The sequence below is a fragment of the Myotis yumanensis genome, unplaced genomic scaffold, assembly GCF_028538775.1.
Source record: "Myotis yumanensis isolate MYYU_CA2020_CCGP unplaced genomic scaffold, mMyoYum1.0.hap1 SCAF_2, whole genome shotgun sequence".
Taxonomy (NCBI): domain Eukaryota; kingdom Metazoa; phylum Chordata; class Mammalia; order Chiroptera; family Vespertilionidae; genus Myotis; species Myotis yumanensis.
In genome coordinates this window covers 177,675,889-177,820,067 of record NW_027223753.1, presented here as the reverse complement: position 1 = coordinate 177,820,067, position 144,179 = coordinate 177,675,889, and the positions used below count along the sequence as shown (strand labels likewise).

Genomic DNA, 144,179 nt, shown 5'->3' with positions numbered 1-144,179 from the left:
ATGACTCACATTACAGTTTGTTTCTGTCAGTAACCTTTTCAACAGAATGACTAATGGTGTGACTCCAACTTGATAAATAATAGAGATATTTGCTTCTACTTTTACACATACAAATAAAAAACTTTACCTATGACATATCTTGCTTTAAAATACATGAAATGTGCAAATCTCGACACTCAAAATATAATTTAGAGAGGATTTTTCTGTGGTTAACAATAGAATTTCTTACTTAAGTGATTCATCTTATGATTCTTTTATATGGGGATTTATCCTAACACATTTAAACTGCGATTCAATTTTCAAAGATGTCAGACATGACATTTCACAGACACATTTTCTGCATACCTTTCCTAGGATTTTTACATGTCATAGTGTTTGCTAAGATCAGGAAGTATTTAAACTTTCCAAAAGAATAAAGCTTAAGAGCTGTTAAGTACAAATTAGTGGCTTTTTTATTGCTTTAACATTATCTTCTTTACAGTTTCAAATCTTATTTTCAGTTTCCATGAATAAAGTGTTAGCATTTATACTTGTGGGTTCTTAGGGGGATTCTTCACCTTCCCAGGAAATTTACTTGTGACGTGGATAATAGTGAAGAACTCCATTCTCATCTGCATATTCACACTTTTTAAATACACACTTCTTAAGAAATTTTCAAGTACTAAGTATGTTGCACATAGTGGAAAATGAGTTAGATATCTTCCTTTCAAATAATCTATGTGCAATCATCAGTGTAATGTTAGCTTAGGTTTTCACTTTGATGAAAGAAATATAGACCACGCAAAGTGTTTTTGGCTTAAATGTTTTAAACCTTAGTAACAATACTAGAAAATGGGAAATGCTTACTTTCCCATCTATGTTTGTTTGATTTTAAATTTGACCTCGAGGTCAAGATGCAATTATTAATAGTCTGACTCTAATCTGAAAAAAAAAAGTCAGAGAATAGAGGAAAATGATGTGTACTTGACATGAACTGCATAATCTAAGGAAGCCTAAGTACTTCTCTTTCCTAGTATCTTCAGGGAAAGAAAAGGAAAGAGTAGATGTATTGGAGCTGCCGACCACGAGCAGCCTCATCCCCTAGCGCAGTGAGTTACACAGTGGGTGTTCAGTAAATCAGTGTAGAACAAACAAATGAATAAATAAATGAATAAAAAATGAAGCTTGTGTTTGCACCAGTAATGAGAAGCAGGAGGCGGTGTGTTGAATAATAACAGCCAACTTGTACTGCATGGTTTTCATGTGCCCAGCATTGCAAATAATTTTAATAGCCAAGATTCATTACTATTTCCCATGTGCCCTACTACTGCTTGCCAGACTATTACTAATTGAAGCTGCAACAAGTAGCATTATTATCATCACCGTCTCTCATTATTTCATCTTACAAATGAGGACAATAAACCACAGAGAGGTTAAGTAGCTTGCCCCAAATCACAAAGCTGGTCAGTGGTAATTCCAGGTTTGAACCGTTGGCATTCAAAGCCTGCTCTTTTAATCTCCAGGTCATGTTGTCTACGTTCTGTATCATTAAAAGCTCTCTATTCACTGCATTTGCTAAAGTCCTTCCAATTCACCAAATTCCTTTGGGTGCGCACTAGGACTAAACTTTCAAGGCTGTCTGAGAGCCCTATTTCTACTACTAGCAGCCTCATCTGCCACTCCTGGAATAGAATTGTTTTCCAGAATCACTGACTTTCGGAGCTGAATAGCAACACAGAGATCAATATAAGGTAGTAGCCAAGTATATGGGCTTTGGCCTCAGGCTAGATCCAAATCCTTGTACCAAGAATTTCTTAAAGTTCTGATTATAATCCCACCTTGGAAAAATAGGCATGTTTAGTGAGAAGAAAATAGTTGCGTACTGGGTACCAGCTGCTGACTACATTAGTTCACGTTCCTGACGTTACTAAACTCTGGCCCAGTCAGCCAGACAGGGCAATCAATTCATGAAGCAGTGGATCCCTGTTCCTAACGAGTCAGCCTCATTGTCCATGATTCCTCACTTCTGAAGAAGCAACTGTGTGGGAAACGGAGCAGTGAGAAGCTAGCCCATTCTCTGACAATAGACAAAGGGAAAAGTGAAGACCATAATAACACTGAACTTGGTCCAGCAGTTTTCTAAAGGCAATCTCCGTATTTCTGGGGTTTCCAAGATCCCTTCAGGAATCTGCACAGCCAAAGCTTGATTTTTAATAAAACTAAAATGTTCTTTTTCTTCTTCACTATAATAATATTTACTAGTGGCGCAAAAGCAATGGTGAATAAAACTGTTGGTCGCTCAGGAAGAAACAAGGCAGTTATATTGGTAGTTATAATCTTCACCATCATGCAGTCACAATAAAAATAAAATGTCTGGTTCACTTTAGAATATCCTTTATAAAGCAATAAAAATGGTTATTGTGACTTTACTAGATCTACACTTCCTGTAGATATTCTGTATGATGAAATGGGGAGTATGCAAAAAACACTGAGATACCATGGATGTCCCTAGGAGAAGCATGTTATGCAGTTGCGTTACAACCAGAACCAACTTAAGTTTTCATGGAACATCATTTTTACTTGAAAAAAGGACTGACAAATGGTGAATTATCAGATTGGGTATTTGATCAACACTTCTTTAAATAAATAAGTAAGCCTGTCACTACAAGGAAAACAACAGATGATATTTTTTTGCCTCTCATTTGAGCCTTGAAGAGAATTTGGAAAACTTGAATTCACCACAGTGAAATTTATAATTTCTCAGCACTTAAAGGCTTTCCTGATGAGATTGGTGGTGATAGTAACGAAACTTTTTTTGATATTGTATAATAAAATGAGTCAACATTCAGAAGATCTGAATAAGTCAGTAAACCAATATATTTTCCCAATGATCAATGAATAACGTTACAAAACATGCATTAGTAAAAGATACATTTAAAGTTCAAAATAGATCAATAGATTTTAACACAACTGAGTGCACAAGGTTCATTTTATGGTTTCAGATTCCGCACTGCCATTAACCTTTAAGAAACTACCATCTGTAGGTATTCAGCATAGTATAAACAATAAGAAAATAGGAACAGACAGAATGAGCCAATTGCCCAATATCAGAAATAAATTGCTGAGGGTTTGAGATTAGAAACTTGATTCCTAAATCCCTATCTCCCAAGAAAAAGTTTCTAAAAATATTATTCCTGCTTTAGTGATAGTTAACATTATTAAGATCCTAAGAAGGACATGGCCCCAACCTTATCCCTGATCACCAGAACTTAAAATTTAGAAATACTCCCCAAATTTTTAATGTTAAAACATTTTCAGGACTTTTACATTTAGTGCTTATATTTTAAGCATCTTTTGACAGAATGCTACCTGGTATCATAGTCAGTCTACTAGCAATACGTGGTATACATTTTGATTCAGGAGATCTCTTCCAAGGATCCAAATCCCACAAATTGGAATGCAAAGGTCTCTATCTAAAATTTAGGAAGAGCTACATAACAGAGGTAGCCATCAGATTCAGATCAACACAGAAGGTAATAATTGGTCCCACCAGTAATGGAGAAATCTGAAGTGTGTGTGTGTGTGTGTGAGCAAGAGAGAGAGAGAGAGCGAGAGAGAGAGAGAGAGAGAGAGAATTTTCTCAAGAGAAGTCTGCTTTTTTGAAATTCCTAGCAGCTTAGGCTTGGTGGTAGAAATGGGACTCAGCCTAATCTCCTTTTCGAACCTAGTACTGCTCTGGGTTTAACCCGTGTTCCACATATATCTTATTTGAACTCAGAGATATAACAGCACCATGTTATTGCATTGCCAAGCCAAACCTAGATTTGAAGCAGACAGGAGCTGCAAAGTAAGAATGGCAATGTGCAGATATAAGGTGTTGTCCATGTCTGATCATATTCTGCCCAACTTAGATGCAGAGAATTTCAGAGGAATCTTGCACATCATCTCGCCAATCCTTACTGTAGCTCAGAAAAATTAAGTAGCTTGCTCGAATTTCTGCAGTGAGTTAATGCCAGAGATGGAACTGAAAACCACAGGCCTTCCGGTACCAGGACTTCATCTCCTAATTGCTGTTTTCCTTGATTGTCAGTTCCCTATCTCTAAACTTAGCTTGAGGTTTTCCTAACCACAACATAAAGAATACAGTATGCTAAAGAACTTGTTAAATAGAATCAGGGAATCCTATTTCATTTCCAAAAGATAGAAAGGCTTGTTAAATGCTAAGAAGCTTTATAATAGTCTAATCATTTGACACCGGTTCTTGGGTTTCAATTACAGGAAAATATTATTGCCAATGTCTGCAAGTGCTATCCTAATTTTTCAGATTACTTCCTTGCAAAGTGTGCTTTTGATTTGCTCTTCCAAAGAAGAACAAATGGGCAGACTTCAATGCTTAATAAAGTTGAAAGCTTCTCCCTGGGGTAACTGAAATTTTCATCAAAGGGGCGATAGACCTGGTGCAGCTGCAACAAAGAAGTGCCATATAAAGCCAAGTGGAAAGCAGTTATCCATCATTGGTGGTACAGGGCCATTGAACATGGTGATATTAATTGGAATCCATTGCACAGGACATTCCACTACATGCTGGGCAAATGACCCTGAAAGTTTTGAGTCTCTCTGGTATATAAAAAAAGTTCAGATGTAAAAATAATCATACGGATAGTGAATTCACTACCCTTGAATGAGCATAGCTACCCTGAAATCTAGGTGGCTGAAAAAATTCTTTTTAAAATAATGCCCTTTGAGTGAGTCCCATATATGCATCTTCTTTTACAACCATTTAAAAATTTTCTAATAATTTCACACAGAGCTGAAGGCAAAGCAACATTAAAAAGAATAAAACCATGAAACATGGCAATTTTTACTTTTGTGCTTTGGGAAAATTCCGATTAAAAGATACAAGGCAGTTCAAGTTGGAATTTCTTTATTGCTTCCAAAATGAATGACTTCTACTAATCTAACAGAAAAATTAGAGAGATTTGAGGCCAAGGTAGGATGAAACATGTTTTAGGTATGTCAGGTTGCAACCCTTATGCACTTATGATTTAAATTGTTATATCCTTAGATGCTAAGATTGTTCCTGATTTCAGGTTGTGTGTAAAGAGCAATCACTGAATTTGTCTTTTAGGCAACAGCCATTTCTGAACTTCATCACAGACTCTTTATCTTACTCTTTAAACTAAATGTTAAAATAAAATCCCACAATTCTAGATACCAAAAGCCTAATATTCTAAGTATCCGGTCTTCCTGTTGTCTGTTCAACCAATCAAAGCGTACTATGCTAACAATATGCTAAGGCTGCTCAACCGTTCGCTGTGACGTACACTGACCACCAGGAGGCAGACGCTCTGACTGGTAGGTTAGCTTGCTGCTGGGGTCTGGCAGATCAGGACTGAGCAAGAGGGGCCAGACATGCCCGCGGTCCCTCCCGGGCTGACCAACCTCCCACGTCCCTCCTCGGCCCCGATCATGCACCCCTGCGGTCCCTCAGCCTGGCATGTGCCCTGTTGCACAGGGACCCCCTCAGGGGATTTCAGAGAGCCAGTTTAGTCCTGATCCCACAGGCCAGGCCAAGGGACCCTATTGGTGCATGAATTTGTGCACTGGGCTTCTACTGTGTAATAATATCAATTAATAATAACCTTAAAATGTCAGAAATATCATAAATATATAGCCAACTAATGAGAATAATACCTTCCTTGGATTCCCAAATTTTGTCTAATTTTATAAATAAACTAGAGGCTTGGTGCACAAAAATTAATGCACTGGGGGGGGGGGGTCCCCCAGCCCAGCCTGTGCCCTCTCGCAGTCTGGGACCCCTCGGGAGATAACAACCTGCTGGCTTAGGCCTGCTCCCGGGTGGCAGAGGGCAGGCCCAATCCCTAGGTGCAGCCCCTGGTGGGGCTCAGAGCAGGGCCGATTGGGGAGTTGGGGCGCCGCCCCGTCATGCACAGAGCAGGGCGGATCGGGAGGTTGCGATGCCACCCTCAGTCACGCTCAGGGTAGGGCCAACTGTGGGGTTGGGGCACCGCCCCCTGTCACACTCAAGGCAGGGTCGATGGGGAGGTTGTGGCGCCACCCCCTGTCACTCACAGAGCAGGGCCGATCAGGAGGTTGGGGCGCTGCCCCCTGTCACTCACAGAGCAGGGCCCATCAGGGGGTTGAGGAGCTCCCCCCTGTCATGCACAGAGCAGGGCCGATCAGGGGGTTGAGGAGCTCCCCACTGTCACTCACAGAGTAGGGCCGATAGGGGAGTTGGGGCACCGCCCCCTATCACACACAGAGCAGGGCGGATCAGGGGGTTGGGGCGCTGCACCCTGTCACACTCAGGGCAGGGCCAATGGGGAGGTTATGGCTCTACCCTGTCATACACAGAGCAAGGCGCGTGGAGGGGGGTTGGGGCGCCACCCTCTATCACCCACAGAGCAGGGCCTATCAGGGGGTTGGGGCGCCGCCACTGTCACACTCAGGGCAGGGCCGATGGAGAGGTTATGGCTCTACCCTGTCACACACAGAGCGGGGCCCGTGGGGGGGGTGGGGGGGTTGGGGTGCTGCACCCTGTCACACACAGAGCAGGGCCGATCAGGGGGTTGGGGAGCTCCCCCCTATCAGGCACAGAGCAGGGCTGATCAGGGGGTTGGGGCACCTTCCCCTGTCACGAACAGAGCAGGGCGGATCAGGGGGTTGGGGTGCCGTACCCTGTCACACACAGAGCCGCAGGGCGATCAGGGGGTTTGGGCGCTGCCCCCTGTCATGCTGATCCCGGTGCCGGGAGGCATATTACCCTTTTACTATATAGGATAGAGGCCTGGTGCACGGGTGGGGGCTGGCTGGTTTGCCCTGAAGGGTGTCCTGGAACAAGGTGGGGGTCCCCACTGGGGTGCCTGGCCAGTCTGGGTGAGGGGATGAGGGCCGTTTTCCGGCTGGCGGGTGACTGAAGCTCCCAAATGCTCCTTTTTTTCTTTTTTTTTTTTTTTATTCTGGGCCAGCTTTAGCTCTGAGGCCTCGCTGCTGAAAGCAGGTTTCTGGCCTTTACCTTCTGTATTTGATACAATGTTGCGGTCCGGCTGGCTGAAGCCCGGCTGAATGAAAGCCGGTTTCTGGGGTTTTGTTTAGTTTCTTATTTGCAACATAGTACATAGTTGCTTAGATTTGCAGCTCAGAGGCCGGCAAGTCAGGCGGGGAACGTTGGAGTTCGCCGTCACTGGAGCAAGCAAGCCTCCCTGTTCGCTTCAGTGCATGGCTGCCGGCCGCCATCTTGGCTGACAGTTAATTTGCATAAGGATATGCTGATTAGCCAATGGGAAGGGTAGCGGTCGTACGCTAATTACCATGTTTCTCTTTTATTAGTGTAGATTGTCTGGAATAAAAATCATTGAAAATGTAAGCCCTAACTGCACGATGGCTGGAGGATGTCTGTCCTTAAAAGTATTGTACTTCAAGTCAATTTTCATTTACTTGAAACTCAAAGCCTCAAAATTTTATGTACATCAATCTTTTCATCAAGCCATACAGCACATGCTAAAGAGACACTGAGTTTACATTATGTTCAAGTTCTATTTTCCCCCAAGAGTCAACACATAATGGTGACTGGATTTTTTATTAACATGTTTACCTAAAACATAACATTCATAAGAAGTCCAAACATAGAAATCAACACGTTTACAAATACATTTTCTTAAACTAATTAAAGCAAACAGAAGAACTATACTTTTTTTTTCTCTTCCATAACCATAACCACTATCCCCTCTATATTTACCTTTCTACCAACTGGTGAAATTTCAATTATATCTACCTTTCATAAAATGATTACCTTTGAATCTGTTGGAGCCCCCAAAAGGCAGGTATTATTATTGCCAAGGAGAACAGGGAAGATATTCACAACCAGAGCTCGTTCAATGTGGGAAAACTTGGATCGCCTACCTATTTCTTAAGCGTCAAATATCAATGAATATATTATCTAAGTAGAAGCAACATGACTTCTTCAGTCAAACTTCATTGGGAAGAATGGAATTGATGAAAGACAAATGACAGATGAAAGAGTATGACAGTCCACTGTGGGCCTTGCTTTCCAAGTAGTACCTTGCACTGAGCAACAGCCAGACCAAGATTTAATGGAATTTACAAGATAAGCATGGTAAAACTTGCCAAACTCTTTATAATAAACTAGAGGCACAGTGCACGACATTTGTGCACTGCTGGGGGGTGTCCCTCAGGCTGGCCTGCGCCCTTTCAAAGTCTGGGAGCCCTTGAGGGATGTCTGACTGATGGCTTAGGCCCACTGGAGCAGGCTTAAGTCCCAGTCAGACATCCTTAGCACTGCCGCTGAGGCAGGCCACTGCACTTGCCAGCTGTCAGTCCAGCTTGTGCTGAGCAGTGTCCCCCTATGGGAGTGCACTGACCACCAGGGGGAAGCTCCTGCATTGAGAGGCTGCCCCCTGGTGGTCAGTGTGTATCATAGTGACCGGTCTTCCCACCGTTTGGTCAATTTGGATATTACCCTTTTATTATATAGGATAACCCTGGTCATCACTGGTTTCATTAATTATAACAGTAATAATCCAATGTGGTTATCACTGAAAAAGGATTAGCACAGCATTAAATGAATCATTTTCATACCAAGTCATTATGTTGTCCATGGCAACTTATTTCACAGCTCTATATTAAAATTTATTTGGCCAAATATTCTGGGAAGGGTGTGAGCAAGCATCATTCTAGAAGTAGTCTCACTACAAAACACAACATTAGGTCAAAAGCTGTAATAGAAATCTCTTCCTAAGTTATTACTTTCATAAATGAATATCACCTCATATTCTCCAAACAGTTTATCTGTATGCACATTGGGTAATTAAAGTAGAGAATTTTCATCCCCAGAGTACAAGGGTTTTAAAACACTCAAGTTATTATTGCTTTATTTTTCTTTTCTTTTCTTTTTTTAAAATATATTTTATTGATTTTTTACAGAGAGGAAGGGAGAGGGATAGAGAGTTAGAAAGATCGACCAGCTGCCTCCTGCACACCCCCTACTGGGGATGTGCCCGCAACCAAGGTACATGCCCTTGACCGGAATCGAACCTGAGACCTTTCAGTCCGCAGGCCGATGCTCTATCCACTGAGCCAAACCGGTTGGGGCGCTTTATTTTTCTTAGTGACTGATAAATTGTGACAACTTTACCTGCCTAAAATATTTACCAGAGAGATTTGGGGAACATTTGATGGTCCACCAAACTAAAAAATCAATCACTGACAATATAACATAGTAGGTTTAGAATCAGACAAATCTAATTTGAATTCAGACTACAATACATATCAATTCTGCAACTTAGATCCGGTTATATAAGTCTTTTAATCCTCAGTTTTTTAATTTTTAAAATGAAAATGATAATACTTTTAATATAGGGTTGGTATGATTAAATGTGATGACACATTTAAAACCTTTAACACCGTGTCAGACACATAGTAATTACAGAGATAAATGGTAGCTATCAGAACCTCCTCCAGACTTCATCGTTCTTTTGAATTAGAAAAAGACCTGAAGGTATCAAGTTGGAAAGCAGAGTAGAAACTGAATTTTAGCCTTTCCTGGCCACCTCAGCCAGGTGCTTCTGTTCAGTGTACAAACTGTACAACTGTACTCAGAGGCCTTGGGAGCTACTATCAACTATAGCACCTGAAACTTCTATCGTTTAAATAATTCCTTGTTAATATGCTTTATTCCCTCTCTGTAGGGAATTCCCTTTATTTTGACATTCAATGAAAATAAGAAGGTGATGAAATGGATAGTTTCATACACATTATTTCAGATGTCAATAACAGAAAGCTATCTGGAAAATTCTCCAAAATTTAGAAAGTAGGAACACACTCCTTAATGGATCAAAGAAATCAATATGGAAATTAGACAGTCTTTGCAACTGAAATAATATAAATATAGTATTCCAAAATTTATGGAATACACCTCAAGCTGTATTTAGAAGGGGAACTTATAGCATTAAACACTTACATTAGGAAAAAAGAAAGGTTTCAAATTAATAACCTTAGGTTTAATCATAAGAAACTAGAAAAACAAGATCGTATGAAGCTCAAAGTAAGCAGGATAAAAGAAATAATAAGAACACAGCAGAAATCAATAAAATAGGAAACAGAAAAACTTTAGGGATCAATAAAAAGAAAGGCTTGTTTTGTGAGAAGATCAATAAAATTGACAAACGTATAGTCTGACTGATTGATCAGGGAAAATGAAAGAAGGCACAAATGACCAAGATCAGGAATGAGAGAGGTGAATTAACTTCAGATTCTACAGATATTAAAAGCATAATAAGGACATATTATGAACAACTCTATGCCATTAAGTTCAACAACCTAGGTGAAATATTAAAATTCCTTGAAAGACACATACTACCAAAGCATTTCTTTTGGAAATGTCATTTCTGCTCAGTAGGCAAAAGCAGGTTAGCATATAATGAAATAAAATGTAAGCAACATGAAAAATTACAGGGCATAGTCAAAATGATAGTTTTCAATACCTAGAAATTTGTAGTTCCTTTTTAATCAGTTCTTTAGCAAAAACGCATTGGTAGAATCTGAGATTATAATATTAAATAGTTCAAAGATGTATTGGAAAGCATTTGACTTTTTTAAGACCTAAAAAAGTCATTGAGTTTTATATACTTTCATGTAAGATCTTAATTAAAAATAGTTTTGCCCTAACTGGTTTGGCTCAGTGGATAGAGCATCGGCCTGCAGACTGAAGGGTCCCAGGTTTGATTCCGGTCAAGGGCATGTACCTTGGTTGCGGGCACATCCCCAGTTAGGGGGTGTGCAGGAGACAGCTGATTGATGTTTCTCTCTCATCAATGTTTCTAAATCTCTATCCCTCTCCCTTCCTCTCTGTAAAAATCAATAAAATATATTTTTTTAAAAAATAGTTTTAATGTAGTGATAAGACAAAGAGAAGATTCCTTGTATTCTCCAGAATTATCTTTTTATAAACTTTGATAAAATAACTATAATCTTCATAAATGACGAGATAAATAGCTATCCTATCTAATAATAGACAATCATGGTAATTAACCATACCTCCGCTACCCTTCCCATTGGCTAACCAGGGTGATATGCAAATTAACTGCCAACCAAGATGGCGGCCGGCAGCCACGCAGCTGAAGCAAACATGAGGCTTGGTTGCCCCAGTGATGGAGGAAGCCAAGGTTCCCCGCCTGTTGCACCCGGCTCTGAGCCTGAAAGCAACAGCTCCGAAATGCAAATATGTTTCAATTATAGAAGCGAAACAAACCCCAGAAACCTGCTTTCAGACAGCCCGGCATCTGAGCTGGAGCTGCAACAAAGTTTCAATTACAGAAGGTAAATAAATCCCAGAATAAAAAAAAAAAAAGGAAAAAAGGAGAGACTGGGAGCTTCAGTTGCAGGCTTGGCCCGCCTGAAAACAGCCCTCAGCCCCTCATCCAGGCTGGCCAGGCACCCCAGTGAGGACCCCCACCCTGAAGGGGGTGCAGGCAGCCTGAAAACAGCCATCAGCCCCTCATCCAGGCTGGCCAGGCACCCCAGTGGGGACCCCCACCCTCATCCGGGACACCATTCAGGGCAAACCAGCTGTCCCCCACCCGTGCACCAGGCCTCTATCCTATATAGTAAAAGGGTAATATGTAAACTGACCCTAACAGCAGAAATACTGGGAATGACTGGTCACTATGACACACACTGACCACCAGGGGGCAGACGCTCAATGCAGGAACTGCCCCTTGGTGGTCAGTGAGCTCCCACATGGAGGAGCTCTGCTCAGCCACAAGCCTGGCTGATGGCTGCCAGTACAGTGGTGGTGGTGTGAGCCTCTCCTGCCACCTCAGCAGTGCTAAGGATGTCTGACTGCAGCTTAGGTCTGCTCCCCGCTGGCAAGTGAACATCCCCCGAGGGCTGCTGGGCTGCCAGAGGAATGTCTGATTGCCAGCTTAGGCCCAATCCCCTGGGGAGCAGGCCTCAGCCAGCAGATGGTCATCCCCCAAGGGGTCCCAGACTGTGAAAGGGCACAGGCAGGGCTGAGGGACCACCCCTGCCCCGAGTGCACAAATTTTTGTGCACAGGGCCTCTAGTATTATATAATGGGCTTCCACCAATCAACAAGAAAGATAAATGAGGCTGTAGAAAATGATCAAAGGATATGTTTAGTGTGACAATTCAAAAAAAAAATTCAAATGTCTATTAATTTAAAAATATTGAAATATTTCCAACTTTGCTAGCTATCAGAAACATACAAAGTAAAACAATGAAATCTCATTTTTCACCTATTACATTGACAAGTAAAAGACCTTATAATAATAATTGCTAATAATGAGAAAATGAAAAATTCCATAATTTATTTTGTAAACATAAATTGCTATAGCTTGAGAAGAGCAACTTAGCATTATAAAGCAAAACTTAAAATGCACATATCCTGAAGAAAAGATAAAACCCATATGATCATCTCAATGGATGCAGAAAAAGCATCTGACAAAATCAGATATCCTTTTATGACAAAAAATTTTCAATAAACTAGAAGCAGAAGAGAACTTCCTCTACCAAATAAAGAATATCTACAAATAAAATCTATAGCTAATATCAACTTAATGGTGAAAGACTGAATTATTTTTCCTTAAAATCATGAATTAACAATGTGTGTGCTTTCACCACTTCTATTTAACAGTAGGGGCCCGGTGCACGAAGATTCATGCATGGGGGAGGGGGTCCCTTAGCCCAACCTACATCCTCTCCAATCTGGGAGCCCTCTCCAATCCAGGAGTTTCTTTCTGTCTTTGCAATCATATGAACGAATTGTCTGAGACCCCCAACCCAGTTTGTTTTGTTGCTCACAGAATAATAGAGGCATTTTTTTGTCTTTGCTTCATTGGTGGAGATTTCCTGGAAGTTTTAGGATATCTTCCCTTTAATTTTTCCTAGACACTCTGATTTTACTTATGTCTCTCATCTTTGCTTTCCCTCCATCCCCCACTGCAACAGTAACTTGCTCCAGGCTCACTTTGCTCTAGTGTCTAGGAGATCCATCTGCTTCCAGAACTATGATTCCCAGCATTCCTGGTGCTTCCCGTGCTCTGGGCTTCTGCTTCCAGTCCTGGGGCTGCCATCAGAACTACTATTCCCAGAATTCCTGGTGCTCCCCATGCTGGGAGCAACCGAGGGAGCCATGGACCCCCAAGCCTCCAGCTCTCCCGCTTCTGCTCTCTGCCCGGTGCCTGTGTATGCAAATTAGCCCACCATCGTTTTTGGGTTGATTTGCATATTCACCCTGATTGGCTGGTGAGCATAGCAAAGGGATGGTCAATTTACATGTTTCTCTTTTATTATATAGGACTAGTGGCCCGGTGCACAAAAATTTGTACACTTGGGGGCTCCCTCAGCCTGGCCTGTGCCCTCTCACAGTCTGGGACCCCTCAGGGGATGTCCACCTACTGGCCAGCACAAATGGGGACATAGCATCAAGTCCCCCTGCACCAGAAAACCCAGAGTCAAGCCCCCTGGATGCAGCATTCAGTCTCATGGAGGGGCTGACAGGCCCGGACACTGCAGCGGTGGCAGCAGCAGAGTGGTGAGGCTGCATTGGCCAGCAGGAGTGGGCGGGTCATGCCTTCCTGCTCGCCCCCGCGGCTCCCAGCCGGGTCCAAAGGCCTGACACTGCTGTGATCGGCCTGCCGGAGTGGGCAGGTTGTGCCTCGCTGCTCGGCCCTGTGGCCCCCAGCCAGGTCCACAGGCCTGGACACTGCAACAGCAGCAGCAGAGTGGTGAGGCTGCATCAGCCCACCGGAGTGGGCGGGTTGTGCCTTGCTGCCCCGCCGCCCCTGGCCGGGTCCACAGGCCTGGACACCGCCGCGATCAGCCCGCCGGAGAGGTGACAGGCCTTGACATTTCAGCGGCGGGGCTGAGGGGACTGGGCGCCGCCATCTTGTGGCTATGGGCGCCGGCATCTTTGTGACAGAGTGACGGAGTGATGAAGTGACGGTTAATTTCCATGCTACTCTTTTATTAGATAGGATTGTACTGGATGTTCTAGCCAGGCAATTAGGCAAGAAAAAAAAAAGACATCTGGATTAGAAAGAAAGTAGCAAATGATCTACTTGAAAATGATACAATTTTGAATGAAAAAAAAATCTAAAGAATCTACTAAAAAACCACAAGCACTTTAAATTATTTTAGCAAGTTTGCAAGATACAAGATCAATATATAAAAATTAATTATATACACTAGCAATGAACAACCTAAAACAAAATTAATAAAACAATTCCATTTATAATAACATCAAAAAAATAAAATACTAAGGAATAAATGACCAAAAATAAGAAGTCCAAGACTTGTACCCTGAAAATTACAAAACATTATTGAAAGAAATTAAAGATCTAAATAAATGAAGCCATACCCCATGATCATGGACTGGAAGACTTAATATAACTATGATGGCAATATTTTCCAAATTGATCTATAGAGTCAACATATCAAAATCCCAACTGCAGTTTTTGCAGAAATTAACAAGGTGATCTTAAAATTAATGTGGACATTCAAGTGACCCAAATCACCAAAACAATTTTGGAAAAAGAACAAAGTTGAAGGACTCACCCTTTTTTATTTTGAAACTTACTATAAAAGCTACAATAATTTTTTTAAAAAGTATAGTACTTGAACAAGAATAGACATGTAGATTAATGGAGTATAATTGACAGTGCAGAAATAAACCCTTAAATATACAGTTGGTAGCTTTTTGTCTAGTATGCTCCCCTACCGGGGATCAAACCAAAACCCAGGTATGTGCCCTGACTGTGAATCAAACCCGAAACCTTTTGGCATACAGGACCACACTCCAATCAACTAAGTCACGAGACAGGGATGAAGCTGAGTCATTCTTAAAAATGGCTTTATGGTTCTTTAGAGACTATCCTTCCAACTGCAACTCCCATGACATAAGTTATTATTTCTGTATTTTTAGCTACTGATCTACCCTCAGCTGCTGCTGGATACAGCAGCCCACCTCTCAGAATCTCTATTAGAGAGCCACCACCTTTCCAGGCAATCTTCCTGGAAACATCCTGCTATGTGAAATTATACATTTTCCTTTTTGTTGAAGTCAATCGAGTCAGTTTTAGGTTATCTGCAACCAAAGCATTTTTACTGATAATGGTGACTTAAAGGTTATTCTTCTCTTCATTGCATCCTGCTTATTTTGTGGGAGGGAGTTTCTGATTGTTTGCGTGTTTGATTTCTCTTTAAGACGTTTCAGTGGTCCTGGTTCAGATGCTCTAACATTAGTGCCTTTAGAGACAAAATCAATGAATTATAATTATGAATAAAAATTATAATAAAAAAGTATTTTTTAAAATTCTTGAGAGACTATCCCAAAATAAAAGGCAACATCCTTAGACTCTTCTCCTTTTTTTTTTATTAAATATATTTTATTGATTTTCCACAGAGAAGAAGGGAGAGAGATAGAGAGTTAGAAACATCGATGAGAGAAAAACATCGATCAGCTGCCTCCTGCACATCTCCTACTGGGGATGTGCCCACAACCCAGGTACATGCCCCTGACCGGAATCGAACCTGGGACCCTTCAGTCCGCAGGCCGATGCTCTATCCACTGAGCCAAACCGGTTTCGGCTAGACTTTTCTCCTTAAGCCTCCTCAAGTGAGTTCTTTTTAATTGACATTTTATTTTTACTGTATTTTGAAAATTAGAATGCCCATATATTTAAAGCAGTACTTATAATATACAGGTGTCCCCAAAAATGTAGACTCACTTTAACCATTGATAGTTCAATTTTAATGTATTTTAATAAGCACTGCTTTATAATTATTCAAAGTGTGTGTATACATTTTTGGGGACACTCTATATTTGCTTTAAAAACTGACAAGAAAACAAAAGAAGTAGAACAAAAAGCACTCATTTTGTACCTGGCTGCATGTTAAACAGACAATGAACCAATTTGAACCCAAATATAACTGCTATTTTCAGATGTCTGTTTAATTCTATAAGTAACACATAAATATATTTTATTATAAAAGATTCAAACAGTCTCAAAGTAACTTTTCTTTTTATAAGTATTTGAATACATACATACATATAAATTTAAGTAATTCACATAAATGGAGTCATTGTAAATATACTATTGTTCTGTGGCTTGCATTTTTATTTAATAACTAGAGGCCTAGTACACAAAATTCATGCACGGGTACGGTCCCTAGGCCTGGCCAGTGATCGAGGCCAGGCTCCCACACGCCCCTCTCTGCCTGAGTCATTGGGCCCCTTCCCTCCACCGCTGCCACTGGTTGCCTTCTGCAAGACAATCAGCGGGGTGATTGGGCTCCCGCCCGGCTCCCTCAGCACCTGGGAGTGAGGCGGTGGCCCTGCACCCCGCTGCCACCACTGGTCAACATCTGCAGGGTGATTGCTGGGGTGATGGGTGGGGCAATCGGGCCCTGCTTGCACGCACCTTGGCCTGGTGCTGACTGCTCACCTGCTCCACCATCCCGCCACAGTCCCACTCTCATCAGGGTCCATTGGGGCCGGCAGTGCCTCCACTGCCACCTGCTGCCAGCACTGTGTCGCCGACGCCTGCCATGCTCTGTGCCTCCCCCTGGTGGTTAGTGCATGTCATAGCAAGTGGTTGAACTGCCTGTCAAGGGGGCAATTTGCATATTAGGCTTTTATTATATAGGAGGATTTTTTAAAAAATGTTTTCTAAGTCAGTACACAGAGCTCATTTGAACAACTGCATAATATTCAATAGTGGAGTGCATATAATTTATTTAACCATATCTATTAATGGATATTTAGGTTAATTCTAACTTTTGCTTATTAAAACAATGCTGCAACTATAAACATTCATTTATTCATATTTTTCTATAGTATTTAAAAACTCAATTGAGACATATGTACCTAAAACAATAAAATATTCTCTGAATTATTCCCATATACTGCTCAAGTTACATATAGACAACTGTGTAACAGGTTATAATAATGTATCATTTGAACAAACAGATCACTGCCTACGTGGTCATTACCTAAAATAGTATGCTTCATAAATGTCTCATGTCTCAAAATGGAACTGTAACACACAAGTTCATGAGCTGACTAATCTAATTGGGAATGCCAGCTGACTTTAAGCATTATTTGGTAGACCAAATTTTCTTCCTCCTTCCCCATTTTCTCCCTTCCTTCTCACATTTGTAGATATCAGTTATTGATTAAATATTTTATATTATACCTTTTAAGTCTTGGTACTTCCATTACCCACTGAAGTATATCTGTGTAATAATGATTATATATGGACAACTATTAAAAGGTGTTTCTAATTTTCACAACCTGTTAGAAGACTCAAAGATTGATTTTGAAAAGTACTCCTCTTTTAAGCAGTTACAGAATTATACTTGTCAAACTGTTTGTTTTTCATGATAAGGGAAGACTTGCATTACATTTTTATTGCCTGAAAGAAAACCCTGCCATGCTTTTCATGTAGTCTATATATAGATTTTTCTAATTCAGCAGAAAGGAACCAGATATTCTTTTTCACATAAGGTATCAAATACTCTTGTGGTTCATGGATCAACAACCCAAACAATGACACCAAATCTTCCTCACATATTACCACCTGCATTAGCAGTAATTCTTAGTTTAGCAACCTAAGAAGAATATTGTAACAGAATCAAGGTCTGGCGGTATCATAGGGTATTTTTAGATTATTGTGGGGTCATGATCTGCTCTTTTTAGGTGTGTATTTCATGTATTAAAATTCAATAACTAGTTTTCCCAACTTCATAAAGTCCTTAAGGCAAAATGCATAATGAAAACTTTTATGGGGTCTCAAATAGTAACAAAGGATACATTTAATTTTAATTCCAATGTAGTTTTCAGTAGTTATTCCACTTGTTTACTGTTGTGCTCTAGGTCTTCCTAGGCAGCCAGTTGTAAAAGGCTTCTGTGATTTGGCAGCATAAGAGCCCATAAAGTAATGAACACTAAGTCATTCCAATTAGCACACATGCCAGGTCAGATATCAGTCAAGTGCAGCAATAGATAACATTCCTTTAATGTGTAAGGAATTTTGTTAAACAAAACATCCTGCCAGGTTGAATTTAACTGTACTAAATAAATAAAACTTTCAGAGTCTTAGTAAATAGAAGATGGCAATAAGTTTTACTTAAGTATCTCAGTTGAGCCTTTTTAAAAAATCTTAATTATACTCTCTCAGCATTTTCATACTAACATCCAAAGCATTCTCTTCTTACTTTGACCAAAGATTGTTTTAAAATGTAATGAGTTATGCCCTACCAGCATGGCTCAGTGTTTGAGCATCAACCTATGAACCAGGAGGTCACAGTTTGATTCCTAGTTGGGGCACATGCCCAGATTGTGGGCTCAATCACCAGTGTGGGGTGTGCAAGAGGCAGCCGATCAATGATTTTTATCATTGACGTTTCTATCTCTCTCTCCTTCTCCCTTCCTCTCTGAAGTCAATGAAAATATATTTAAAAATAAAATAAAAAATAAAAAGCATCCAAATTGGGAAGGAGGAAGTAAAACTCTCATTATTCACAGATGATATGATATTTTACATAGAAAACCCTAAAGACTCCATAAAAAACTAGTAGATTTAATAAATGAATTTGGCAATGTAGCACGATACAAAGTTAACACCCAGAAATCAATGGCATTTTTATACACCAATAATGAATTCTCAGAAAGAGAAAATAAACAATCCCATATACCATTGCAACAAAAAAAGTTAAGATACTTAGGAATAAACTTAACCTAGGAGGTAAAAGACTTGTACTCAGAAAAACTACAGGATGATGAAAAAAGAGATAGAGGAAGATATAAACAAATGGAAGAATATACTGTGTTCATGGATTGGTAGAATTAACATCATTAAAATGTTCACACTATCCAAAGCAATGCAATTCATATTAAAATACCAACAGCATATTTTAGAGAGCTAGAACAAATACTCCAAAAATTTATATGGAACCAAAAAATGACCCCAAATAGCTGCAGCAATCTTGAGAAAAAAAGAACAAAGTTGGAGGGATCACAATACCAGATATGAAGTTATACTACAAAGCCACAGTAATCAAAACAGACTTGTACCGGCACAAGAACAGGCGTATACTAGTAGATCAATAGAACAGAAGAGAGACCCCAGAAACCAACTCAAACCATTACGCTCAATTAATATTTGACAAAGGAGCCAAGAGCATACAATGGAGTCAAGGCAGTCTCTTCAGTAAAAGTGTTGGGAAAATTGGACAGATGCATGCAAAAAAAATGAAACTAGACCATCAACTTACACCATACACAAGAATAAACTCAAAATGGATAAAAGACTTAAGTGTAAATCATGAAACCATAAAAATCCTAGAAGAAATCATAGGCAGCAAAATCTCAGACATCTCGTATAGCAATATGTCTACAGATACATCTCCTAGGGCAAAGGAAACCAAGGAGAAAATAAACAAATAGGACTACATCAAAATAAAAAGCTTCTGCATAGCAAAAGAAACTATCAACAAAACCAAAAGGGAGCCCACAGTATAGAAGAACATTTGGAAATGATACATCTGATAAAGGATTAATATCCAAAATAATATTAAGGAACTCATACAACTTAACAAAAGGAAGACAATTCCATTAAAAAATGGGCAAAGGACTTAGATATTTCTCCAAAAGGGACATACAGATGGCCAAGAGACATAAAAAAATGCTCAAAGTCACTGATCATCAGAGAGATGACAATGACAATGACAATGATACCTGTCAGAATGGTGATCATCAACAAATGAACAAATGACAGGTACTGGTGAGGATGTGGAGAAAAGGGAATCCTAGTACACTGCTGGTGGGAAAGCAAACTGGTGCAGCCATTATGGAAAACAGCATGGAGTTGTCTCAGAAATTTAAATATGGAACTACCATTTGACCCAGTGATCCCATTTCTAGGAATATCCTATTTAATAAAATGGTAATATGCAAATTGACCTTAACAGCAGAACGACTGGGAATGACTGGTCACTATGACACACACTGACCACCAGGGGGCAGATGCTCAATGAGGGAGCTGCCCCCTGGTGGTCAGTGTGCTCCCACAGGGGGAGCTCTGCTCAGCCACAAGCCAGGCTGACGGCTGCCAGCACAGCGGTGGTGGCAGTAGCCTCTCCCACCTCCTCAGAAGCTCTAAGGATGTCTGACTGCAGCTTTGGCCTGCTCCCCACTGGCAAGTGGACATCCCGGGCTGCCAGAGGGATGTCTGACAGCCAGCTTAGACTTGATCCCCTGGGGAACGGGCCTCAGCCAGCAGGTGGACATCCCCCGAGGGGTCCTAGACTGCGAGAGGGCACAGGCCGGGCTGAGGGACCCCCCCCCCCCCCCCCCCCGAGTGCACAAATTTTTGTGCACCAGGCCTCTAATATATATATATACATATATATATATATATCCTAAGAAGCCTGAAACACCAATCAGAAAGAACACATGCATGCCTATGTTCATAGCAGCATTATTTACAATAGCTAAGATCTGGAAACAGCCCAAATGCCCATCAGTAGATGAGTGGATAAAAAAGCAGTGGTACATTTACACCATGGAATACCATGCAGCAGTTAAAAAAAGGATCTCTTACCCTTTGAGACATTATGGAGGGACCTGGAGAGTATTGTGCTAAGCAAAATAAGCCAGTCAAAGAAAGACAAGTATCACATGATCTCACTCATTTGTGGAATCTAATGAACAAAATAAACTAATGAACAAAATAGGTCCAGAGACATAGAATCTCAGAAGGAAGGAGGGGGAGAGTGGGTGGGAGGGAAGAGATCAACCAAAGAATTTGTTTGCATATATGCATAACCCATGGACATAGACAATAGGGTGGTGAAGGCCTAGGGTGAAGGCCTAGGGTGGTGAAGGCCTAGAAGGCTTCAATGGGAGAAAAAAGGGGACATATGTAATACTTTCAACAATAAAGATTTTTTAAAAATAAATAAATAAAATGTAATGAGTTAGAATCAAGTTTGCATTAGTATTTCCAGAAGCACTTACAAATTAAGGAAAACAATTTTAAATGCATTAGTATAGCACAGGAGGTTTTCATTCTAATTCTTATTCACTCTAAATAATCTTAGCCTTCATACCATTTATTTCATAAATGCTTTCTCAAATTTTAATTGTATGATAACATAGTGTTTCATTATTTTTCAAATTTTTGAAGTGTGAATTTTGAATGATGGTATTAATTACATATAAAAATGAATGACTATTCTAGTCTTTTAATTTTGCAGCATATGTGTGGGGAGCCAATATAGGGTTAAGCCTCGGACTGACCTGTTGGCAAAGTCACAAACAAGTCCCAGCTTAGAAGGCACAGTCCTCTTAGCATAATTAGGCTTGACCTTATGACGCTCCCTAGATCTTATCTGGGAAGCTAATGGGCTGAGGGAAGTGCAGCAAGAACAAGAACAAAAATAATTGAAACTCACAAGAACAGTGTAAACAAGTGAAACTCACAAGAACAGTGTAACTTTGGTAACCACTACCTTGTTTACCTCTGACTATAAAATAAAGGCTCAGTTTGCCTCAGGATCTTTTTCTGTGGCCTCAGCCAGGCACAGAAAGATCCACGGAGACTAATGAGAGCTACGCTGATCGTCTGAACGCTGCCTCCGTGTCCTTCATTCTTCGCCAACTCCGTCCACACCTTTGGGAACCCCTGGCCCACTGGGGCTGGACCCCGGCACATATGCAATTTATTTGATTCCTGCTTGGTGGTAGCATGGGACTAGATCATAAAAGGGAGAAATTCTATTCATTATTCATTTCAATGACCAAGGTTTGCCAAATATTCATCATTAATCCCTTTGCTGCTTCCATTTTATAGTCAAGACTTGTGGTATGAGGCATGGAGATGTTGAATAAGTTTCCAAAGCTCACATTATATATATAGATTATATATATATATGCCTAATATGCAAATTGTCCCCTCAGGAGTTCGACCAGGAGACCAGAAGTTCGATAGCTTGCTCTGAGGTGCGCTGACCACACTGTACCATTCATGGTATGGTTTCAATAGCTTTAATTTTTAAATGTTCTTAAATTTATACTTGAAGATTTTTTCTGCTACAGGATACATTTCACCTGCATTTGATTTTGGATGGTACAACGAAGTTTGCAGGATGCTGTATATACCTTGTAGTTTGTCAATTATACTGAAGAAAACACTAATTTCCAAGTACTCACTCATAACAACCATAGCTATATTCCTATTGAATACAATAAATTATGCTATAGAGAACTATTGCACATATGAAGGTAAATGCTCACATACATTCATTCAACTTTCATTCTGCTAATCTTGGATTCTGCAATATATTTATATATATGATAAAAATATATTATATATACCTATATATCACATATTTTTTGTACATTGCATGTATGTGTTCTTTTTCTTAATTTATTTAACTACAAAAAAGAAAAAGTCAAAATAACACTGGTGAAGAATGACTTCTTAATTATTAGAATAAAGCAATCAATATTCTTGGTATTTAATATTATTTTTAAACGTTAACACTTGCCAGTTAAGCATTCCACATTTTAAAATCACATTTTCCTGGAAGTAAGGAAATATTTTAAAGTGAGTCAAAATGCTCTTGATTCTTTTATACATGATTCTTCTAAAAATTTCTTGGTAAAATCAAATAGTCATCTAAGAATAGTTGACATATTTCTTGGAATTCTCTATATTTTTAAGTTGACTTTTGTTTTTATCTTCTCAAACCAGAAGCTCTATTTTATTAATTATGAACTAAATTGGTATTGAAAATCTTGAATTCATGCCTAAAACTCTGAATTTATGCAACACAGGCACATTAGGGCAGGTTAGAATGATTAATTTTGCGGTGGTGTTAGGAATCAGAAAGAGTAGGTTTTTACGGTGGCCAAGACATGGAGGCAACCAAAGTGGCCTTCCATAGAGGACTGGATAAAGATGTGGTACATATGTACAATGAAATACTACTCAGCCCACAAGAAAAGATGAAATACTGCCATTTGCAACAACATGATGGACCTGAGAATATTATGCTAAGTGAAATAAGTCAGGAGGAAAAAGCTAAGAACCATATGATTTCATTCATATGCGGGATATAAAACTGAAACTCATGGACATAAACAGCCATGTGGGGGTTGCCAGAAGGAAGAGGGAGAGAGGCTGAGGGGGAGGGGGAGAGGGAGCTAATATATGGTGACAGAAGATAGTTTGACTTTTGCTGGTGGGCACATAGTGCAATATACAGATCTTGCAACATATAAATCTGCACCTGAAACCTATGTGATCCTATTAACCACTGTCACCCCAATACATTTAATTTTAAAAAAAAGAAAAAGAAAAAGAAAAAAAGAGTCGGTTTGATTCTGTTTAATTCTAAATTAATCCAATGTAAATGAAAATAAACACAAAATAGTTACATGTTGTTTTAATAATAGAAAGGAAAAAAGAAATAGGTAAAATTAATGAGGACCTAAATTTGCCAGGAATTTATACGTTTTTTTATTTTAATCCTTACAACAGTATTATGATGTAGGAAATGTTATTTTCAACAATTTAGAGGTGCAGAAAAGTAACCTTTTTAGTGCCACACAATTAGTAAGTGGTTGTGTGGTTCAGTCCAGGATTTGTGACTTCAGAAGCTCAGTCTTGAACAACTATAACCTGCTGCCTGTTTGATTGGTCTTAATTTCCCTTGTCTCCTGTTTTACTATTAATTTCCTATTTTCATCCTTCTTTCTTTTCTCCTCCCCCTCCCTTCTTTTTTTCCTTTTCCAATACAAATGGAGAAATACAAGAAAACAGCAAATATTACTTCCTTGTATTGAGAAAACTACACTATGGTTGTCCTAGATATTTTACCTTATTTATTAAAAAAAAAAATTTGAGGGTCAAAAACAGCAGAGTTCTAAAGGGCTCTGTCACTTAGGAACTGGCAGAAAATAGGTGGCATACTCAAATTGGATAATTTGAGGAGAGTTTGATTTTTTAAATATATTTTTATTGATTTCAGAGACGAAGGGAGCGGGAGAGAGAGATAGAAATATCAATGATGAAAGAATCATTGACCAGCTGCCTCCTAGGAGCACGCCCCACACTGAGGATTGAGCTCACAACCCAGGCATGTGCCCTGACCATGGAATCAAACCGTGACCTCCTGGTTCATAGGTCGATGCTCAACCACTGAGCCATGCCAACTGGGTGGGAAGAGTTTTTAAAAGACACCATTAATAAGAAGAGGGTCATCTGGCAGGTAACTTTGATCTTCAGTCAATAGATGCAAACAAGTGTCAGGTAGTGGAACCAGCTCCTATGGCTCTCTGCCCTCCTCCCATCTCCTGCTGGGGCTCTCTATTGGCGGCATCCATCCAAAGCTGGAAGGCAAAAAAGCCTGCTGATGTGGTCTGTGCTGTCATTCTCCCAGGGCATTGAGAAAGCTGGAGAAGAGTGGAGAAGGGACATAGAGAACCAAATGGAAGATGTCCAGCACAGGTGAAACTTGTGTTGAAAAGAGGTAGTGCAGCTGCTCTAGCTAGACATATTTCCTTGTCTTCCAAAAGCTTTCATTGTTGCCAATAAAAAAAAAATAGCTTTCCTTGATTAAACTCATTGTAATTCATGTAATTTCTTCATACAGATTTAATGACATTAAACATTTTATCTCTGCCTGATTATCATATCTTTCATACATATCACTGTTTCTACATTTTTGCAACATGTGCATGTTATGTATGTTACCACTGAGTCATGGAAACAGCAGGCCTAGGGCCCCCTAGGTCAGATGGGTAGGCCCTGATACTAGGGTACCCAAGGTTGAGAGTTGCTATGGTCCCCAGATCATACTAGCCTCAGGCAGCTGGTATTACACAGCTGGTATTGCTAAAGAATAGAAGCTCTGAAGCCAGACTCTGCTGCTAGCTAGCTGTATCATGTTGGGTAAATTATTTCTGCCTATTTGCAAAATAGGGAGAAATTATACCACATATCTCAAAAGGTCATTTGTTCCAAGATTTAGATGACTGAGTACTAGTATGTGCAAAGTGATTACAACAATACCTGATACATAGTAAGCACTGAACAAATGTTAGCTTTTATTATCTCAAAAATGAGTATTTTTGTTCTGACACAAATTGGCGGATTATAAGAAGACCATGTGTACAAATTAAGATAAATCAGTATAACTTACAATTAGTAAAGCAACTCAGAGTGACTTTATAAAGAAATATTAGGGTAGAAAACACATCTAAACTACCAAGAAATATTAGGGTAGAAAACACATCTAAACTACCAAGTTGCAGGCAAGCAACATAATTCCAGAAACCAACTTTGCAATATGGGGTCTCACATCAAATCCGCTTTATGTTTAGGTTGACTATTATATTTCCCTCCATTCACAGTGCTTTCCCAAATTTTTTAGGTAATTCTAACTGATCACAGGCTTAGGTCAAATTGACCGCCCACCCACCATGCCCCGGCTCTTCTTAGCTGATCCCACATCTCAAATGCCTTGAACCAACCACTTTCACTCCCTCTGTCTCCTGCTCTGCTTGGTTTCGTTTAATGGCACTTTCTTTTCCCTGCTCCTAGGGACAATATTTTCACCATTCTTGTTCCCACAGTTCTCTAGTTAACTTTGCCTAGTTCACATTTAGGACCCTGGATTATTCTCTCTGGAAGCCTGCAGCTTCATTTTTATTCCTATCAAACAATTTCTGCCCTATATAAAATGACTGCCTTAGAGTAGCCATTTTATATATTCCTCATAACTTTCGTGGATCCAAAAAGTGAAAGCACAGAAGGCATGTTATCATAGATAAATAAAGAGTATTATTAGCAACCTAACAACCTCAGTGTTTTCCAAACTGCAGGCCATGACCCATACGAGTCATCAACTAAATTTCGTTGGAAGATTCCAGAATTTTTTAAATTAAACAAAATACAATGAAATAAGAAGGAATAAGAAAAATATAGCGTAGTTGAGGTGGCTCAGTGGTTGAGCATCAACCCATGAACCAGGAGGTCACAGTTCGATGCCCAGTCTGGGCATATGCCTGGGTTGCAGGCTCAATCCCTAGTCAAGGGCATGCAGGAGGCAGCCAATCGATGATTCTCTCTCATCATTGATGGTTCTATCTCTCCCTCTCTCTTCCTCTCTGAAATCAATAAAAATATATTTAAAAAAATAAAATGTAGAAGAGATAAAAGCAGAGCTTATCATGGAGAGAATAATGATGACAGAGCAACTCCCTTCCCTACCCAACAGTATCCAATTGTTATATGATTGGAAATAATTCAGTAGGGAAGATGTTCCTTTATTATTTATAAGGCACTGGTCCCAGCCCACAGCAAGCAGGAGAAAGTTGTAGGAGAGTAAACTTAAACAGCTTTAGGAGTTTACAAGGCACACTGTTATATTTCATTTTCTCACTATAATCCTGTGTGGTAAGTTCCAGCAGAGAGTTTAGACAATTTAGCCAGGATTGTGGAGTTTCAACCCATTTTTTAAAAATTCATTTCCTTCAGGGGCACTCCTACAAGTGACTTTATAAATGTGTCCTTAAAATAATTTTGAAATCAATATTTTGAAATACAGTATTCCTTAGCAATGCCAAAAATCACTTGCTTTTTATCTCAGAAAAATAATATAGTTGATTAGTGATGGTGAAATGAGTCTATACTTTTTCATTGTCCTATTCAGTATGCTTTGAGATTTTCTGGATACTGCACAAATTGCATTCTTGGCCCTCTTGATTTTAAATTAACATGCAAGAAAGGCTTAAACTTTTTATGTCAACTATTATATATTTAACCCCCCCCTTTTTTCAATATGCTTAAACTCGATATACACTGATTCAAGGGATTAGAATCTCAGTTATATCTTACCACCTTCAACATGTTTCCTCTTCTTTAAAGTGGGGCTGGAGTTGCCCATTTAATGATCATTTGTTTATAAATTAGTTTATAAAGTTATTTACCTGTCACTTGTCAAGCTTATGAAAGTTTATGGATGTATCTTTAAGAATTATCATTATAATTTCCACATATCCCTACTATAGATGCATAGTGTAATTTCTTATTGTAAAATCTCATTTAACCTCACTTCCTCCAGGAAATAGTGCATTGCCTTCCCGTGTGATTATGCTATGACTAGAGGCCCAGTGCACGAAATTCAAGCACTGGGGTGGGGTGGGGTTTTTCAGCCTGGCCTGCACCCTCTTGCAGTCTGGGAGCCCTTGCTCCTTACTGCCTGCCTGCTCACTGCTCCTTACCACTAGGCTCACTGCTCCTTAGCGCTGCCGTGGAGGCAGGAGAGGCTCTCACCACTGCTGCTGCACTCACCAGCCGTGAGCCCAGCTTCTGGCTGAGCGGTGCTCCCCCTGTGGGAGTGCACTGACCACCAGGGGGCAGCTGCTGCATTGAGAGTCTGCCCCTTGGTGGTCAGTACGCCTCATGTGACCGGTCGTTCTGTTCATTCTGCCGTAATGGTCGCTTAGGCTTTTATTATATAAACTAGGGGCCCAGTGCACAAATTCGTGCACCTTGAAAAGAATTGTGGGCCACGAGGCTACAGTGGGCACAGGGGTGGGTCTTGGCCCATCCTCTGCACCCCTGCCCAGCCCCTCCTGCCTCAACCTCTGGTCCCCTCTCTGCCAGCAGCCCCGCTCCCATCGCCGCCACTCCCATGTGCTGATGGTGCCAGCCCTGCTTGCACCTGCTGACAGCGTGGAGCGACTGGGGACAGCGCCAGCAGCAGATGCAAGCAGGGCCGGCGCTGTCCATGGGTGCAAGCAGCAGCTGCCGGCCCCAATCACCCCTCAGGAGCAGGGGGAGGTGGAGAAGCCCTCAAGGGCAATTTGGGCCAGCAGCCGCCACTTGTACCCATGGATGGTGCTGAGCGATCGGGGCTGGCACCAGGTGCCGGCAGCACATGAAAGAGGCTGCTCTGGTGCTGGCAGTGGGTGCGAGCTGGGCTGGCACCAGAAGCAGGTGCGAGTGCCAGGTTGGACTGCAGCATACAGGAACAAAGAATTTTCAGTAACCACCAGAGGCTTGTCCTGATGACAGCGATCAGTGTCCCACCTTGGTCTGGCGCCCCCACTCACCTGCTCCAGCATCCCACTGAAGCCGACCCCTACCATGTTCTGAGCGCACCCTGGTGGTCAGAGCATGTCTTAGTAACCAGTTGTTCGGTTATTCCACCGTTCAGTCTATTTGCATACTAGGGCTCTAAAAGAACCTGCTCTGGGCTCTAAAAGAACCTAGTCCTTTTCCCCATTTAGAACCTGTCCCATTTATTGTAATTGCTTGTTTCATTGCCTGATAAAATGAAAAAGCTCTTAGAGAACAAGGATTTTTTCTCACCATTATATCCCATATGTGCCTAGGAAAATAGTAAAAGTCTAATAAATCCTTGTAGAATGAAGGAAAAGTCAAGGCTAGTGCTTTTTCTCCATTTTACTAAAGTTTATTTTTATTATTGAGTATTATTACTTAAAAAATGAATTTTATCCTCATTTGGCATGTAAGCAGCCCAGCCATTGTCTCTCTCTCTCTCTCTCAACTGGCCCACTCCTCGTTTGGAATGTATCTTCAATAAACCCCATTTTGCTTTACTTTAAAAAAAAACTCATTATATGAACATTTTGCATAGAAAATGCAACAATAATAATAAAACATTAAAATGCCTTCACAATATATTTGCCTAGAAAACCAGTGTCTTTGAATGAAGATCATCAAGAAGATAAACTTCAGAATTATCATACATGTTGAGTTGTTGTGAGTTAGTTACATATTATTCTCCAAAGATGTCATCTTACCAAAGACAGCCTCTTCCCTAAGAAGATAATTCCTTATTTAACGAAGCAAAAAATATGCCTATTTTCTAGCCTTGGTAGAAAAAGAATTTACAAAGCAAGATCAGAAAAGGAAGTAAAACAAATCTATAAGAAAATTTATAATAAAATATCAAGACTGCTTGGGTGCATTAATAATTTTTTTTTTTTTAATTCTCAAGGTTTCCTAAGTGAAGTCACATATAATTTGGTCTTTCTCATAATGAATGCCAAGCCAATCTTCATTTAAACAAACTATGACTTGTGAATAAGTTTTATGGTTTCTATCTTGATACTAAAGCTTATGCACAATTTAATTAGTAAATTGGGGAATTCAAAGGAAATTGAGGACCCAAGCATTATCTCCCCTTTCTCCTCTTTGCTCCCACACTTCACTTCCTGGGAGAAGATGGGGAATTCATATAATTTTAAAATTTTTACTCAACATATACCCATCTACAGAATATGAGGGTTAAAAATATTGACCATGACTTTTTGTGCTCTTTATGTACTGAGCATTTAGGAAATACTTAACATGTTGTGTATATTCCAGAAATGTTTAATTGATGAATGAGCGAAAAACCATTTTTATAAGTATGTTGTAATTGCTTGTTTCATTGCCTGATAAAATGAAAGCTCTTAGAGAACAAGGATTTTTCTAAGAAATCACACTAAATTTTCAAAAATCTTACTCTCCTTACAAATATGTAGTTGGTTACATTGTAACCAATATATCTAATAATACCGAGCAGAGGAAAATAAACCATATTTGTGGATAAGAACTTAGCTTTTTTCAGTGGATTGAATCCAATGCACCCTCCTTGTCATCTCCTGCTCTAATGGTTTCTCTTTTCTTTTAATTTTTTAAAAATACATTTTTATTAATTTTTTAGGGAGAGAAGAAGGAAGAGGGAGAGAGAGAGGGAGAGAGAGAGAGAGAAACATTGATTTGTGAGAGAAACATTATTCAGTTGCCAACTGGGGACCACACCCACAATCTGTGACCTGACTGGGAATTAAATTGGTGACCTTTGGTGGATGGGACGACACTCGACCAACTGAGCCACACTGGCCAGGGAACTCACAGTTTCTTTGTAGCAGTGTGTCATTAGTATTATTACTGAAACTCCTTTAAAAAAAATCATTAGCTTCTTCATGAGGAACAAAATGAAAAACAAAAGAAAAACAAACAAATCTAAGAACAAAGAGTTCTATCTACCCTCAATTAGAGCAGATGTCTTCTTTCCCATATTTGCCCAATTGCATCTACCTGATTTGATGCTCTTTACAAAGAGCTATCTTCCTCTCAATATCACCAAGTATAGATTCAAAGCAAAACAATTTTAATCAAATTCACATGCAGATTATAGTCTCCTCGCCACTTCCTCTTATCACAATTGGCCAGAACTGTGGTACTGCCGTGCTTTATAGAGTTGTAGAATACTTTTCTTTGATGCACATTTCATATCATTTTGAAATGATATGGCCTGTTTAAAAACATGTTTTATAAAATCAATTCTTTCTCCTGTCTTAATAACTTGAGAATATATTGGACAGTACAATTTTTGAAAGTTATTTATTTCCATCTTTTTGCCTTTGAAATTTCCTTTATATTGAAATTTGGAGAAAACACTATTAATATTCATCTGTGTTTCAAAGTAATTTTACTTATCCCAAATATATTTAAAAAATACTACAAAGTATATATCATCTGCAGTTATCTTTCAAAATGCCTCCTAGAAATAGTCAAAATTAGCAAAAGCAGTTAATCCAAAAATACAAAGAACTTTATAGTAAAATTGAAAATGATTTTTTAAAGAGTTTTCAAATAATCTTAAAAAATTTTAAGGTATATCATGTACTCAGAAAAGTATACAAAAATCAGGCAGTCTAGACAATAATAATAATAGAATGAATACCCATTAGCTTAATATATAAAATATTATCAGTGTCTTAGAAACTATTCTAATATCCCTGCTAGCTGGAAAATCTTTGTTTCTCCCATCCCAGGAGGTAACTGCTAACTATTTCCTTGCTTTTCTTTATAATTTGTATTATCTATCCCTTATCAGTTTCACGCTTATTGTTTGGTTTTGAAAACCTAGTAAATGATAAATCCCAACCTTGGTTTGTGGTAGGCAGTTAGGCAGACATGAGCAGAGCAAGGATGATGGGCCAGGTACAGAAGGTCACCGGGATGGAAAGCCCCAGGTGCCTAGCAGAGGACAGTTGTAGGATGGGACCTCCACCCAAGGATGACCTTGGTCATGAGGTTTGGACCCCCTGACCTTTCCTCCCTAGAGATAACTTCTAGGCTTCAGTTGTATTTCAGCTCCTGGCCCAGAAAAACAGCAAAATCAGACAAGAGACCCCATGGCTGACCTCAGGACCAACTGCATTGATTAATGACCCCCTGCCCTGGTGCTGACCAACCAATCAGTGGAGACCTAGATTTTGAAAGGATACACACAGAAAGCTGCTGAATGTTCTGATAAGATTTTCCCCTGGGCCCTAGTCAGTTTGGCTCAGTGGACAGAGCATCAGCCTGAGGACGGAAGGGTCCCGGGTTTGATTCCTATCAAGGGCACAGGCCCAGGTTGTGGGCTCAATCCCCAGTAGCGGGCGTGCAGGAGGCAGCTGATCAATGATTCTCTCTCATCAATGATGCTTCTCTCTCTCTCCCTCTCCCTTCCTCTCTGAAATCAATAAAAATAATAAAGCTTCCCCTGAGACCTCCCCTAAAATCTCCATCCTTAAAACCCTTAGGACAGAGAACCCAGGGCGCTCTCACTCCTGGGAGCAGGTCTGTGCCTGTGCCTTTCCCTGTCCTTTTAAGATTCCCTTTCCCTCCTATCCCGCCCCCCCCCCCCGCCCTGCCATTACCATTACATTCCTCACTGCCAAGCTCCAAGGGCCCTTTATTTCTATAACTGGTTTCCTAAGCCCATTTCTTCTAGGAATTAATTCTTCTACTTCTGTGATTTACCAAATAAATGCTCTCTTATAGTTTGGGTCTTGGCTCTGAATTCTTTCCTAGCCAGAACCCAAGTACTTAGGTTGCTGAACCCAGATCCAGACCAACGCCACCCGTCTAACACCTAGTGCCGTTCCAGCGGCCTACAACAGATAATGTACGGAAAGGGCTATGTTGCCAATGTTACTAGGTGTACCGCTTAATAATTCGGGTTTTGTAATCAAAGAAAACACAATAATTTCAAGAGAAACATCAAAAGTGCTTTATTGTAAGTAATGTCCATCGCTAGCTACACATTTCCCGCATCTTTCAGTTAATTTGTGGATACCGTCCCAATAGAACTTTTCTGGTTTTGAGGCAAACCGTTCAGAGACCCAATTTTCCACTTCTTCGTACGTTTTGAAGTGCTGCTCGGAAAGTGCGTGTGCCATCGATCGGAACAAATGGTAATCTGAAGGAGCAAGGTCTAGTGAATACAGCGGGTGGGTTAATACTTCCCAGGCAAGATCTTTTTACATGTCTTTAACTGGTTTTGAAGTGTGCGATGGTGCGTTATCATGAAGGAAAATTACTTTGCCGTGTCCTCTGGCCCATTTTATGATCAAAGTGTGGTTCAAATTGACCTGGACGTTCTTTGTCTTTCACATCGAAATCATCACTTTTAAAGCATTTAAACCAGCGTTCACAAGTATCTTGAGATGGAGCATGTTCACCTTAAGCTTCCCGAAGTATATGATAACTTTCAGCAGCACTTTTCTTCAAAATAAAGTGATGAATTAAAACTTCACGCAAATGCTCTTTTTTTTTTTTTTGGCATGAAATTTGACATTTTTAAGCATAAAAACATCTATGATGTTAACACCTTCAGAAAATTTGACATATGAAGTTTTGAAGCTTGTTGTCAATACAACAAAATAACATACATATCAAATCGCATATATATATATATCAACACATGTATAACTCTATTGAAAAAAATCCGCATTATTAACCGGTACACCTAGAACATATACCTTCCCAGGAGAACAGAAACTGAACAGAATTTGTATGCTGCGAATTGCTTCAGTTTCCCTGAGAGTTTTATTATTAATCATTTCCCAAGGATATGCTCTTGCTCCAATTTAGTCTTATTGGAATTTACAGTATGGTATGTGAATTATATCTCAATAAGGCTGTTGGGGAAAAAAGCAAACTAGAACATTATACATCTGAAGGATCATAATAGGATGGTATTTAATTTGATTGCTTCCTTCACCATGATCAACATTTTTAAAAACATTCTGTACCTAGCAATACAATAGCGAGCACTTTTGCAGCCACCATTTTCTTCCAGAACTTTTGGAGATTAGAAGTGCTGATCAAATATCAGGTACATATTTCTTTTTTTAATTTTTTAAAAAATATATTTTATTGATTTTTTTACAGAGAGGAAGGGAGAGGGATAGAGAGAAACATCGATGAGAGAGAAACATCCATCACCTGCCTCCTGCACACTCCCCACTGGGTATGTGCTCGCAACCAAGGTACATGCCCTTGACCGGAATCGAACCTGGAAACCTTCAGTCCGCAGGCCGACGCTCTATCCACTGAGCCAAACCGGTCAGGGCAGGTACATATTTCTTTAAGAACACCCCTCTTACCCCCCAAAAAGACTGGGCCAGTGGGCATTTCCTTGAGAGTATATAGAGGGTCAGGAAAGCACCCTTTTTTAGAAATTCTCTGTCAAAATGACAATACAATATACACATAAAAGAGTCCTGGTATTATTTCTAAAGATCTCGTTTTGGGAAAGAGTTTTTAAACTGTTAAAATATTCCAAGTATCTGCATCCTGATGCTCACAGGACTGGTGTAGGTTCTGGTGGACAAGCCTCCCAGTGGGTTCTGCTTGGTCCTGTGTGTGGCCGCCCCCCAAGCCTGGCCGCGGGGGCACACGTGGTCCCCGCCTCGGCCAAGGGTCCCCGGCCGCTTCCAACAATGCTCTTCCCCCGCGCGCTGCTGCAAGGGGGTGCACACGGCAGGGCGCGGAGAGGGAGTGTGACCCGCTAACGTGCCCACACGTGGGGCGAGGGCTGGGCCGGACTGCGCCAGGTACGGACCGGTGGACCCTGACTTATTCCCGCCAAGTTTATTTCATTTTATTTTTTTTAAGAGATGGGCGAAAGAATGTGGAGCACCTGGGATGGACACTGTTAGGCTCTCTTCTCCCCTGGAAAGTTTGTGTCAGGGGGCAAGTGGCGCCCCCGATGTCGACTCCAGGCTCCCAGCACCTGCAGAAGTTGGGGGGCCAGGTGCCCGAGAGCGGCGGGCTCCGGACGCGAGGGGCGCCCGGGGAGCTCCCTCCCCGCGGCCGCAGGGCGGGACCGGCGGGGTGGGCGACCCGCCGGGGCGGGGGGCGGGGACGCAGGGGCGGGTCAACAAAGGTCGGCGATTGTTCCGGGAGGAGAGCCGGGCGGGGGCGGCGGCGCGCAGGGCCGCGGCGGGCGATGTGAGGCGCCGAGGGCGCTCCCGCGGAGAGTCGGGGCAGCGCGGCGAGACCCCAGGGGTGTGGGGCGGGGTGTTCCGGTCCCCGCCCTGTTTCCCCGCCCCTCCCCCCGCCTCCTGCACGCCCCTCCCCCGCCTCCCCGCTGGTTGGAAAGTTTCTAGAACCTCTTCCCAGCGGCCTTTGCGGTTCCAACATGGCGGAGCTGACGGTGGAGGTTCGCGGCTCCAACGGGGCTTTCTACAAGGTACCCTTCTGCCGCGGGGTCGGGGCTCCCGGCGGCCGGGGCCGGTGTGGGGGAGGCTCGGTGGTCCCGGGGAGTGAGGTTTGGAGTCGGCCCGGGTGGCCGGACACACGCCCGGGGCCGCTGGGTTCCTGGCGTCTCCCCCCTCCGCCCGCGGTTTAACGGTCTCGGGGTCCGGGCTCCGTTATGTTTTGAAACAAACGTCGGGCCCGTCCGGCGTTTCCCTCCTCGCGGGCCTTTTTCTGGGGTGCGAGTGCGGGCCTCGGCCGGCCGTGAGGAGGGGCCGAGCCGCTGCCGGGCGGGCGGCGGGAGCCCCGGGGAGGGAGCAGGCCCGAGCGCCGCGCGGCGGGGGCGCCGAGGAGGAGGAGGAGGAGGCGGAGGAGGAGGAGGAGGAGGAGGCGGCGGTGGGATTGTGCGGTCACAGCCGCCCTCCCGCCCGCGGACCGGCCGAGCGGAGCGCCGCGCCGACCCCTCCCCACCGCTCGGGGGGCGCGTCGCGGAATCTGAGGAATTCACCTTTGTCCGGGGCTCGGGGCTAATAAACTTGAGCGTCCGGAGGAGGAGCGGGGGCTCGGTTGGAGGGTTGGGATCCAGGAGAGGCAACTAGAATGCCTTGAAATGTGGCGGGTTCGAGTCTTTTTGTCCTTTTCCTTTTCTTTCTTTTTTGCGGCCTGGGGAATGGGGCGGCGCCTGCGCCCCTCTAGTCGGGAGGAAAAGGCGAGAGACTTCCCGGCTGTGAAGTGTGATTTACGGTGTGAACCAGATGAGGGAAGCGGGCAGGGGAGTGACCTGTTCTGGACGGCAGTCCCCAGTGGGTTGGCTTGGAAGGTGCTGAGTTTTGTGGGGGTTCCCCGCCCCCCCCTCCCCCGAGGGTTTTTGTTTGTTTGTTTCCATTGGGAGGAAGGAGACTGGTTACGGTGGGATTAGGGCTGGGAAAGGGAAGAGGAACGGGAGGAGAATCGAGCAGGGGCCACGGAGCTGAGGAGGAAGCCCGCACGGTGCGGTCCTGCCATTGTAACGGTCTCCGCCATCCCGCACCCCCCTTCCCCCCAGGAGCGCCGAGATGGTCTGGGATCAATAGAGTCTCCCCAGCTGTCGCCTGTCAGTCAGCCTCCCAGAGCCGGCAGCTCAGATGTTGGAGCGCCCTGGCTATTTTTATGGAGGGGCCTGCCTGCTCCTGCTGCAGGAGTGCTGTGCGCGCGCAGGGCTGCTTCTCGCCACCCTTCGTTTCAGCGAACCTTGTATCCCCCGGGGTTTTACTTTATTTGGGGGTCAAAATTTCCTGTTTTCAGCGATTTTCTTCCTCCCCCCCCCCTTTCCTTTCCTGGTTTACTGATTAGCTGTGTGGACTTGGTGTTCACTGTCACCTGCAACAGCATAGTGGGAAATCACAGTAAGACTGTCGGCGTCTAAAGGCTCGCCCTGTGCTCTTGACAACTTTAAATCTCCTTAGGGGATCAACGAAGTAGGAACGGCGTGACGGGAAGAAGTTTTAACGTGGGACTAGTTCTAGCAGCAGGCCGGGTGTCACCCGTGGTGTCAGGCAGGCCCTGGCTGGGCAGCTCAGTGGGTGAGGGTCCTCCCAGCGTGCCAAGGTTGCTGGTTCCATCCTGGGTCAGGGCATGTGCGGGAACACAAGAGTCAACCTAGGAATGCGTGGATAAGTGGGATAACGAGGTGATGTTTTCCTCTCTTTCTTAAACCAGTCAGTAAAGAAACAAACTTTAGTGTCAAAGGGACTTGAGTAAAATTTGAGTAGCTACTTCATTGACTGCTGTTCTTACTGAAACCCAGAGGTTGCCTCTGAATGAGTGCAGACACAGCTGTGGCAGGCACAAGGCACAAAGGGGCTTACCGTACTTTTTCTGTCAAGGGTAAATAAGGTTCATACGCTTTGCAGCAATACTCCCTCACCCATGGAAAAGTTTTAATTTCTCACTATGTGATTACACAGTTCTTGTGTAATGGAGGCATGCTTTTTTGGGGGGTCATATTGAAAAGGACTATTTTGTCTTAAATTTTTGTGCAGCATGTAGATGGTAGAACGCCATTGCTTTTTGGCTAAGTATACTTTATGTTGATTGCTACACAAGATAGCCTTCATTTCTTTTTTATACAACTCATTTATGATCATCATTGAAAGTTTTAGTAAAGACTGTTTACAGTCTTTCTTTGGCTTCTCAGTATCAAGTCAAATCTCCCTATTTTGGAACTCTAAAGGTACCTATTGTTGATCCCTACCCACCTATCTGCTAGATTCTATTTAGACTTTGACTCAGTTACTCGGTGTTACCTAACAAAGAAGTGGTTCTTTGGCAAAGTTTGGGAAGGAGCCCCAAGCCGCGTTTTTATGTACTAAAATAATTGCATTTGAACATTTGAATTTTACTCTTGCCATAATCCACTGGTACATACATTTTGTGGATATTGTGGTCTAAAAAACTCTTAGAAGAGTGAGAATGGTGAAGTGGAAGGAAGTCCTGATTTTGAAGTTAAATAAATGGGAATTCTTAGGTCTGTACTTTAGCTTACCATTATCTAGCAATGGACCCTGAACAGACCTCTCTGCGTCTGTTTTCTTTTGTGTAAAATGAGGGGTTTGAAAGAGCTCAGGGCCCCAATATTTTTTTCTCCTACTTGGAAAAAATTGGCCTAACACACAAGCACTTTTTTATATTTAACTATGTAAATTTAGATTAATTTGAATATAGTAAAATTCATCTTTTTAGAAACACAATTATATGAGCTTTGATAAATGCTCACAATTGTGTAACCATCACCAGGATGAAGAGATAGAATAGTTTCACCATCCCATAAATTTCCTTCATCCCCCTTTGTAGTCAACTTCTCTCCTAGGTTGTTTTCTGTTCCCATAGTTTTGCATTTTTCAGAATGTCCTATTGTAGAATCATACACCTTAATAGCATTTTGAGTGTGGCTTCTTTCATTTAGTGTAGCAGCAATTTAATTTTTTTCTAATTTAAATAATGCATGGTTAGTTAGAATTTAGGAAATCAATCAGAAATTGCCTTGAGAATAACAGCTAACATTTTGGTGTATTTTTTCTTTCAGTTGTGTTTTTCAATGTATAGGTGATTGATTTTCCTTTTTCTCCCCTCCGTCTATACCAGCGGTTCTCAACCTGTGGGTGTCGACCATTGGAAAACATATAGCATATCAGATATTTACATTACAATTCATAACAGTAGCAAAATTACAGTTATGAAATAGCAACGAAAATAATTTTATGGTTGGGGGTCACCACAACATGAGGAACTGTATTAAAGGGTCGTGGCATTAGGAAGGTTGAGAACCACTGGATATGCACAGACACACACTTGGATCTAAATGTGAATTGCCCGTGGCCCTGGCTGGTTAGAGCATGGGCCTGAGGTCCAAAGGGTCAAGGTTTTGATTCCTGGTCCAGGGCATGTATCTCGGTTGTGGGTTTGATCCCCTGACCCATCTGGGCTCTTGTGAGAGGCAACCAATTGATGTCTCTTGCCCTCTCCCCTCCCACACTCCCCCCCACTCCCTTCCACTCTGTCTGAAAATCAATGAAAAAAATATCCTTGGTTGAAGATTAGATGTGAAATTGCCAGTGAAGAATTTCAGTCATGGGATTAGTAGCAATATCATCCTGCCTTGAAGCACTGCTCTGTAAACATTGATTAAAGGTTTTCTCCAGGAACTGAAACTTCATTTCACAAATTAATTGGAACCAGTGAATAGCTGAAGATTTGACCAAAAATTAGGATATCCCCCCCAAAAATAAATATTTACACAAATAATAGCATGTTCTGTATCTTTCTTTTTTATTTTTTGAGGGAGTGAGAGAGAGAAACATCGATGTGTTATTCCACTCATTTATTCATTCATTGGTTGCTTCTTATATGTGCCCTGAGCAGAGATGGAATCTGAAACCTTGAGGTATCTGGAGGATGCACTAAGCCCTAAGCAACTGAGCTACCCTGTCAGAGCTGTGTCTTGCTATTATAAATTAACAGTGGATCTATAGTTAGAGATAAAGACCTGATACTTTGTTTGCAGCCTTATAATCTATGGGGATTGGAAGTTAGTATAGTTTAGTGTTGACTCCTTTGTGGAGATTAGTTGTTGATGAAAAAGTGGTGGCTGTCAATAATACTAGGGACACTTAAATTAAAAACATACAATTCCAGATATTTTAAAGATAATTTTTAGTTTTACATGTTTAAAATGTGATTATTATAAAAATGTAAAAGAAGACAACTAAATGAAAAGGCCAATTAACAATTTTTAAAAATTACATTTAAATACTTTTCCTGTAGTTTTGTTTTAATAAGAACAGTACGATTATGAAAACTCTGAAAAAATTAATAAAACTAGCTAAGGATGTATTGCCAAGGCCTTGGCTTTATTTACTTACAGAAAGCATGCTTTTTCCCATATTTTTCATTTTTTTGCAGCAGCATATTTCCAACAGCATATTTGTGTGCCTTCTGTGAGTTAGGTATTAGTTTTCTATGAATGCCTAGATATTCTGTGTCACTTATACATGTATTTCCTGATTTTCTTTCAAGGATTCCATGAGGTATGTGGTATCCCCATTTTACATTTTAGGAAATTGACAAGATTAACTTGTTCAAGGTAACACTATGCTGAAGTGAGATTTAACTCTAGGGCTTCTCACTTCCAATTGCCTTGTTGAGCATAATACTGTATTAGTTCTTCAAAGGAAATTTTAGTGTAGTGAGCTTACATTTCAGTTATGAATACAGGGCAGACATGTGACTGGATAACAACTTGAGAAGTGAGTTCTCTACCACAATGTTATAGGTGTAGCAAACTAGTTTTTGTTGTGTTTTTTGTTTTTGTTTGTTTAGTGGGAAGAGCAATATGCCTTCTATCTTCCATGTCTGACCCCTAATTCTTGTACTGGCTGGTTGTGAGACCTTGATTTTTTTCATTTGCAGTATGAGACCGTTGGAGTGGTGGAATCTGCTAGGTTCTGTTCACATCTAGCTCTAACAACAATAACACCTATTATTTATTGAGCATGCACACTATCAGATGGTGCAGGTACTTGACATGAATTTATCTCAGTCCTTTTATTCACAATGAAGGGGAGATCATGTTATCAATTAAGGGAACTGAGGCTATAAATGAATGTAGGTCCATAAAATTAATAGGAGGCTGATTCAAGATTCAGACTGTTCTTTCAGACTCTAGAGAGCCTGATGTCTGTCATCACTACAGTATGTTTATTTTGGGGGTACAAATATTATATGGTTTGTTAAATTATTTTTCATTATAAATTACTACTAATTAATACAGTGGAAGTCAGGAGGACTGAATTGTGAGGATTCCTGAAAAAATGATTTGAGCTATGTCTTCACTTTACAAAAATCTACTTTTTAGCCACATCATGGTGGCTCAGTATTTGAGCATTGACATATGAACCAGGAGGTCACAGTTCAATTCCTGGTCAGAGCACATGCCTAGGTTTTGGGCTCAATTCCCAGCAGAGGGCATGCAGGAAGCAACTGATTGATGATGGTTCTCATTATTGATGTTTCTATCTCTCCCTATTCCTTCCTCTCTGGAATCAATAAAAACATTTTCTTTTTTTAAATCTCTTTACAACAAGCATGTCAGACTCAAAGGCTAACACAGGCCAAATAAACAAGGTTTCAGTTGATGTGGGCTGCAAAAACACAAAACCTTCAATTTTCATACAAACTTAGGTTTATTTTGATAGAGACATGCTGAATACAAAGGGCTGAAATAAATGAGTAATCCTATATAGTAAAAGTCTAATAGGCAAATAGACCGAACAGCAAAACAACCGAACAACTGGTCGTTATGATGTGTGCTGACCACCAGGGCACGTGTGGAACATGGCGGGCGTAGGCCACGGCAGGATGGTGGAGCAGTTGAGCAGAGGTGCTGCCGGGGTCCAGCCCCAGCAGTCCAGGGGTTCCCAAAGGTGTGGACGGAATCGGCAAAGAATGTTTTACACGGAGACAGCGTTCAGAACTCTCTAGCTCTCTTTAGTCTCCGTGGATCTTTCTGTGCCTGGCTGAGGCCACAGAGAAAGATCCTGAGGCAAACTGAACCTTTATTTTTATAGTCAGAGGTAAACAAGGTAGTGGTTACCAAAGTTACACTGTTCCTGTGAGTTTCACTTGTTTTTGTTTTTGTTCTTGTTGCACTTCCCTCAGCCCATTAGCTTCCCAGGTAAGATCTAGGGAGCGTTATAAGGTCAAGCCTAATTATGCTAAGAGGACTGTGCCCTCTAAGCTGGGACTTGTTTGTGACTTTGCCAACAGGTCAGTCCGAGGCTTAATCCTATCTTGGCTCCCCACAGAGTGCCAGACCAAGCAGGGCGCCAGTCACTGTCATCTGGGCAAGCCTCTGGTGGTTACTGAAAATTCTTTGCTCCAGGCGCTCGTACCTGCTGCCAGTGCCACCCTGCTTGCACCTGCTACCAGCCCCGGAGCTGCTGCTCGCACCCACTGACAGTGCTGAGTGACCGGAACCGACACCATGATCAAGCTGGCTCCTGGAAGCCATATAATCTATATACTATTGGGGGGGCGGATGGGGGGCAGGGGATGGGAAACATGTAAGAGCTTTATTGAGATACTAGAGGTCCAATGCATGAATTCATGCACCAGTGGGATCCCTTGGCCTAGCCTGCAGGATCGGGCCGAAACTGGCTCTCTGACATTCCCCCAAGGGGTCCCTGATTGTGAGAGGGTGCAGGCCAGGCCAAGGGACCCCCACCGATGCACAATAGGGGCCGGGGAAGGATGCAGGAGGGCTCCAGGGCGTATCTGGCCTGTCTCACTCAGTTCCTATTGGCCGGACCCCAGCAGCAAGCTAACCTACTGATCCGAGCATCTGCCCCCTGGTGATCAGTGCACATCATAGTGAGCAGTTGAACAGCCTGAGCGTGTCATTAGCATATTGGGCTTTGATTGGTTGAATGGACAACCAGACACTTAGCATATTAGGCTTTTATTATATAGGATAATTCACATACCGTAACATTCATCCATGTAAACTATACAATTCATTTATTTTTAGTTTATCCACAGAGTGCCGGCAGACAGGAGACGGGGGTGGGGGGACGGTGGAAGGGGCCGGGCGGGGATGCAGAGGATGGGCCGAGACCTGCCCCTGTGCCCACCACAGCCTCGCGGCCCACAGTTCCTTTCAAGGGCACAAATTCGTGCACTGGGCCCCTAGTCATTAACAAAATAATAGAACATTTTAATAAAAATTATTTTTTCTGAACATTAACTTACCAGACACTGAATAACTGCACAAATTAATAAACGTAACGCAAATAAACCTCTTTTTCTTGTTCTCGAAAGGAAAATATTTTCTGTTTGCGCACACCAAACAAGTCAGTACAAGACTAATAATGTAACAGCTGGCTGCTAAAATATCCACTGCTAGTATTAGTGGAGAGAAATGGTGTGCCTGCGCATAAGGGAAAATGAATGCAACACAATTATAGTAATCAGTCATTAGCGAACATTGTAGTTCTGAGTTGAGGTATTCTTTAGCTGTAAAATCCATACTAGATTCCAGAGACTTAGTATGAAAAAAAGCATACATATCATAATTTTAAAATAGTGATTACATGTTGAAATATTTTGGATGTGTTGGATTAAATTATAAAATTTTTACCAGTTAGTATATTAATGTGGCTACTAGCAATTTTAAAACTGGATTATGTGGCTTAAATTATAATTTGTGCTGGATATAACTATTCATGTGTTTATATCATCCTCAGTTGTTAGCTTTATATTGTGTAAGGTATTTTGGAAAATACTTGAAATATCCTATATAATAAAAGCCTAATATGCAAATTGTCCCCTCGGGTGGTCGTTCGACTTGGAGATTGGGAGTTCTACCGCTTGCTATGACAGGCACTGACCACCAGTGGGTGGTGTGGAACATGGCGGGCGTTGGTGATGTGCTGCAACCTCTCACTGGGGGTTAGGGGGATGGGGACGGAGGTGCGGTGAGAATGCAGGGTGTCTGCCAAGCTCGCTCTCATTCCCCCTGCTACCCTCCCCTGGGACGTCCCTGCACTCAGGTGCTGGGTGCCCACAAGGAGCCCGCCTCGCACCTGTGCGGCCTCTTCTGGGTGAGCCAGGCCACAGCTGCGGGGACTGCAGGGGCCACTCGGGCTCCTCGTGGGTTTACACAGGATGGGTCTGAGAGGCCAGCTGGGAGAGAGCGTGTTGCCCTCTTTGTGCAGCGCCACTGGGCGGCTTCTGTGCAGAGCCACTGGGCGGCCCAGAGGCCCATACTGTGTCCAGCTGCGCTCACCACATCTCCGCGTGGGGACTTGGGCACTGTGACTCAGGCAGAAGGGGGTGTGCGGGGGGACCGGGAGTCCAGGTGCTGCCCAGGGCCCAAAGGTCAGCTGGGACCTGCCTTTCCACTCTAGGCGATCGCGCTTTAATCTCCAGCCAAGCCTAGGGACTGCACCCGTGCATGAATTTCATGCACTGGGCCTCTAGTTTTATATATGCATGTGTAGTATGAAACTTTTTAATAATGTGGCATTTCTTGGTGGTAATTGTGCCACATAGCATATTTCTTTTAGGGTACCAGAGCTTTTTAAACAAAAGTTTTATTTCCAATTATAGTAGATGTACCATATTATATTAGTTTCAGGTGTGCTATAGTATTTAGATGTTTATATACCTTCTGAAGTGATAACCCTGATAAATCTAATGCTCATCTGACACCATACATAGATATTGCAATATTATTAACTATGTTTAGAAGATTCTTTGGCAGATCTTTAGCAAATAGTAAAACTGTTTTGGTGGTTATTAAATTTTCTAGGACCAAATCTTCAAAAAAACAAAAACAGCTCAAGCAAAACAAAAGCAATACTAGGCATTACTTTGTTACTCTGAGCATGTATATTTAGATGTATAACAATCTTTTTATTATTTTAAAGAGGCCAAAAGAATGGCAAAAATTGAACCAACATTAAATCTGAGTTAAATACCAATTGTTTTGTCTCTCATACTATAGCTTCAACACCTTTTGCTTAGTTTTTTTTGGAGGATGAGTCTCTCCCAGTAATAACTAATGGAGTTTATAGATATTGTTGGCAAAGGAACATGCATTCCCCTGGCAAGATTTCTTCAGGATAATTAGTCATATTAAAACTTTCCTTCCTTTCCCATGTTATAACTGTTTGGTTTTATAGTTTTTCAGGTTATTTTCAAGTCTCAGGTTTTTCAGTAACTTGATGTGTGTACTTAGTAGTAAGCCTTCAATACATATTGAAAGAACAAATGAATCAGTTATTCTTGGCTTTTGGACTCTGTCTGATATATTGTTAGACTTAAACATTATAACATTGCATGTATACAAAACTTCATTTTAAATTTTGATTCAAACAACTTAAATTGGCTTTTTTTTAGGGGTTATATATTAATTCCGGTTAAGTTCAGCTATTGTAACAGAACTTTATGCGCACGGAAAGAACTATTGGGAACTTCAACTCTTTGCAATAGGAAAGTCATAATAGTTTTGGGTGGCCATTTGGAACCACTAAATCATTCCATCTTAACCCTTTGCACTCCGAACCATTCTGGACATTGGCTACCAGCTACTCGACGCTACTTTGTGGCGGAAACGTGCATTTACAGACCCTTGTATTATTTAGTATAATTTTGGAACCAAGTAACGTATTATAATGATATTGGACTTATATGAATTGGGTGACATCGAGGAATGTATATTTGCAAAAAAAACCAATATTTTATTGTTTATAATTTTGTACAGTATGATAAGTTTTGTAACACTCCCCAATGTGCATTGCAGGCTGATTAGTGCATGTTTGACAGTAATAAGTGGTTTGACGCCTGCCACCAGGTGTTTTCCTGTTAGAACACACAATGCAGTCCCGTTTTCTTTGTCCCACATTGGGAATATGTAGTTTATTGTTTAATCTATTGTCCGCAGAAGATGTGGATGGACGCGTTCTCGATACACGAAAATCACCCTTTAATTGGTCAACGAGTGTCTTGACAAACTTGTGGTGTGTCATTGGCGTTTCATTACTTGTTTGTTTTTCGATGTGATACATTATGTATGAGTTTATCACACACATTTCCAACCCCCCCAAAAAATAACTTCCACCACCATTTGAGCGATTTACGGAGGAAACAATACGTCGAAGCGTATTGATCCGCACCACCCATATTTGCCGTATATTCTAACACCATTTCAGGCTTACTGACTGTTACGATATGTCCACCGCGTAATGTTCTCTGGGTAGATTGTAGGTTTGTGTTATAATAATTGGTGAGCATGGTAATAATTCTTTTATCTTTCCACGCAAGAAGCGTAGTATTATTCTTTCTTTTTATGTTACTTGGGACTTGTGGTCCGGCTATTTCTTCGTGTACATCAAAATTTATCGTGGCTGGAGGAACGTCCGATTCGGTAACATCTTCCCACTCTTCACTTGATACGTTGTCATGTTGCTGTGTGTTTTCTTCCATACTACTATTATCGCTTTCGCTATCTATGCGAACAATTTGTCGCCTTCTAGGTTGGACGATATCACTATCACTGCTGTCGTTTTGTTCTACAGTTAGTCTTTCTAACGTGTCTGTATAGGGGTCTATCTGGAGCTCATCTTCACTACTACTTGTGTCATGAGACTCATTCGTGGTTGGACGCTTTGCCATTGTTCTAATAAAAAATATGAATAAATGCATGGGTTGAAAATTTCTAATTGTTATTACTAACTGACAAGTTGATATTTACCAAAATAGCTTTCACCAAACAATTTATTCACTAAGAAAAGAATCACTTTTCCGATTTTCTCCTCATTAGATCTATGTGCACTGCTTGAAGCTTCAAACCAAAATGAGCTCAGCTTTGAAAATCTTTTTCTCCAGATGTAGACTTGTTTATTTGTAATTATATATCTCACTATACAATGCGCGCCATGTTCAAAAACCGACCTTTCTTCTACAAACTCCCCTTATTGCTCTTTTCAAGTGGCGTCGCGAAGTGCTCAGACCATCGTGAGCACGCATCTCACGTTCTCGTCCGACACAAAACCCGCTGACATTTCTTGTATATATCTTAGTAATTTTACGATATTTTGATTTAATTTCTTGTGCCATTTCAAGATAAAACTTCAGGGAAAATGCATGTCTCAAAAAGTTGCGTTGAAATAACTCAATTCCCCATAATCACTAATAAACTGCAATGTCCCCTGAGAGGGGACATCTGAGTGATATGCTAGAATTCCGATGTCCCCTGAGAGGGGACAGTGGAGTGCAAAGGGTTAAGGTGAACTGTTGGATTTTACAAACTTGTGAAATTAACAAGCAAAGAACATTACTGGTATGCAAGCATTAGTAGGTACTTATGCATTCTTATGAAATTTTCATACCTTCATTGTCATTTTATTTAGAACACTTAAATGTTCAATACTAAAGAATGCTGAAGGCTTACCTTGAGTAACTTTTTTTCTTAATATAACTTATTCCATAATGATATAATAATTTACGTAATGTATAATGTGATTAGTAAATTTGCAGATTTTTTTATTTGTGGGATGTGTCCATTGATTTAAAATAATATCTGTTTGTAGATTAGTTTGTCTTTAGTGTATTTGAAGCTATTTTTTTTTTTTAAGAGATTTGCAAAGTTTATTTGAAAATCCATAATTTTAACAGGACATTTTAACATGTTTTCCCAGGGAATGAAAAACAATATTCGGTAGACTATAAAAGCTGAGAGAACAGTTAATAAAATATTTTTATTAAAACACCTACAGAAACACCCCAAAATATATGTACTTTTAATCATATCCAGTCAAACAATTGAAAATATTTTGAGGGAACGCCCACAGTCTTCCTGACAGGTGGAAGGTGCTTATTCTCATATGTATGAACCAGGTCAAGGCAGCCAGTACACATGCACCTGAGAAACAAACGCCAGTGTCCTTTTTGACTGCATCATTGTAGATGTCATGGTGAATCAGGAAAGCATACTCACTGGCACGGTTAACTGCAGAAGGTGTTTTCTATACAAATTAGACCATATCTACATATATAAAAGCCTAAGCGACCAAAGGACTGGTCAACCAGTTGTTGTGACACACACTGACCACCAGGAGGCGGACGCTCGATGCAGGAGCTCCCCCTGGTGGTCAGTGCACTCCTACAGTGGGAGTGCTGCTCAGCTGACACCCGGCCCAGCAGTCCACCAGCCCGGTGGCAGCCACTCACTCCCTCAGTAGTCCTGCAGATCCATTCTCCAGGGAACGGGCCAGGCACCGATGGACTGGCACCGCCTGCACGATCCCTGCAGCTCTGCCAGCCTCCTGGAAGTCGGCCTCTGGCTCCGTGGCCACTTCCCCTCCCTAGATACTCTGCAAGGAAGAAACCATGTAAAAGCGGCCGCCAGGTGGCTCCCGACAAGGCGTGGACAACTGGCGTGAAGTCAGTGGGATGGATCTGGATCCCGGGCCGGCAAGGGCGTCCCACCGCCTGCCCAGAGGGCCGATTGTGTCACAGCTGGCCAGTGCTGCTGTGGTGATGCGGGCCTCTTCCTATTAGGACTGACAGGGCGTGAGCCTGCGGTGGGCGCAGTGGGGCTGGGATGAGCGGGAGCGGCAGGCAGGCAGGCAGGAAGGAAGGAGTGGCAGGTGGCGTTGGACTGCAGGTTTCAGCCTAATCCCCGCAGGCCACACTGAGGGACCCCACCCATGCGATTTCATGCAACGGGCCTCTAGTACAGATATAATTTAGAGAAGAGGGAAATTAGACATAAATGTGGGAGTTTGAATCAGTTACCTGGTGAAGTTAAGACTTTTTTTTTTAATTGCAGCAGTCTTGAATGTTCATGCTTATTATTGGACTCAAATTACAGCTTAGATCTTTTAAGTGTAAACATAAAACAAACAAGTTTGTTAGTTTGAAAGTAGATTTGAGGTCCTAGAGATGGAAATATTTAAAAAGGTGTGGGGAGTAGTAATGTATATATATGCTGTAAGGAAAAAATGCTGGCTTAAGATATATTTATACATACATGTACATATGTATAATTTTACACATGCATAAGTATATTGCTTTATTGTAATTTTAAAAAATATGTGTGCTTTTTTTTTAAATTTCAGAGAGAGGAAGGGAGAGGGAGACAGGGATAGAAACAATAATGATGAGAAAGAATCATTGATCAGCTGCCTCCTGCTCACACCCTACTGGGGATAGAGCCCAAAACCGGGGCATGTGCCCTGACCAGGAGGAATCAAACCTTGACCTCCTGGTTCATGGGTTGACACAACCAGTGAGCCACACCAGCTGGGTGCTTTATTGTAATTTTTTTCCTCCTCTTGGCTTCCTTTCACCACTTGATATCTTTTCTTCCCCATTTTATTTTAGGTAATCCATTTATAGCCAAGTATACATCATACCTGATTTGCCTACATACTCAGTAGAATGGTATATAGATACACATTCAGATACTCATGTATGTTTTTTCCATTGTCTATATAAAGAAGATAATCTACATCTTGGCTCTTTGTACTTGGAATGTAATTATGTTTTAATGGTTATGTAATGTTTCACAGTAAGAATTACCATGAAATTCAGTCATTCTCCAGTTAGTAGACACTTGGTTCTCATTTTTTTGCTACTCCACATACCTGTTTCCTGTTTCCATTGGGTAGATTTCAAAATGGGATAGCTTGTAGAAGGGAACTTGTTTTTAACTCTAATAAATGTTAACAGATTAAATTTCCAAAAAGGCTTAGCACTTCCTTTTTCTTCCATCAATGAATGTCAGTGCTTTTCTTTAAATCTTACCAGGAATGGGTTTTAGAATCTTTAATTTTTGCCTGTGTTGGATGTAAAGGATTATCTCATTGGAACTTTGACTTGCAGAATTTTAATATTTGTTGGCCACTTGGATTGACTTTTCCATAAGTTGCCTGTCATTTGCCCATTTGCCTATTGGGATGTCATTTGTCCCTTTTTGGGATTGCTTAAGAGTTATTTATTGTAAGAGTTCTCCTCCACATCTATTATCTGTTGACATTCTGGTATCCCTGGCCATAGAGAACTTTTAATTTTTTTTTATATACTGAACTATTTTTTCCCTGTTAAGGCTTTAGGGTTTCCAGTCCTGGTTAAGACATCCTATGTTCAGATTATACATAACATTTCTTAGGTTTTCTTATAGTGTTGCATTCATCCATTTTATATTTACTACATCAAGACTTTTGAATATTTATAGGCAGATGTATTAGCACCATGTATTAATGGGGAATGGGGAGATGTGGGGGAATTGGTATTTGCTCTCTTTAGCCAAGTCTTCCTCAATTCTAGGATTGGGATGGTAGGAGGATGTCCAACTTCAAGAAAGCTGGGTCTCATTCAGGGTTTATAGAATCGGCTGAGAATTGCCCCAAAAAAGTCTCTTAGGTGCTCTGGGAAGACCATAGAGTCCCTGAAGTGGGACATTGTGACTTGCTTTTGGGCAAATAAGCGAGTTAGGAGTCTTATTTTCCTTATCTTACTGTCCTGGGCCCTCTTTTGTTTTACCTACCACATAGTAAATAGTGGATTTGAGCCCCGTCTTAATAGTGAAACCCCACTATACTATAGTGTCTTTGAGATTTTTTCCCCTTTCCCTACTGATGAGGTTTTTTTAATATATGTTAACTGTATACATAGTTCAGAAACACATTGCTTTATTCTCTTTTTAATCCTGTAAATTGGATCATATGTGTATAGAGTGCAAAGTAGGACAACAGATGATTCTGACTGTTGGCATGTTGATTGGAGGTGTAGAAGTAAGCCAAAGGTAGAGATGCCTCTAGTTGGAAGTTGGGTTTAGATTCCAAGTACTAGGTTATTTTTCCATTTGGGAAGTTAGTGGAAGATCCATACAATTTCACTGTATTGAAAATGGCATCAGGTGTAAGAGGCATTAAGTGGAAATGTTGCTAACTAACCTGAGAGGTAGTTTTCTTTATCTTTTATAATTTTTTTGTATACTTATGGAAAGGTCATCTTCAAACATCTTGCATACATAAAATGAAAACATAAGCATTACATTTAAATTAGTTAAATTTAATTTGGTTAAAACACCTTCACAGGTGATTGTATTTCTTCTTACAATATCTTCTTCAGTGCCGTGGAGAGCATTGATGTTGCAAGCAAACTTTAAAAGAGCTTTCCTCAATTAATCTCCAGGATTTTCTCCCAAGAGTTTTCACCCACTCTGCAACATTTAGTGCTGGTGCTTTCTTGATTTTATCAGAAGGTGTCAGCAGAACAGCCTTCTGGTAAGAAACGTCAGTCTTTCCTAGAATGGTCCTTCACTGGTTTGCTGAATGAAATGTCAAGGTGTTGTCAAGTGTCAAAGAAAATTGCAAGCAAACCCAGTTTGAGCATTCTAGTACTTTTTTAAAAAATTGATTTTAGATTTTAGAGAAAGAGGAAGGGGGGGGAGAGAGAAACATTGATTTGTTTTTCTACTTATTTATGTATTCATTTGTTGATTCTTGTATGTGCCCTGACCAGGAAACAAACCTGAAATCTTGGTATATCAGTACAATGTTCTAACCAATTGAACTCCTGGCCAGGGCTTTGAGCATACTTACACAGTAACACTTATATTTATATTCTGACTGCCATATGGTTATCAGCTATTCTAAGATGCCATCTATCATTGTAAGAAGCATTCTGATTTCAGAGATACTAAATCATTAGTATTGATGGGCTGAGAAGGCAGACTGTGGTCAGAGGATGAATCATTAAATAAACTGATAATTGATCAAAGGGTAACAAGTGATAAATCTATTGTGGCCATTCTTGGAAAACAAAAACCTGAGGCAAATTTTGCATAAATTATGCTATTAAACTTTTCATTTTTCATGAGTCACGCTTTATAATCACATTTATCCACAACAGTAAACTTTACCTAATGTAGTTGGGAAAAATGGAGACTTAACCCAGTCAGATAGGCCCTATATAGGACCTGATATATAGAGAATTTATTCTAATTAATTTGTTTATAGATTACAATATTTAATCACCTTTGCTTCCGTAATTAAGCCATCAACTAATATTTGGAGAAGGCATAAAAAATGTGGTTACTTCACTGTTGTGTCAAATAAATGGAAAAATAAAGTCTCTAAGTTTCACAACAGAAATCCTGAGAAAGAGTTTAAGTTTTGGATCTGGGCTTCCACTCAACCATTAAGAATTCATGCTCTCTAGTTTCTGTTAGTAGTTTGCTGAGTAGTAATGTTTTAAAGTTTCTGTTTCCTTATAAGGAATGTAAGTTTAGGGTTGAAGTGAATTACAATATTAAGTCAGTGGATTTTTAAAAAATCTAAAGTAATGGGCGGATTTTAAATGATAATTACTTTCCAGTCAAAGGAATTTTTCTAGACTAGGATGATATGTTCTTAATGAAGTTAGTAGGGATGTTCCAGAGGGATTCATGCTTTTCTGTAGGTTTCTAAGCCTCAACAAGCAATCTCTGATAAATTGATCCACACTTTAAACATTAAAATTTTATTTTAACTTACATTTATGTTTTAGACAGCAGAGCTGCCTCTCCAGTTGTGAACTAGATTTTGATGTTTTGTTCTGGAACTTTGGTTTAAATAGGCTTTTAGGAAAAGGTGCCTTATTTCTTCACATTAGTATTGCTACCAGACTTAACCTTTTGGAGTTTAAAAAATATGAATTAGCAAAAGCATTTTATCATCTGATTGCTCCAGACCGAAAAATAGGGTTTTTTGTTTTAAGTATTTTTGATTGATTTCAGAGAGGAAGGGAGGAGGGAGAGAGATAGAAACATCAATGATGAGAATCATTGATCTGCTGCCTCTTGCACGCCCCACACTGAGGACTGAGATGGCAACCCGGGCATGTGCCCGACTGGGAATCGAACCGTGACCTCCTGGTTTATAGGTCGATGCTCAACCACTGAGCCATACTGGCTTGGCAGAAGAGGTTTTAAATTTAGTAATTATAACAGAAACTTTGGGCTATGTATATGTGTATGGTTTCAACTTCTTTTCTCTAATGTGAGGGAACTGAAAGGTGTATAAGAGAAATTTTGTCCATCTTCAGAGTCATTAGCCAGGGTCCATAATTCACCCCTTCTTATTTTTGACTGTATATCTCAATCTTTGAATTCCTATAGGAATTCCATCTTGCTTTCTGTTTAACCAATAAGATTTTCTTCCACATGAGTACCTACCAAGTTGAAAAACCTGTTTTTCAGTTGTCGTGTTCTGTAACTTCAAAAATGTATTCTTATGTTAAGCCGATACCCTGTGTTCCTTGAACCATAGGCCATTTAAGCTCCCACCCCAAAATTGCCATATACCCTATGCAAATGTTTAAAAAATGAAGTCGATTTTTATGTTCTGATGAGAAAGGATCTACAAGATATAAAGTGGGAAGAGAAAAGCAAAGTTCAAAACAAATTGTAGTAAATGTGTAATACTTTAAAGAGGATTTTATACATTACTAAAATTATAACTTACTTTTTTGTGACTTGCCCATTTACATAATTAACATCCATTCTCTTATCACCTTATTTCAGCTTGTTCTTACTAAATCAGCAAATAATACTATAAATTGGGATTTTAACTGTTGTTTCACTTTCCTTTTCTTTCTTTGTGATATTGTTTGCTTAATCATATTTTAGCCTTTAGTAGTATAAGTTTATCAAACTTTTTGTTTGTGGCTCTGATTGTTGTTGTTGTTGTTTTTGGGTACTTGTCTTGGGCTTTCTCCTAAAATCTTTATTGATTTTTAAAAAGTTTGAAACATTCATCCATTGATTTTTGGTGAAGAAATCCATTTTCTTCTGTTTTTAGTTTTCTAGATGAGTTAAACCTATTTTTTGGAATCTGTGTCTTTTTTGTCTCGATAATTGTAGCTTTCAAATGAACTTTAATGTTTGGATAGAGGTAGTGTATTCTAGTTAACTCCTACTCCCATTAAAAAGTTTCCTTTTTGAATACTTTCTTGTTTTGGTGTAATTTTATTAGGAATGACCCATTCTCCAACAGAATCATATACTCCCTTAGTATTTTAATGGGATTCCATTTAGGGATATATTGAAATTTTTGTAATATCAAGACCCTCTATAACCGGTTCTCAACCTGTGGGTCACGAACAATGAAAATACATCCTGCATATCAGATATTTACATTATGATTCATAACAGTAGCAAGATTACAGTTATGAAGTAGCAACGAAAATAATTTTATGGTTGGGGAGCACTGCAACATGAGGAACTGTATTAAAAGGTCGTGGCATTAGGAAGGTTGAGAACCACTGCTCTAGAAGAATGATGTGGTTTACATTTTCCTAAACATTTATTAGTCAAGCTTCAAAGATTTCTGCACATTATGCACTTTTTTGTTTTTGAGAGCATTTCTACGGTTTTGTTTTTAATGCTGTTAGAATATTTTTTGTCCTTTATTTTCCAGCTGCTTGTTATTTTTATCTAGAAAGCTGATTATTGGTTAACTTGCCACCTTACTGAATATTTAAAAATAAATTTTATTTCAGGCTAGATTGCATTTGAAAAATAATTTCTTAAAATAGTGCTTACACTATTTACGGAATTCTGCTGTTCCCTTGTCTCACCAAAAAAAAAAAAAAATAAATAAAAATGAAATCAAGGACAAAAACGATTAATGGAACCAAAGTTTATTGGGAAAAGCCAATCCTGGAAAAGGTGCAGCTAGGGTTCTAGGAGCAGGCCAGTGTCCAGAACTTCCTTCCATGTTACAGTGGGAGTAGTTTAGTATCCAAGCTAATTAAAGTCTCTAATAGTTCATGTGTGGAGGGCCAAATAGCCATAAGCCATGTGGGCTCAGGGGATGTGCTCCCCTGCAACAGGAATGTTAGGTATTCATTGTGCACCGCACCATGGGAGAATGGAAGGGAGTGCTCACTCTTTTGTGTATATGCTTGCCCCACAGCCTTGTGATTGGTTATCTGCATGCTGTCTTTGTGATAGCCATACATTTTAAAGGTAATGCCTCTGGCGTGCTTGCTTACACGCATCCTTCCTTCCCACCCCAATTGGGGTGTTCTAATATCTTTGCCTAGCTGGGTTCCTGGTTTCATTTCCTCCTGCTATAGTCCTGCCCCTACCTAGCTAACTTTTTTTGGTCTCAACATCTCCTCCCTTACCCCCAATTTACACATAATTTATGACATTCTTGGGTTTTTACTACATGATGCTCTTTCTTCTGGGAGCACATTCTAAGATACTTTGATGACATGTTTGAATGAACAGATGGACTATTTTATAAAGATGCCTTGGAATCTTTCATAGTTGCATATGTATGCAAAGATGAAAAAGAAATGTGAAAAGTTCTGTTCTGAGAAATAGGTTCCTGAACCAGATGATTGTGAGTAGGAAGAGAGTTAGGGATTTTTAATGTTGGAGTACCAAGAGGAAGACAAAGTTACAGAGACTTAAAGTCAAAAAGCACCACCACCCCCCCTCCCCCCCCATATGCAATGTGCCAACAAATGTAGCTATTGTTATTTGGTGACCCTTGATTCAAAGACTTTGGCAAAGATCCCACTCTGCTGTTTGCTCCTTAGTATAAAGGGACCTACCATTATTCTGCTGACTTGGAGAGTATGTCTTGAAAAGTATTGACTTTGACCTGCACCAGATGGACACAATTTAATAGAGATCTAGCCACTAAAGTATCTTATCCCTAGCATCTAGGTTTTGGGCAATGGGACATATTTCCTAACTGTTCACTACAGTCCAGATGCACTTTAAGGACTGGCTCTCAGGTCCTTAATCCATTTAATCTTATGCCTGAAAGATTTAAGCAATAAGAGTAGGTGTCCAGAGCTTTATTTTTTTCTTAAAGATTGTGAAAGTGTGCATCCAAACAAAGCTGATACTGATGTGCTGGAAGTAAAGTGGGGGTGGGGTGGGGACAGATATAAGCACTGATTTTTAATAGAAAAAGATTTTATTATAATGAAGAGTAGAATTTCCCAGTGACTTGGAGCTCTGATTTGAACTAGTCCACATTATACAGAAATGATAAGGATTGACATAATGGAACATTCCAAATTCTGAAAGTTGTTTGTGAAGGACTAGAAAATAGAAAAATTAGTGAAAGCTGAAAGTATGACTGACCTCTGATGGTAAGATATGTTTTACTCTAATATTCATGAACTTGAAAATTCTAAGTTTCTGAAACATTACTTAGAAATTGCAAGAGTATAATAGAAATAGATGTGCTGGTAACATAACTATGAAAGTGCTCACCAAAAAATGATTGCTGAAAGTAGATGTGTGGATTAAGTACTAGGAATAGAGAAACAGACAAGGATATCATTAATATAGTATGGTCAGGCAATCAGAGCTTGTACTAGAATGGCAATTCTTGCCCTGACTGGTTTGGCTCAGTGGATGGAGCGTCGGCCTGCGGACTGGAGGGTCCCAGGTTCGATTCCGGTCGGGGGCATGTACCTTGGTTGCCAGCGCATCCCCATTAGGGGATGCGCAGGAGGCAGCTGATTGATGTTTCTCTCTCATCGATGTTTCTGGCTCTCTGTCCCTCTCTCTTCCTCTCTGTAAAAAATCAATGAAATATATTTAAAAAAAAAGAATGGCAATTCTTAATTTTTAGCTTTGGGAGGAGAGGAATAACAAAAAAATGAGTCCAGAATTGCAAACAGGAACCATTATAGCACTCGTGAAAGGAAAGTACACTATGTTCTCACTTAACATCATCCATGGGTTCTTGGAAACTGGAACTTTAAGCAAAACTACCTATAAGAAAACCAATTTTACCATAGGCTAATCCTATATAATAAAAGGGTAATATGTAAATTGTCCCCTCCACCAGGAGTTCGACCAGGTGGTGGAGCCAGCCCGCCCGGGTTCCCTCCCCTCTGCCAGTCCAGCCTGATGGACCCCGATCAGGGCAGCCAGTTGGACCCCACCAGTGCAGGAGCCTCTAGTTGATATATAAACAAGAGTTAAATTCCTAAAGCATATTTCTGATCACAAAAATGTCACCAGATTTCTAAATAAAGATTCAAAACACATTTAATATTAAACATTGAAATTTGAGTTATACAGACATTTAAGAAAGATGAATAAAAACGATGATTTTTCAACCTGCTTTTTCCAGTTCAGGGTAGGGGGATGGGGAGGGGATTGGAGCCTATCTTGGCAACTTGGGGCATCTGGCATGAACCAGCCCTTGACAGGAATCCCTTCCATCTCAGGGCACACTCCTCCCACACTCACTCAGACTGGGACATTCACCTCATGTGCTCATCTTCAGGATGTGGGAGAAAACTGGAGTACCTACCTAGAGAACACCAACACAGATATGGGGTGAATGAGCCAACTCTACACAGGACAGGAATAGGTTTTTTTTACTCTCAACATGAAAATGAAACAGTACAATTTGAGAACCTGCTGTATCCTGAGTTTTAGGCCTCAAAAAATGTTTGTATTGAAATAACCCATAACACACAAATAAATCAGGTTATAGGCTTTTGAAGCTGGAGAGAGATCAGGGTCAAATTACAGATCATATAATTGAGTAGCAGATGTCGGAGGAGGGTACTGAGAGATGAATTATAGTTATCTACATTCTGTGAATGGTGATTTTTTTTTGTTTTTAATCCTCACCCAAGGATATTTTTTTCCCATTGATTTCTAGAGAGAGTAGAAGGGAAGGGGGAAACGGGAGAGAAAAAAAATCCACATGAGAGGGAAACATCTGTTGGTTGCCTACCTGCATGCCCCTTACAACCCCTACTGGAGCTGGGGAATCTGCAACCCAGGTACTCACTCTCGACAGGGAATCCCGTGACCAGGTCTGAGGGCAGAGGCCATGGCCAACGCTCTAACCAAACCAGCAAGGGTGGCGATTTCTATATTATTAAAGAAAATGATTTTTTTTTTTCTTTTTCAGCCCCCATCTGTTACCCTCTTCTAAGTTCCAAAGATTTTTCTGGAGTGATATTGTTGATCTTGCTTTTTGCCTTTTCCTCTGCCAGTTTGTTTCATAGTCTTTGGTTTTCTGATTTACTTAGAAGAATGTCTAAGGTATAGTATTTAAATATTGGTAGTTGTTGCTTTTTTAGAAATTGATTAGGCTTCTCCATCTATTTTGTGAGTTTACTAAATTCTGTTGCATTTTTTTGTGTGTTTCTTTTGTGTGTGTGTGTGGGGGGGGGGGGGGGGGGTGGTTATCCCTAAGAATCTTTTTGGTATTGTTTAATGGGCTTCTGATAAGGAGATGAGGTAAACAGATGTGCTCATTTCTGCTATCTTTTAACAAGGAATTGAAAATGTATGTTTATTTAGCTAGTTTTAGTGCATCTTAGGAAGTCTAGTCTGATCTTTGTTTTGCAAAAATATTTACTAAGTACCTAGTGTTTCAGAGTGTGTGTATGCATTTGACTAAGGTTGAGAACTTTGCATTTCTGATTGACAGAAATATAAAGTGTCATTTAATGTCAGTTGTAATCATATCAGGTGCCAAGGACTGCTTGCCCAAGGTTATATAGCGATAGAGCCAAAGATTTGAATAACAGTTGTTCTGTACTTGAGTCCTTTGCTCTTTCTTGAGTATGTTAGGTCTAATGATTTCTTTCAGCTATATTCATCAAATGAAGGTAATTTTAAGTCTTAAAAATGACTACTGATTTTTATTGAGAATCCTATATAATAGAAGACTAATATGCACATCAACCTAATGGCGGAACAACCGGTCGCTGTGACGCGCACTGACCACTAGGGGGCAGACACTTAATGCAGGAGCTGCCCCCTGGTGGTCAGTGTGCTCCCACAGAGGGAGCGCTGCTCAGCCAGAAGCCGGGCTCACGGCTGGCAAGCACAGTGGTGGTGGCGGGAGCCTCTCCTGTCTCTGTGGCAGTGCAAGCCTTTCCTGTGGACACTCCCCCTGTGCGCCCCTTCCCCATCCGGACCAGGATTGGGACCAGTATCGAGACTGACTGGGTGCAAGCCTGCGGCCGCTTCTCACTCATGGGCACACTGATATCACCTTGGATGGGTGCACAGAGACCACAGTAGAGTGGCAGCAAGCCTACCGAGCGGTGGTGGTGGCAGGCGCAGCAGGGCCATGATGAGCAGGAGCGGTGTGGCACCTGGCCTGAGCTCGGGCTCCTCCCTGGCCGCCTGCTGCTTCCTGCACTACTACATCCCTCAGGGGATGTTGAGCTGCCAGTTTTGGCTCGGTTTTGGCCCGATCCCCGCAGGCCACGCTGAGGGACCCCAGCGGTGCATGAATCCAAGCACCGGGGCCCCTAGTCTATTTATATTCATTCCAAATTGGTTTTGAGGCAATGTACTCACCCTTTTTTTTTAAGCAAAGAAGGAAGAGAAGTTGTAGGAAAAATAAGATTAGGTTAATGGTAAGGTTAGTATTAAGAATGTGGTTTTGTTAGTTATTAAAGGTGGGCTATAATTTAATATTTATAGTTAATATTTATAATAAATTTGAGTTTTTTCCTCCATGCCAAGTACTATGGTAAACATTAGTTATTTTACTTGATTCTCAGTTACATGAGGTATGATATCTTATTCAAGAATGTATAAGTGATAGAGAGGCTGGCATGTGAATCCTGAAAGCCTGACCCTATTATTAGTCACAGTACTAAATACTGACTCGCTTAGTTTGAGTATTGACTAATACCTATGATGTTTCAGGCTTTTTACTAATTTCAAGGTTGGTTTGTGAAACTGAGGTTATAGTACTGTGTGAAAACAGGTTCAGAGAGTTTAAATAAATTCCAAGTCTTACATTTCACAAATGAGATGGAAATCAAACCCAGATTTGCCTAATTCTAAGCTCTGTGTTCTTTTTTAGTACTCCATATTTTCTTTATATCTCTAGTATTATATTGCCTTTTAGAGTTAACATAATGTTTAATTGAATATTGATATACTTTTAATAATGTTTTTGGCTTTTGCAGGGATTTATCAAAGATGTTCATGAAGACTCCCTCACAGTTGTTTTCGAGAACAAGTAAGTTTTTTATTTATTGATAGAGATCTTAATTTTATTTTTTTAAAATATATTTTATTAATTTTTTACAGAGAGGAAGGGAGAGGGATAGAGAGTTAGAAACATCCATGAGAGAGAAACATCCATCAGCTGCCTCCTGCACACCCCCCACTGGGGATGTGCCCGCAACCAAGGTACATGCCCTTGACCGGAATCGAAACTGGGACTCTTCAGTCCACAGGCCGACACTCTAGCCACTGTGCCAAACTGGTCAGGGCGAGATTTTAATTTTAAAGATGGGTAGTGCCAAACGGTTTGCTTTTGATTCTTCCTATTGCCAGTGAAAAATGACCGCTTTTGGACAGGCTTTTAATGGCTCGATCATCTTATAAATTTAAATCTAGTTTTGATAACTCTTCGCCTGTTTTTCTGCCCACCATTTACTCATTACTTTTTTTCATGACCCTTTTCTTTGCCAAAACACATGTGAAAATGAATCAGTAAGTAGTTTTTGCAAAAATAGATGGCACAAATGGGATTTTAATTCTTAAAAAAGCACAGATGTTAAAATAATGTTGTAGGAAGCCTTCTGAGTGGCTACTGGTAGTCATTTTCAAATTGTTTGAATATTAAGGAATTTCAGTTTATAGATATTGTAACAGCTAGGTAATGTTTTAAAATATGAAAGACAGTATGCTGGCCTTGTTTAGGAAGGGTTATAAAGGAGCACTATGTAACTGAAGGTCAGAAAAGAACTGTTCAACTTTCACATTTAAGCTGCTCTGGAACTGCCTGAAAAGATATCTGCCCAATAGCTGTTTCATGTAGAAACAAGTGTTGTGATGATTTCTGTCTTTGAGCAGCTGCCATTTAGATAGTAATGGTGAAAAGAAAGCACTCAAAAATCTTTTACTTGCCTTCTGTTGTGTGTGTGTGTATCCCATGCATCCCATGCAGATAGATGCTAAAAGAACATTTTATGTGCTGGTATACCTTTCAGGCATATGAATGACCTATTAGAACTTAAAGTTATTCATCAACTCAGCTTATAAAATACAACATAAAAAACGTCAGTTAAACAATAGCTAAATTAGTAACTTTGATATATATTTGCTACAAAAATTAAAACTAAGCTTTTACTGGTTTTAATTATGTGTGTGTTCATTGTTGAAAAGATAATTTTTATGTGAGGAAAATGAACCTTAATGTAATTCAGCTATTCAAAATAATTGAGTAATTTTCTGTGTTTCTGTGAACATATACACTAAAACGGAATTATGCTGTTTATATTGTTTTATAGTCTCTGGGATTATGTCTCATCCAGTTATAAATGTGTTTGAAGTTGATTCCACTGCTGTTATTTGGCAGTGGTGTTGATGTGATACTATTTTGAATCTAAGTTACTATTATGAATGTAGCCCATACCATTTGCAGAATAATGTATGTACTGTTCCCTTAGGATGAATAATTTGGCAGGTAATATGTAATTATTTTCAATGATGTTAATTATTTATAAACTTAATCAAGAATCATTTAAAATTTGTTCTACCTCAACAAACTAATTACTTGGAAAATATATAGTATGAAAGTTGTTTTTCTTAGGGAAAGCTAAATGATTAATTTGAAAAAAATAATAGCACTAAGCATAGATTATATAGCTTCCATATTAGGGGGTATTGGGATACTATATTTTGATAATGTTTATTTCTCTTCTAATCCTTCAGTTGGCAACCAGAACGTCAGGTTCCATTTAACGAAGTTAGATTACCACCACCACCTGATATAAAAAAAGAAATTAGTGAAGGAGATGAAGTAGAGGTATGTATTTGTAAGTTTATTTTCTTGTATGCCTATTATTTTGTTTTAAATAAATATTTTTGTAGGAAAATCTTTTTAGCTGTTGGCAATGGCTGTGTAAGTAACATACTTTAGTTTGGAGTCAGAACTGGGATGCATGTCTCAGCTCTACAATTATTAGCTTTGTGGCTTGGTCAAATTTCTTTATCACTAAAAAGAAATAATGTGAGAGTTAAGGATGATAGTGCATTTGAATTGCTTTGCGTGGAATCTGGCACAGTGAACTAATAACCATGTTAGTTGCTGGTTTCCTTCTTTTTCCTAATTATTTTAAAATTTGTCTTGTGCTTTCTTCCTCAGTATCTTTGTAAAATACTAATTATCACCCTTTATTATAGTGATCATTGATATAGTTTATATGTAATGTGAAATATTGTAATTAGTATACTGCCTTGTTGAATATTCTAGAAATATCTGGAGCTTTTTTAAAGTATAGGGAAAATTCATTTTCATTTAAAAATTCTGCCCAGATTTTAGCTCTAAGTTTCCTGTGTACTCTTGCTTTTGCTAAATCAAAAAGCATGCTATAACTTAATTGTGTTGGGGTACCACACCATGAGCCCACTCCCTAATAATGTTACAGCCTTTCACTTTACTCACCTTTTTCTTTTTTAGTTAACTTGACCAAAAGTGGATACCTTTTTTTGTATGGAAACCTGTAAATGTAGTCTGAGTGGTGTGTATTTGTGTCTGAGTATCAGTAGGTGGGTCCTATGAATTGTAGCAGTAATGCTGCTGATTACTACTGTACTATGTTCACTTGGACATTAGACTCCAGTAAAAAAGTTGTGTGTTTTTTTCTTCTTTTTTCTAAGCAGAAGCAAACTTTTATTTAGAAAGTTCCCAGAGGTAGCAGAAGTGAGCCAACTGGGCTGCATGGGCTCAGGAAATAAATTGCAGAGGCAAAAGAAAAGCCTTTGGAGCTTAGGAAACAGAAAGGCAAAGAAAATTCATCCAGGGGAAGGAGAGGAGAGAAAGGCACGGACCTGCTTCAGAGAGCAAGAGAGCCCTGGAGAAAAGGATGTGGAAAAGCAGGGCGTGCTCAAGAGAGAGAAAGAGCAAAGAGTGAACTTGTATTCTTTTCTAATCAATACCTTTCTGTGAGCACTGATAAAAGAGCTTGATTTGCTTTCATTTTAAAAAATTCGTTTTAGAAGTTTTCTCCCTGCCTCCCCCCCGAATTCTTAGTTTTGTTCTAGAATTAGAAATATGTGGTGGCCAATTCTGAGAATAGTGCAGAATTATTGTTTAGACCAGCCGTGGGCAAACTACAGCCCGCGGGCCGGATCCGGCCTGTTTGAAATGAATAAAACTAAAAAAAAAAAAAAAAAAAAAAGACCGTACCCTTTTATGTAATGATGTTTACTTTGGATTTATATTAGTTCACACAAACACTCCATCCATGCTTTTGTTCCGGCCCTCCGGTCCAGTTTAAGAACCCATTGTGGCCCTCGAGTCAAAAAGTTTGCCCACCCCTGGTTTAGACACTTATTGGTGGTTTAAAGGCTCAGATGAAAAGAAAAACTTAGAGTGCTGAGGATGTTAACAGTGTGCTTTCCCCAAATCTCAGACAAGGGAGGCCTTACCCATTTCTTGGACCACCTTTGTTGTTCATTTGGAAATTGATGATTGCTGAGTGTTTTATTTCAGTTTATTTTTTTGTTTTAGTCTTAGTGAAATTTGCTCCTTATAGTGTGAGAGTCTGTACCTGAAATTAAGATGTTGTCATTTTTTCACTTGAAAGTTTTGAAAATTTACATAAGGAAGAAGCTTAAAGTTAATCTTGCCACCTTTATTTATTTTTTTCCCCTTTGGTCACCAGTACTTAGGAATCTCTCCATATGACCTGGAATGTTTAGGAATTATGGTTGTTAGACTTTATATTTTGAACTAAATAATTTTTTGAAAGCCCCCCCCCATTCCCTTTAAATTTAAAATAATAAAAGATTAGTGTAATAAAATGGTAGAGAATTAACATAAAATGGGAATTTTCCCTCTTAGTGTGGTTGTGTAGGTGTGCTTGTTGCCCACCCCAGTTTTAATCTCATTTACCAGAGTTGAGCGCCTCTTCACATTTTTTAAAAAAATATATGTATATAAATATATATAGATACATATAGATATTTTTTTTATTGGTTAAGGTATTACAAATGTGTCCTCATCCCCCCATTAACCCCCAACCCCCCCCCCCCCCCCCCCCCGACTCATGTTCTCATCCCCCTGTTGTCCATGTCCATTGGTTTGGCTTATATGCATGCATACAAGTTCTTTGGTTGATCTCTTCCCCTTATACATTTATAAAGAATATATGTGTTTGTTACAAAAATAAGAATCTATTTATATAAAAACCCTGGGTATAACGCGTCCTGTCTGAGGCTCGACCAACCTAAAGGAAGTCAGTCCTGCAGGAGTCGTCTTGGCAACGGCTGCGCCCTCCCCCAGCTGTTTCCTGCAAGGGTGAGGTTTCAGGCAGGAACCCGCCCTCAGAGTGTGGACACACTGAGTCCTGGATTGCCTTGCCAAGGGCTATGCCCTTCCTGAGCTGTTTCCCGCGAGGCCTGAGGGAAGAACCCACCCTTGGAGTGCCAGGAGTGCCCAGCAGCAGTCAGTCCTGGGTTGCTGAAGCGGAGGCCATGGCGTGGTAGAACTCTGGGTCTGGCCCAACAGGGGGCATGGCTGGCCTTCAAACCAGACCCTGACAGTAGGGAGGAGGGAGCCCCATTCCTCACAGAATCCTCTGTTGGATAGCTTGCTGTCAGTGGCCTGCCAGCCAGGAACCCTATTCTCCTGCACCCCAGACCCTGACAGTAGGGAGTAGGGAGCCCCATTCCTCACAGAATCCGCTGTTGGATAGCTTGCTGTCAGTGGCCTGCCAGCCAGGAACCTCATTCACCTGCACCCTGGACTCTGACAGGAGGGAGGAGGGAGCCCCATTCCTCATGGAATCGACAGGTGGCCAGCTTGCTGTCAGGGGCCTGCCAGCTAGGAATCCTATTCATCTGCATATCTGTATAAAGTTTTAATACATTATATTAGAGGTCGTGGTGGTACTATTTTACCCTCAGCATCTACAGGAATTGCTACAAATTTCCTTCTCGGTGGAAGGACCTTTCATTCCCTGTTGGGGTCCTGCCCCAGCAGGTCCAGGGGTCCCCAAAGGTGTGGACGGAGTCGGCGAAGAAGGAATGACATGGAGACTGGGTTCAATTCATCAGCATAGCAAGGTTCTCCCTTCAGGATCTCCAGCCAAGTTCTGTGTACAGGTTCTCTTGCTAGGTTCTCTAGCCAGTCTCTGTCCAGGTTCTCTTGCTATGTTCTGTCTAGGTTCTCCAGCCAAGTTCTGTAGCCAGGTTCTGTCCAGGATCTTTTGCCATGTTCTCTCCCTAGGTTCTGTCTCTAGGTTCTTCTGCCAGGTTCTCTCGCTAGGTTCTGTTTCTAGGTTCTCCAGCCAAGTTCTGTAGCCAGGTTCTGTCCAGGATCTTTTGCCATGTTCTCTCCCTAGGTTCTGTCTCTAGGTTCTTCTGCCAGGTTCTCTCGCTAGGTTCTGTTTTCTAGGTTCTCTAGCCAAGTTCTGTAGCCATGTTCTGTCTAGGATCTTTTGCCATGTTCTCTCGCCAGGTTCTCTCTCTAGGTTCTGTGTCTCCTGTTGTCTTGTTACATCTGTATTTATACCAGTTGATTCCAGTCCTATCAATCTCTATTCCAAAGGTTAGGGCATTTCTTATCTCCATTCCAGGGAGTAAAGATTATGTAGCTTAAGTGTGATTGTTTGTAGTTAAAGTGATTAACTATCCGCCTGGCACTTAGTTAAGGGGTTTTATCCCCTCCCTAACTTCAGGGAAAAATCCCTACCTGGGGAAACAACCTTTCTTGGAGAGGTGACCTTGGTTAAAACACATAGCACCAAGAAGGTGAGCAAACATATTAAGAACAGTATGCCATATATGCCAGGTCCCTTGAAACAGCAGGGATGGACCGGATCCCGGCAATTCCCAATATAAATGACCAATTCCATTAAATGAAACTTCAGTTTCTAGACTCGATATAAACAGTGAAGTTGCTAAAACTATTAAAAAGGCCCAACTTCTCATTGATGAATGCACCATGGCATCCAGTTATGCTATAAAATGCCATAGACAGATTACTAAGAGAAATTATGAATTTGAATGTTGTATTTGGTGGGAAAGTAGTTCTTGGAGGGGATTTTTGACAATGTCTCAGTATTGTACCGCATGCTATGCGATTGGCCATAGTACAAATGAGTTTAAAGTACTGCAGTGTTTGGGGATGTTTCAGAACGTTGTCTCTTACAACAAATGTGAGATCAGAGGATTCTGCTTATAGTGGATGGTTAGTAAAATTTGGAGATGGCAAACTTGATAGCAGTTTTCATTTAGGAATGGATATTATTGAAATCCCCTGTGAAATGATTTGTAATGGATCTATTATTGAAGCTACCTTTGGAAATGCTATATCTATAGATAATATTAAAAATATATCTAAACATGCAATTCTTTGTCCAAAAACTCAGCACGTTCAAAAATTAAATGAAATTTTGGATATACTCGATGGAGATTTTCACACATATTTGAGTGATGATTCCATTGATTCAACAGATGATGCCGAAAAGGAAAATTTTGCTATCGAATTTCTTAATAGTATTACTCCTTCGGGAATGCCGTGTCATAAAATTGAAAGTGGGTGCAATCATCATGCTTTTGAGAAATCTTAATAGTAAATGGGTTCTTTGTAATGGAACCAGATTTATTATTAAAAGTTTACTACCTAACATTATCAAAGCTGAAGTATTAACTGGATCTGCAGAGGGAGAGGTTGTTCTGATTCCAAGAATTGATTTGTCCCCATCTGACACTGGCCTCCCATTTAAAATAATTCGACGACAGTTTCCTGTGAATCACAAGGACAAATTGTAGACAGAGTAGGCAAATTCCTACCTGAACCCATTTTTGCACATGGTCAGTTATATGTTGCTTTCTCTCGAGTTCGAAGAGCATGTGATGTTAAATTTCTAAATACTTCATCACAAGGGAAGTTAAGTCAAGCATTCTGAAAGTGTTTTCACTCTTAATGTGATGTATAGGGAGGTATTAGAATAAGTTTAATCACTTTATCAGTCATTGTTTGCATCACTGTTGTTTTTATATCATGTTTTTGTTGTTTTTATATCATGCCTCTGTTGCTATATCCTTTTGTTACTGTTTATTAATAAGTGTATATATTATTTTCACATACATTTTACTAATATCCTTTCATCTCTCACACTTATATTATAGAGAAAGGGCACATAGCAATATTAAAATATTTCCTCTAATTCCCTTTTAATGTGCATGAAATTCGTGTACCCGGCCACTAGTACATTATATATTTGTGACTTTTATTTTCAGTTAATTAGGATACCATAAACATTTTCATGTCTGAACATACAGATTATGTCACTTTCTAAGCATTCCATAATATTCCTTAGTTCTAGAAGACATTGAAGTTAACAATTTTTTTTCTGTTAAAAAAAAGCTAGAATTAATTAATGGTCTTTTATGTAATCATGTTCTGGTAATACAGTTCTTTTTTTTTTTTTTTTTTTTAAATCTTTATTGTTCAGATTATTACATTTGTTCCTCTTTTTTCCCCCCATAACTCCCCTCCTTCCAGCTCCCACCCCACCCTCCACCCTCACTCCCCACCCACTGAGTTCATCCATAGGTGCATGATTTTTGTCCAGTCTCTTCCCGAATCTCCCATTCCCCTTTCCCCCCCAAGAATAGTCAGTCCATTCCCTTTCTATGTCCCTGATTCATTATAGTCACCAGTTCATTCTGTACATCAGATTATTTATTCACTTGATTTTTAGATTCACTTGTTGATAGATGTGTATTTGTTGTTCATAATTTGTATCTTTATCTTTTTCTTCTTCTTCTTCTTAAAGGATACCTTTCAGCATTTCATATAATACTGGTTTGGTGGTGATGAACTCCTTTAGCTTTTTCTTATCTGTGAAGCTCTTTATCTGACCTTCACTTCTGAATGATATCTTTGCTGGATAAAGTAATCTTGATTGTAGGTTTTTGCTATTCATCACTGAATATTTCTTGCCACTCTCTTCTGGCCTGCATAGGTTCTGTTGAGAAATCAGCTGACAGTCTTATTGGTACTCCCTTGTAGGTAACTGACTGTCTTTTTCTTGCTGCTTTTAAGATTTTCTCTTTGTGTTTTGCTCTTGGCATTTTAATGATGATGTGTCTTGGTGTGGTCCTCTTTGGATTCCTTTTGTTTGGGGTTCTCTGTGCTTCCTGGACTTGTAAGTCTATTTCTTTCACCAGGTAGGGGAAGTTTTCTGTCATTATTTCTTCAAATAGGTTTTCAATATCTTGCCCTCTCTCTTCTTCTGACACCCCTATAATTCTGATGTTGGTACGCTTGAAGTTGTCCCAGAGGCTCCTTACACTATCTTCATATTTTTGGATTCTTTTCTTTTTTTGCTTTTCCGGTTGGGTATTTTTTGTTTCTTCATATTTCAAATCTTTGACTTGATTCTTGGGATCCTCTTGTCTGCTGTTGGATCTCTGTATATTATTCTTTATTTCAGTCAGTGTATGCTTAATTTTTACTTGGTCTTTTTTCATATCCTCCAGGGTCTCACTAAATTTATCGGCGGTTTCCATAAAATTCTTGAAAAACCTTATAAACGTGGTTTTGAACTCTATATCTAGTTGTTTGCTTTCCTCCATTTCTGTCATTTGTGACCTGTTTCTTTGTCTCCGCATTTTTTATGCTTCCCTGTGTTGGTAAAGTGGCTTTGTGTGCTAGGTGTCCTATAGGGCCCAGTGGCTCAGTCTCCCCAATTACCTGAGGTGGACACTCTTGGTGCACCCCTTTGTGGGCTGTGTGCACAGTCTTGTTGTAGTTAAGCCTTGATTGTTGTAGGTATCACTGGGAGGAATTGACCTCCAGGCCCAATTGGCTGTGAGAATCAGCTGTGTCTGCAGTGGAAGAACTTCTGTGCTTAATGCACCCTTCTGGGGCAAGACTTGCTTCAGTAGGGCTTTGGTGCTCACTGAGTCTGCCCCCTGAATGTGTTCCTTATGGATCTGAGGATTTGTAATCTGGATGGTCCCACTCTGACCACTGGGTACACTGGCTCTTGGTTTTAAGGAGGTGCTAATTTAGCCTCTGCCTAAGGCTACCCAGCAGGAGCTACGAAGAGATCTGCAGATTCCCCTTCCTTTTTTGGGGGGGTTTGGAGGTGCCCAGATGAGGCCCAGCTGTGAAGCAATGCAAGCTGCTGTGGGGCCTTGGGTCTTCTCTTGGAAGTTCTGGGTCTGTTTGGCCCAGCTGCAGTTTCTTAGGTGCTTTTCAGATTGCAAAGGGCCAGGGTATTCATATGCAAAATCTTCTGCTGCAGCCTGGGTGGGGCCGGTCTTGGAAGCAACAGGGCGGAGCAAGCAGCTATGGCTGATCCTCAGCCCTGCCCTAAGGGGCCCTGCATCTCAGTGTCCCGGTAATCGCTGCTAGCACCTCTGAGGGAAAGCCGCCCTCGAGTTCCGAGTTCTGCCTGCTGCCAGACCGTCCAGTTTCTCCCCGAATGAGTCCTGGGTATCCAGAGACCTCCCGGAACTGGAGTTCAGAGCAGTGGGGAGCTTGTGACTCCCTCCCAATTCAAGAAGACAGCCGCGTCCTCAGGTGCCAGCCCCTTTCCCCGTGCGCTCGAGCCTCCGTACCTCTGCACTTTACTTCCGCAGCTCCTCTGGTTCTCAGTGTGCTTTTTTCTTTCCTTCTAGTTGTAGAATTTCCACTCAGCCTGCCTTCCTGTAGTTGTGGATGATGTCCATTTTGTCTTTTCGTTGTATTTTTGAAGTTGTTGGAGGCAGCAATTTCCAGTGTTTGCCTATGCCGCCATCTTATGGAGTGTTTTTTAAATTAGATTATTGTCTGTTGACCTTTTGTTCTGTGACTTGTCTTTATTTTTCTTGTCCTTGTAGTTTTTGATGTAGGCAATCTTAGCATTTTATGGATAAGTTTTTATCTGTTATATGTTGTGTAGTCTTTCAGACAATTTAAATAATACTCTGTGGCTTTCACCATTAAGAAGTTATACTTTTACTTATTCAGATCTGCCAGTTTTTTCTGGTGTGGCCTCCAATACTCATTTTAGTATATCTATAGGTTTGTGCTCCACAAGAGTATTTAGGTTTTAAACCAATTTGCTACTTTTCTCTAGGTAATTTATTGCTTAGTATATTAATGTTTTCATTTACGTCGTTGGCCACTGTTTTCTTTTTGCTAGTCAACTGATCATCAGGCGGGAAGGCAGAGTGGTTAGGGGGGCATCAGGCAGGCAGGCAGAGTGGTTAGGGATGATCAGGCAGGCGAGCAGTTAGGGGCAGTCAGGCAGGCAGGCAAGCGAGCTGTTCGGAGCCAGCAGTACCTAACCTGTAGGGATAGGGCCTAAACTGGCCATCGGACATCCCCCGAGGAGTCCCAGATTGCAAGAGGGTGCAGGCTGGGCTCTTGGGACATCCCCCTGCCCCATGCCCTCGTGCACGAATTTCGTGCACTGCACCTCTAGTATGATATATAATAGAAAGTTGGTTTTGAAAGGTCTAAAATGCAAAGATTTATTTTATAACCTAATTAGTGGTTTTTATTTAACTTTAAAAAGTTGTGGCATACCCTGGCCAGCATGGCTCAGTGGTTGAGCATCGACCTATGAACCAGGAGGTCACAGTTCGATTCCCAGTCAGGGCACATGCCTGGGTTTCGGGCTCAATCCCCACTAGGGGGTGTGCAGGAGGCAACCGATCAATGCGTCTCTGTTATCATTGATGTTTCTATCTCTCTCTCCCTCTCCCTTCCTCTCTGAAATCAATAAAAATATAATTTTAAAAAAACATGGTGGGATATATTTTTAAATATAATTAACATTTTTGATAAGTATTTGCTTAATGGTGTATGTTACTAATTAAAGATTGCTAAGAAAATGCTCAGCTTTACAAAGTTGGATGTAAAGGGAAAATGAAGAGTATCTTAGATTCTCTTAAGTTGGTTATCGTCCTATTTAATAAAGATATACTATGCAAATGGTTGTTACACCGTGAAGTGTAACGACTGACTGCATCACAACCGGATAATCAGGAGGGTGGGGCAGCGAGCTACAAGTGGGCAGCAGAGAGCTACAGGCTGGGGTAGGGCAGCAAGCTATGAGGGGGGACGGGGGAGCTACAGGAGGGCGGCAGCAAGCTACTGGCACACGGATTCATGTGTAGGGCTACTAGCATTATCCTATCTAATAAAGCGAGAATATGCTAATTGACCCTCATGCTGTTGCAAAGATGGCGGCGCCCACAGTCACACGATGTCGGTGCCCAGTCTACTCAGCCTCATGGGGGCGGCAGGCACATGGCAAGTCAGGCCCGCCCTGCACGCCTACCTCTGGACTCCCCCAGTCCCCTCAGCCCCCCTGCTGTACAGGGCTGGCCCTAGTCGCAGGCAAGCCTTGGATGGTGGCTGCCCAGCCGCCCAGGGCCTCCCGAGGCTCAGGTAACCAGGGGCAGCCGAGACTTGCGTTGCCGGCAGTGGCAGCAGCAGAGGTGTGATGGGGGCGTCGCCTTCCCCTGATCTCCAGGTTGCCTCCCACCCCTGAGGGCTCCTGGACTGTGAGAGGGGACAGGCTGGGCTGAGGGACCCCTCCCTCCAAGGCATGAATTTTCATGTACTGAGCCTCTAGTACAGCAGTTCTCAACCTGTGGGTCGAGACCCCTTTGGCAGTCAAATGACCCTTTCACAGGGGTCGCCTAAGACCATCCTGCATATCAGATATTTACATTACGATTCATAACAGTAGCAACATTACAGTTATGAAGTAGCAATGAAAATAATTTTACGGTTGGGTCACAACATAAGGAACTGTATTTAAAGGGCCAGAAGGTTGAGAACCACTGCAATGTTCTGGGATATTGATTTCACATGAAGTCTTTAGATACTTACATTGTTTAGCAAATTAATACACACACTACATAGAAAGCCTTACATCTCAATCTAATGTATAATTTTACATGGTTTTCAAAGTTTTCTGTTTGGATTTAACAATTTGATCATAAAAGTTTATTTTTGAAGTTTTCTGGTTGAAATAAGAATTGTCAAGTTTTGTTTCTTACCTTACAATTTTTTAATCCAACATTTGACTTATACAAAAGTTAAATGTATGTGCATTGTTAACATACTACCTTTAAAAATGTTTCTTGTGACCAATCTGAAAATTTTAGCTGTCTGTAATTAGTCTTTCTCAAAATACCACGTCTGTTGTTAGTGTTAGTGCTTGGGAAATGCTGAAACATTAAAAAAAGATGTGAACATATTTTTATTATATCTTTGTCTTGGAAAATGGTGTTTTTTAAGATGTATGAAACCCACTTGTTAGATTATCAGTCTGAAATAATGAATGACATAATATTGTACAGGTAAATTAGTGTGTTCTAGTTAAGCTTGTTTTTCTAATGTACATTTTTTTTTTCTTCATAGATTGTAATGAGACGAAATGATGAATACAGGGGAACGATAAATGTTTCTCATATAGTTGTAAAATGGTTCATTATGATTAAACTAGGGGCCTAGTGCACGAATTCGTGAACCTTGAAGGGAACTGTGTTCCGCGAGGCCGTGGTAGGCACAGGGGCGGTTCTCAGCCCATCTTCTGCAACCTCCACCCGGCTCTTCCAGCCAAGGCCCCGGTCTCCAATATGCAGGCAGCCCCTATCTTGCCAGTGCTGCTCCCATGCGCTGACAGCGCCGGCCCTGCTCTCACCTGCTGACAGCACGGAGTTATTGGGGCTGGCACCAGTAGTGGGTGCGAGCAGGCTGGCGCTGTCAGCAGGTGTAAGCAGAGCTGGTGCCATCAGCGGGTGCGAGCGGCGGCTGCTGCCATGATTGCCCCTTAGGAGCAGGGGGAGGTGGAGAAGCCCTCAGGGGCGATCAGGGCTGGCAGCCGCTGCTTGTACCCGCTGATGGTGCCGAGTGATTGGGACCATTCCCAGGCACCAGCAGCCTGTGTGATCAGCAGCTCTGCCTCCTGCTGCGGGACCAGCACTAGCAGTGGGTGCAAATGCCCAGCTGGACCATGACGTGTGGGAACAACCAAATTTCAGTAACCACCAGTGGCTCTCCCCGATGACAGCGACTGGCACCCCGCCTTGGTCTGGCGCACCCGCTCACTTGCTCCACTATCCCGCCACGGCCAATGCCCGCCATGTTCTCCACATGTCCCCTGGTGGTCAGCGCACATCATAGTGACCGATTGGTTGGTTGGTTGTTCCACCATTCAGTCTATTTGCATATTAGCCTTTTATCATATAGGATAATCAGTTTAGTGCTTAACATTATTTAGGAATTTTCTTTATAGTTCAGTGAAAACTGGTAAAAATTTTCTACCTCTGGTGTTTATTATCTCTGTTTGGTTGTGACTTTGAAAGGCATAGTTGAACATCTACACTAATAAAAGAGAAACATGGTAATTGGCGTACGACCGCTACCCTTCCCATTGGCTAATCAGCGTATCCTTATGCAAATTAACTGTCAGCCAAGATGGCGGCCGGCAGCCAGGCAGCTGGAAGTGAACATGAGGCTTGCTTGCTCCAGTGACTGCAGACTCCAACGTTCCCCGCCTGACTTGCAGGCCTCTGAGCTGCAACTCTAAGAAACTTTGTAACAAATATAGAAGCCAAACAAAATCCCAGAAACCAGCTTTCAGCCGCCGGGATCTCAGAGCTGGAGTTATACATTGTTTTGATTATAGAACAGCAAACAAACCAGATACCTGGTTTCAGCAGCGGAAGCCTCAGAGCTGGAGCCAGAGCTAAAGCTGGCCCAGAATAAAAAAAAAAAAAAAAAAAAGAAAGGAGCGATTGGGAGCTTCAGTCAACTGCCACCCTGAAAGCAGCTCTCAGCTCCTCACCCAGACTGGCCAGGCACCCCAGTGAGGACCCCCACCCTGAAGGGTGTGTGACCAGCTGCAAACAGCCATCATCCCCTCATCCAGGCTGGCCAGGCACCCCAGTGGGGACCCCCACCCTGATCCAGGACACCCTTCAGGGCAAACCAGCTGGCCCCCAGGCCTCTATCCTATATAGTAAAAGGGTAATATGCCTCCTAGCACCGGGATCAGCAGAGCCGCGAGGCCTCCTGGCACCGGATCAGCGTGACAGGGGGCAGCGCCCAAACCCCCTGATCGCCCTGCGGCTCTGTGTGTGATAGGGTGCGGCGCCCCAACCCCCCGCCCACAGGCCCTGCTCTGTGTGTGACAGGGTAGAGCCATAATCTCCCCATCGGCCCTGCCCTGAGTGTTAGAGTGGCAGCGCCCCAACCCCCTGATCCGCCCTGCTGTGTGTGTGACAGGGGGCGGTGCCCTAACTCCCCTATCGGCCCTGCTCTGTGCGTGACAGGGGGGAGCTCCCCAACCCCCTGATCAGCCCTGCTCTGTGCATCACAGGGGGTGGCACCGCAACCTCCCCATCGACCCTGCCTTGAGTGTGATAGGGGGTGGTGCCCCAAACCCCCAATCAGCCCTACCCTGAGCGTGACTGAGGGTGGCATCGCAACCTCCCAATCCGCCCTGCTCTGTGCATGACAGGGGGAGGCGCCCCAACTCCCCAATCAGCCCTGCTCTGAGCCCGACCAGGGGCTGCACCTGGGGATTAGGCTTGCCCTCTGCCACCCAGGAGCAGGCCTAAGCCAGCAGGTCATTATCTCCCGAGGGGTCCCAGACTGCGAGAGGGCACAGGCCGGGCTGAGGGACCCCCCTCCCCCCCCCACCACCCGAGTGCACAAATTTTTGTGCACCGGGCCTCTAGTCTATATATATAAAAGCCCAGCGACCAGAATGGTGGAACGACTGGAACAACTGGTCGCTATGACGTGCACTGTGGTGGCCAACTGACCTGATCTGGGCCCTGATCAGCGCTCCCCCAACCTTCTGCGGCCCCTCCCCCTGCTGGCGCCTCCCCTAGCCCGATGGGGTTGGGGCTGGCCAGCCAACCTCCTGGGGTCCCTCCCTCCAAGCCTGCCAGCCCTCTGATAGGCCTTGATTGCTAGCCAGGCCAAGGGACCCCACCCATAAATGAAACCTAAATGAAAAGTTAGCAACATCAGCCTAGAATTTCATTTTAAATCACAATTTGGTGTGTGTTAGTTACAGTTTGGAAACCATTTTGTAATAAGGTTTGAATTGGAGTCATTTGTTAGAAAGAATCCTTAAGTGGGCTTTTGGAATTTGATTCTTCATTTTCCATCTTTCACTCAAACCTTTAATCTGGGTACTATTATGTTTTCAGGTCTCCCATGGGCACTCCGTAATCTCCTGCTTTTTTGAGCTCTTTTTTTTTTTTTTTTTGGATTTGAAGAAATTTAGTGTTGAAAGCAAAAGAGGGCCGTAGCTTTAGAGTGTGAATTGCACCCTTGAAACAGTTTGGAGATTTAAGTGAAATCTGAAGAAGGAGATTTCTATGAGGTGCTCTTATTCCAATAACATAGTTGTAAATGAATTTAGTAATCAACATTTGGAACATAGTACACTAGGGTACAGTTTTAATTCTGGGTTATTAAAGTGATTAAAAAAAAATTGCACGAGATACAGGACCTCTTATCAAGGATGTGATTTGACCCACAGCACTCAGGTGGAGCCAGACTCATTGTTGGCTTCGTGACAGTGGCCTTGTCTTTCAGGGATAAAGTTATTAATGAGATTTACAGAGATGGATGTAAGTTTAAAATGGGATACAACATTTCATTGTTCAATGAGAAGTAAAGCCTCAAAGCAGTCCAAAATGGTTTATTCTCTGTTTTAGTAGGTAAGCTTACATAGCAAGCCAGATTCCTAGAAGGTTATAATTGCTTTGGTAAAAATAGAAATAAAATAAAGGTAGTTTTAAGACCTGTTTTTTACAGCACTTAAACTTGAGGCACCCATTCACTATAGGTCACTAAAAGATACTTCATCTAGCTGAACTGCCTTCCTGAGCTAGTGCTTGGAATTTTCTGTTTTTAGGATTTTCTTTTTGTTTTTAATCCTTAGTATGCTAGGGAAAATAGTCATCAGTTATTATTTGGGGCCAATAATCCATATTTACTGGTTTAAAAAATATTTTTAAGTCAGTTTACATATAATTTTTTCAGAAGTAAAAATGAAAGAATGGCAATAGTCAACATTATGAGATACCTTGATAAGCATTTAAACATAGGAAATCCAACTTTTTTTTTAATAAATATATTTTTATTTATTTCAGAGAGGAAGAGAGATAGAAACAGCAATTTTGAGAGTGAATCATTGATTGGCTGCCTCCTGCACTGCACGTTGGACCGAGCCCGCAATCCAGGCATGTGGCCTGAGCGGAAATTGAACCCAGGACCCTTTGGTCCGCAGGCTGACGCTCTACCCACTGAGCGAAACTGGCTAGGGCATCCAACTTTATATTACACATTTTCTTGGTTTTGATAATAAATATACCTAAAATGAGTATAGTTCCCTAAATATTTCTGTTCATCAGCTATTATACTTAAACCCAAAACATCATATAAATACTCATATCAAATTTAAAATGCATTTCTAATTTTAGTTTATTTCTTCTGGTTCATTTGGCATATGAATTATCAGGATGTAATACTTTAAGAATATTTGGAACTGTTGGTGGCTTCTAATTTTATTGAACAAAGCATAGTCCTTTTTGTGCTATAATTACACCATTTAAAAAAATTGCACTATTTTCATATTTAACCAATTGGTTTGACTAATCCACTGAATTTTTTGCATTTTTTCATCTGTTTCTTTCTAGTCATCTTTGTATACACATCTACCTGTGGCATTTGGCCACTTATTAACTGAATCGAGTATATTTTGGTGTGCAGACATAAAAGATGAAACAATACTGTTATTTGTCCTTATAGAAAAACAAGAATGGTCCAGCTGCTTATTGCAGGATTTTGTATAATGGAGTCCCAGTTGAATGATTAACTGGGTGAGAATACTAAATTTCCTTTTTCTCCTTAGAAATATATTGTTTGGGAATATTGATTTAGGATATTGTCCTTTGAAGACTTCATAGTCTGAGATTCTGCTTATGAGATAAATTCATATTGATCATTAGAATCTGGAGTGCTGTTGGCTCTTGGCACCAGTCTGATATCTATACTAATAAAAGGGTAATATGCTAATTAGACCGGGAGACCTTCCGGACAAAGCCATAGTGGCGAAGCTGAGGCAGAGGTGGTTAGGGGCGATCAGGCCAGGAGGGGAGGGCAGTTGGGGGCAAGCAGGCCGGCAGAGGGGGCCATTTGGGGCGAGCAGGCTGGAGGGGGGCAGTTGCGGGTGAGCAGGCTGCCAAGAGGGGGAAGTTGGTGGTGAGAAGGCCATGGGGGGCAGTTGGGGGCAAGCAGGCCGGCAGGTGAGCGGTTAGGAGCCAGCGGTCCCGGATTGCCAGAGGGATGTCCGACTGCCGGTTTAGGTACGCAGTCGGACATCCCTCGAGGGGTTCCAGATTGGAGAGGGTGCAGGTCGGGCTGAGGGACACCACTCCTCCTCGCCCCCCCCCCCCCCCTTCACGAATTTCGTGCACTGGGCTTCTAGTCTCTAATAATTGTGAAAGTCTTGCCTCTGTAAAGTTTTTTCTCTTTGTAATTATAGGTTGAAAATAATAATTATGAATTCTTAACTGTTTAGCTATATCCAAAAGCAGACTAAAAATGGTGTTTCTAGTCTTTATTTTCCTGAAAGACTATGCAATAAACTAGAGGGTGATACAGTAGTAATGATATATTTCATTGTTATATCCTTCCAAGTAATACCATCATTTTTCTGTTTCCTTTATATTTTTAAAAAATCATAGTTGGGAATAATTGAATGATGGTGAAATAGCAAATTGTTTCAAGATAGAAGAAAAATATCACTAGATTCCACCTTAGATATATAAAAGGTGCCACAGGATTCATATACTAATTTCAAGATAGAGTAATTTTCTATTTTTAAAATGTTCTTATTTTTTTGGAAGACCAATGAGAAAGGATAAAAGTCATAAAGTAGTTAGATTTGCTCATTAAAGAAATGCAAAAGCTAAAATTTAGTCCCTTGGAGCCTAATTGGTACAAAGGCTTTTTTTTTTCTTCCTTTTTTTAAAGCTTTTTTTCTAATGGTGTACATTAAAGTTGATCATAAGGTTTTGGCTTACTCATTTACAGATTCGATTTTACATTGCTTCCAAAATCACTTAGATTATCTTGAGAGAAGCTTCAAGCTTTTCAAAACTATTTGTGTATCAATAGTTTGCATTTATCTCACAGATAGCTGTTAACACGTACTGATAGATTTCTCTGGCCACCTCTGTAAGAGTAACCTTAGTTTAGTCTTCTCTTTTCAGCACACACACACACACACACACCCCATTTTCCATGTATTGAAAATACATTTAAAAAGCTGCTGTATTGCCCTAGCTGGTTTGGCTCACTAGAAAGAGCGTCAGCCCACAGACTGAAGGGTCCCGGCTTCTATTCAGATGAAGGGCATGTACCTTGGTTGCAGGCTTGTTCCCCGAGCCCTGGGTGCGTGTGAGAGACAACCAGTGGATGTATCTCACATCGATGTGCTGTTTCTCTCCCTTCCACTCTGTTGCAAAATCAATGGGAAAATATCCTTGGGTGAGAATTAGCAAGATAAAAATAAAAAGCTTCTGTATCATCTCCATATATAAAAGCCTAAGCAACCGAATGACCGGTGGACCAGTCGCTATGATGCACACTGACCACCAGGGGACAGACACTCAATGCAGGAGCGGCCTGCCCTCTGGTGGTCAGTGCTCTCCAACAGCCAACCTCCTGTGGCCCCACCTGACCAGGCCGAGGGACCGTACCTGTGCATGAATTCGTGCACCGGGCCTCTAGTAAGACATAACTATAATCCCTAATGGAAACTTTTTAAATGTATAATGTTAAAAAATATCTTATAATTACAGATGTAGGATATATATACTTATTTTAGATAGGTGTTGTAAGATACTTATGTACTCTGCTAGATGTATTAATATGTGTAATATTTTGTTCAGCTAACCATTTAGTACATGTGATCTAGGTTCCTCAGCAAGGGATCTAAATGTCATATCCTTGAAGGAATTTTAAAGTAGGGTTTATAACCTTTTTTTTTCTTTTAATGTTTTTATTGATTTTTTTTTTTTTTAAGAGAGAGGAAGGGAGTTGGATAGAGAAATAGAAACATCAATGCCCGCAACCCAGGCATGTGCGCTGACTGGGAATCGAATTGATGACCTCTTGATTTCTGGGTTGATGCTCAACCGCTGAGCCGCACAGGCTAGGCTATAGTGTTTCACTTCTGAAAAGAATTCTTAATTTGAGCATCTTATAAATACTGTCATCAGATTTATAATACACCTCTAATAAGTTCAAGCTTATCCTTCTGCTACTTGAACCATCAAAATGCAATGTTTGAAGATGAAGAATGGTAACAGAAACTGTTGTTTTACACTGTGTACAACTACCTTGTAAGAAGCATTTAATATTTGTTTAGTAAACCTTCATAAATTTGAATTTGATTTTCAAGGACCTAAATTGCCCAAAAAAAGTTGTTTTATTTTCCAGCAGTAAAATGTAGGTTTACATAAGTCTTATTAAACTGTTTATTACACCAGTTTCAATACAATAGTATTTTTGATTCTTAAGTTTAAAGGGACTTGGCATTTATAATAAGTTATTATTTAAAATATTGGAAACTTTTTAGGATCAATGGTTGAGGGCATTTTTTTTTTCCTCTTCAGGTATATTCAAGAGCAAATGACCAAGAACCTTGTGGATGGTGGTTAGCTAAAGTTCGAATGATGAAAGGAGAAGTAAGTAATGTTAACTCTTGGTTCCTATAAATGTTACTCCAACTCTATTTTGTTTTTAAAAGCCTACTTTAGAAATAATTGGTCACACATTTCATATATTCATCACCATTAATTTCTATTTGTGTTCTGAATTTGCAAACACCAAGGCTGCTCTCCAGAGATACACCCTAAGCATGTGAGGACTACCAAAGTTCTTGCTTGTGAAAACCTATAATCTACTTTAGGCAAATCAATTTGATGTAACTAAGCTGTTCTTTGCATTTGTGCCACAAGGGGGAGGGTCTTCTATTTAAACTGAGCAAGGTAATTTGAACTTCATTTAAAGCTTATTACTTTTGTTCAGATGGGATTTTTAAAGTATTTTGATGTCTTTTAGTTTTATGTCATTGAATATGCTGCTTGTGATGCCACTTACAATGAAATAGTCACATTTGAACGACTTCGGCCTGTCAATCAAAATAAAACTGTCAAAAAAAATACCTTCTTTAAATGCACAGTGGATGTTCCCGAAGATTTGAGAGAGGCGTGAGTAATTTTATTTGCTATTATTTTGTGAATTAGGAATTTTTAAGTGCTACAAAATTATTTTTTCCCCCAAATACCCAATAAAAAACTTCTGATAGAATATATTATTAATGAACAAAAGTTTTAATGGGTGGTGTTAAAATGAGATACTGGGTTTTGTATTATACTTGCCTCTAAATTTAATCTGTTATTTAGGTCTTACACATGAATTAATTTCTCCATAGGTGTGCTAATGAAAATGCACATAAAGATTTTAAGAAAGCAGTAGGAGCATGCAGGATTTTTTACCATCCAGAAACCACACAGCTAATGATACTGGTAAGATAACTCCATAGTTTAGGTAGTTAATAGATATTGCAGAAATTTTGTAATTAAATGTTCAAAAAAAATAAAAGCTAACTTAGTGTATAGTGAATTTGTTAATACAGTGCGGGAGAAAAAATTTTTGTAGTTATAAAATGTTAAATTTTTATCTTCTGAAGGAGGAAAAGTTTTCATGTGATATTCTTAACATCATACAATTAATTATTAATGTGTGGTGTGTTGGAACCTCTCACCCCCCATCATAATATGAATAACAGAATTAAATAACATGGGAATTCAGGAAGGAAAGTAAGGTTACTTCTGGGAAGAGGGGTGTATGTTAGGTGAGGAGAGAAGTGTAGTTGATGAGAATCATGGAAGGCTTTATTATGACGGTCCTGTTTGTATTATCTTGAAAAAATGGTTGTTTTGAGTGATTAACTTGTTTGTTTATAGTCTGCCAGTGAAGCAACTGTGAAGAGAGTAAATATTTTAAGTGACATGCATTTGCGAAGTATTCGTACGAAGTTGATGCTTATGTCCAGAAATGAAGAGGCCACTAAGCATTTAGAAGTAAGTGAGTTTACTCATAAAAGGTATTTTGTGTGTCCTGGTTTTATTAGTATATACAAGCTCCCTGGCTCAAAATTACTTACTTTACTGTTAGGTAAGGTAACTTGGGACCTATTTTGTGGCTAATACCTGGAGTCATTTTGTGTCCTTGAGAAGAATTGCTGTGTATTGCTAATTCTTCTTTACTCTGTTCTTAACTTTTTATTTATTTTTTTACTTCCCTGTCAGTCACAACACACTTCCATTAGTAACTAGATTATTATAACAACTAGAGCTGCGGTTCTCAACCTGTGGGTCACGACCCCTTTGGGGGTTGAACGATCCTTTCACAGGGGTCGCTTAAGTCCATCGGAAAACACATATATAATTACATATTGTTTTTGTGATTAATCACTATGCTCTAATTATGTTCAATTTGTAACAGTGAAATTGGGGGTCACCACAACATGAGGAACTGTATTAAAAGGTCGCAGCATTAGGAAGGTTGAGAACCACTGTATTAGTCGGACATCCTTAGCACTGCTGCAGAGGTGGGAGAGGCTCCCAAGGTGGGAGAGGCTCCTGCCACTGCCGCTGCGCTCGCCAGCCACTAGCCTGGCTTAGGAGCCTGGCTTTTGGCTAAGCGGCACTCCCCCTGTGGTAGTGCACTGACCACTAGGGGGCAGCTCCCGTGTTGAGCGTCTGCCCTCTGGTGGTCAGTGCGCGTCATAGCAACCTGTTGTTCTGCTGTTCGTTCGATTTACATATTAGCCTTTTATTATATAGGATAGGATTCTTGTGTAAGAGAAGAGTAGGACACATAGCATATAATTTTTAAAAGAACCTATTGTTGCTTTTCTATCCTATCCTAAAATACTATTGTTCATCACTGGGAGACTTGCAAATACACACTGTCTAGAGCAGGGGTGGGCAAACTTTTTGACTCGAGGGCCACAATGGGTTCTTAAACTGGACCGGAGGGCCGGAACAAAAGCATGGATGGAGTGTTTGTATGAACTAATATAAATTCAAAGTAAACATCATTACATAAAAGGGTATGGTCTTTTTTTTTTTTTTTTTTAGTTTTATTCATTTCAAATGGGCCGGATCCGGCCACGGGCCGTAGTTTGCCCACGGCTGGTCTAGAGAAATTGAGACAACTTTGTTTATCTTTAAGACAACTTTGAATACCCTTACAAATTTAAAAGTTACAAATAGAATATGGGGATGAGTTTTGAAACATAAATCATCTGAATTGGAGAACTGCTTGTATCAGTTATTCTGGGAAATTGTTTTAGAATTACTCTTTTCTGTGGCCATGACTAATAGACTTATCAAACCATTTTTTCCCCTTCCATTATGTGACCCAGATGAGTTTCCTTTATTCCTTTTTTCTTTTTTTTTTAATTCAAATTGTAATGTTGACATAACATAAAATTTACCATCTTAACTATTTTAAGTGCAGTTCAGTAGTGTTAGGTATATTCAGATTGTTGATCAATCCCCATGACTTTTTCATCTTACATAAATGAAACTATGTACCCATTAAACAGCTTCCCTTTCCCCCTTCCCTTTCAGCCCCTTGCAATCTCCATTCTGCTTTCTGTTTCTATACGTTTGACTACTCTAGATACCACATAAATGGAATCATACAGCATTAGTCTTTTTGTGACTTGTTTATTTCACTAAGCACAATGCCTTTGATGTTTATCCACATTGTAGCATGCCACCATTCTCTTTTTAAGACTGAATAATTTGAATTTGCGTTGTATGAATAGATCACATTTTGTTCATCCATTCATCAGTCTGCATATTTAGTTTGCTTCCAGTTCTTGACTCTTGTGAATAATGCTGTGAACATGGCTTTATAGCAAACCATTTGTATTTTTTATCTTTTGTAATAAATTCTAATTTACCTCTTTTACTAGTGTACAAAACAACTTGCAGCAGCTTTTCATGAGGAATTTGTTGTGAGAGAAGATTTGATGGGCCTGGCAATAGGAACACATGGTAGTAACATACAGCAAGCTAGGAAGGTTCCTGGAGTTACAGCTATTGAACTAGATGAAGATACTGGAACATTTAGAATCTATGGAGAGGTAAGCTGTTTTCTGTCCCTTACCTAGGATAACTTTGCTAAAACATTGATCACATTTATTTGGAATTTCAGCTTCCCAGTGAAAACACTTAAATCATTCAGACTAATAAGCATGCATATGTGTGTGAATTGAAGATGATACTGTATTATATGGAGCAATGAAAGATTTTTGAGTAATGTGTACTATTTTCAGAAGTTTCTTAACCATAAGCTGCTTCTGGGTTTAACTCAGTTTTCTGTGCATTACAAATAATTTATTCAGATGTTTTTTGCATTCTTATTATGTGTTGGGCACTGGCAGTTGTAAATAACATAATAAAACAGCTTTGGTAGAGCTTGAATTTAGATAATATTTTGTAACTAAAAATGAAATTTGTGTGGATAGGAAAATCTGAGAAATACATAATTCAAGTTTTAAATTGAGACCATCTTTCACATTAAAATATATGGATAAGGTGTTTTTTGGGGTGATAATTTCAAGTCTTAGCTTTTCATAAATCTGACTAGAGACCTGATTTTTATTCTTGAAGCCTTTAGACATGGGCATTATAATAGAGTAATTAACACTTGGAGTGGGGGAAACGAGTTAAGTCGGCTCGCGTGAATTGCGCGTACTCCGCGGGAGCCGTCTTAACTCGGTTCATATAGATTTGCGGTGGAGTGCGGGAAATGTGTAAACTCGGGCCGATTGTAACTGCGTATTACCAAATATTTGTTTGTTTGCCGTTCACAAAGATACCTACCTGCGTATGCGAACCGTTTCATACCCATTGGGGTAATAGGTATCATAAAAATCCCTGATTTTGCGCGGGAAACCTAAATAATTGCCCGCGCCATCTTATATTTTGGCGGGAAATTCACCCCACACCGGAGTGTTAAGATGAAAGGCTTTGGAGTCATAGTGGCTGAATTAGAAATCTATGTTTACCCCTTTGAGTGAGTTTGGAGAATGTTACTTAATCTCCCTGTATAATTTTCTTCATTGTAAATGAGAAGTGTAATAGTGCTTATTTTATAACCTGTGCGGATTAAATACATTTTTTAAATTGTTATTGTATGTGGTGTATTACATGAGTACACAATACAATTGACCTAAGGTTATTAAAGAACAAGCAGTAAAAGTGGAAGTTAATGTTACTGAGAACTGTGAATTGCTCTTCCCCCTCTTCCATCTTTCAGTCTTTTAAAATTGTACCCAGGAGAAATTAGGAATTTAATGATGTTACTGATAGGTACTTTTTTCTAATGCATCTCTACAAAACCAGCTTAGTAAATCATTGTGAGAATTGGAAAAAAAAAATGTAGACAGTATAGACAATGTGAGCAATTTATTTTTAATATTCCCCTGGAGATATTTAGCATGGGAAAATGTACCAAGTAAATATATTTTCTTGGGTTTAAATTTGGTAAACATAAGTTAATTTCTTGCTAATTTTTTCAGAAGCTTACTAGTAAAAGGGACCTTAGAGATGACTAACCTGTTTTTGTTCTAATGGTATTTTTTTCCTAGCCTTTTAATTACTGCTTTTTAAAAAAAGGTACTTAATGATTTATTTGACCTGAAAGGTCACTCTAGTAGGCTGAGCTTGTTACTAGAATGTCATAATTCAGATTTTGCTCACTTCTCATATTTTTGTTTTGGACTGTGGGGTTTATTCAGGGTTTATTTCATGTTTGTTTCTCTCTCCCTTCCTACTCTTCTAGAGTGCTGATGCTGTAAAAAAGGCTAGAGGTTTCTTGGAATTTGTGGAGGATTTTATTCAGGTTCCTAGGAATCTTGTTGGTAGGTATTTCTTCTACATGTTAAAGAAAAATGTTATTTAATTATAGTGACTTAATTGAAAATTAGTCTTGTCTGATATTTTACTTAGAGTTAAGTATTTTGATAACCATACTTATTTTCATTATTTCAGTAATAACATTGTATGTGATTTGTATTCATTGTGATCAAAAGTAAAGATATGTTCTGTACAGGGTAACACACTAATAAGACCCATGGCTTTTATAACAGTTTGCCATTACAATTTTTCTTAAGCCAATTTAGTCCTTGGGCTCTTTCTTACTATTTTTATTCACTTAATGTCTTTTTATTATTCATGTTTATCAAAATTGTAAGTACTTTTTGAAAATGTATGATAAATTTTTTTGTTTCTTTAGTGCAAAAGAGAAAGTAAGAGTGAATTTACAATATGGTAATAAATAGTAAAATTTTACACAATAGACCCTGAATAAATAATGATTGGTTTTTGCAAAGGTATATGGGCAGGAGAGGTTGATGGTGATGATGATATGATAGGAGGTTTCGCTGTTAAGTGTTGGATGACATTAATGAAAACTATTGTGCCCATGGGTTATAAGTTGTGACAAATTTTGAAGCTGGAGTTAAGTGAGCATTGGAGCTTGGAGTGAGTTGTTGAATAGCTTTGTTATTAATATCCTGTAGATCTGTGCTGTCTGTCCTTTTAAATGCTAATTGAGACAAATCGGAAAGCTTTTGTCACATGTTAAATACTCATGGCTTACCATAGAAGTTTAATATTAAAAAAAAAAACATTACCCTAAGCTAGTGAAATTTACTAATTTACTAGGAGAGATGAATTTTCGTCACCTATCGAATTTTTTACCTTGTTGAAATAAAGCTGTTTGGGCTCCATTTTATAATTAGGCCTATTCAGCCTTTAAGAAATGATTTTTTTTCTTTTTTTGCTATCAGTGTTTTATTTGTCAAATTCTATAAAACAAACACTGGGGAAAAAATTAAAAAACAAAACAAAAAAAAACTCCCACTAGATAAAGATGTTTTTCTAAGGCCTATGACAACTAGAATACTCCGGTACAAGAATCTACATACAACACAGGAATTTGGATTTTGTTGCTACTCAGCTACTATATAAAAAGCTTTTCAATTTTGCCTGAACATTTGGATAGTTATGACATACTGCCAATTAAGCAAACTACTTTATCTGTTCTTGGAAATCACTCTCCTCTGTAGAATAATTTTAGTATTATGATACGAAGTGTTTATTGTCAAATGAAATCACTATAGACAAGAAAGCTGCTTTTGAAAATGATCCCCATTTTGTTTAAATTCTACTCAGTTATTGACATCTATCAGTGCTAACATTGGTTTGCTGCTTTACAGAATGTAATTTAACTTAGGTTTCTTTACCTGTAAAAGTGATTTGAGGTATGTACTAGAGAATCAGGGTTCTTTTCCAACTCAACAATTCTATAGAAGATTGCCTTGATCTTAGAGAGTTTGTGGTAGTGCTAATTTTGAGTAAAAAGTCCAGATATTTCAGAAGTGAGGAAATTGGATATATTTGTAGTTTTCTGATTCTTTATTTATTTTGTGCAACAATGTCTGTGCCTGTCATGTCTCTTTTTTCCTCTACCTGTCTTGGTTGGCTTTGATTTGGGTTATTTGTGTACTCTTTAGGAAATATACATTAGCAGCAACTATTATACGTTGGTGAAATTTTCAGAAGAAGTATAAAGATTTCAATTGGTTATTGTGTATAATAATACTACATTTTCCTCCAAAATGTTTTATGGGTGAAGCAGACTTTTGAAAAGTAATACATTCTTAGTCCAAGTGAAAGAGGAAAAGAGGACTGAGGAGTAAAAGGGAATGAGGACTACTTGGTGGGTAAGTTCCAGAGAGGATTCCTTTACACATTCAGGTTCCCAAGAATTCTAGAACTTGACCATTCCCACCCCTTCCAAATCAAAAGAAAAAGTACTATGTGAACATTGACTTGAAAATGAATCGAAGTCTTTATCCTCCTAGAAGCCTTCCCTTAATCACTTCTCTACTCTGTCCCTTCAGCATTGTTGCTCAATACTCAATTTATACTACAGGTCTGCTTCAGTTTATCAGTATGCTTTGGAATTTAAACTATGGAAATGATCAGTTAAAATTTTGACGGTCTCTGATGGGACTAAATAAAACTTGCAGGTAGGTCCTTGCCACGGACCACAGAAGGGTGATGGATGTTCAACTCACCACTGATATAGTTCACAAGAAGAAAGGGGCACTAAGATTGGGGTGGGAGGGTTATGACATATCATCCTGACTTTCGTTATTTCGAAAAGATATTTGCTTATTTTTAGCAGGGTCAAGGATGGAGTTGCTGCTTGAGCTTCACTGTGTTAAAAATGAAGGTTGCTTTTATATGCTGCTGCTAGAGCTAAGAGAAGACATGTGAATTCCCTGACCTACTCTTATTTTTTTGCCTGTTCAATCACTGTTGCTTTTAAATTTAGGGTTATTAGTGGGGAAGGAGGCTTGAGAATAGGGACAGAAAATCTATAATAGTGTCTGCTGTATTGGCTGGCTTACTGTTACCATTGTTCCCTTACTCATTCTTTAATGAAAACTTGTTCTCTCAAGCATGCAGTAGGAAAATTTTCATTTTCACCCCTTTCAACCAGAATTAATTTATTGTGGAAATAGATTGCTGACTTAGCAATAAAAAAATTATTGGGGATTTGGACTTAAATAACATGGACTTGTTTAATAACATATATTGTGTTGCTGTTAATTTTATAAGAGATACATCGTTTCATGTAGGGAAGGTTACCTGAAAATACTGTTCCCAGGTAACAGTCCGCAGTATTGGTTTGTTATTTTATGTGAATGTATGTTGTAACTAATAAGTTCCTAAGGGGAAGAGAAATCTTCATGCTTCTTTTTTAGGTTGTCCTTTAATTATTGGATACTTTAATTATTGGGTACTGCTGTTTGACACTTAGAGGTTAAGTATAGAGAAGGTAAATAATTTGGATTTAATGTCATTTTATAGTATTTTATATCTAGGAAGACAGTATATCAGACACATGTTGTATGTATCTATAGCTGTGAAGTACTTTTTAAAAACTTACTGGTGTAAAATGTTATACTTGTTAAATGTTAACATTTAATTTCTACGAAGGAAATATTTTAAAAGTTATGTCTTCAAGTCACAGGTATCTTTTGAATAAATAGAAACTTGAAAATAAATTCAAGATTTAATTTAATTGTTTAAATAATTATATATAATGAATATAAACAAATTGATCTGACTAATGCTAAGATAAGTTTGTTTTTTTTGCCTCTGTATACAAGAAATGGGTTGGACTTGATATTTTAAAAGTATAAAATTGATGTAGAACATCTTAAAAGTTTATTTAGACTTTGAGAATGTTTTCCATGTGAGCAGCATTGTCAACCCAGTTAATGATAGCCTGCTGGAGAGAAGGAAATTTGAGACTGACAATAAAACTTCTCAGTAGTCTTTAGGGGTGAGTTAATGAGAGTACAAAGATAGAGCATAGCTTGGTTTTTATAATTTGATAGCAAGTTATAAATTATTTGAAAGGGTTAGCAGTATTGGTTTTTAACTTACCATTACATTTGTTTTCTCTTATTAAAGGAAAAGTAATTGGGAAAAATGGCAAAGTTATTCAAGAAATAGTGGACAAGTCTGGTGTGGTTCGGGTGAGAATTGAAGGAGACAATGAAAATAAACTACCTAGAGAAGATGTGAGTATTTAAAATGTAATTTAATTGGCCTGAGGTTTTTTTTTGTGTTGTTTTTGTGTGTGTGTGTTTCTTTTCATATTCTTTTCTTAGCTGACTTCATGTTATTTTGTATTTTGGAAATTTATGAAATTATACCTAGTGAGCTACTTACACTCTAGTGCAATGGACTTTTCAAAAGTTTTGTTCCTTCTAGTATTTCTTTTAACAAGTCTAGTTTTCATCATGGGCCCTGGGTTCTTAGTTGGTTTCTCAGTACTTGAGTAAAATGCCAATTTTTTAATAAAAGCCTTCAATTCGATCATGTTAACAGTCCCTTTTACACTTAGAATGTAAAGCTGTTCAATTTGATACTAAACAATACAGTCTTTTATGAAGGAATTCTTGAAAACACTCTCCCTTGCATTTTTATAGAATCTGAAAGCACTATTTCTTAATTGAAATCTTCAAGTTTTTCTGTTGCTATTTTGATATGAACTTTCTGAAATTTCTTTTCAGTCCTACTTCTCATATGTAGATATCTTGTCTACAATGCTGTTCTTTGCTTTCATATATCACTTTCAGGATTTCTTTATTTTGTGGCTTCAGTAATCAACTCTGTATAGTTGACTTAAACTTTGTATGTTTGAATATAAGGCAAGAATTTTCCTACAAATTATCTTCCAGTAATATACTCATACATAACTTCTTCAGTTTTGCACAATAGATAGCTGTTTGGAGAGTTTGTTAGCCTATTGGATAGAATCAGTCCTATAAAATAAAACAAAAAGCTGTAGACATTTAGCATAAGTAAATAGCTTCACATTAAGGATTGTTGTAACGATGCCTATCAAAGATAGTCACTTCCTTTATTCATTTTAATTAATTAGAATGTGGAGGAAAATGAATGAGGAAAAACAAATGAATAGTGTTATACATATGAGTACTTGTGGCTCAGATTGATTTCATTTTGCACTGTTTTGAAAATTACTACAAATCTCAAGCAACTTTTACTTATTCTTAAGCAAACCCTCCTTTCTCACCATTTTTGCATGACTTTAAGATGCCTTTGAGATAAGGAATAAAATTAATGTTTCATACTATTATGGGCACTTTCCCTCTTTATGCTTAATATATAAGATAATGGAGATCTATTAGCATACTACCACTATTTAAAATTAGTCTGAAGATCATGATGTTTACTGGCAAAGGCTATTTATTAAACAACTCAAGTATAAATTTCTTGGCTTGATACTACTATTTCATCTTCCCTTACCTTGATTTATTCCAATTGATTTTTAATATTTACCATCTTGTTGCAAGTGAATTCTAGGTTCTCCTTCAAATATAAAAATTTATACTTTTCAGTTTGTAGAATTGGTCAGTTGTTCCATTTCTGTGCTAGGTTAAATTTAAATGCTTACAGAAGCCAAGAAAATCACGTTAAATGATTAAGCAGGTTGAGATTTCCAAGATAGGGATGGGAGGGCACCAAGTATCTTTCTGTAAAAGAAACATGCTGCTCAGTTTTAATTTGGTTGACGTGTGGGAATGCTGCATTGTGTTGCTAGATCTTCTGATATTTTTTAAGAGAAGCTGAAAATCTATAATACTATAAAGAATTTTTTCAATTTCCTAAACATTTTTTGTTAAAATTAATCTGAAGTTTGGTAATGGTTTATTTCGGGCCACCATTCCACAATTTAAGCCACCTAAATCCCCTGGGGAGTGTTTTATAACTTTCTCCAAAATCTTTGGTGACTCATCTCTGGTCTGAGATGACCTTTGTATTCGTAGTAATTATTGTTGGTATACTAGGGTATGTAATGATTTTTTTTTTACATTTTCTGGCTTATCTTATATCTCCAAGCCAGGTAATAAACTCAAGAAATCAAATCTGAATATTCTCTCTCTCTCTCTCTCTCTTTCATTTTTACCTTATCACAATGAATTTTATAGAGTAGGCACTTGATAAATGTCCAGTTAATTAAGTTTGTTTGTTTTTTAATTTAAGATTAAGAATTCCCACCTAACCAGTTTTGCTCAGTGGATAGGGTGTCGGCCCACACAGACTGAATGGTCCCGGGTTTGATTCCAGTCAGGGGCATGTACCTTGGTTGTGGGCTTGATCATCCCCAGTGGGGGTTGTGCAGGAGGCCAGCTGATCAATGTTTCTCTCTCATGGATGTTTCCTAACTTTCGATCCCTCTCCCTTCCTCTTTATAAAAATCAATAAAATATATTGGGAAAAAAAAGATTAAGAGTTCCCCAGTCCAGGTAGGGGCTTGTGCAGGAGGCAACCAATCCATGTGTCTCTCTGAAATGGATGTTTCTCTCTCTTCCTCTTCCCTCCCTTTTATCTCTCTCCCCCTCCTCCATCCCTTCCATTCTTTCTAGAAGTCAATGGGAAAAATATCCTTGGGTGAGGATTAAAAATACATAAATAAATAATTCACCACTTAAATTGTTAAAAAGTCAGTTTGAAAATAAGCCATAGAGTAGTTTCTATAATCAAAAGTTCTTAAGCTACACTTAGTTCCATAAGGAACTATTCTATAAAATCAAGAAAATGGGAAGAGACACTGAAACACATTGGATCACTTTATTTAGGCTATACTCATTCTCCTTAGCCAATAGTATGCTAGAAGTGTATTTCTTTTCTTTTTTTCTTTGTAATATATTTTTATTGATTTCAGAGAGGAAAGGAGAGGGGGAGAGAGAAATATCAATGATGAGAATCATTGATTGGCTGCTTCTTGCATGCCCCCTTCTGGGGATTGAGCCTGCAACCCAGGCATGTGCCCTTGACTGGAATTGAACCTGGGACCCTTTGGTCTGCAGGCCGATGCTCTATCCACTGAGCCAAACCAGCCAGGGCTAGAAGTGTATTTCTTTAAAGAAAAAAAATCATCAATTAGTATCTTAATTCTCTTCTACTTTTTTAAAACCTTTCTCCTCTAAAATTCATCAAGGTAAACCAAGTCTATGTTAATCTTTTGACTTGCTTTTAAACCTGTGACAAACTATATGCCCTTACCAATAATTCCTTATTTTACTTTGTGTAAATATTTATACTCTGTAGGTGATACTTATGTTAATAGTTAGGAAGCATTCCCTCCAACACAGACTTCGAAGGTTTCGTTATCTGAAGATGCTCAGTGTCACTAATTCTCAGTAATGCAAAATTAAAATCACAATGAGATAGCATCTCACACCTGTCAGAATGGCTATTATTAATAAATAAATGGGGTGGGGGATGGACCAGAAAATCTGATATCTAAAAAGTAATTTTTTAAATGCTAAGTTGTAGTGCAAATATGACAAATTTTTGAAAATCTCAATATTTCAAATTACATTGATATTTTTTAAGTCTTGAACTTTAATAGATATAAATAGCTATGTGTTTTAGAAAAGTTTTCCAAATTATATATTGGTATGTCAAATTTAGGCTAGAATTTTGTTAAAATATTAAATGCTTGAGGACGTTGTTTTCCTACAGGGGATGGTTCCATTTGTATTTGTTGGCACTAAAGAAAGCATCGGAAATGTGCAAGTTCTTTTAGAGTATCATATTGCTTATCTAAAGGTATGTATACTATTCACATTTATATCATTGTTGCTCCCCACTTTAAGCTTTATTAATTTGGTAATGTTTGTAGTAAATTTTAGATACTTATGTATTTTTAATTTAGGTTCAGTTATGCCGTTTTTATGAGAATTTATAAATAAAACATCTTTTGCCATAATAAAATCATTTGCCTCATGCACATTGTTTCTCTTTCCCTCTGAACTTTTGCATTTCTTTCCTTACTGTTATCACTTAATGTACCTACACATTCTGTACTGGAACTATTTTGTTTTTACTTGATGCTTTACATGCAAACAAGACACAAAATCAGCAGTGAAGATAGGCTTTCTTTGTAACTGGTATTATCTGAATCAGATGCCATTTGGTAATTCCTTAACCATTGTTTATAATGTAGTCTGTTTGAGTTCATAAATAGAGCAAGGGCTTTAGAAAAGAAATGTCACATTAAATTAATAAAAGTTGTATTTGTTATTTTTTACTATTCCTCTTTTATTCCTGCTATGGTTCTCTTGTTTAGAGTAAAGTAATATCCTCAACTGCTCTGTCTAGTTAGTATGCTTTCCTTTTAGTCATATCATTGCTGCTGTTTTAATATTTTGAAAGCACCCCTGATACTCTCATTCCATTCTTTTAAAAGCTTATCTTTATATAAGTCTCAATTCAATCTGGCATTCTAAGCCCATGTTTTACCTTTCAGTGCTCTACTAACTTTTATAAAGCCAAGAGCTTTGTTTAGATACCCTCCCTTCACATCCTGTAATGACCTCAATTTCTGAATTACCAAGCCTACTAGTTCATCTAGGTCACAACTCAGGTGTCATTATTTTGATAGGAAAGTAGGTTAATGGTACATCTCATTGATGCTACCTGAACCTCATTTAACAGAGTTTTAACTCATTCAGAGCTAAATCTGGTAACATTGTATAATTATTAGCTTTTTAATAAATGGGTCATTTAATGCTTATCAAACATCCCCTTGAAGGAGGAGAGTCCTGGTCTTTTTTTACATTGCATGCCTGTAGCACTTAGCATGACTGGCACACATGTAGGGCATCAGTAAATGTTTGGTGAATTGAAACAGCAAATGACTTTGCAGGTTGTGTTTACTAGGAACACAACTGTACTTGACCAAATGCCCACGATGCTTCTTTCATTAGTAGGGAGTATAGCTCTAGCTTTATTTAGACTTTAAGAAGACAAAAAGTTACAAATAAGATTTACCCTTTATTGTTTTGATTATAGGAAGTAGAACAACTAAGAATGGAACGCCTACAGATTGATGAACAGCTACGACAGATTGGTATGGGTTTCAGACCTTCTTCCACCAGAGGGCCTGAAAAAGAGAAAGGATATGCCACTGATGAAAGTACCGTCTCTTCTGTACAAGGTTCTAGGTCTTATAGTGGAAGAGGCAGAGGTCGTCGGGGCCCTAATTACACCTCCGGTTATGGTAAAAACTTTTTTTTTTTTTTACTAGTTCTAGTTTAGGTGCTCCAATACATTTTGCTTAATATTATTTAGTTAGTTTTTTACCTTATTTTCCCTTTGAGGGCAGTAGATAAGTTCTGAGGTATACGTCTTAGTAATAGTGATGGCACACTTTATGTTAATGACAATAAAAGCTGTGCAGTTATAGCTGTGTAATGAAATAAAACATGTTTTTGTTACGTTGATGGTTCATTATCATATTTATTATTAAATAGATATGAAACTTGTTTTCCAAATATTTCCCCTGTACAGTTGTATACATTTTCCAATAAAAGTCTAATAATGCTGGCTTATACTACTAGGAATCATTTTTGCTTACCCTCTGGGGAAAGTAAAAAGGAGAAATATTCTAACCACTGTGCCAAAATTGCATATAGCAAATATATACTAGCTTTTAAAATATACTTTATTGGCTCATTCAGCAGTTCTGAGTATTAATATCTCTGGAATTATTTTATGAAATACAGCATTTCACTAAAGTGAGGGCTTTAAAAATTAGAACCTAATTAACATTTTTGTAAAATGTATTTATTTTACTTTGAGGATGGGGCCTAACCCATATAGCAAGGGGTCAATGGATTGTGCTGGTCAGTAATTCTCTAATCCTAAATTCTCACTTATTCTTCTTCAGCTTTGTGGAGTTTTCCAATTTTCTACATTTGGACTTGGATCTTAGCAGTGACCTGGTTATTTTTTTCCTTTATTCTTTCCTTTCTCTTTACTTCTCTACTCCCCTATGCTCATTCTAACTGCCTTGAAAATACTATCTTATAATCCCTAAAATAAAAGGCATTTAGGGAAAATATGAATATATGAAAGCTTACAGTGTGCAGGTTACATATCCAAATTTCATGTCATGTTTGACTGAAGAATCATTTAATGTTGCCAGTTATGTTAAATTTGTACTATTTTATATTGGTTGTAGAGTTGAAAGATTAATTTTCCCTTCCCTTTCATATATTCGTTTTTTAACTTTTAAAGTTAACCCTATATTGAAACATGAAAAACAAATTCCAATAAAGTAAAACTATTTAGCATGTGAAGGGCTGAGAATTATGGACTTATTATATTCCTGAAAATACATTTAATACAAAAGAAAAGCAGTAATTAAATAGAAATTAAGTATATACTGAATGATTTCAGAGGTTTACAAATTAATAGTATAAATAATCACATTTGACTTTTTGAATGATGAGGATTATAGGCCTCTGTGGGAAGTCAAGTCAAGTTATAGATGAGCCATCACTTTTTGGCAAAATGCTTTTGTTGAGAGTAGATAATAAATTTACCTGAGAAAGGTAGAGGAATATCATTGGGACTGAAGAAAGCTCTGCCAATTGTTCAGTAGATGGCACTCTTACCTCTGAATCTTTACAGATGGTGTAACATTATATATTTTTTAAATAACCATGGAACTTGGGCTTGAGAGAAAGTCATTTGAATTTGGTTATAGATCTTGTCCACTTAATATCAGAAGGATTTTTTAAGGAGATAATACATATAAACTGTATAAGAAACATTTTCTCTAGAACATCCCTGAAGTTGGTATGTCTTACAATGGATGATGTCTTATAACTTTCATTGGCAGTATTTAATGGCACACAAAAGTATGTCTTAGGATGAATGGTTGGCGTGTGGATTTGATAAAATGTACTCTAACTATTAAGTTTAGCATACACAATCATTGAAAAGGGGTGATTTTAGAAAGGGGAAAATCTGATTTAAAATTCAGTCTTTTAATTTGTTGGAGTCATTAAAAATTGAATCACTTTTATGAGTTAATTTTAAAGCTTTTTCAAAAGTTTGTAAGTTCAGAAGTTCTTATATATTCCATTCTTCACTATTCATGAAATGATAAATAAGTGTTTGGGAATTCAAGGAGAAAGGAAGTTGGTAGGCTCCTTCACTTGTTAAACTTCACATTTTATTTCCTATACTCAGTCCTTTTAACTTTTGTATCTGAAGAGCTCTTGTGTTTTGCTTTTATCATCAAATGACATTGGCATTTAAATGTAGGGAACTTATAGTTTAGTATGGAATCACTCTTATTTGGGAGTTTTAGTAAAGGAACTTCAAAATCATGCAGCAAGTTTACTCAACAGAAAATGGTTATGTTCATTGGTAGGCGTCTGGGAGCAGTTAAAGGTATGAGACATAGCTGCACCCTTTACATTTATCATAGACCAAGTGAGAAGCAGATCCAAAAGGGATAAAAATAGAAAACATTCGGCAACACTGCATGACCGGTATAAATGCTGCTAAGAAAATAAGAGAAGAGAGGTCTGTTTTCATTCAAATTGGTCTGAACCTAGAAATTGAACTGGGCTTTGAAAAAAATGTTTGGTTATATGATAAAAGGAAAAGGTGGAAGAGACACCCCAGAACTACCTAAGAATAGAAGTGGAAATGAGTGTGATAGTGATTGGGTTACATAAAGCTAATAATAATGATGATATTGTAAGGCATAGAGTATTTGCGGTATTTAAATTTTTAAAGGGTCATTATTAAAATAGGTCAGTGATGGCGAACCTTTTGAGCTTGGCGTGTCAGCATTTTGAAAAACCCTAACTTAACTCTGGTGCTATGTCACATATAGAAATTTTTTGATATTTGCAACCATAGAAAAACCAAGATGTATATTTTTGATATTTATTTTATATATTTAAACGCCATTTAACAAATAAAAATCAACCAAAAAAATGAGTTCGTGTGTCACCTCTGACACGGGTGTCATAGATTCGCCATCACTGAAAGAGGTCATTTGAAAGTCAGAAATGGTCTGAACTTTTAAAGTCAGGCTGAATTTTTGTCTCATGGATCTGTTGTTGATTTGAAGTTGTCTTTCCTCAGAATAACCCCCTTAAAATTTGTTCAGTAATTTCAAATACTGTATTCTAATTTAAGAAACTTGCTCATAAAACATAGCTGTTTTATGTACAGCCACTAAAAATACACTTCCAGTTTATAAGAGACCATTAGTTATCAGAAACATCCTGATTTCAGAGATATTAAAATGTGAAAAATGGTAAAATACACTACATAACTTTATTTTTCTAAATATAATTGAAGTTTGCTTTTAAATATTGGATAGCAGTTATATTTACTATACTAATTTGATATTAAACCTAAAAATGGGCAAAATTTTAAAAATATTTTCCCATTTAGTGCATTTTTATATTTGTATATGTAATGTTTTATATGTTTTCTGTAATATTCTATTCTGTTGGCTGTAAAACAATTCAGGTTTTAACTATCTAAAGAGTAGATACTATATTATTAGTATAATATTAACATTTCTTTATTAAGAAATTTTGAAATCAGTGTTTTGATTTAGTGTTTTTGAAGCAGCCAAATAGCAGTTATTTAAACAATGGTTTGCAGGAAACTTTTAATTTTTTTTCATTCCTATAAAAAATTGGCTTATGTTCTCTTCTTTCCCAAGGTACAAACTCTGAGCTGTCTAACCCCTCTGAAACAGAATCTGAGCGTAAAGACGAGCTGAGTGATTGGTCATTGGCAGGAGAAGACGATCGAGAGAGCCGACATCAACGTGACAGTAGGAGACGCCCAGGAGGAAGAGGCCGAAGTGTCTCAGGGGGTCGAGGTCGTGGTGGACCACGTGGTGGCAAATCCTCCATCAGTTCCGGTAGTCTTTTATATACTATGTCAGCATCATTTTTTTGTAAACATTGTGACTTTATACAAATTAGTTTATTTTCTGGGGCCACTGATTTTTGGAAGTTTGTCTTGGTACTTACTGAAGAAAATAATACAACATAACAGTGTAAGGAAAAGCTTTTATCAGTGAAGGTTAACTAGAATATTTGGGTCAGAAAAATATGTGTTTATCCCTTCAATTTTGAGGGGCTTATGTAATTAGAGTGTTTTTTCTCTCTAAAATTTTTGAGTTTACGTATCTGTTGGCCACACAGACCCAGATAATTCATATGGTCAGAAAGATCTAAATTCCTTTGTGTACTTAATATTGAAAAGTAATTGAAAAGCATTTTTTGCTACACTGTGTACTACTTTGGGAACAGAAAAAAATTGTGTTTTCAACTTAAAATATTTTTTTTTATTATTTTACTGTTTGAGGAATTGAGTTGTAAAGAGAAGTGTTTAGAAGGCTGAGATTTGAGGTGTGCAGGCAAATTTTTACTCATGTGTTTTTGAAGATTTTAAATGCTATAACTTCAGTGGAGTTGTAGAGTTGCCAGAATGTTTTTGCTTAGCATAATAGGGCTGGGGGGAGAATTGTCAGGGATACTTGGACTAGATTATATCAGGGAAATAACCATAACGTATTGTAAACCACTTTAAGAAAACCACTCTTAATGTTATACAGTGCCCTATGAAAGTTTATATAGTATTTTAAATGTTATAAAACATATATAATTAAATATATAAAAATATATATTATATATATAATTAAATATATACCAGGTGTGCTTACAAGTTAGAAAAAACTGGAACAAGTCACAAAATTTAGGAACTTTTTAAAAGGTACTCTCTAGTTCCAGTGAAACTCTTTAATCCCTAAAATTTAGTTTATAGGCTTTCAGATAAATAGTTTTTATATTTTTAGTACATTGTTCACTATTACCAAGGTTTATAATATAATATGCTGAATTATAAATAAATGTACTTAGTGTTTATGATTAATGGATAAACTTAGTGTCTTTTGCAAAGATGCTAGCTTGCTAGCTGTTACCAATGGAAACTTAGAAATGAAAAGTCGTGATTAGGTGAATTTCTTCTATAATTTGATTGGTGGAGGCAATAAATGCACATAGGTAAGATGGGTATTTTTTTCTTACAAATTATATCTTAAAACTTTTCTTTTCCCACCTTCACCCCACCTTATCCCACCTTCACTTTTTGTTTCTAGATATGGGAGTACTAGTCAACACTCATTTCCACATTTTGCTATAACCAGTTAGAATTTCAACTTTTGTAGTTGTTTTTTTCCTTTGTGTGTGTGTGTAGACTTGTTTTGATTGCTTCAGTTTATAGTAACTGATAAGTCGTGGCGTGCAGGTGTTGAGTATTATTTGGAAATAGTCCATTAATATTAGCAAAAAGAAGCAACAGTCACCTTTAGCTCAATAAAGGTGACAAAAGCTCTTTGTTCAAATTAATTCATATTAGCTGGATATTTATTTCTCCTTAATTTTATTTTTCTAACCTCTGGTCAGGTTTAGCTAGGAATGTGAATGTCAGAAATAGCATGTATAATGTGCTATATATATCCTAACATTTTCAAAACAAGTCAAAGTGAAACAGTAGGAAGCTGAGGTGTCTGCTCATCTTTTGCTTTAATTTTTCATTGCCATTTCAAGTTTTTTCATCTTTACTACTTTCCAGGTAAAATAGTGATAAAGAAAACATTTGAAGACAGAATATATTTTTATTGGGGCAAAATTCAAGTTTCTTAATTATTAATTAATACAGCTTAATATAGATGAAAACATTCCTATTAACTGCAGCTCTCTTAAACAAATATTTCTTGCCTCTGACATGCATATAGTGCTCAAAGATCCAGACAGCAATCCATACAGCTTACTTGATAATACAGAATCAGATCAGACTGCAGACACTGATGCCAGCGAATCTCATCACAGTACTAACCGTCGTAGGCGGTCTCGTAGACGGAGGACTGATGAAGATGCTGTTCTGATGGATGGAATGACTGAATCTGATACAGCTTCAGTTAATGAAAATGGGCTAGGTATGTAAGCACTTAGGGAAAAGATATATATTGTATAATACTGTTAATGTATTATGCTTTTTTCACATAAACAAAAACCCAAAAATATGCAATTTGAAAATTGGATTTTTTAGTGCTTGCTTCAAACAAAGATAGCTTTGTATCTGTCTTAAATATCCAGTTTTCAGATTTGTATAGTCAAATTATTTGAAACTGAGAGGGTTTATTAAAGTGCCCTTTGATGCCATTGCATAACACAGATATACAAACTGCAAGGCACTTAATACTCTTATTGTACCTAAACCAAAATCGGGCTTTCAGCTTACCTCTTTAAAAATTATTATAAATAATACTAATGAAAATGGCATTAATTTGCAAAGGGCTAAACTGTCATTAACTTTGGTTAATAAATAAACTGTATTGGAGAGGAAAACTTTATCTCCCTGAATGATGGCATTTTAAAAATTAAATCATAAAGTTTGTTTAATTAAGAGTTAAAACCCTCTTAATTTCCAGATGATAATTCCATTTTGTAAATCTATTTGGAATGCTTAAAACTACGGAAGTTATTTTCCTGTCAGTAATTTATGGGTTTTTTCTTCCCTATTTAACTGAAAGTTTCTGTTTCCCTTTCCTTGAATCTTTGAAGGAACAAAGTTTTTGTCTTGTTTTGTTTTTATCAGAATAGTTCATGGTAAATTTTGCAATTACAGATGATAGTGAAAAAAAACCCCAGCGACGCAATCGTAGCCGCAGGCGTCGTTTCAGGGGTCAGGCAGAAGATAGACAGCCAGGTAACTTGAGTGGACCTGTTGACACCACCAGGTCATAAGCATGGAAAAAAAATGTCATGTGTCTGCTTTCTAAATAAATTATACTTACATATACACATGTGTGCATATACATTCAAGATGTGCATTGCATAAATTATTTACTCAACTAATAAGACTACTACTCTTAAGAAAATGCATTCTTCCTTGACACCGTAAATGTTTAGTAACCTGTCTAATTGAACTAATATTACTCAAATTTTTTTCATGGAAATACTGTTGAGAAGGCCATTATTTTGTCCACTTGGCAGATTCTTCACCCTTGAATTGGGGTCTGCCATCCCAGGGGACTATGTTGTTAGATTGTGATTGAGGTTGATTGGCAAAACTGGAGAGCTTTTGCATGGTGCCTCCTTACTCTATCTGCATTTAGCCCCTCATTTTTGTGGGAATTTTATAATACCCACATTTAAAAAAAAAAAAGTACAAATGAGAAAAATACTTGAAAATGTTTTTTTTCTAATAAGAGGAATGCATGCTATGTTTTTGTTTATTGTAGTGTGATGTTTTTTCCCTACACCTACTAACTATTCAAATTAATAGTACTTACTTATTAGCTTTAGAATGTTAATTTTTAAGTAGTCATGTTTTTAGTAACTTGAAAGAAAACTTGTTGGTTGTGTCTATATTATTTTGAACATAATTCCATTTCCTGTGTAAGAGAATCACATGTATATTCACAAATAAACCCCTTTTAAGCTAATCAATTTTGCATTCTTTCCAGAGCAAATTCTTTCATGTGTTTTCCCCAACTAAGGAATGTAAATTCCATTATCTAGAATTTTAAGTTAGGTGGTTATAGAGATATTTGGGAAAACCCATTAAAGGCTATTAGTTCCCATTCTTGAAAAAAAACTCAGGCTTTAAAGATATTTTTGTAAAACTAAAAGGAATTAAATATTGTCAAATATAGAAAGTTTCCAGAAAATATTTGTTTTCCCCTCTCTTCTTTACCCACTGTCTTTAGTGTTAGAGATATATTTTAGATCAAGAGATCACATTTCATTTTCTTAAGCTGGCACAGCAGTGAATATAGTCTCTGGCCATACTTTATAAATAAGAAAGTTCAAGCTGGGCGCTTATAGGATAAATTACAATGTAATTTATTAACTAAATGGATGGTGATTTATTACTAAGTCAATGGACATGAAAGGAATAATGTAGTGGTTTTGTCAACGAAGAGGCAGAGATTTCTGCATTGTATTAATTGAAATTTGAGTAATTTGGAATTTTTAATAACTTGTGTTCCATATCTCAATTTATTCCTATTTTACTCTGTTCTTTTGGAAATTGCTTTTCATCTTTAGAATTCTTTGCCTTCCCTAGCCTATTCCTGCCCTACTCCCTCCTCAATCCCCCCTAAAAAAACAAATCCAAAACTCAAAATAAGATAGAACAAGCACACATATTCTCATTGCCTCTGCAGCAGTTCTAGGAAGGCAGCCTCTATCTAAAGAATATCAACATTCTTTTAAATACACGGTTATTTAATTTGTTCTATTTGCTTAAAATTTCCTGTTCTTAATGTAAATTAAACAATGAATATTCTTTACGAAGAATGTGACAGTACAGTGGTGTCCAGTTGATTAACTTGGACCTCTAACCTAAGAGGAAATTCTAGAGTCCAAATTATGTTGCACAAATTGCTTGTTTTTTTTTTTTCCTAGTTATTTTAAATATGTATTCATCTGTATTGAACTTTTAAGTGGCTGGTATTTTAAAGACTGGCTGTAGATAGGGGTTTTGTTTTTTTAATCAACTGAATTTGTTTTGGTTTTACCTCCCCTTATGGGAAAGGAGGGGCACTGGTAAGTTTTTACCTTCCCAACTAAGTGCCTTTTAATTTAATTGGTAAACTATATTAAAGTATATTATTCTATGTCTGTACATAATTGTCAGGGTTTCCAGGTAGATGAGTTCTTCAGGTATCACTGAGGACTGAATTATAGAAACATAATGGATTTAATTATTAAGGTGCTTCCCAAATTAGAATAATTCCTAGAATGGTTTTATCACCAGGTACGTAGACATAACAGTGAAGTGGATTTGATAGTATCCCCCTCCCCAATTTTGGAAACCATTGTTAAATGTATTTATAATTCATTAACAGTGAATTTAAATGATTTTTAAAGCTCCAAAATGAACACACTCAGTTTCTTCTAATTTGGAAGAAAAGAAGCAGTGTTAGACAAGAAACATCTTTAGTGATATTTCTAATAAATGATATGTATTATTTCTGAATTACATTGTTTTTTGAGTTTTTAAAAAATTCTTCTAATACTTATAGACAGTTCTTGGATCTTATAAAAGTATTAGTATGTCAGTTTATGATTAAGAAAAAATGAATTGTAAATAAATGCAGTTTTACATCAGAATGATTTATTTTTATAAAAATTTGAACCCGATGAACCAATTCTCCTCCTAACTAGTGACTAATTAGACATTTACTTGAATTTTTATTCTTTACTCCCATAATTTGCTCCCATAATTTAAAATATACTATATTTCACATAATCAGGGATTTCTAAGTTGCAAGCCTTCAGAGAGAGAGGATTGAGGCATAAAGTTGGACTAGCCCAGAGTACCTGTAGACAAGAGGTCATTTGTGGCACTGGGTTGGCAGTAAGTAAGACGTTAGGTCGGATTAATCTTTTCCCTAGATCATTGCTGCCATCCACCTACTTGCAAACACACATGTACACCTCAATCAGTCCCTCAAAAGACTGAAAGATTGGCTAAATGAGGAGGGAGTGGTTAGTTAAATTCACGGTGGCCTTTCTCTTACCATGATCAATGTTTACATTTTTAGGGTGGCTTTCTGTCATCTTTAGTTTGCTTGTAGTTTTTTATTGTCGATCACTCAGAATGGTTTCTAGTGTGGAATGTTTAAAAGGAACCAGAAAATACCACACTTGGATTTCTTACTTGTGTTTCTTAAAAAAATAACAGAGCTAATATTTGAGTAACTTTTTACACCTTTGCTGAAATTTTCAAATTGAAGTACACCACCCCATGATTTATACCAAACTTGCCCCATTTTTTCCCCCCAAATATTGTCTGGGCTTAGAATGCTGCCTTTCCTATTCTTGGTTGTGGATTTCTGTATCAAACTTATGCCACAGCCATACACTCAACCAGAAGCAAATGGCTGGATTCCTGTGAAAGAGGACGTTAATCTAGGCTTCCTCGATCTCCAGCTTAAAACTTTTTATTGTTATTGCTAAGTTGCAGGCACATTTTTCAAGCTGTTTTTGGTTGGAGGTGTTACCCAGCTTAAGAAAAATTTAAAATTGGGTAACCCACCATTAGTTCATTTTAAAAGTAAAATTACTCTTTATCCATAAATAAACTTTAGACATATTTTTCAACACCTGTAATTTTTTTCTCATCTTCAACAGTCACAGTTGCAGATTATATTTCTAGAGCTGAGTCTCAGAGCAGACAAAGAAACCTCCCAAGGGAAACTTTGGCTAAAAACAAGAAAGAAATGGTAAGGAGAATTTAAAATGTAGGTTTTGTTGCCTTTTTTTTTTTTTTTTTTTGTATGGTTTAGCTTTATTTTTACTTAACTTTCTGTATGATCGCTTGTTTCCCCCCAGCTAAACAAATACTATTTTAGTTAAAGACTACTATTGAGTTTGTTGTTGGCCCCAGGTAACTGAAGATAGAAATGCATGCTTGAGCCTGAAATACTTTTCCGTTAGAACTCTAAATAGCATTTGTAAAGCTCAGTCTGCCCAAAGATATTGGGCATAAAGATTATTGCTTAATTTGGGGAGCAATAGGCTACATACCTCTTCTCAGTGATGGATCTAGACCTTTAAGTTTCAGTTCTTTTAATGCTTTGAAGGATTTATATGTAACTGAGTTTTTAAAAAGGTGAGTAAAGTAGGCGATTATTTGATTTACTTAGGGTATTAACTATATCTTTTACATGGTTAGCTTTCAAGTGGTTAAAATAAAATTAGGTTCAAATTTTCAGTAATCAAGTACATACTATTCAGTAATCAGGTACCTCTAGGTACTAGAAACAAAGAATTGAAATACCCAGAGAGGTAGAGTATATTGGTATTTATTTTGAACTTTAAGAATATTTGAATTATTTAATCCATTGTATCAAACTAAAATTACTTAGTAGCTAATTATTGTTTATGTAGTTATTTTCCTCCTCAGCTATAGATTTTATTTATAAAGAAGTTGAAAAAGTTGTCTCCCTTTGGCAGGCAAAAGATGTGATTGAAGAGCATGGTCCTTCAGAAAAGGCAATAAATGGCCCAACTAGTGCTTCTGGCGATGAAATTTCTAAGCTACAGCGTACTCCAGGAGAAGAAAAGATTAATACCTTAAAAGAAGAAAACACTCAAGAAGCAGCAGTCCTGAATGGTGTTTCATAAACTGAAGAAGTTCCTAGTTTACAGTTCTTTTACATTACATTTTACAATAGTGCTTGTACAGCTTGCCAAAGATAGAATATGGATCGCCAGTCTTTACATCGCACTTTCAGTTCCTCCATTTGGAATTCAGAAAGGGGAGGGATCCTGAAGAAATCATATGTTAAACATACTTTGACACCTACTGTGTTATAAAATATATCATCAGATGTGCCTTGAGAATAGTATATGTAACATTAAAAAAAGTTGCTGGCTATAGGAAATGTTATTTTGTTTTCAAAATATGGCAGAGATGGGGGGAGGTTGGTGGGGTGGGATCCCTGACATAATACTCTTTATGAAAGCATTAGCTGCTTTTGTTACATTTTTAATAATATGCAACCACTTCTTCACCTGAGGAAAACTAGAGTTGAAATGCAGTCTAAAATATTTTGCACTGAATTGTAATTTCTTCATTAGTTTAGTCTGGAAACTGGTCTGTTTTGATGTGTTTTTAAAATGCTGTATGTAGAGGAAAATCTGCAGACCACTGGAATACATTTGTTAAACTCTCAACTGCAGGGACACTGGGTGATATTGGCAGTGACTGTTCTATATTGAGGCTTTGTTTGGTTTATTTATTAAAGTGTACAGTATTTAAAAATCAAACATAGCTTTAGTTAAAACACTAAGCTGAATTAGTCATGTCCATTCAGACATAACCTGAACTACTGAAAAGATCACTTTCCAGAAGGTTTATTCTGTATAAACTACATGTTAGTCCAGTAGAGTATCTTTTCCTTTTCTTAATTTTTTTCTTTTTTTCCCCCTTTTTCTTTTTTTTTTTTATTTTGGTTGTTTGATGTGCAATATGTTTTTGTATGCAGGTAGTAAATAAACTTTGATCTTCCATTTGCTGATTTTTAACTTTCTACTTTTTATACCCACTGTTGCAAAGTAGTTGGAGCTACTTAGAGGCCTAGAATAGTATCCTGATTGCTTTTTAAAAAGCATTTATACTTGCTCATAAATAATATCAAACTATTAATTGGTCAGTTAATCATTTTGTGATGAATCCTGAAATCTTAGCAATTAAAATTTAATCTGTTAGAATAGAATGGCTTAGGGAATTGACCATACATTTGATTTAGGAAAATCTTTGGAACATAAAATTGTAATCAAAGACAAATTTGGAGGGCAGTGGGGTAAAATCTAGAATTTTTTGCCTTTGATTATTTTTATAAAGAAGTATGAACAATTTTAAAATATGGAATAAGCCACTGGTTTGCTTTTTGATTCTCATGGAAATAGTCTTGAAGATTCTCATACGAATGATTGTATTTTTTTATATATATATATTTTAGCCAGATAATTTAGGAAGATGAAGACTTTCACACTAAGTGTGTTGCAAAAAGTAACAATTTACGAAGCTAATTGTGAGGTCACATACAACAATTGTGGATTTATGGGAAAGTTTAGCTCCACAATATTATGTAGATCACTGAGCAAGAAAGCCCATTTTGTCATTTGGTGTCTGGTTTTTATGTGCATAACTTGTGTTAATTTTTTATGTGCATAAAAATGTACTTTAAGTTTGTAAGTATTGAAGGAGAATTCAGGGTATAGTTAAAATTGTAGTAATTGCCAGGTTAGTGCGCATAACCCTAGCACTTAAACCTATTGTTGAGGATAAGATGTGATGTTATTAAATGCTCTTTTATAAAGCCCTAACAGATTTTTTAAAGTACTGGTAAGGTGTGTTGTGTTTAGCCAGTCCTTGCACGTTAAATAGCAATATGAAGTAATTTCACATCCTGGTTTTTACTACCCACCAATGTATTTTTATCCATCAATGTTAGACACAAGTAAAATTGTTGGCCTTTTTATTCTTAGTTCTCTTCAGTAATAGGTTTACAGGTTAACTATGAGTTATGAGAAATATGTTCATTAATCCCCAAATTGGTGAATGTGGTATAAGAAAAAAAAGATTTTTCATTTTCTTTCACATAGAACAGATTCACTAAAGTCCTTCCATAAAGATTGTTTCCATGGGAAAGGAAGAAAGATGAGACCACCTTAAGAAGGGTATAGCGAGCCCAAGCAGTGCTTTAGTTTAGAACTGACAACCATATTCAAGGAAATAGGCAGATTTCATTATAAGTGACTAAACCCAATGTTTTGTCCTTTAAAAGTATGTGTTGAAGAATCCTGATAAGCTTTTTGAGGGGTAAATAGTACATGCTCGCGTTCAGAAATGAAAAGCCCACTCCCCAAAGAGAATCATTGTCAGTTCAGATAGCATTCCAAACTTATTTTGAGAGGGGTGCATCTTTTTAGGCTATTATAGATGTTGGTTGCTATGGGAGAACTTAACTGTGCACATTAAACAGATACTCAAGCAAGACACTATTCTAAAGGCCTTGTGCAGCTCAAATACTGTGCCAGCACACGTGAAATAGGAACTAAATCATGAAGTGGGAGCTTCATTATGTGGAGGCAAAAATGGTCTGCTTTTCCCGAAACCTTGGAAAGCCTAGGATTCTTGGGTTTTGACATTACCTTTTTTAATGTGAAGTTAAGAAAAATAGCACATCAAACTGCTGGTGACTTTATGGAAACTTACCTGAGACATTGCTTAGGATAAGGCCAAGGGAGGTTGTTTACATGTAATTTTTTTAAAAAGAAAGTACAGGTATATATATGCAAGCACAAAGAACAGGGAAACGCTAGGCTAGTAAAGGAGGCAAAAGTAGCTGGTGGTTTACTCTTATTATGGTTTTCTATTTCAGCCATTCTTTTGGCTGGAATCCATCACCTTTATGTCTGGTATTTTTATAGCCAAGAGTCTAGTGTTTAACCGAAGAAGGGTCTTTTGCAAAGTTGGCATGTTAACTGAATGTTGCAGTTAGATTAGGAAATAGTACCATTTGTGTCCTCTGTAAATAGATTTACAGTTTTTTTGAGGTTAAAAGATACCATTCTCATTGGCTGTACCTACAATGAGCTCAGTCTAAGGACAGATGAATAGAAAACTGGCCATAATGCAGTAAGTCCTATGTCAGATGACTGGTGATTTATGGAAATGTGTGTAAAGGAAAGTTACTTTTACACTTTAATTTTTCTAGACCTCTAGGAACGTAAACTGATTACCTATAGGTTTGGCAAAATTATTAAAGGCCAAAAAAAGGATATTGTAAAGTTCCATTCAGTCTTCCTATCTTTATTATTATGGTTTGGATTCTCTGAACCCTTTTATAAGTTTATCTGGCATTTGTTGACCCTTATTTTAAAATTTTAATTCTTTATTAGGATGTGCGCTTGAATGCATAGTAACTTAAAATCCATGATAAACCTAAACTTTTGACAAGTGCTTAAGTATAATCGTTTACTCTAGAAATCCAATCAATAGTAGTCTAATCAAAACCCCAAATTACTGGATGGTGGTGGTACATATAACCTTATAAGGAAATACGTATTTTGTTTTTAGAAAGGGTTTATTAGTGGAACACTTCATAGTCCGATTCATCTGCATTACTATTTCAAGTAACAAAATATGGTGCATAATGATGCAAAAATGTGCATCATTATGCACCTGGATAAATTATAATGCAGCTTTTATAAGAGAAATTATGTCAGTCAATTTGCTTATCTATTTCTTTGAGAGTTTGAAAAGATGTTGTGTATGTAAGTACAGAATGGAATTTACTGTCTTCTAACTTTTTCTGTATTTCATTTTAGAGAGGGCTGGACTACTTAATCCCCTAAGGGTCTTTGCAATATTAATGTAACTTGAGTTTATTCATATGTGTGACACTTAACCATTTCCCAAGTACTCTCAACAAGAGTATGGCAAATTAAAATGGTGTTTTATATATGTGTCCATCCCAGACATTTCCAACTATGCTGTTATGCAGTCTAAAGGATATCAGAAGCAAGGTCAAAATTATTTTTCACTGACATTCCCAGTCTTGAAGTTCCAGTATTTGTGTTTTAGGGATTGAAAGGATTTTTTTTGGGGGGAGGGGGGGGTGAAATCACAGGGATATTTTCTGAATGTTTTATACCCTTGTTATTTTATTGTCAAATGCAACTATTAATTTTCTACTTTAGAGACTTTATTACAAAAATTTTTCTATAGTTTTTCTGGTTAAATCATTTTATACTTAATTATGACCTGGAGCTTATGCCTCAACTTCTTTGAACTCCATTTTTCAACTTGCTGTTTTCAGGTTAAGAAAAATGTCACATAAGTATTATATTTGAAATTCCATTAATTGACACCACTAAGGTAACAGCAAGTGTTAACATGTTCCAGATTATACCTTAACACCAGACTATGTCTTCATTGGGTGAGAAATAATAAGTAACACAGAATAGAAGCTCTTTCTATATGCTGTTACTTAGGCAACAGTTGGCTCCAAGCAGATATACAGCACTCTGAACAGTGTCAATAACACAGACCAACTTATAAAGGTCATCTAAGTTCTCTGGTACTCAAGGTTACCCTCAATTCAGGGTTTTTTATATAACCAAAAAACTAGCATTCTAAATAATGTTACATGAAAATAGGTGGAATACAAGTATTTTCATGGAAGTTCTCAATTGTTGAATGGTTTGAGTCTTCTGGAATAACTAAACTATTTTTCTTAAAATGCTCCCATAGGAAAATACTTGGAAGGCAAAGAATTTGCTTGAAATTCTGAGAGTGGGGAAGATTTATTTTGAGGACCACTCGATACAGCCCACTTTCATCACCAGTTTTTATAAAGTGTAATGTAGGGGTCATCTAATGTCAATGCAGAGGCCCACTGAAGGCAAATGAAGGATCTAGGTAGGAAAATTGAACCTCCAATATGCCGGATCTAGGTAAGGCTATGGGTGGGAATTCCCCCCTAAAATATCTATTGAGAACCAAATTACTAATGAACACAATAAATTAGAGAAGTTACCCAGGGCTTATTTATAGTTTGCTAGCTTTATTACCTCAAATATTTGCTCTGGCTTTTTCCCTATCCATAAAATGTGGAGGGATCCTAATACTTTTCAAGTTGGCCATTATTTTCCTCATAACAGATGAGGAAGCAGAGCCCTAAGCACACAGATGGCTTGACAAAGTTGCCTGTTATTGCAGAAGTTTGACTCGAACCCTGCACCTCTTACTCTGTTACTGTTGGATTCAACTAACTATTCCTTTCTCCCCTTAATACCATCTTTCAAAAAGGCCCCAAACTAGATGTGTAATGACAAGTACCTCTGTACTACCAAGGAAAACATCTGGGTTATCAGATTTGTGAAAGGTACCACACTGCTGGGTTAACAGTATGGAACTTTGGTTTGAGAAATATCAGCCTTTTCACTCATGTTGCTTGGGGCAAGTTACTTAACCTCACTAAACTTCACTTTCCTTGTAACATGTACTAAATAAGTACTTTTGAGGTACAGTAGGTCCTTAATGTTTCATTTAATGTTACAGTGATGAGATGCGACAGGAACTCAACTCTTGTTTATATCAATAGCCTATGGTAAAATTAGTTTTGTTACACATTATTTCACTTAAAAGTTGGGGAACTTCTCGAGAACTCTAGGTGAGGACATTTACTGTACTGGGAAAATGCTGGCTCATTGTAAGTAGCTAATATTAACATTTCACATCAAATTTTTGTAAGAAAACACCATTAAAAAGATACAGACCAGCCCTAACTGGTTTGGCTCAGTGGATAGAGCGTCGGCCTGCGGACTGACGGGTCCCAGGTTCGATTCTGGTCAAGGGCATGTACCTGGGCTGCGGGCACATCCCCAGTAGGGAGTGTGCAGGAGGCAGCTGAATCGATGTTACTCTCATTGATGTTTCTAACTCTATCCCTCTCCCTTCCTCTGTAAAAAAATATATAAAATATATTTTTTTAAAAAAAAGATACAGATCATACTTGCATCAGTTACCCATTATGATCTAGAGCAGTAGTCCGCAACCTTTAGGACTTAATGGATCACCAGTTGGTGACCGTGGACCACTGGTTGGTGACCGCTGCTCCAAGGTTTTCCTTAAACCAGCGGTTGCCAACCTTTCAGACCTCACGGACCACTAGTGGTCCATGTACCGCCGGTTGGTGACCACTGACCTAGAGCCCTACATAGATGACACCTTTCCCCCAAGAAAAAAGGTAGGTTTGCCTAATAACCTCCAATGAAATATGGATTCTTCTACTTGATAAAGGTAAGTATAGAGGAAACAAAGCTGATTGATATGAAAGAAAAATGTGCTGTTGTGCTTCTTAGTATTAAAGTGGTTCCTAACTGTCTTAATACTTGTCTTATAACAGGTATGCTATTTACATTACTCAAAAGGCATACCTACTATATGAAGTTTTCCTTTTTACAGTTCATGCTTGATTGCCTGTTGGCATATTATTACACTTTATACTTGTCTTTAAAACAATTGCATTTAAGTTTTAATTGATACTCTCTTCTTTAAAGATCTTGGCCCTAGAAACTTTTTTTTTTAGTAGTCCAAAGGTTTGAAATAAAGGGTTAGCAATCCAAAATATAGTTGATTCTCATTTCCTGGTCATTTGTGGACGCAGTGTTGAAAATTTTGAAACACCTGATATACAAAAATACAATGCTCTGCTTTGTTTTCATACTGTACACAAGTATTCTTTTCATGATTTAGTGCCTACTTTTTTTTCAATCTTTGTGTGCTTTTTATTGGTGATTTCCCTGTTAAATATGAGGGAAGTGCTGCCTAATGTTCCCAAACACAAGAAAACTGATGTGCCACCATGAGTGGTGTTGTCTGAGAGTTAAATGTTAAGGAATCAACAATATATCACATAAGGTGTCTTTAAACACACATAAAACAGGGTTTTATATTAACTGGTTGACTAGAATGTGACTAGAGGCTTAAAGGAACCAGTATTGCCTCTAGGTACAGTTTTATTATTTTTAGTGACTTTCTAGAACATAGCTACTACGAATAACAGCTATACCTTCATACCCCTTCCCTCTGAGAGTAACAAAAGATTTATCCTATACAAAAAGCTATGCCTGCCTTATTATACTCTTAAGACATAACAAATAATTGCTTAAACAAGATGGAAAATAAACCAAAAGCAGATATACCCCAACTTTGAAATGCCCCTAAACACATTCCAACACTAAATATTACTTCCATTATTTTGACCTTGAAAGTTTATGTTCTCCATTAATAAGAACTTTAAGATGACTTAAAATTTAGATGGTAGTTAGCATATGTTATCATCTTAAAGCTAAATATAGGTACTGCTAGAGACCACAGACTAGCTATTTCCCTGGGGTGTTTTATGTAAGTCCTTTGGTTAAGATTCTTACATATGTTAGACCAGTGGTTCTCAATCTGTGGGTTGCGTGTGACCCCTTTGGGGGTCGAACGACCCTTTCACAGGGGTCGCCTAAGACCATCAGAAAACATACATAATTACATATTGTTTTTGTGATTAATCCCTATGCTTTAATTATGTTCAATTTGTAACAATGAAATTAGGGTCACCACAACAGGAATAACTGTATTAAAGGATCACGGCATTAGGAAGATTGAGAACCACTGTGTTAGCCCAATAGTAAGCCATTTGCCCTCAAATGTCATCTATATAATAAAAGCCTAAGCGACCATTATGGTGGAACGACCAGAATGACTGGTCGCTATGCTGTGCACTGCCCCCTGGTGGTCACTGTGCTCTCAGGGGGAAGCACAGCTCAGCCAGAAGATGGGCTCATGGCTCACCTGAGCACAACAGCAGTGACAGCAGCCTTTCCTGCCGCCTCTGCAGGTGGGCGGTAAGGAGTGAGGGGTCCTGGACTGTGAGAGGGCACAGGCTGGGCTGAGGGACAACCTCCTGCATCCCCCCCCCCCCCCCCCCCGCCACCACCAGTGCATGAATTTCATGCACCAGGCATGCGCGCCTCTCTCTCTCTCTCTGTATATATATATACAGTGAATATATATATATATATATATATATATATTCACTGTATAAATTCTCAGAGTCCAAGCTAAGTATTTTGATATCAGAGCATCTCGGTTTAGCTAATCGTGTTCAAGCTTGATCATAAATGCAAGACTTGATTATATAAAAATTATTTTTACAAATGCTCAGTTTTGTAAAGGCGTTAGCTGAATACACTGTAAATATTTTGATTAGGAATGACATACTCTTTTATCAAGTTTTTAATCTATGAAATCTGAATTCTGCCTGTGATATACATGACATCAACTTTTTTAGGTCAGAGTTGTGGCTAACCTCACTTTTACATTCAGTCTTAAGCAACTGAACCAGCTCTCTATACCTTGACAGTCTCTCCTCCTATACTATAACCGCCTGTACTAATTCCATCATAATATGTATCACATTGCATTTTAATTACTAGTGTATGGGTCTCATCAGATTGGGGTTCCTTGAGAGCAGACTTTCATGTTCACTGTGCCTTGAAGTAAATACCAAATTATTTATGAAATGAGTAATGATAGAACAATGTTTCTATTCAAATCGTATGTATCCATAATTATTGAGCATTAATTTCCAAATATTCTATAATTTGATTTAGAATCTTCAAATTTAAATAATAAACTTATACCAAGGCTTTGACTTAGTTTGTGCTAAATCATTTTTAAAATGTGTAGCTTCAGGACATTTATTATAAAAAGCTGTTTTCATACACATGACTAACAACTTAAAATTCACCATACATTTACTTCATTTTTTGGCTTGACCGTCTAGTAAATCTTTAGCTTCATTGATTTTGGCTGCTATATAAGGAGATCCTCCTATAGGGAAAAAGAAGAAATATTAGATGGAGTCTCAGTTTCTGACTGGTGAAAAGCTATTCTCATTTCAAGGATCCCTATGCTTATCTGAGAGGTGCAATTAGCAGAAATAGCATTCCAAAAAATAATTACGATACTGCGACTGGATAACCACATATATGGCAATATATTTGACCAATGGGAAATGAGATTTCACAAAACCAGCAACTTTTAAAGAAGTTTAAACTGATGACGAATAGAATTTCACAAAACCTATATAGACTTATGTAAGTTACCTACCTATAGTGATGATTACAAGTCATAAATGAACAGAAATTTATTGTGCTCTGTTATTTTAAAACCTTGATATTTTCAGAGGCTTCTGAGCTTTGTTGGAAAGGCCTCACTTTGCTTTAGATCCTTTTTTTGCCCTTCATATTTTTTTTTTCTTTTCCTGTTATTGTCCCTTTACAATGTTATATACAGTTTTTCCTACTAATCTGCTGAAGGAGTAATTCTCAAAGTGTGGTCCTTAGACCAGCCAGCATCAGCATCAATGAGACTGGTAGAAATGTGAATTTATGGGCTCCACCCTAGACTTTAGTCAGAAGCCCTCCAGTTAATACAAACTAAATTTCATAAAAGAGGCTATGCAGTCAGATACCAAAAAATTGCAACTGTGTTTTAACTCAAAGACCTTTTAATGAAAGGCCTCTCCTTATAAAAGGAGTTGAGCACTATAATGTAGATTTTGTGGTCTATATTTTGGCATTCCAAGGAATTACTTCAACACAGCTAAAGCTTCTTAGAAGCGTATCAGAAACTGATAAATACATTCTATAGGTTTCTAACTATGTAAACTCAAGTTCAAAGGTCTAAAGGAATAAATTCATACTTTTGGTCTCATTAACTGAAATTGAATATTAAAGAATGTAGTCCAAATGCCAAGAGAATTTGACTATTAGAAATCAAATTTTATCACAATTGCAGATCCTCAAAACATTGTTAATGCTTATCACTACTTCCAAATTCTAGTAGTTATTAGATATCTACTCATTATTGTGTAAGTAAATTTTTCACTCAGAATTCATTCTTGTAAGACAAATGGATCCAGCCTGGGAGACAGTGCTCACACACAGATTTAGGCACTTCCCTTATTATAGGACAGGAATTAGATACAAATTATCCCATTAATAACAATTACAAAGTCACTACAACATGCATATGAAGAGTTTAATTACTACTTACCCTTGTCTGGGTGATTTAAAAGCATAATTCGTCGGTGAGCATCTCTTATTTTTCCTTTATTGGCAGTAGGGCTAATTTAAAAAAGGAAAGGTGGTATTTCAGACTACTTCTCGATCACAAAAAATTGTACATAAAGGGCAATTAAAGATGCAAAACTAGAGTAAGTCAACACAACAGTGTGAAACTCTGTTTAGGAACCTCTTCCTTATCACACAAGATGAATATTTTGAATCGGAAGTAAACAGTTCCTTAGAAAAATTAAAATTCTCAAAAATTTAATAGAGCTTGATAATATTCATTTCAACAGTCCTTTTGTTGGGAAGAATGTTTAAGAATGTGGGAATGAAGGCAGAATTTCCCCACAAAAACTTATAGAGAACAACACTGAGCACTGTTATTATCTGTTGCACATTTATGTTTCAATGAATTAAAAAGTGCTTATGTGCCAATGTGCGTCTCATTGGAATTTTGTAGGGAGTGTTTAGATGTTAAAATAGACATGATACAAATAACTCCTTCCTAATGAACAAAGGTTTTTCTTACATTTATTGATAGCTCTAGAGTTGTAGAAAATATAAAAACTATTAGAAGTTATTTTACCTTACACCTAGTATTAATGCTGCTTCTCGTTTTGTCATTTTGGGTTCAAACCCACCTCTGTAATAGCCACCACTGAAGGCCTGAAAGAGGAAATGCATTAGTAAGAAAAGATTATTAGAATAAACTGAGAGTTGCTAAAAAAATGTCTGTGAATGTCCATAGAATTAGCAGGAAAACTAAGACATTTCCGATAACTTGTACTTTAGCTTCATAAGTAACAACAAATATTTTAATGATTATCAAATATCCATTTTTTCCCTAGACAACCTAAACTGTCTTGAAAATGTAAGACAAAACAATAGTGCCTCAACCCAGTTTTTCTGGGAGTGAAGGGAAGATTCCAAGTTAGCCATGTTCTGCATAAAAATTTCATCTCATAGTATCACTATGTTGTAGAACAAGTCTCTCAAGAGGATTTAGAGATCTTTAAGACAAGTGGTTCAGATTAAGATATATATGGAGAAAAATCAGGCTATTAGGTCTTCTGACCTTATTATGTAAGAAATATTTGTAAAGCCTACCATCACCCTCTTTTCAATCATGATGCTCAGCAAGCTGTCACAGCCATATTCATTCTGATCTGTGACCACAGATGGTGTCATTACATCTCATCCAGGCATCTTCTATAGCAGTGGTTCTCAACCTTCCTAATGCCTCGACCCTTTAATACAGTTCCTCATGTTGTGGTGACCCCCAATTTCATTGTTACAAATTGAACATAAAAAAAGCATAGGGATTAATCACAAAAACAATATGTAATTATGTATGTTTTCCGATGGTCTTAGGAGACCCCTATGAAAGGGTCGTCTGACCCCCAAAGGGGTCGCGACCCACAGGTTGAGAACCGCTGGTCTATAGCCTAGTAAACTGCAGTGCTTCCCAAGTATGTTAGGGAGTGCCAGGACCGCACAGTGAAAATGGATCACTTCAGAGCCCTAGGTCCGTGTCTGTGATGCAAGGGGGGAGGGGGGATGTGGACAGATAATGCTGAAGTTAATAGTGTGTCAACAATACAGTGATAGTAACTTTCATGATGCTAAGATTGTTAACACCTCTGTCCCAATTCTGTTACCCACAAAATTTGACTTTTTAGGGTAGCACCTATAAAGTTCAGAACTTCTAAACTCGCCTTGTAGAAAGCAGAAGGGACCCTCAAAGTAATCACTTAGAACTTCACAGATGTTTGGAAATTTACCCTCTTTAAATGTAATTCTAGTTTTCATATACAGGCAGCAAAGAATTAGCAAAAATGTTTAGGAAGTCTTACAGATTTTGGTAGACTTTGAAAAACTTGTTTCACTTGAGGCTCCATATGCTTCATGGCTTGTAAAACATAACGGCCTAAAAACAAAAAGTATAATCGAATAATTAAAAAGTCCTCAACCTCCCCTACTTCACCTCCATCCCCAAATCACAAACCCACCTGCAAATCCTGCAGCAGCAATGGTCAGTCCAACGGCCACCACTGTACTGGCCTGGTGAGGGGAAGCAGAGCACACATTTACCTCTCTAATTCCCACCCTTCCCTATCACACCCCTCCTCCCGTCCCAACTCTGGGCAAGTTTTACCTCAACGGGAGGAACACCTTTTAGGGGGAAAGATTCCGCCGAATCATCCTTTAAAAGCACTACCACTTGGACATCCAAGGCACTGCAAAACCTCAGGCGGGAGAAGAAAAGGAGGATCTCCCTCGCTTTGAAAACCTCCCTCACCTCAGAGCAAATGAAGCTAAAGTTCAAAGCAAAAGGAAAACAAAGCTGCAGCTGAGAAAGAACGGTTCCTGCAAATCTCTCTAACGCACGTCCACGCCAACCGCGGGCTTAACGAGGAGCCCGGCTCTCCGGACGGAGCCTCCGGCAGCGCCCCGCCTCCGGGCAGCGGGGACAGAGAGCACAGCGGGGCAGGTACTGCGAGGCCGCGCTGGGGAGACGGGGGACCCAGTGCGTCTCCACGCCGAGCGGGGCGGGCAGGCGGCGGGCGGGGCTCGTGCCCCCGCAGGAGGGCCGCGGAGGAGCACCGGCCCGGGCGGGGCGGGCCCAGCTGTGCATCCGGGACGGCGGGACCCCAGGCCGACCCCGGCCCACAGTCGCACGAGGGACACCCCGCGGCGCCCCTCCCCGCCGCGAGCTGAGGGTGACATGGGGCCCGGGCCGAGACCCGCCAGGCCGCACTCACCATGGCTCCGGCTCGGCTCCCCTGCCTCCGCCGAGAGCGCGGTTCATCCCAGCCCGAAAGGCCGCGGCCACAGCTCCCCGCCGCTACCAGAAAGCGAGGGCGCCGCCAGCGGGGACCCAACGTCTACGATCGGGCGCCGGCAACACTCGGTAGCGGCGCCGCGACCTGGGCCGGAAAACTGTCGTAAAAGGTGACAGCGGGCGGCTGGCAAGGTTGCTCTCAGGGGGCAGACGGGGAACGCGGCTTCCGATTGGTGGACGGGCGGCAGGACCCGCCTCCCTGGGCTCGCGGCGGGGCTGCTCGGAGCCGCGGGGTTTGCTCCCGGCCCAGGGCCTTGGGGAACCCCTCCAGGGAAGAGAACGGCGCGGACGAGCCTGAGGAAATGCTGGGCAGCCGCACTCTAAATTTCCCTCCCTCCCTCCTTCCCAGAATCTCCATTTGCAGTTTATTTATTTCGGTGTATTTCTTCATTGCATGACTTTTATTTTTTATTATTATTTATCAGAAATGATCTTCTTAAGTATTTACTGTTGAAAGTATTACAGATGTCCCCTTTGCGTTTGCATTTTTTCCCATTGACCCCCTCCACCCCGGACCCGCCCCTCCCAGGCCTTCACCATTCTATTGTCTGTGCCTAAGGGCTATGCAAATATGCATATAAATTCCCTGTTTAATCACTCCCCTCCCACCCCTTCACCCCGCCTTCCCTCTGAAATTCGTCGTTTGTTCCATGCTTCTAAGTCTCTGGCTTTACTTTATTCATCAGATTTTTTTTCATTAGATTCTACATTCAGTGATTTTTTTTAAAAAATTATTTTGATTGTTAAAAGTATTACAGATGTCCCCCATTTCCTCCCCTTGCCCCCTTCCATCCTGCTTCCGCCCGCCACCCCCCAACCCCACTTCACCACACTACTGTCTGTGTCCATGGGCTATGCATATACACATATAAGTTCTTTGGGTAATCTCTTCCCCTCCCTTGAACCTCCTCCCCTCTGAGATCTGTCAGTCTCTTCCATTTGTTCATGTCTTTGGACCTATTCTGTTCATCAGTTTATTTTGTTCATTATATTCCACATATAAGTGAGATCATGCCATTTAGTTTGTTTATAATTGTCAAAAGTAATGTTATCTTAAACATGTCATCATGAAGCCAAATGAATAGGTAGTAACCTGGAATAGCAAACTTGAAGCTGTTCCAGAAAGCCAAAGGGTGTTTCAGGGGTTGCTCGGTATCATTATTTTATTTTATTTTTTCATCACTAAAAAGGACTTATTCAGGGGGAAAAAAGGATTGCAGTTCAGAACTTGCAGACTTGGTGAGCCACGTGCAAATTCTCATTCTTTTATTAAAATTTTTTATTTATTTAAATATGTGACTGGACAATACCTTGTGTCAATATTTGGGGTTTTGTTTTGTAGAATGGGATTACCCCTTCAAAGACAGCTAATATTCTGATCTTGCGATATCAAAATCCCCCACAACTAAAAAATGCTATTTACAGTTTCTATTCACAGCTCTCTCCCTCTCCTAAAATAAAAAGCAGGGTATGGTTTTTCCTTTACAGGGCATCAGTTTCATATATCCCTACATAAATGCTTGAGAAGAGAAAAACAATGAAGACAATAATGGAAGTTTTACAATGCAATCCTTGGATGAGCAAAATAAGTTTGGAGTTACTTCCCAAAGTATTAGAAATCTGTTTACATTGCAATGAAATTCTGCTTTGATGAGCTAGTTGGTTATTCGACAAACATGCAAATGTATTGGCTTTGTTTTCCTCATCTGTCAAAAGATTCTGCATTTGTATCTCTAAGAGCTTTTCTAACCCTGAGATTTTTGTAAATGAAATGTATTGTCAACAAATGATTCAGCACTAAGACACTAGAGTTTAGTGTACATCTTCCTTTCTGGCCTCTCTTTTATCTAGCTTTTACCCAACAACCACAAAAGAAATAATCAAGTAATGCATAAGACCTTGGACCCAATTGGCCCTCTGAAAAAGAATTATTATTATGTATTATGTTTGTTGTTGTTTTTTGTATATACAAACTATGGCATGCAGCTTACTTGAGGAAGTTACCATACAGAAGCCCAGCTCCGAGAAGCCAGGGATGGGCAATGCAGGGGGCACATAAAGTGGAGATAGCTCTCTTTTTTGGAGGCAAATCAAACTAGATGTTCAACCAGGCTGTGTCACTTGCTAGTTGTGTGACCCAGACAAGTTATTTTTAACCCTGACTTTTCTCATTTGTAAAACAAGGGCAATGATGACTACCTTGCTGAATTTTTGTGAGGATAGAGATTAAATAAAAGTGTGTCCTGCACATAATTATACCTCAGTGTGTGGCTGTTGTTATCAGGAGGGAAGTCAGGGTACAGATGGTTGTGCAGAGACCTTTCCAATTCTCATGACACCTTGACTCATGGATGTAAATCTGGTATTCCTTTCCCTACCCACAAAACGGGACTAGCAGGCACAAGAGAAAGGAATCGAGCACATCCGCTCAATTTTTCCTCTCACATTTATCAATCAGGTAAGTAAATCATTTCTTAGGGAGGAATAAATGAGAAGCAAGAAGGCGTAAATTGCATTGTGGTTTCTAAATAGTTTTTGATCATGATTCTTTATGAGAAATGTACGTTACATAATGACTCAGGGGATGAATATATACTTGAACATACTCATAAACACATACACACACACGCACATATAAGTACACAATGAATTCAACATGTATTTAAATTGAATTTAATTGAAAGTAATGTTTTTGAGGCAACATTTTTTCTTCATGAAATGAATGCTGGTCTTTTCTGTTTCTTAAAAAAAAACAATGCTGAGAAACCCATTCAATTCACAGCCCCTAATTGGTCATGATCTGAAGTTTGGAAGTGCTCTCTACATAAAAATCCACACTTGGAAATATGATGCTGGGCAAATATTTGGTATTTGGAAGTTGGTATTGTTCCCTAAAAACTATGTGTCAGCCATTGTGCTAAATGCTTTACGTAGATTATTTTAATTCACTTGGTGACAGTGATACTTATTTCTGTTTTGCAGATGATGACATTTTGTCAGGTACATTGTTTTCTCTTCCAGTTCCCTTCTCTACCGATTTCCATTCTGCTCTGTGTCCCAAATGAGCCCATGAAGCTAGGAGGCTGACATTAGTGAACTCTCTCTGCCTTCTGCCTTGGGGTTCATTTTGTCTGAGATCAGAAGATGAGAAGGGAGGAGGAGTGTGAGTTCATGGTCTTCATTTCTCCATTTTTCTTTCTGGTGGTTGTCCCTGAAGAATGCAGTTCCTGGTGTGTGTGTGTGTGTGTGTGTGTTGTTCAGGTAATTATTACCACTCCTTGCTCCCTCAGGTCTAAGGATAGTACCGACTCCATTGGCTCTCTCTGCCAATTACAGATGCCCCTCATTTCTCCATTCATGAGAAATGTACGTTACATAACTAGACACAGAACACTTGACTATCATTTGTTAGTTTCCTTCAATCTTGTCCACATTTTTGTAAATAGTCCGTTTCTTAAAGTCTCAGCTATTCTGCTTGGGTATGCCATCTGTTTCCAGCATGGATTTTGACTGTTGTAAGAGGCAACTGAAATAACTCAAGTAGGAGAGGATGGTAGCTATGCCAGGCCAGCTCAGCTAAGGGTTTGGTGAGCCTGAGGAAGGGGTGGGGGGGGGGGGGGGGGTAGCGGGACACGCGCGCGCGCGAAGGATGTAGAAAAGACAGACAGAATAAGCTGGGTCTACTCTAGGTGGATCTTCCTGTGCCTGGCTGAGGCCACAGAGAGAGATCCAGAGGCAAGCTGAGCCTTTATTTTATATCCAGAGGTAAACAAGGTAGTGGTCACCATAGTTACACTGTTCTTGTGAGTTTCACTTGTTTTGGCAGCACTTGTGCACCTCCCACAGCCCATTAGCTACTCAGATAAGATCTAGGGAGAGTCATAAGGTAAAGCCTAATTGTTCTAAGAGGGCTATGCCCTCTAAACTGGGACTTGTTTGTGGCTTTGCCAACAGGTCAATCTGAGGCTTAACCCTATAGCAGCTCCCTACAGTAGCAGTGGATGTGGAAAGAAATGGCTGGACCCCTGCTTATATTTTGAAGGAATAGCTGATAAAATTTGCTGGTGGGTGAGATGTAGTGTGTGAGAGAAAGAAAGGATTCAAGAATGACTCCAAAGCTATAGCTTGAGTAGCTGGAAGGAGGGGATTGCCATTTAATGGGACTGGAAAGACTTGAGAAAGAGAAAGTTAGAGGTGGGAACTTTTTCATGTTAAGTTTGAAATACCAGCTTGATAGCTAAGCAACATTTTCAAGTGGCATTTGAATATTCGTGTATGGCATCAAGAGAGAAGTCTCAAGTCTTAAGCCCATAGATAGATAGTCTTATGAAATCACCCATTGCATGAGTGGAGAGAGAAACAAGAGGAATAAGGCCTGTGTTTGGGGAATCTTCCATATTTGGAGTTTAGGGATATGAGGAAAACCAGAAAATTAGACTGAAAAGGAGTGACCAGAAACCAGGTGAGTGTGGTGGAAGAATAACCAACAGTTGACTACTAGAGATCTTTGGTGATATTTATAAGAAAAGTTTCTGTGATGTGATGGAGTGGTCAAGAGAGGGTGGGAGGAGAAACGTGAAGATATGGATCATAAGACATCTCTTCCAAGGAATTTTGCTGAAAAGGGAATTAGAGAAATAGGGCAGTGCCCAGAGGGAGCAGTATGAGAGGTGTAGTTTTTTTTTTTTTTTTAAGATGGAAGAAATAAAAGCATGTTTATCTGCTAGAGGAATGATTTTATAGATAATTTAACAGAAGTCATTGAATTATATAATTTAAGACTGAGAAGAAACTGTAGAGACCACTCCCTTCCCCCATCCCCCCCAACACACACACACACACACACACACACACACACACACACACACCAACGGCTTCATTTTTTAAACGAGGAAATGTTTGATTTCTCAGAATGGTTGATTAACTTTTCTAAAGCCTTGGCAGAGTCCAGTTACCACTTACCCTTATTGTCTCCTTTCCAGATGTATATAATGTCAGGGTCATAAGATGAGAGGGTTATAGAATTGCCTTTCCCTATATTTCCTCACCCCTCTTTTTAGGAATTAGCTCAGATCTGGATTAATGTAGTCTAAATTCCTGACCAGCAGCCATTTAGCCCCCTCACATAATGCTGTATATAAAGCTAAATGGCACTCAATAAATATTTTCTTCCTTTCTCCTTCATTCCCCTCCTTTTATCTTCTTTCTTCCCTTCTTTCCTCTAATGAGCCTTCATGATCTGATAATCTGCCATTAGGAATTCATTCTATGGTTGGGGTATGAATATTCTTGGTAAGTGGGGATACTGAGGTTCGATTAACAGACTCCTCTATGAAGTGTTTTAAGAGATCCTTTTGGTGTTATAACTAGTAAAAGGAATACTTTAATTGGGGTGTAGAAAGGAGAGAAGAAAGAAGAGATTTAGAGCAAGAGGGACTGAGGACTGGCCTGGGTAGGAATACTATGAGGACGTAGGGCAGTGGGGAAGTAGAGGGGATGTTGGGAAACCAGAGGGAAGGCCAGAGGTCCAGCTACTCTTTGCTCCAGTCAGCCTCGTGTACATCTAGGTCAGGTGACCCCGCCCTGCTCTAGGACTATTATACAATAATTTATAACTATTTCTCCTGTGAGTTTTCTCTTCCTTTTACTCAACTTGTTTCATTTTTTTCCCCCTCACTGCATGTGTTTTAGTCTGACTTCCTATTTTCCTTTCTAATTACAATTTATTTAATCTGGAACATGTGAGTAGAAGGCCAGAGAACTGCAATGTGTTTGACCAGAGTGACAACACCCAGGAGGCATGTACTTTATCAAGCCTCTCTTCTCTTCTAGGCTATGAGGAAGGAAATTTGAGGCACTCAGGATTTCAGGGGAAACTTGGAGATCTGGGTAATGTAGGCGACTTTTTCTCAATGGAGATTTCCTAACAACTCCTCATTTCATTCCATCTTTGCTTGTCTTTCCCCCGGCCTTTCTCAGTCTGTTTCCTCCCTTCCCTAGCCAGGATTCCACTTGTAGGCAGCAGCTTTATGCACTGAATAAATCAAGCCCTCCCTGCTGAGCTGTCAGCAAATGGGACTGACCAACAGAACAGTTTGTGTAAGTGCATCTTGTGCCTGGGCCAGGCAGACAAGCACAATCATTTGATTGCTGGAGATTGCCACTAAATGAGGGTGAAATAGTGAGTCTGAGACTTGTTGGTGAATATTATTAATAATATAGTGTCATGCATTAATAACATAGTGTCATGTGAAACAAAGCTACACTGGAGGGTCTGTCTGAAGTCCCATTTTAAATCACATTTTCTAAGCTAAGAAGTAATAAAGCCAGGTGTCTTTAAGCACTTTGGGAGCAAAAGCTCCATGAAATTCTTCCTGGCACCTGTGATGTCCTTAGTTACTGCATGGTCAACTTTCTTAGCCCACCTACCACCACAGACAACCCTTCCAGTCTCTACTTCTCCCTTCATAAACCATAATCCTGCCCAATGTGATTTGTCACCATTGTTCTCCACATGTGCCCTTGGGCTTTTATTCAAACCATTACCTTCACTCCAAGCGCCCTTCCCTCTTCCCATCTCTGTCCCTCAGTTAAAGGCCTAGATCAAATGTACATTCCGTGAAGCCCTTTTTCTTCATTCGTTTGGAACAGGCGTGCACAAACATTTTATGTAAAGGAACCAGTCGTGAAATTTTAGTCTTTGCAGGCCACATATAGCTTCTGCATTCGCTGTTTTATCAACATATAAAAACTATCCTTGGTTCGTGGACTATTCAGAAACAGACCACAGGTGAATTTGGCTCATGGGTCATAGTTAGTTAATTTATGGTCTAAAGTGATCTCTTCTTTATATGAACTCCTGTACAATTCTGTTACACATGCCACTTATTACATCCAGCCTTGTATGGAAATTATTGGTATACAGGTATTTTCTGTATTGGACCGAAGATCCTTGAGAGTAGAAATCATGTCTCGTGTCTTTTATTTTACTCTCTACAGCATCTATTATAGTATCTGAACATAGAAAGTGCTGGAAGGATATTTGTAGAGTGAATGAATAAATTACTTCTAATGTCTTCTAGCCAGGACATAATTTTTTACCAACTTTCCCAAGCATTTATTTTGTGATAGGTGGGTCTTCCACCTTTACCCCAATCCGGGAAACCCTTAATACGGCCAGGTGCACTCTAAGTACAACTAGTAATTAGACATATAATATTGTTTTCATTTATTAAAGATTGTATTCATTGAACACTTATTATGTGCAAAGCTCTGAGGAGACATCAATGGACAGCATAGGCAGAAGCCTCAGTCCCTGTGCTGCTTTGCAGTCTAGACTGGGGAGCATGATCTTAGTGTGAGCTCTCCTTCTGATATGTCTTAACTTCACGTTCCTATTTTTCAGATCATTGACTTAATAATAATAATATTTGCCACTTGGTTTGCCAGGGTACAAGAAAGAATAAAAACTATAATAGTAGAAGCCGACATTTATTGTATGCCTTAGACAGTTATAGATATCCTTTTTAATATGTACAACCACATGCAGAATTTAATGAAGCAATTAACTGCATTTAGTTATTTTGTTGTCAATCTGGATAAACTGGTGATCACAGCTGTCACTTAACTGTATTATGGGAGATAAACCAGTTGACTAGAGGCAATATCTTGATCACAAGCTAAATTAAGCAACACCATTTAGAATAGGCATCTAGTGCTTAATTGGTGGTGATTTTAAAAAAATAACTTAGCTGGTAAGCGAAGGAGTAGAAAAAAAAAAAGGAATAGAGATTTGATTAAAAGTCTGTTTTAAATCCTAAGCCTGATCTTTCCAATGTAATCAAAATAATGTTAGATCATATCAAGTTTTATTCCTAGCACCTATTTGCACCGAAATGAACAATAGTGAAGCAAAAATAGTAAACAAAAACAAGTACGCATACAATTAGTTGGAAAAAATTAAGATATTTTATAGCAGTCTCTAAAGAAAATACCAAAAGAGGAAGCAAGTTCTTAGTAGAAGAATTTTCTTAAGGTCCTTTTTTTTTATTGTGTCTTTCTTATTGTCTGCCCACACATTAACACATAAAATTCTTAACTCTCCCAATTCTTCCCAGTGCCATTTGCTCAGCAGTTTTTCCTCTTGCTACCACTCTTCAATCTATTTTTTTCCCTTTGAGTTACTCTCTGCCCATTTAAGATTTCCCCATTCCTTTATTATATTCTCTCTCTCCTGCAATGCACACTGTGGGAGGGCACATTCTAAGATGGCCCCCAAGATTCCCAGCCACTGGTACACACTCCCTGTATGATTCTATATCCCCTAGGCCTGTAGTGGTCGGCAAACTGCGGCTCGTGAGCCACATGCGGCTCTTTGGCCCCTTGAGTGTGGCTCTTCCACAAAATACCACGAGCGGGGGCGCATGTACAGCGCGATTGAAACTTCGTGGCCCATGTGCAGAAGTTGGTATTTTGTGGAAGAGCCACACTCAAGGGGCCAAAGAGCCGCATGTGGCTCGTGAGCCACAGTTTGCCGACCACTGCCTAGGGTGTGGGCTGGACCAGAGAATATGGGTGGTGGGGAGTCATCCCCCCTTGATTAGATAACATAATCTGGCAAAGGTGAGGATAAAGTCACTCCTGTGGTTATGTTACTTTATGTAAGACACCATCATAGCAGACTGGAGTGAGATTCTCCTGCTTGCTTTGAAGAAGTAAGCTGTCACGGTTTAAAAGACTGTGACTAGGACATGAGGGTGGGCTCACGGAACTGAGAACAACTTCTAGGAGCTGACAGCCAGTAAGAATGTGGGACATTAGTTCTACAACTGCAAGCACCGAATTCTGCCGACAACTTCAGTGAGCTTGGAAGAGGCCCTCAGCCTCAGATGAGAATGCAGCTCTGGCTGCCACCTTGATTTCGGACTTTGGAGAGGCACAGTACTCAGTTACAGTGTGCCTAGACTTCTGAGCTAGTGAGGTAATGCGCTTTTTTTTTTTTAAGCCAATACATTTGTGTTAATCTATTACACGGCAATAGAAAACAAATGCACAGATGTTAATTCGGTTTGTGTAATAAGGTCAGGAAATATCTGGGGAAAGGGAAAGGGTGTGTTTATATTTTTGTTCCATGCATTTTTACTTTTGTATTTGTGATATCAGTATTCTAATCTTTTTTTTCCTCCACTACAATACACAAACTACACCTGAAGAATGTGACATCCTTCTATCACAAGTGACTCCTCAGATCTATGAATCTCCAAGGGTCAGACTAAAGCGTTTGTAGTTTGGCTAGAATATGCTTTAGGTTGAAAACTACTGCATCATAATATTTTAGGGACTGCTAAACCAGTCTGGAATAGATCATACATTGACTTTTATTTCAATGTGCTGGAAATTTGAAGTCACCTAAACTCAGAGACCAGTAGTGTCTTCCTCTTCCTGATTAAAGACATAACCCTCCCTGCTCCTGTCGCCTACCTAAAGATGGGATTCTTCAATCATCAAATCTGTACTGGGCTTCTAGGAAAGTTGTTCCATGCATTTTTACTTTTGTATTTGTGATATCAGTATTCTAATCTTTTTTTCCCTCCACTACAATACACAAACTACACCTGAAGAATGTGACATCCTTCTATCACAAGTGACTCCTCATATCTTCCCTTTTCCTCATATCTAGGAAAGTTGCTATGGCTTTCTTGGTAATTATAGGTAGATGGTGTGGAGGAGGGATACCTCTAAGCATACACAGACCTAATGGTCTACTATTTGAGCAAGTTGCTGGGAGAGGTGGTGAAAGCATTATGGCTCCTTTTATTGAATTTTCTTAGAGAAAAAAATGTAGACCAAGGTGATATCTAATACAACTCCTCTATCTCATTGAAGGCATAAAGAGGTGTGTTTCTCATCTTCCCTTTTCTGTCAATGTTCATGTAGATAATTTACATTGATTTCTGAATGTTAACACAGTTTTGCATTCTTCAACTGGATCATAACATATTTATTTTTGTGTATTGCTGGATTTGATTTGATAATATTTTATTTAGGATTTGTACCTATGTTCACTCATGACATCAAACTGTAATGTGCCTTTCTCTTAATGTCATTTTCAGGTATCGATGTCAAAGTTAAATTGCCCTCATAAAATGAATTGGGAACGGTGTAGGCTAGAAAACCGCTTTCCAAGTGACATTCATGCCCTAATCTCTGGATTCTATTAATGTTACCTTATTTGGAGAAAGAGTCATTCACTCTCCATAAACTGGAATGTGGTTCATAATAAGTTAATTGCAATAGTCAGAAAGACATATATGGGCTCAGGCTCAAGTACCAAAGATGAAAAGTTAAGATTATAACATTAAGAATACAATGAAAAGTGAGAGAAGAGGAAAATAGTTCCATGTAGATTGCTGGAGTACATTAGAACTAGAGCAAAAACAGAACGTCAGCAGTTTGCAGTACCTTGATCTTTCAACCCTTTTAAAGGCAGCCATACATTGCACACAGGCTGGCCTTTAACCCTGGCATCCTGAACTCTGCCTTAAGACCCAGGCTTTAGAAGGCTCCATTCTGACCCTTCTCTGGCTGTGCCTCTCCTGATGGCTGATGTGTTTGTGGGACCAAGGAGGTGTGCTCACTCAGATATTGTGTTCTCCTTTCTAGACCACTTACTGGGAACCCACAAGCAGAGACCTCTTACTGAGCAGGAAGAGGAGAAATGATGGGAAGGAAAGGTAAAGGTGGGAGGGTGCATTGTGCAAAGCTCGGAGCCTCCAATTGTCCTGGGCCCCACAGAAGTTAGGGTTGGGCCTATACTTGCTGGCATTCCAGCCCATTTTCTTTACTTTCTCCATTCTCAGCTCCTGTCTTCGATCTATATTCCATCAGGCAGTTTTCTGTTTTTAACTTTATTTATCCTTAATTAGGAGTCCCTTCATGCAAAGGTTCTGTGAATTTGAATGGGAAATTTTTACATTTTTATTTTCACTAACTTCTAATTGAAATCTATCTTTTCCTTCTATTGTGAATGCAGGCAAGTATGGTAATATTAGTAGTACCTATAACTTTGTTACCAGTACAAATCACAGATATATTTATAGCATATTAAAGTCTTAAAATATCATTTATACTTATACTACAAAACATTATTTTGAAATAATTTTTATTTAATGTGTTAATAAAAATGCATACTTACATATCACAAATGAAAAACAAATTTCTATACCTTTATTTTGATACTAGAGGCCTGGTGCACGAAATTCGTGCATGGGGTGGGGGTCCCCTCAGCCCAGCCTGCACCCTCTCTAATCCGGGACCCCTTGGGGCAGTGGTTCTCAACCTTCTGGCCCTTTAAATACAGTTCCTCATGTTGTGACCCAACCATAAAATTATTTTCATTGCTACTTCATAACTGTAATGTTTCTACTGTTATGAATCATAATGTAAATATCTGATATGCAGGATGGTCTTAGGCGACCGCTGTGAAGGGTCGTTTGACTGCCAAAGGGGTCGCGACCCACAGGTTGAGAACTGCTGCCTTGGTGGATGTCCGACTGCCGGTTTAGGCCCTATCCCGGGGATCAAGCCTAAACCGGCAGTCGGACATCCCTCTCACAATCTGGGACTGCTGGCTCCTAACTGTTCACCTGCCTGCCTGCCTGATAGTCCCTAACTGCCCCCCTGCCTGCCTAATCACTCCTAACTGTCCTTCCCCCCCTCCCCCCCACCCCTGCTGGCCTGGTCGCCCCCAACTGCCCCCATCTGCCGGCCTGGTCGCCCATGCAGCCTGCTGTTCAGTCGTTTGGTCGTCCCTCAATAACCCCCCCAGCCAGCCTTGTCACTCCACACAGCCTGCTGTTTGGTTGTTACTATGATGGCAACCTGGACAATTTGCATATTCCTCTATTATTAGTATAGATAATCTGTGTTGTTGTTTTGTAATCCTGTTTATTTTGTTTACACATTTAAAAACTATTTTGAGATTGGCTTCAGTAGACAGGCAATAGGGCCTATGGTACAAAGTTGAGACCTTAGACACTGAAGTTTGGATCTCTTTGTCTCTTTTTCTCCCACCATCCCTGCTCACCTCAGGTAGGAACATCCCCACTAGCCACAGGCCCATAGAATCTAACTGTCCCCTGGTCCTTGGCCAGGACAGATCTGCTAGGACACGACCTCTGCTAATTTCCCTGGAGCCCCGCTGTGTAGCAGTGGGCGTTGTTTCATGTAGCCCTTACTCTGAGTCGGGTTCATTTTCTTAGTGTGTGACTTAGACATATGTCTGTTACTGTTCCTTGGGAGTCACTGTGATTCCAGTTAGGGACACATGCCTGGGTTGCGAGCTCGATCTCCAGTAGGGGGTGTGCAGGAGGCAGCTGATCAATGATTCTCTCTCATCATTGATGTTTCTATCTCTCCCTCTCCCTTCCTCTCTGAAATAATTAAAAATATATATTTATTTTTAAAAATGGCTATAAATTCATTATGGCTTATAATCAGAGATATGTTTGTTTACAAATAAACGATTGTTAGCTGATATTTTAGTAAGGAAAAAAGCCAATCCAAATCCCTCTCCACTTTTGGTATGATATAAAAATAAATTATAACAAAAAAATAATTACAACAAGGCATGGAGAATATCTATTTACAAATTGGCCACAAAGATATCAGATTTGAACAATTTCTCATTTTCTCTGTGTCAGGAAATCTACTGAATCAGTAGGCTTTCTTTTATAACCTATTTTTAAAAGCATCATTATTTCCTTAAAAGTCATTTCTGTTGATATTATAAATATATTTTTAAAATATTAAAAATTGAGATAATTCACATGCCATAAAATTCACCATTTTAAATTGTACAAGCAAGTCGTTTTTAACGCAGTCACAAAGTTGTGCAAACATTACCATTAATTACAAGACCAACTAATCACCCCAGTGCACGGTGCATGGATTCATGCACTGGTGGGGTCCCTTGGCCTGGCCTGTGCCCTCTCATAATCCAGGACCCCTTGGGGGATGTTGCACTGCTGGTTTTGGCCCGATCCCTGCAGGCCAGGCTGAGAGACCCCACCAGTGCATGAATTTGTGCACCGGGCCAGTTTCAGGGTTTTGGCCAGATCCCTGCAGGCCAGATCTAGGGACCACCAGGCCTGTAGTATACATATAGGATCTTTGGTTAATCTCTTCCCACCCTTCTGCCTCCCCCCTCCCTCTGAGATTCATCAGTCTGTTCCATGTTTCCATGCCTGTGCATTGAGCGTCTGCCCCCTGGTGGTCAGTGCACGTCATAGTTCCTGGTTGAATGGTTGAACGGTCGAATGATCGGACACTTAGCATATTAGCCTTTTATATATATACACTAGTGGCCCGGTGCATGAAATTTGTGCACATTAAAAGGGATTAATGAGAGGAAATATTTTAATATTGCTATTTGCCCTTTCTCTATAATAGAAGTGTCAGAGATAAAAGAAAATTAGTAAAATGTATATGAAAATCTTCCTCCTGTCAGAGTCTGGGGTGCACCACGGGACCCAGAGTCAAGTCCCCGCGTCCACCCATGTGTGCCTCAAAATCGCACAAGACCCAGACCCAGCCGCCCCCCCACCCCATTGGGCTAGATCCAGACCCGGCTGGTCCCACCCTTGTCAAGCCCCACCGGGTGGGGGGCGCAGCCTTAGGTCCCCTGGCCTGGCTCCCGGGCAAGGGGCACAGCCTGAGGTCCGCCAGCCCGGGCTGGGGCGGGGGGCATGCCTTGAGGTCCCCCGTCAAGCCTTGCCAGGTGGTAGATGTGGCCTGAGGTCCCCCATCAAGCCCCGCTGGGCGGGGGGCGCAGCCTCAGGTCCCCAGGCCCAGCACCAGGAAGGGGACGCACTTTGAGGTCCCCCATCAAGCCCTGTCGGGCAGGGGGCGTGGCCTGAGGGCCCCCAGTCCGGCACCAGGGCGGGGAGTGCAGCCTAAGGTCCCCTGGCCCGGTGCTGGGGCAGGGGGCGTGGCCTGAGGTCCCCGTCAAGCCCTGCTTTTGTTTTTTTGATGTTGTTGTTGCATAGTTTTTATTTTAATGCAATTTATCCTATTTCCATCTACTACAAACATGTTTTCCTTAATAGCCTTAAGATAACTGCTTTAAAATTATTCTCTGCCAGTTATAACGTCTGGTTCATCCTGATGTCACCCTTCATTTAATGTATTTTCTCTTGAATATAAATCATGTTTTGCTTTGTTTTCTCCTTTTTCTTTATATGTTAAGTAATTTTGAATTGTTTCCTGGGCATTGAGAAAAATGCATTGTCTAGACTCTGGATTTAGTTTTTGTCTTACAAATTTTTTATTTTATTTTACCGTTTGATTCTCTTTAACCCTTTTGCCCATCTTTTATCCCCTGCCTCTCTGGCAACCAACAATCTGTAATCTGAATCTATGCATTTAAAAAAAATTTTATTTTACTTTAATTTCACAAATAAGAGAAATCATATGATATTTGTCTTTCTCTGTCTGACTAATTTTACTTAGCATAATGCCCTTGAGGTCCACCCATGTTGTCACAAATGGCAGGATTTCATTCTTCTTTTTATGGCTTAATAATATTCCATTGTATGAATACCACGATTTCTTTATCCTTCATTAATTGTTGGACACTTCGATTGTTACCACATCTTGGCTATTGTAAAGAGTGCTGCAAGGAACATGGTAGTCATGTATCTATCTTTTTGAGTTATTTTTTGTTGTTATTTTCTTCCAGATAAATACCCAGAAGTGAAATTGCTTGAAAGATTTGGGAACCCTCTAACCCAGTGATGGCGAACCTTCTGAGCTCAGCATGTCAGCATTTTGAAAAACCCTAACTTAACTCTGGTGCCGTGTCACATATAGAAATTTTTTGATATTTGCAACCATAATAAAACAAAGATGTATATTTTTGATATTTATTTTATATATTTAAATGCCATTTAACAAAGAAAAATCAACCAAAAAAAAATGAGTTCGCGTGTCACCTCTGACACGCATGTCATAGGTTCGCCATCACTGCTCTAAGGGGAACTTGTTGGTTCCCTTTTGTGCCAAGTCATGGAGATCATATTTCCCTACCCAAAACATTGGGACTCCTGATTCTCGTAATGGGAGAGAAAATTGAGATTGAGACCCCTGTCAAGCCCAGCTGGGCAGGGGACATGGCCTGAGGTATGTGATATAGTATGGTAGCTATAAGAATAGGCCTAAGATGCCTGGCAAAGACAGCCAGGGTAGAAAATGTTTTCTACTGGCTGAACTGTTCCTGGAGAGGAACCCCTATGGGAAAGGATTGATGCTGGGTATTCTCTAAGTCTTTAGAACAACTTCAGCAATAAACCAGAGGATTTGGGTTCAGTGAGGGTCTTGATTGAGTTGAATTGATTAGTATGTCTACGGGAAATCCACAGCTTCCAGTGTACTTTTTGAAACCATCGTGACCAGTATAAACTTTGTTTTCACCCTGTTTGCTAAAATCTTTTAAGCAAACTAAATGAATCTTCCTTTTGATTATGTTTCTAACTGAATTACCATCTGCTATTTGGAAATCATAGTTTTGAAATTTACATTTAAATATAAATTGTGCTCTATCACACTGATTGGTCTGAGTCTAGGATAAAGAGACGAGAATGATTCTTACAGTTTGGCCTTATTATTCATTCCAATGCTTCATCTATTTCACGGGATCCCAAGTGTATCTTAAAAACCCTGATTGGTGTACAGAGGCTTCTACTGCTTATTATTCTTTCCTCAGCTCCTCATATTTGCAGCATCTCCCATTTATTTAGGACACAGTTTTAATTTTCAAGGCCACAGTGGCTTTTCTGTGCTCTCTTAAAGGAAAACTGCCAAGCTTGATAGGTTCAAATTTGACTTTTCTTCTTAAGTGCATTTATGCATTGCCAAGATCTTCCTGCTTCCTTACATGCTTTTGATTTTAATGGTTGATGCACTTCCATTGACTCAAGGACCACGTAATTACAATAATGCCAGCCCTCATATCTGATTGTATAAATCCAGAACAGTATGCTGCTTTTCTTTGTACTTAAAGAATGTAACAAGACCAGTGCCCAAGAATCAATTTAAGAACAATAGGCTGTTGAGTTAAAGCATCATTATCATTAAGAGGTATTTTCATAATGCTTGGCATTTTTCAGTGGATGCAATAACTAGATCTAGAGTCTCAGCCTACTCCTACCATGACTTATTAAGACCTTGGGCAAGTCACCATCATGCCTCTGAGTTTCCTCATTTATGAAATGAGGGGTTAAACTGGATGTTTCTCCAGGTTATTTCAGATTCTTAAATTTATGATTAATTCAGTTATTCTGCTGAAAACTTTTCAAGTTAATTCCACATTTATGAATGAAAATGGAACCACAATGATTCCATAAAACTCAGGATTATACAGCAAGTATTTTACCAAATGGATTTGAATTCCTAATTTTTGATCCACACTTACATTAATTTATTTATTTTTATTGATTTTAATTTTTTATTGAATTTATTGGAGTGACATTGGTTAATAATATTATATAGGTTTCAGGTATACAATTGAACAATACATCATCTGTGTACTAGTATTGTATTGTGTGTTTGCCACCCCAAGTAAAGTCTCCTTCCATTACCATTTATACCCCCTTTACCCTCCCCTACCCCTCCCACGCCCCCCTTCCCTCTGGCAATCACAATACTGTTGTCTGTGTCTATGAGTCTTTATTTTTTTCTTTGTTTAATCCCTTCACCCTTCTCACTCAGCTCCCAGTCCCCTCCCCTCTGACAGCTGTCAGCCTGTTCTCTGTATCCATGAGTCTAAATTTTGTTGGTTTATTTTGTTCATTTGATTCCACACATAAGTGAAATCATATGGTACTTTGTTGGTTTTAAAACTTCAATAATACAAAGACAACTTTTAGAGGAGAAAATATTTTAGACTCCTATTGTTGGCTTAAATTATTTATTGTAAATTATGTAAATACTTAAGAACATAAAACTAAGCATACATTTCTAATGCTTGTAACTTCTACAGAATGGAAGGAAATCAATAAATTAAATATAAACAAAACTAAAATTTTAATTTAATAAGCTGGATGATGATGTTTTGCTGAAACAAGTAAGTTTCATTTGATTCTGTCTGTTAAGGGGTTGGTTTCTTTGGATTTGGCATACCTAGTTAATAGTGCCATGTCATGACTCAGCATTTTAACCAATTTCCTTATTCATTTGTACAGCAAACTGGGATGTCATTTGGACTCCACTAAGTATAAATATATAATTTACTTAATCTACCTTTTCCTTTTTCTCCTTAGCTTTTAACAATTAGATCAGTAAAACTTAGTGCCAGTGTGAATTTAAGACACACATGGGCATTAAAGTCATGTTGCAGAAATTAGTTATTTATTTGTTCTTCTAGAAGATCCTTCTATGCCAAGCCAGATCCTTCTATGTGCCAGCCTCTGTTCTGGATAGTGGGGGTACAGCAGTGAATGCAGAAGAAAAAGGCTCTGCCCTCACAGAAATTATGTTGCACTAGGAATCATCCGGATGATTTAGAATATTAATTTTAGATGTAAAATAAAATGAAAACAGAAAATAAAAGCATTCCTATAAGGAACCTGTTGATCCTTGGGAATATGGCACATTTATAACAGGTTCGTCGATCCAACTTTGAGAAAGGTTGCTCTCTTCAGTTTATTTCTTTTGCATATGAGCTTCCTAACTTTTGTAATTCATTGAACATAGAATAGTTTATCCAGTTCTCAACTTGTAGAATTTTAATTTGCAAGGAGTTGGAATCTGGGCCATACTGCTGAGCCAGTTAAGTTAAGGCAGCACTGCAAAATGGAAGGAGCATTTGTTCAGGGGTCACAAGACTGGGCTTATTGCTTTGTTCTGTCATTAGAAGACTTTTATGACCTTGAGGAGGGCACTCAACCTCTCTGAACCTGTTTCCTCACCTTCAAAATTGCAAGGGGGCCCTGGTGATTTATTCTTATCCTTTTTTGAGGGAACTATAACCCTTTGAGAATCAGATGAATGCTATGAAGTCTATTCATACCAAATGGCTTACACACAAAATTTGCTTATAAGTTCCGAGGATTTATTAACCCCTGCCGATTGAAAATAACCATATTAATATTTTGTTGTAAATATTTTCTATCTTTTTTTTACTGCTTTTACCCTATCTTTTTTTTATCATCACCCGAGAATATGTTTAGAGAGAGAGAGAGAGAGGGAGAGAGAGAAACATCAATGAGAGAGAAACATCATTGATGGGCTGCCTCCTGCATATCCACCACTGGGAATCGAGCCCCACAACCTGTGCATGTGCCCTGACCAGGAATTGAACCAGCCACACCAGCCGGGCCTTCAATATAATTTTAATAGATGAATCATAATCTATTTAAGCAATGGCTTATCACTGGTATGCCTGGTATACATTCTCCCTCCTAGTAGTAATAGTATCTCACCTTTTTTGGTAAATTCCCACTACCCAATTCTTAGCTATGTATTTTGGATAAAATAAATGCAAGAGACATTTGTCAGAACTTCTACGAAATAATATTTTCATGCTCTGGATTTGGTGGTATTCAAATGAGAACCATAAAGTGGGCCAGTTAGAAGATAAAGCTGACCCTCAGAATTAGCTGACTCAGAAGATGAACAAAATAGGTCCTGAGGCATGGATACACGGAACAGACTGACAGATCTCAGATGGGAGGGAAGTGGGGGAGATGGGAAGAGAATAAAGAACAAACATGCATATGCATAGCCCATGGATACAGAAAATAATGTGGTGAAGACCTGGGGTGTGGTGGGGGCTAGGTGGAGGAGGGCAATGGGGGTAAATGGGGAACATGTGTAATATCGTCAACAATAAAAAAAAGATGGATTCTGGTGACGTTGTTGAAACCTGGAGACAGCTTTAATGTCTGCCTTTCTTGGGGATTTTTCAGTTACAAGAGCAATATATTTTCTGTTTGTTAAACCCTTTTAGGTTTAAGTTCTTGGTCCCTTGCAACGTAAAGAACCCTAATACAGGCATTTAGATTATTTTCAAAATTTTGACTGTTATAGCCCAGCTGGTGAGGTTAAGTGGTTGAGCATTGACTCATGAACTAAGAAATCACTGGTTCAATTCCCAGTCAGGGCACGGGGTGTGCAGGAGGCAGCCAATCGATGTTTCTCTCTCATCTATGTTTCTGTGTCTCTGTCCCGTCCTCTCTTTCTAAAAAATCAATAAAAATCATATTTTAAAAAATTTGACTATTGTAAATAATGCTACAGTGAACAGTTTCATACCTCCAACTCTTTGGAGTATCTTTTTAAATTTTTTAAAATTTATTTTTAATATATTTGTATTGATTTCAGAGAGGAAGGGAGAGGAAGAGAGAGATAGAAACATCAATGATGAGAGAGAATCATTGATTGGCTGCCTCCTGCACCCACCCCCCCCAACTGAGGATCAAGCTGTAACCCAGGCATGTGCCCTGACCAGGAATCAAACCATGCCCTTCTGGTTCATAAGTCGATGCTCAACCACTGAGCCATGCCAGCCAGGCTAATTTTCTAAAATATATTTTTATTTATTTCAGAGAGGAAGGGAGAGGAATAGAGAGAGAGAGATAGAAGCATCAATGATGAGAGAGAATCATTGGTCAGCTGCTTCCTGCATGCCCCCACTGGGGATTGAGCCCACAATCTGAGCATGTGCCCTGACTGGGAATCGAACCATGACCTCATGGTTCATAGGTCAAGGCTCAACCCATTGAGCCACACTGGCTGGGCTAAAGTTTATTTTTTATTACAATTTACATATAATAATATATTACTTTCAGGTGTACAACATAGTGATTAGACATTATATACCCTATGGAGGGATTACCCTGATGTCTAGTACCCATCTGGCACCACATATAGTTATTACAATATTACTGGCTACATTCCCTAGGCTGTACCCACCCCCATGATTACTTTTATAACTAGTAATATGTTCTTCTTAATTCCTTTCACATTTTTCACCAATTTCCCCAACCCAGCTCCAATCTGGTAACCATCAATTTGTTTCTGTATTCATAAGTTTGTTTTTGCATTTATTTTGTTTTTTAGATTCCATATATAAGTGAAATCATATGGTATTTGTTTTTCTCTTAGCATAATACCTTCTAGGGCCCCAGTGGTTCTCAACCTGTGGGTCGCGACCCCTGAAAATACATCCTGCATATCAGATATTTACATTATGACTCATAACAGTAGCAAAATTACAGTTATGAAGTAGCAACGAAAATAATTTTATGGTTGGGGGTCACCAAAACATGAGGAACTGTATTAAAGGGTCGTGGCATTAGGAAGGTTGAGAACCACTGCTAGGCCTATCCATGTTATTGTAAATGACAAGTTTAATTTTTAAAAAAATCTTTATTGTTGAGATTATTCTAGATGTTCCTCTTTTTGCCCCCCCATTACCACCCTCCACCTTGTTCCTGCCCCGCCCCAGGCCTTCGCCACCCTATTGTCTGTGTCCATAGGTAATACATATCTATATGTATAAAAGCCTAAGTGACCAGCTGACTGGTTGACCACTGACTGCCGACCATCCAGTAGCTATGATACGCACTGACCATGACGGGGCAGACACTCAACACAGGAGCAGAAACCACAGGCATGGAAACATGGAACAGACTGATGAATCTCAGAGGGAAGGGGGGAGAGGGGAGGGTGGGAAGAGATTAACCAAAGGTCTAATATCCTGGTGCATGGATTCGTGCACTGGTGGGGTTGGTTGGCCTGGCCTGCGGGGATTGGGCCAAAACCAGCTCTCCAACATCCCTGGAGAGGTCCCGGATTGCAAGAGGGACGCCACCAGTGCACAAATCCCGTTTCCATGCCTCTGATTCTACTTTCACCAGTTTATTCTGTTCATTAGATTTCTTATTCATTTATTTTGATTTTTAAATTCAGTTGTTCATAGATATGTATTTGTTGCCATTTTGATGTTCATATTTCTTCCTCCTCCTCTTCTTCTTCTTCTTCTCCTTCCCCTCCTCCTCCTCCTTCTCCTCCTCCCTTCAGCATTTCATATAATACTGGTTTGGTGTTGATGAACTCTTTTAGCTTTTCCTTCTCTGTGAAGCTCTTTATCTGACCTTCAATTCTAAATGATAGCTTTGCTAGGTAGAGTAATCTTGGTTGTAGGTACTTGCTTTTCATCACTTTGAATATTTCTTGCCACTCCCTTCTGGCCTGCAAAGTTTCTGTTGAGAAATCAGCTGACAGTCACATGGGCATTCCCTTGTAGGTAACTAACTGCTTTTCTCTTGCTGCTTTTAAGACCCTCTCTTTGTCTTTAGCCCTTGGCATTTTAATTATGATGTGTCTTGTGTGGTCCTCTTTGGGTTCTTTGTGCTTCCTGGTCTATTTCTTTCACCAGGTTGGGGAAGTTTTCTGTCATTATTTCTTCAAACAGTCCTTAATATCTTGCTCTCTTTCTTCCTCTGGCACCCACATAATGTGAATGCTTGAAGTTGTCCCATAGGCTCCTTACACTATCTCATATTTTTGGATTCTTTTTTCTTTTTGCTCTTTTGGGTGGGTGTTTTTTGATTACTCATATTTCACATCATTGATTTGATGATCAGAATCCTCCACTCTACTGTTGAATCCCTGTATATTATTCTTTATTTCAATCAGTGTATGCTTAATTTCTAACTGGTCCTTTTCCATTTTCTTGGAGGTTTCTAGAAGATTCTTGAGTAACCTTATAACAGTGGTTTTGAACTCTATATCCGGTAGTTTGCTTTCTTCCATTTCTTTCATTTGTGACATGTTTCTTTGTCTCCACATTTTGGCTGCTTCCTTGTGTTTGTTTCTATGTACAGTGGGGCCTCGACTTATGAGTTTAATTCGTTCCAAGACCGAGCTCGTTAAGGAGCTCGTTAACTCAAATTATTCTGTCAACTCAATGCAAAAAATCAGCTGAGAGACAGCTGGTATCTCAAAAATCTCGTTAGTCGGGACACTCGTAAGTCAAGGCCCCACTGTATTGGGTAGAGCTGCTATGTCTCCTTGAGTTGGTAGAGTGGCCTTGTGTAATAGGTGTTCTGTGGGGCCCAGTGGCTTAGCCTCCCCAGTCACCTGAGCTGGGGACCTCTAGGTGCAACCCTTTGTGGGCTGTGAGCACAATCTTATTGTAGTTGAGACTTGATTGCTGTTGGTGTCACTGGGAGGAATTGACCTCCAGGCCAATTGGCTGTGAGAACCAGTTGGGGCTACAGTGGGAGAGCTGTTGTGCAGGAGACACCCTATGGAGCAGGACTTACTTCAGTGGGGCTTTGGTGCTCACTGAGTCTGCCCCTTGAGTGTATTGCTTATGGATGTATAGAGTTGTAATCTGGTATGGTCTGACACTGACCACTGGGTACAGTGGCTCTTGGGTCTCCAGGGAGGTGCAAAGTCAGCCACTGCCTGGGGCCACCCAGAAGGAGCTACAGAGAGACCTTCAGATTCTTCCTCTTTGTATCGGGTTTGGAAGAGACCAGATGAGAACCGTCTGTGAAGCAAGGCAGGTTGGTGCTTGCCTTGGGCCTTTTATTGATAGGTTTGAGACTCTCTGACCCAGCTGCAGCTTGTTTGAGAGATTTCACTCTGAGCAAGGAAAGGCCATTCGTATGCAAAAGCTGCTGCACACAGCTTGGGTGAGGTTGTAAATTGGATGAGGCGGGGTCTTAGGGAATCTCCAAGGCAGAGCAAACAGAAATGGCTGCCAGTCAGCCCTGGGACTGGGGAGGTCCCAGCATAGCAGCAATGATCCCAGAGCACCTCTGTCTGGGAGAATGCCACCCCTGAGTTCCTGAATCAATGCCAGGCAATCCAGTTCCTCCTCGTATGTGTCCGTGTTCCCCAGAGCCTCGCCCTGGTGCTGGAGATTAGAGGAAGCAGGACCTTGTAAGTTCAGTTCGTGTGTGGGCCTTTTAACAAGAATAGCTGGGCCCTAACCGGTTTGGCTCAGTGGGTAGAGCGTCGGCCTGTGGACTGAAAGGTCCCGGGTTCGATTCCGGCCAAGGACATGTACCTTGGTTTCGGGCACATCCCCAGTAGGGGGTGTGCAGGAGGCAGCTGATTGATGTTTCTCTCTCATTGATGTTTCTAACTCTCTATCCCTCTCCCTTCCTCTCTGTGAAAAATCAATAAAATATATATATATAAAAAAGAAGAATAGCTGGGTCTCCAGCAGCCTCTGTGCCACTAAGCCCCAATCCACACTGGTTTTTACAGCCCATAGTTCTTCCTGCCCGTAGGGGCTTCTTTTCCCAGCTCTGGCACCGTGGGCTGTCTGATGTGGGTCTGGGACCCCTTGCTCCTCCGGACAGCCTCAGTAGTGACGATCACCAGCCTGACTAAAAAAGCGGCACATGTGGGTGCCTGACCACTCCGTTCCACGCCTCCGCACCTCCTACCAGTCTCAGTGCGCTTTCTTCTTTACTTTTCTAGTTGTAGAACTTCCATTCAGCCAGCTTTCCAGCGGTTCTGGATGATGGTTGTTCTATATTTTAGTTGTAATTTTGATGTGATTGTGGGAAGCAGCGAGTACAGGTATTTACCTATGCTGACATCTTCAAATCTCTTTTGCTAGTTTATTTTTTTATGGCTGAGTAATATTCCTTTTTATGTATGTACCACTTCTTATTTATCCATTAATCTATTGATGGACACTTAGATTGCTCCTGTATCTTGGCTATTATTAATAATGCTGCAAATGAACATAGGGGTGCATATATCTTTTCAAATTAGTGTTTGGATTTCTTCAGATAAATACCCAGATGTGGAATTGCTGGGTCATATGGTAGTTCTATTTTTAATATTTTGAGGAACATTTATACTGTTTTACATAGTGGCTGCACCAATTTACAATCCCACCAATAGTGTATGAGGGTTCCTTTTCTCCACATCTTCACCAACACTTTTGTTGTTAATTAATTGCTGATAGCTATTCTGACAGGTGTGAGGTGATATCTCATTGTGGTTTTGATTTGCCTTTCCCTGATGATTAGTGATGTTGAGCATCTTTTCATATGTATGTTGGCCACCTGTATATCCTCTTTGGAGAAATGTCTACTCAATTTCTCTATTTTTTAAATTGGATTGTTTGGTTTTTGGTGTTAAATTGTATGAGTTCCTTATATAATTTGATATTAACCTCTTACTTGATGTATCATTGGTGAATATCTTCTTCCATTCAGTAGGTTGTCTTTTCATTTGTTGATAGTTTATTTTGCTGAGCAAAAACTTCTTAGCTTGATATAGTCCCCTTTGTTTATTTTGTTGTTGTTTTCCTTGCCGAAGGAGACATATCCAATAAAATATTGCTAAGAGTAATGTCAGAATGTTATCTGCCTATGTTTCGAGTTTTATAAGTCTTTGATCCACTTTGAGTTAATTTTTGCATATCGTGTAAGAAAGTAATCTAGTTTTATTTATTTATTTTTTGCATATGTTACCAGTTTTCCCAAAACCATGTATTGAAGAGACTGTCTTTACCTCATTGTATGTTCTTGCCTACTCAGTCATAGATTAATTGGCCATATAGGTGTGGGTTCATTTCTGGGCTCTGTATTCTCTTCTATTGATCAGTATGTCTGGTTTTATGCCAGTACCAAGATGTTTTGATAGCTATAGCCTTGTAAGTATAGTCTGATATTAGGTAGCATAATACCTCTAATTTTGTTCTTCTTTCTCAATACTGCTTTGGCTATTCAGTGTCTTTTGTGGTTCTATATAAATTTTTAGGATTATTTGTTCCAGTTCTGTGAAAAATGCCATTGGTATTTTAATAGGGTTTGCACTGAACATATGGATTGCTTGGATAGTATGGATATATATATATATATAATATATATGTATACACACACACACACACATATATATATATATATATATATATATATATATATTTAAAATATATTTTTATTGATTTCAGAGAGGAAGGGAGAGGGGATCGAGCTAGCAACCTGGGCATGTTCCCTTGACCAGAATCAAACCCAGGACTCTTCATTCTGCAGGCCAACACTCTATCCACTGAGCCATACCAGCTAGGGTGGGTAGTATGGATATTTTAATGATATTAATTATTCTCACCCATGAGAACATGTCCTCTTCAATTTCTTTTATCAATGTCTTATAGTTTTCAGAGTACAAGTTTTTAACCTTTTTGGTTAAATTTATTCCTAGGTGTTTTTTTTTTATGCAATTGTAAATGTGATTGTTTTCTTAATTTCTCTGTTAGTTTGTTATTAGTGTATAGAAACACAACAAATTTTTGTATATGTTTTGTTTTCTGCAACTTTACTAAATTCATTTATTAGTTCTAATAGTTTTTTGTTTGTTTGTTTGTTTGTTTTTTGTGTGTGTGTAGCAGGAAATTAGCCATAGACAATATGTAACAGAAAAACACTGGCTGTGCTCCAATAAAACTTTAAGTGCAAAAAGCAGGCAGTTATTTTGATTTGGTCAGTGAACCATAATTGTAACAAGTTATAACACACTCGGATTGTAAAGTTACTTGGAATTTTTTCTTTTTCATTACATTTTGCCTTTAGACTGAGTATCTGCTCCTTTTTGACTCAGTTTCTGTGTTTCAGGAGTTTACTCTTGTTTCTAGGGAAGGGTCTTCGTATGTAGGAACATAATCTTGTCACCCAGCTAAGATTTTGGTTCAGAGTGACATCTGGTTTGATTTGGGCCAAAGATACTGGAAAAGACATTTTCTGGAAACTTCTAAGAAAGACTCTCTCTTTATCTTTCTCATTTTTTGGGCTGTTGTGTTAAGATAAGAAGCCCAGAAGTACTGCAGCCATAATGGTAGTATGAGTGGAATTGGCTTTGGGATAAGGCTGATATCATGAAAGAGAAAGCAAAGAATGAGAGTAGGTCTTAGATGTTCTCACCATACCAAATCCTATATAACAAAAGCCTAACATGCAAATTGTCCCCTCGACCGAGAGTTCGACCGCTCGCTATGATGTGTGCTGACCACCAGGTGGTGGCACAGAACATGGTGGGTGTTGGCAACACGGCACAGGCAGCGGACAGCAGTAGAGGTGCTGCCAGCCCCGATGGGCCCCTATAAGAGCAGGATCACAGCAGGATGGTGGAGCAGGTGAGTGAGTGGCGCCAGGCCAAGGCGGGTGTGAGCAGGGGCCCGATTGCCCTGCAGACAGCGACCAGTGGCAGCGGCGGGAGGGTAGGGCCAGTGCAATCAACCTCCCGCAGTGCCCGGGTGAGGGGCTGTGACCTCTGCCTCTGGCTGGCTATCTGGGGGCAGGGGTGATGGGGACGGAGGTGCGGTGAGAATGGGGGATGTTCGCTGAGCTCACTCTCATTCCCCCTGCTACCTTCCCCCAGGATGCCAGGGCCAAATGCTAGGGAAGCCCCTGCACTCAGGTGCTGGGCACCTGCAAGGAGCCCACCCCACACTCATGCAGCCTCTTCTGGGTGAGCCAGACCGCAGCCGCCAGGACCACAGGGACTGGTTGGGCTCCCTGTGGGTTCATGCAGGAGCCGGTCTGTGAGGCTGGCTGGGAGCATGCTGCCCACCCGGTTTCTGTGTGGTGTCGCTGGGCAGCCCAGAGGCCCACACTGCGCCCCAGCCCGTGGCATCTGGCTGCACTCACCACATCTCCATGTGGGGCCTTGGGTGCCATGCCTCAGGCAGAGGGGGGCACGAGGGGGCCCAGGAGCCCAGGTGCTGCCCAGGACCCAGAGGTCAGCGGGGACCTGCCCTTCCACGTCAGACACTCGCACTTCGATTGCCGGCCAGGCCTAGGGACGGCACTCGTGCATGAATTTTGTGCACCGGGTCTCTAGTATAAAATAAAAACAAAAACCAAAGGTGACTATGTGAGGTCATGTGTTAATTACCTTGATGGTGGTAATCATTTCAAACGCTGTATACCTTAAATATATACAATTGTTATTTGTCCATTATACCTCAGTAAAGTTGGAATAAATTCTCTGTTTTATGAAAGCTAATTTGAGTTTGATTTTATGTCACTTGTAATATGATGTATGCCATCTGATACAAGAGTGAGGAAAGAGCTTAGGTTAGGAAGATCGGTCAAATGGAACACCAGATAGAAATGATCTGAGAAATGCAGGCTAGGAATGGGGTACAGGGCAGGAACTGGAGACATTTGGAGTAAGCAGAGTTTAGAATTTTGGACAGGAGGGAGTAGAGCTGTGAGAAAAGTACACCGAGCTGGATCCAAGCTTCTGGATGCTTACATCACACACACACTTGACTCTGAAGACATGGTCAAGAAAAGTACCTTAATATCATCATCGTTGCTTTTGAAAACCAGTTTTCTCTTCCAATGAATGCAGACTATGTCATATCAAGTCTGACTTGTTATTAAAATATATTAGGAATTCCAATTCCTCCCAAAAGAATGAACTGCTGCAGGAATTGCCTTCCCATTATAAATAACTAGAAAATAGAGCAAAATATATAAAACAACTATTTTCAGATATTGGACAACAGATAGTTCCAGATTGTAAACCCTAACAGATGGTAAACAGCGAGGTAAGGTTTGTGACTATATTAATGTTCTTTCTGGGGCAGTTTCCAGATCCCTCTACAAGGAGGGGAAATCCAAGCTGAACCTGGTGAACTTATTGCATTGAAGTGATAGATCAGCCCAGCTGGTGTGGGTCAGTTGTTGAGCATGGACCCATGAACCAGGAGGTCATGTTTCAATTCCTGGTCAGGGCACATGCCTGGGTTGTGGGCTTGATCCCCAGTAGAGGGTGTGCAGGAAGCAGCCCATCAATGATTCTCATTATTATTTTTTTAAAAATATATTTTATTGAATTTTTACAGAGAAGAAGGGAGAGGGATAGAGAGTTAGAAACATCGATGAGAGAGATCGATCAGC

General features: G+C 39.4%; 2 protein-coding genes across 7 annotated transcripts; one reads left to right on the top strand and one right to left on the bottom strand.

Moving 5' to 3' along the window:
* The first annotated feature begins 34,511 nt into the window (after window positions 1-34,511).
* FXR1 (FMR1 autosomal homolog 1) lies at window positions 34,512-104,273 on the top strand. Of its 6 annotated transcripts, XM_070406741.1 has the most exons (18): window positions 34,512-34,596; window positions 58,617-58,669; window positions 60,373-60,466; window positions 78,328-78,399; window positions 78,776-78,924; window positions 79,149-79,242; window positions 79,684-79,800; window positions 81,708-81,878; window positions 83,582-83,660; window positions 87,292-87,401; window positions 90,877-90,963; window positions 92,209-92,266; window positions 92,354-92,416; window positions 95,897-96,100; window positions 97,982-98,182; window positions 98,875-98,955; window positions 102,390-102,481; window positions 103,215-104,273. In XM_070406741.1, the coding sequence occupies exons 1-18, from the start codon at window positions 34,546-34,548 to the stop codon at window positions 103,383-103,385; spliced, it is 1,947 nt and encodes a 648-aa protein (XP_070262842.1). In that variant the 5' UTR covers window positions 34,512-34,545; the 3' UTR covers window positions 103,386-104,273. The 6 variants fall into 6 exon arrangements, with proteins under 6 accessions (XP_070262842.1, XP_070262844.1, XP_070262840.1 ...); XM_070406743.1 differs by lacking the exon at window positions 98,875-98,955; XM_070406739.1 differs by having other exon boundaries at window positions 92,209-92,416.
* A 7,728-nt stretch (window positions 104,274-112,001) lies between these two features.
* DNAJC19 (DnaJ heat shock protein family (Hsp40) member C19) lies at window positions 112,002-116,346 on the bottom strand. The gene is made up of 6 exons (XM_070406746.1): window positions 116,165-116,346; window positions 115,412-115,463; window positions 115,256-115,329; window positions 113,989-114,068; window positions 113,389-113,459; window positions 112,002-112,161 (listed from the first exon to the last, which is right to left on the bottom strand). Exons 1-6 carry the CDS (start codon window positions 116,165-116,167, stop codon window positions 112,091-112,093), a joined length of 351 nt encoding a protein of 116 aa, XP_070262847.1. The 5' UTR covers window positions 116,168-116,346; the 3' UTR covers window positions 112,002-112,090.
* Between the last annotated feature and the right edge of the window lie 27,833 nt (window positions 116,347-144,179).

Coding starts and splice junctions, on each gene's coding strand:
- FXR1 (XM_070406739.1), top strand. CDS start 34,546: ATGGCGGAGCTGACGGTGGAGGTTCGCGGCTCCAACGGGGCTTTCTAC. Junction 90,964..92,208: donor ATCATATTGCTTATCTAAAG/GTATGTATACTA, acceptor TTTTGATTATAG/GAAGTAGAACAACTAAGAAT. Junction 98,183..98,874: donor AGTTAATGAAAATGGGCTAG/GTATGTAAGCAC, acceptor TTGCAATTACAG/ATGATAGTGAAAAAAAACCC.
- DNAJC19 (XM_070406746.1), bottom strand. Junction 115,330..115,411: donor TGCTGCTGCAGGATTTGCAG/GTGGGTTTGTGA, acceptor TTTTGTTTTTAG/GCCGTTATGTTTTACAAGCC. Junction 113,460..113,988: donor GCATTAATACTAGGTGTAAG/GTAAAATAACTT, acceptor TTTTTAAATTAG/CCCTACTGCCAATAAAGGAA.